The sequence below is a fragment of the Coffea arabica genome, chromosome 6c (genome assembly GCF_036785885.1).
Source record: "Coffea arabica cultivar ET-39 chromosome 6c, Coffea Arabica ET-39 HiFi, whole genome shotgun sequence".
In the NCBI taxonomy this organism is placed as follows: domain Eukaryota; kingdom Viridiplantae; phylum Streptophyta; class Magnoliopsida; order Gentianales; family Rubiaceae; genus Coffea; species Coffea arabica.
In genome coordinates, this window is record NC_092320.1 from 14,723,426 (window position 1) to 14,851,355 (window position 127,930).

A 127,930-nucleotide genomic window follows, 5' to 3' on the forward strand; every position below is an offset into this window, starting at 1 on the left:
AAATGAAGAAAAATTTATGAAACTCTATCATAAAAATTGTTCATCCCTTTGATCCTTTTCATTTTTATTCTACCTCCATCGATCTTTCCTGCAAATATTTCATCAATTCAATCAAAGATTTGTGTTTGGAGTTCCAATTTTCTGTTAGCTAGATAATTAAAACATTTGCATCTTTCATTTATTTATTTATTTGATTTATTTTATTGTAATTATGTCTCTTAAATTTGTCTCTTTTATCTTAGTGCAAGAAATTTATTTTTCTTTTTCACCACCTTTAATGCCATAAGGTCTATTCCAAAGATGTAAGGAAATTGGGAAAGATTTTTCAAGCTTATTTTGGTTATACTTTTTCCAAAAATAATTAACTCTGTTCAATACTTTTCCGGACTTGATTCCACAGTCGACTCATTTAGGATGCAGTCTTATACCATAACATCCTTAAGAAAGTTGGAGAAATTGTCAGATACTTATTATCCTTGTGTTTGTTGTGTTGTAGAAGAATGAAATGTGTGAGAATGGTGATGTTCAAAATTAACATGAAATTTCGTTTTGTCTATTAGATAATATAATTCTAATATGTACTAAATTGATGAGATCGATTTGATTGTTAGATGAAATATGTGAGAATGGTGATGTATAGACTTTGTTTACAATATCTCTACCAATATTAATTGAAAAATATGTTTTTTTTAATCAAAAAATATGTTGATATTAAGTGCAAAACAATTTTTTATTGGAATTTTTTTTAGGAGCGGGTACCCTATGACCCGCCCCTTTTTTCGGGTGTTTAGGGTCATAAAATGGCTGATCCGATATATTAGAGTTGGGTTAGTTAAATCATGTTAGGACGGGTACCCAACCGTACCCACCCCTAGTTGACATTGACACATATAATTTTAAGATTTCTAGTAAAATGTGGAACAAGGACCAAAGAGATCAGCTAAAAGATACTGCTTTTACTTGTCACCAACTATACATGCTGAATCTTCTCTGCAGTAACCATACAACAGCTTAATTAAGACAATCACAAGAAACAAAACTAAAGGATAATATGTTTCTAGATGCATGTCTTTATCAGAATAAAGTATGCCCCTCTAACTAAACATATGAAGAAGCTCGAAAAACATCCACAAATTTACTGAAGTTTTTTTGACATGAAAATAACTAATTGTAGGAGTAATTTTTCAATGTTCTTGTTTATTTATTTTAATTTTTTTCTATGTAGCTCAATTGTTGTTAAAAAAGAACTGCAAAATGATTCTCCTATACACACTTTCTTCTTAGGAATATTTTTGCAAACTATTTATTTACTAGTTGACATGGTGTAAAAATGAAAATAATCTAGTTGATTACATGGGGTTGAAAAATAAATTAAGTTACTTGATACTCGAATCAAATTTGGTTCGATAAGAATTCGTTCGAGTTTGGCCTGCTAGTTAATCAAACTAAGTCGGAACAGCAATTCATGTTTGATAAACTTTCAAGTTTGTTTTGAGTTCGGTTTGATTAGCATATATGTAAAATTTACATGTTAAAAGTTCAAGTTACTCGAATCCAACTCGAGTTTGGCTCAATAAAAATTGTTTCGAACTTGTCTCGAGAAATAAATAAATTAAATTTGAACAAAGTTTCTAAACTCGTCAAAATAATCAAAGAAATTTGAACATTAGAACGTTAACTTGGTTAAACTCGTTTACATCATATGATTATAGAGTATAGGTTTTTGTTTTTCAACAAACGCTATGGAGGATTATAATCTTGAATATACAACTTGATGTATCACATGACTTTGAGACTTCTCAAGTGATGAACTCTAATTAAAAAAAAAAAAATGCAAGAGAAGCGAAAGAAATTAATGGGCGAAAATTCAAAGCGCAAAGATGAAAACTTCTGCAATTATCTTGCACTTTCGCTTCAAAGTTATGAAACCGTTTCCACTTGAACAACATATCATCCCGGTTGAAAAAGACCTCAAACGTACTTCCTAGAGATGCATTTGCAACAATATATTTCAAACCTATGGACGGTTTTTTCTAGGAATACTTTTGGAAGGTGTATTGACTTTCACATAAACATAAAGAAAACCCCCCACGGAATTGGCGCCATACTTTCCACAATCTAGAAAGTGGCAAATCGCGTAATTGGAATGAACTAATGTCTTCACAGTAATTTCACATAATTGGTAACAAGTGATTATATTTGTTCTGATGAACCAGATTTGCAACATTAATTGTCGCAATCACCCGATACTCTTTTTTACAGGGAATACTCACTCAATATATAGGATGATGATGTTGGGTTGAATATTTCATTTTCTAGAGGGAATGCTCAATATTGGTTGTGATGCTAGGTTGAATATGTCACATTCCCATACAACCATCCATTGACTTTTGGGTTTTTAAAAATCTCTTATCTTTATTTCAAAGTTTTTAATGATATATTTACTGATTACGGCCACGGTGAGAAGCTTTGGCGTTGCCGTTGACTGAATAATATACATCACATGCGCTTATGCTTGCATCAAAAGGTCTAAATTGCGGAGTCATACTTTGCTTCTGTTCAGATCAGATATATTCAACAGGCCATTTATGGTGCTGGCAGCTACCCAAGCAATAATGTCAACTATTCCAGAAGGATAACCCAAATGATCATTCTTCAAAGAGAATTTTCTTGCGTGGAAATTTATACTTATTCCAGCCTGTTTCTCAATCTCGATGCCTGAGGAAATAATGCACCAGCATTTAGTTGAAAAAAAAAATTGCTTTTGTTGTAAGTATCTTCGTGAAAAAATAGATGTTCTTGCAATATTTGGATTTCCAAGAAAACAAGGAAGAAGTAATTATCGATGTTATCAAATGGAAAAAATAAAAAATAAAAAGCATAAGATTGATGCTAAGGCCACACCCTTGAATCCTGTTGCTTTTCATTTTTGTAATTCTATCAGGATTACATTTTTTTTTCTCAAAATATCTAGGACACAGACTTGATTTGTCTTTTCTACTCATCTTTTCATTTTTTGGATTTTTTTGGGTGGGAGTCCACTCCCGAATGCACAAACCAAAACTTTTGTTAGTGCTTCTTGTCTTGTCAATTTACATTGTTGTCATGCAACGCTTCAAGGTTGCAAACGGATCGAATCGAGTCGAGTTTTGGCCTAATCGAGTCAAGTCTTAACATAATTTCATTTAACTCGATCTCGAGGAGCTGACAATTTTAAATTCAAGCTCGAGCTCGAAAAAAATAAAAAATAATTATTTTATTTTTTAAAAAATAAATAAAATAATATTTTTTCTTAATAAATAATAAAATATTAAGGATATATATGTAATTTTACTATTAAAATTAAAAAAATACAAAGTATATAAATACTTAAAATAAAAATAAAAAATATATATATACTTAAAATAAATAAATATATATATATATATATATATATATATATATATATATATATATATATATATATATATATATATATATATATATACTCGAGCTCGCGAACCGACTCGCGAGCTAACGAGCTTAATATTTTGACATCGAGTTCGAGCTCGATTTCGACTCGAGCCAACTCGAACTCGACTCAAGCTCGATATTGATAGAACTCGAGTCAAGTTTGACGAGCGGTTCGGTTCGTTTGCAGCCCTACACGACAGTAATCAGTTAATGGCTTTGTAAATCATTAACATAGTTTAGATTGCAATAAATGTAGTAATATGCAAGATGAGACCGTGAAATGACTCAAACACAACAAGTTGAGTTTGTGTGTTTTTTTTTTTTGGGTTCTAACAAGAAGTTGAGTTGAAGTCCCAAAAAACACAATCATTAACCCATCATGCCAATCGTGGCAATTTATCAGCCCACTATATCCACTTTTGAACGAGTCATCTAGGACGGCTCTGTCTGTATCAGCATGCGCTGAACAATACAAAACTCAAATCGTCAAAGGCTTACAAATTTTCTTCCCTTCTCAACCTCAAGTGGATTAGCCTAATATCAAAAATTCAACCAATAGTGTAAATTCAGAATCCAACCGCAATCCCTCTGGATCATGAAGCAGCCTCAAACACTATATATAACAGAATGCAAAAGCAATAAGATCCACAAAAACGAGAAATCATTGGCTATAACGGTTTCATCGAAAGCTCCATTTTCTATATATAGGAAAACACGACAGAATTAGCCAGAAACAAAAACAAAATGGGATCAGCTACCATGAAAGCTACTACTAGTAGTAGCATTTTTTGCACTTGTCTTTTATTCTTGATCATCAGCTTCAGCTCTAGCTATGCTAGCCCTTCATACTCCTCAAAGGCCATGAAGGGAGCTTACTATCCCTCATGGAGAGTTGCAGATTTTCCACCATCCGCCATCGATACAACCTTATTCACTCACATCTACTACGCATTTCTCAACCCCAGTGCTTCAACTTTCGAGCTTGGCATAGATGCTTCAACAGCACAACTTCTCACCAACTTCACATCAACTCTTCACTCCAAAAATCCGCCAGTCAGGACACTTTTCTCCATTGGCGGAGGAGGCGATGATCCGACTGTATTTTCCCGCATGGCCTCGACTCCAGCCTCTCGCAGGAGCTTCATCCTCTCTACCATAGAAGTAGCAAGAAAATACGGGTTCGATGGATTCGATCTCGACTGGGAGTTCCCTCAAAACCCGCAGGAAATGAACGACTTAGGCAGCCTATTCGACGAATGGAGAGCTGAAATCGTAAAAGAATCCAAAGCAACACATCGACCTCAGCTCTTGCTCTCCGCAGCAGTTTATTTCTCTTCAACCTTTTTCCTAGCTGCTACGCCCAGAACTTACCCAATAGCCTCAATCAACAAGAATTTAGATTGGATCAATGCCATGTGCTACGATTATCATGGCGCCTGGGAACCTACAATCACAGGTTCCAATTCAGCATTATTTGACCCCAAAAGTAACATCAGTACTAGCTATGGATTGGGATCTTGGCTCAAGGCAGGGATCTTGAGGAGCAAATTGGTGATGGGTTTGCCGCTTTATGGCAAAACATGGACGCTAAAGGACCCTAGCGTCCATGGCGTGGGAGCTCCCGCAGTTGGTCTTGGTCCTGAGGGTGATGGTGGAAGGGGGATTTTGTTGTATTACCAGGTCGAGGAGTTTAATAAAAAGAACAATGCCACAGTTGGATTTGATGTGGCTACTGCGTCTACTTATTCATTTGCAGGAACTGTATGGGTTGGATATGATGATAGTAGATCTACAGCAGCAAGGATTGGATATGCTCAGGCTCTCAGGATTCGTGGTTACTTCTTCTGGGCTTTGAGCTATGATCTGGACTGGAAAATATCCAGAACAGGTACTTACTGCTTACCAATACTAGTATTTTGTATTACTTATTGGTCTCTTAATCTAAGTTTCACTTAATTTTGATGAATTATTATTAGTTTAAGTTTATGAATCTCCGAGTCCAGAATTTTGGTTCTCTCCATAATTCATACTCCTTTATAATCTATATAAAATGAAACCGTGGGTTATTTTCATAAGAAACTAAGAAACCTCTTCCTTTTTTTTTTGTATCAATCTTAAAATGATAAATTTTCATTTATAGTACGTGGGAGAAGGAGATACAGATAGGAATATTCAAGATTCATTCCATATTGTGGAGTTAGATGCTAGAGCATTAACTATTTATCTTTTAGGTGGCTAATTGAAAACTCTTCCGCAAGATATTTGGTCAGAAAATCAGGCTGTGTGGGACTGTAATAATGATAGTCCTTTTCTCAATTATTAGCTCTGCACATGAGGCTGAAAAAGATTTATTACTGCACAACTCGTCTGGCCAACTAAGATGATAAACAAGTATATATGGTGTTGCTTCTTCTTCTTCTTTTTTTTTCTTGCTGTTTTTAGCACTTTTTTGCACTATCAGAAACGGAGGCAATGGAAATAAGAGTATTCAGTTGTCCTTCAGCTTAATTTCTTCTTTAAATCTAACGTACTAGTGCTCGAATTGAGACAATATAATATACCTTACACACTCTTGCACATTCAACATTAATGATTAATATACTACTACTTGAATAAAGCCAACAACTCAGACCAAGAAGGAACAAAACTTAAGTTTGACTGCTTCGTATTATTGCTTTTGCCTCAGGAATTAAAAGGTCATACTCCTAATTTACTTTCCCTGCCGTCCTATATGTATTTTGCAGCTTCCCACTTGTGGATTCATTGAATAATGAAGTTAAGATCTTATCTGCGGATGTTGGCCGGCAAAGCATCCCTAGGCCATGTTCCATTTGATCCTGCAACCTTTCAAGAACTTGGATGTTGGGACTAACCGACCACTGGTGATGCTAGTTGATGGCATAGATGTATTTTTCTTAGTATCCTGTAACACTCCTATTTTCCTATCTAGTAGCAATTTTATTTCTATTGGCCTGCAAAATAGTTGCACACATAAAAAAATAATGTAAGTTCATTAACTTTACCAGAAAATAGACTCCTCTCTTTATAGTTTATATGTATCCTTTGGAGTTCAAAATGCCCATTCATTGAGATTAATGATTATCATCACATAATGATCACTAGAATGAGCAAAAGATTAAAAATTGCAACATGTATAAGCGATAAATATAAATATGAAAATTCCTAAAATTAAGGGATAGTCCGTGATTTCGTTTGCGGCAACTACAACTTAGAGTGGGATTTTTCTAACATATATTAATTGGCGAATGAACTTACATATTGCTCTTATGTATCACGAACCAATAATACATTAATTGGCAGAAATATTGTCAACTACTGGACAAGCTGGAATTCTACCTCGGTCAACTTCAAAACACTGACAAATGCAATGGAGTACAGTATATTTTTGGCCACAAGGGTGGATTTGGGGTGAGGCTCATAATAAAAATGAGGAAGGTCATAAATTGATGCATGGTTATAGCAGGCCTGTTAAATTCTTGACACTTGGGATAAATTCTGGCGAGGATAGGCCAAGCAGTTAATGTGCGAAGTAACTTTTGTTCAGTGGAAATTTAACACCTCAACCACTTTGTCACATCAAGTCACCTGTCGAAATTCATTCAAATAATAGATGGAACAAATAATATTTTTAACATTTGAGTTTCATGAAAAGGGATGTAACCCGTGTTAAATCCGAATTCATTGAAGCTGTATTTATTTTTCAGTAAAAAATTCATGCGCTAATTGAAATATCTTAATATTCGAGTTTCTTTTTTACAAGGAAAATGCTAATTCAATTAACTTTGTCGTTAGCTAAATCCAAGATCCAAAACTGAGTCTGCATTCCTTCATTTGAGGACTAGAATCTTGCACAGTATTCTTTCCTTTCCTTTGTCGAGATGGCCCTGTTTACTCAGGAACCTCCCGTTAAAAGTTGTTGATTGCTATATTTACGTTTGTTTTCTCCTAAAACCAATTTATTTATTTTTTTTTAATAAGCAAGAGACTTTCAAAAGTTGCACTATCAGCACCAAATACAAGGGGAAAAAAAGATACTACTGGTGCAGTCAATGGCAGATAACACTCTAAAACTTCAAAATTTCCACAAATACCAATAACTCTATGCAGCTTGAATAGATTAGCTGTTCATGTCTACTACGAACAAATTTAACGAGTGCAAGTTACAAGGCTCAAGAGAAAGATTAGATCTGATCAAACTAACCTAAAAGAGATCCCAAATCTAGTAAGAACAAATGAAGTTAAAAATTCAACGAAAAAACTCTTGCTAGAAAAATTGTAATAGAATATAAATTCCCCACTAGGAGAATCCGAATAAATTCGAACTAGGAGAATTTTTGAAGAGAAAATTGTTACAAAAACAAAGACAAAAAAAAAAAATCTAGGAAGAGCAGGAGAATAGAGGTTAAGGAATTTCTTGTCTGAAGTAATTCTAGAAGGAAAATTAGGCTGGGGGAGCTCCTAAAATCAATTTGTTGTTCGCAACTTTATAATTAAAAAACCATCTGTGTCCCATCTTGTATCTAAGTGCCCAAATATTTGGTGCGCTTAGATGATATCTTTGTTAGGTTACAGAACTTTGACGCTTGGGAGGCTAACTGGGTCCCTAGGAAGGCCAATGTGCCAGCACATTTATTAGCTAGAAATGCTCGCTCTATTTCAGATATCTGTAGTTGGAGTTATTCTCCACCATCTTTTCTTCTCTCCGCAATTTCGGCGGACCTATCCTCACTTTAATGAAATTTTCTATTTTGCTATCAAAAAAAGTGCCCAAATATTTATCCTAGCTAAGGAAAGGGATAATTTCAGAAATTTCCCTTGAGGTTTCTGACAATGTCACTCAGCTCCCCCCAATTTTAGAAAACTACACTAACCTCCCTTGCTTTACTGCTGAAGAGACTGTATAGATCCATCAGGCTAGAATTATACTTAAGTATCCTAAAATACCCTTATGCAACATCATACATCAAAAGAAAGTGAAAAAAAAAGGTTTAGTGATCAATTTAACCAAAAAAAAAAGGTAACAAACATTTTTATCTAGACTTGCTATGCTTCCACGATAATTATAAACCCAAAACCTCATTAACCTGTTCAAACAAACTCCAAATTAAACCCCAAATTCCATCAATTTTGGCATCACTAAAATAAAAAATTTTACCAAAAATCGCACTCCAACTTAATCCCTAATTTCTATCAATTTCGACATCATCAAGATTCCAATCTCTACCCAAATCACTTCCTCTACAAATCAATCATAAGCACCACAACCAATTAAAATACCCTCAAAAAGCTTCTCGCCCTAAATTAACACTATATTTTGTCTATTGATTAATCTCACACCTCAAATTATGAACCCAACACCTATCGCCTATCACCTTCCTAAACAGAAAAAGACTTGGCCAACCAGTATTGATGCCTATGCCAAGCGCAACCCCATACTCCAATGGCGTTAGGAATAGATAAATTAATCTTTGTGACAAACTACCACCAATACTTGTAAATCAAACAAAAAAATGAAACCAAATGAAGATATTAGATTCTAGTGCATAACAGGCATAATAGCATAGTCCAAATTCGTCCCTTTTTCTTTTCCAACCATAACCCATTAATTTTATTTTTTTCCCCTCTATCACAACCATGTTCATCATCTCTATCTAATTTGACCATGAAATTTTCGTTTGCTCTCTCAATTTGTAATTTTGGAAATTTTGATTATTTAATGTATGCAAATTATAATACGAGAAGAAATAAACAAGAGGGGTTGATAGTTAAATACCATGGAAAGAGAGAAATAGACAAGAAATAAATACTTCGGATAGGTTTGCATGGTGGTGTAGTTGACGGGTGGAAGAGACTATGGTGTTATAAACAGGAAGGAGAAAATCATAAGAGGTTGAAAAAAAAGAAGGGAAAGAGAAAAGAAACAGCTGTTAATTAAAGTAGGGTTGGGAATGATGACGAATTGCTATCGATTTTTATTTTTCTTTTACTTTTGGTTTGGTTTTTGTGTCCGACATATGTGGTAAATTATCTATTAAATAGAGGATATTGTAGTTATTTTATTGAGTCGAGGGAGGTCAGTATAATTTTCTAAAATTGTGGGAAGCGAGTGAAATTGTCAGAAACCTCAAGGGAGGTTTCTGAAATTATCCCCTGAGGGAATGTTCAATATTGATTGTGATGTTGGGTTGAACATGTCACGTTCCAATACAATCTTCCATTGACTTTATGTTTTCATAGTCTTGCCTTTATTTCAAAGTTTTTAATGATACAATTACTTATTACAGCCACGGTGAGAAGCTTCTGCGTTGACGGAATAAACATTAACGCTTGCATCAAAAAGGTTTATGTTGCAGAGTCAAATTTTGCTTGTATACATGTATACGTAACAGACCAATTATGGTGTTGAAATACAATTGATTAACAAATTATGGGCAGCTACTGAAGCAATAATAATGTCAAATATTCCAGAAGGAGTCAGTTTCTTGCGTGGAAATTTACTTAATTCACCTCTTTGTCAAACTCAACAATTGAGGAAATAAAGCTCTACATAGAAAAGGAAAAAGTGCTTTTCTTGTGCGTATGAAAAAATCGATGTTTTAACAATATTTGGATTTCCTCAATACCTTAAGAAATAATGCACGATATAGTTGAAAAAAATGGATTTCTTGTAAGTATCTTCGTGAAAAAAAAATAGATGTTCTTACCGTATTTGGATTTCCAAGAAAACAAGAAAGAAACAATTTGCCGATGTTATCAAATAAAAAAAACATAAAAAGCATAAGATTGATGCTAAGCCCACAACCCTTGATTAATCCTATAGCAATCTTGTCAATCTTCACATACGTTAAGGGCTTTTCATATATGCGTTTCATTTATGTAATCCTATTAGGATTACTTTCTGTTTTTTTTCCTCAATAAATCAAGGACTCGGACTTCATTTGTCTTTTCTACTCATCTTTTCTTTTCTTGGACTTTCTTGGGTATGAGTGGGAATGCACAAATCAAAACTTTTGTTAGTGCTTCTTGTTTGGTCCAAGCTTGATATTAATATATTTGTGTTTCATGTGGTTCCAAGTACCCGTGAATTATTCCCTAAATCTCGGCTAATATTTAAGGAACCAATAACATGGTCCAACTGAAAGAGATTGGCTGTCTTAATCTAGGCATTTCTAACCCATAAATAAATTATTCGAGAGTAGGCATTCGGAAGTATTTATAAACTTCATAACATGTTTAGGCATAATCAACTAATCACTTTGTATATATCAATGTTGATATATATATAAAATGCAGCATATTTTAGACGCCAATAAATGTAAGTAATATACAAGGTGGTGAGATTGTGAAATGGCTCAAGCACAAGAAGTTGAGTTGAAGTATCAAATAACACAATGATTAACGCGCAGAGGTGAACCGATCAATGTATCCGCCCACTATATATCTGCTTTTGAACAAGTCACCTGGGAAGGCTCTGTTTTGTCAGGCGCTGACCAGAACAGAACTGAAATTGTCAAAGGCTTCCCTTCTCAACCTTAACTGGATCAGCGTAATAGTGTAATACCAAAAATTCAATCAATAGCGCAAATTCAGAATCCAACCTCAATCCTTCTGGATCATGAAGCTGACTCCAAGACTATATATATGACACAATCCGAAGGGAATAAAGCCCCACAGAAACAAGAAACCGTTCGCTATAACAGTTTCATCAAAAGCTCCATTTTCTATATATTGGAAAAAACAGAGAATTAGCCAGAAACAAAACAAAATGGTGTTAGCTCCCATGAAAGCTGCTAGTAGTAGCATTTTTTGCACTTGTCTTTTATTCATGATCATCAGCTTCAGCTCTAGCTATGCTAGCCCTTCATACTCCTCTGAGGCCATGAAGGGAGCTTACTACCCCTCATGGAAAGTTGCAGAATTTCCGCCATCCGCCATAGATACAACCTTATTCACTCACATCTACTACGCATTTCTCAACCCCAATGCCTCAACTTTTAAGTTCGACATAGATGCCTCAACAGCAAACCTTCTCATCGGCTTCACATCAACTCTTCACTCCAAAAATCCACCGGTCAAGACACTTCTCTCAGTTGGCGGCGGAGGCGCTGGTCCGACTACATTTTCCCGCATGGCCTCGACTCCAGCCTCTCGCAGGAGCTTCATCCTCTCCACCATAGAAGTAGCAAGGAAATACGGGTTCGATGGATTAGATCTCGACTGGGAGTTCCCTCAAAACGCACAGGAAATGAACGATTTAGGCAGCCTATTCGACGAATGGAGAGCTGAAATCGTAAAAGAATCCAAAGCAACACAGCGACCTCAGCTCTTGCTCTCCGCAGCAGTTTATTTCTCTTCAACCTTTTTCCTATCTGCAACACCGAGAACTTACCCAGTAGCTTCAATCAACAAGAACTTAGATTGGATCAATGCTATGTGCTATGATTATCATGGCTCCTGGGAACCTACAATCACAGGTTCCAATTCAGCATTATTTGACCCCAAAAGTAACATCAGTACTAGCTATGGATTAGGATCTTGGATCCAGGCAGGGATTTTGAGGAGCAAATTGGTGATGGGTTTGCCGCTTTATGGCAGAACATGGACGCTGAAGGATCCTAGCGTCCATGGCGTGGGAGCACCAGCAGTTGGTGTTGGTCCTGAGGGCGATGGTGGGAGTGGGATTTTGTTATATTACGAGGTCGAGGAGTTTAATAAAAAGAACAATGCCACAGTTGGATTTGATGTGGCTACTGCGTCTACTTATTCATTTGCAGGAACTGCATGGGTTGGATATGATGATGGTAGATCTACAGCAGCAAGGGTTGGATATGCTCAGGCTCTCAGGATTCGTGGTTACTTCTTCTGGGCTTTGAGCTTTGATCTAGACTGGAAAATATCCAGAACAGGTACATAATAGTTCTAGTTTTTTTAACTTCTTGTTATTTAATCTAAACTTCACTTAATTTTGCTCAATCACCATTAGTTTAAGTTTATGAATTATAGTGGAAAGAAATTAAGAACCTTTCTTCTTCTTAATTTTTTTATTCCATCTTTTATCAATCTTAAAATGATAGAATTTTCGTCCATAGTATATGGGAGAAGGAAATATAAATAGGAAGATTCAAGATCTATTTCATGGTATGAAGTTAGATGCAAGAGCATTAGTATTTATATTTTAGGTGGTTGATTGAAAAATAAAATCTTCCATGAGATATTTGGTCAGTATGTGTCGGACTATAATGCTTATAAAGTTTTTTGTCAATTATTAGGTCTGCACTGAGGCTGCAAAAAATAATAATACATAACAAGTCTGGTCGGCTAAGATCTGGACCAAGTCATACAGTAGTTTTTGCCTTTTTTTTTTCCCCTCACCTTGCCTTTTTTTTTTTTTTTGGTACTAAAGTTTCTTATGGAAGGGATACTTTTTATTCATCACAAAAGGACATAGACTTAAAAGTATTCAATTGTCCTGTAGCTTTCTTCTTTAAATCAAACATAATAGTGCTCGGATTGAGTCAATATTCACCAAACACTGTAGACATTCGGGATTAGAAAGATCACTAATGATTAAATACTAGTTCTTGAATAGAACCAACACCTCATATCAAAAAGGGACAAAACCTAAGTTTGACTACTTCGAATTGCTATTACTATTTCTTGGAAATTAAAATGTCATGCTCCTAATTTACTTTTCCTGCCGTCCTACATATGTGTGTTTTGCAGCTTCCGAGTTGTGGAATCGTTGAGAATGAAGTTAAGATCTCATCTGAGGATGGTGTCCAACCTAGGCCATGTTTCATTTCATCGTGACCACTGGTGATGCTAATTGATGGCATAGATCGATATATTTTTAGTAGTGTCCAGTACCAATTCTCTATTTTTCCTATCCAGTAACAGTTTTACATTTCTTGGTGTGCAAAATTGTTGCACACATAAGACAATAATGTAACTTTATTAACTTTACCAGAAAATAGACACTTCTCCTTGTAGTTTTCACATCATTCAATTTGTCCTATCAAGTTCAAAATGCGGCATTTGTCCTGCATTTTGTGTCCTGTAAAATTTGCAAGATTTTGAAGGAAAATAGTTAGTTACTAGTAAAAATTTCAATAACTGCTATTAACTGTCATTAATTTCCTATATTCTCTCAACATTTTTCTTGGAAAGCAAACATGTGTGAGAAACTTATTTTCGTTTTCCATTGCATCACATTCTTTCATTTCACTTTCCTACACAACTTTCCTTCTATTCAAATGGAAAGTAAGGAAAAGGTACTTTTAGCTAGAGGGGTATTTTCAATCGACCTTTTAGAGTACCAATCTCCGTCTAATGGATCGACCAACCTTGACCGATTACCACCACCAAAGCATTAAAATTTGGTGAGATGGGAGGCAAGATTTGATCCACCAATTTGTCACAATTAAATGTGGCTTTACTTAAAAAATCCAAGCGGATGCATAGTGCACCCGTCTGGTTTGGTAATGGTTCAGTCCCCTCTAGTTATCTTTGGACCTCTTGAGGTCCTCCCCCTCCCCTATAGTGTAAGAAACTATCGTATCGAAAAAAAAATGATCGACCAACAATTAGTTCAACGGTGCAAAGGAATCGCCAAATGACTAGGACTGTCAATGGGGTTGGACTAGGTCAAGCCGGGCTCGTTCGGCCTGACAAAAAGCCCGAATTGCCTGACCATTTAGTGAGCTAGTCTGAGTTTGAGCCTAAAAATTAGGACCGAATTAAATATGAGCCAAGCTTGGGAGTTATTAGGTTCAAACCCGATATAGCCCCGACCATTTAATTACCTATATATATAATATTTATATTTTGATATTATGTATAATTATATATCCAAATATATTATTACTAAATACTAAATATATATATAAATTACAAAGCACAAAAATACATCTAAAAACTCTTTTATGAGTTTTCTTGAAAACCAATATTAGTAATGCATAACTAAATCTCTAACTTTTCTTATTACTTGAGTAAATTTTTGTATTGGCATAATATTGGTTGATTTCTTTTTGGTCTACAAACACATATCATCAAGCATATTTGGATTTAAATCACAAAATTATAAAAAAGTTTCAACTTTTAAAGATGTTTTGGCTTATGATCGCATGTTTTATTACTATTTTTCATGCATTTTGAATGAATTAAATATAAATATTGTTAAAAAATTTTTGGTTTATATACTTTTTAAGAACTATTATTTATTCATGTTTAGTTTTAATATTATAGTCTTGTAAATGTTAAATTAGTTTTACAACTTAATAGTTTTAGTAATTATATTAAGAAAATTAAGGAGTAATAAGTGAGTTTGGACTAATCCCGATTAAGACTCACAACCCGAATATTATGTGAGTTGAGTATCAGTTTCACATTTATGAACCCGAAACTCATAACCCGAAACCCAAAAATGTTTCAAATTAAATGAATTGAACTTGAGCTTATCAAAACTCGGTTCATTATGTCCGATTGACAGGCCTACAAATGGCTCAACTAACGAGTGCCTGATTTACTGGTTTGGCTAGTCGAGGTCGGAGGTCCCGAAGGATATAGTGTTGTCGGCAGAAGTGAATCTAATATTTCCCCTGGTGCAAATTATCAGTCGACTACCTTCCATATAATGTGTCACAAGGGACGGCGATGTTGTATTAGGCGATCAAGACAAAACTCGGACTAGTCAAGAAAACACGTTCCGCTCTTCAACCTTAAATCAAATCAAGTAGCCAATATAAAATTGGTCTCTGGATAAACACAACCGTACAAGAATATATACAAAAACAATTTAATGCAAATGCAATAACCCGAGAAATGCTTACAATTGTCACACTAACCCGATATCTTGACTGCACAAGATCGAGGGTAAAACCTCCACTACTTCTATATATGAAAGGGGAGAAACTACAGTAGAATTAGCACACAAAAAAAAGGATCATGTCTACCCTTCAATTCATCAGTATTATTTGCACTTTCCTACTGTTCTTGATCAGCTTCATCAGCACAAGTACTTCTGCTGTTGATACATACTCTTATGAGTCCATTAAGGGAGCCTATTGGCCCTCGGATAGATTTTCATATCTTCCACCATCAGCCATAGATACTACTTTGTTCACTCACGTCTACTATGCATTTCTTTTGCCTAATAATGTCACGTCTAAGTTTATGATAGACAATTCAACAGCTCTTCAGCTTGTGACCTTCACATCAACTCTCCATTCCAAGAAGCCACCGGTCAAGGCTCTTTTCTCCACGGGTGGAGGAGGCGATCTTCCATTTCAATTTTCACAGATGGCCTCAACTCCTTCTCTTCGCAGGAACTTCATCCTGTCTACCATAGAAGTTGCTCGAAAATTCGGGTTTGATGGAATTGATCTTGATTGGGAGTACCCACAAAACCCTCAAGAAATGCAGGATTACGCCATTCTGCTAGAAGAATGGAGGGCCGAGGTCATAAAGGAGTCTGAGGCAACAAATTGTCCTCAACTCTTGCTGTCTGCAGCTGTTTACTTTTCTGCCAACTTTTTCCTACATGGGCCGTTCAGAACATATCCAGTAGCTTCGATTAACAAGAATTTGGATTGGATCAATGCCATGTGCTACGACTATCATGGATCATGGGAACCTACAATTACAGGTTCCCATTCAGCACTAATTGACCCCAAAAGTAATATCAGTACCAGCTATGGTTTGGAATCCTGGATCAAGGCTGGAATCTTGAGAAGCAAATTGGTGATGGGATTGCCGCTTTATGGCAAAACTTGGACGCTAAAGGACCTTATGGATAGTGGCGTGGGAGCACCGGCGATTGATGTTGGTCCTAGTGGAGCTGGTGGAAAAGGAGTACTGTTTTATTATGAAGTGGAGGATTTCAACAAGAAGAATAATGCAACTGTTCAATTTGATTTAGGGACACTATCAACTTATTCAGTAGCTGGGAATATATGGATTGGGTACGATGATAGTAGATCGACAGCATTGAGGATTGCATTTGCTCAGGCTCTTAGGCTTCGTGGCTACTTTTTCTGGGCTCTGAGCTTTGATCGAGACTGGCAAATATCAGAAACCGGTACTTATGATTATTCTTCTTGACATTTTTACATTCGTACCTTCATTGGCTTAGATTATATTTTAAATTGTTATTATGATTTATGTAGATTTTGTATGTTGGCAAAGGATGATGATTGAAAATTTCTGTCTTTTATGAAACTGATGAGCTTCACTCACAATCTCAAGAAGTGGGCACCGGGCAGTTGGAGATTAATTTTATTATGATATATTTTCCTTTGTAGCTAGAGCATTAACTGTTAACTCGTTTTTTCATCTTTTTCCCCTCCTTATTTTTCAGTTGGAAAAAGAGGACTTTAACTATTGAACCAACTATAGTATTTTGTTGGCTAAAATACTGAGGCTAAAATACTGATCCTCATATAATAATATGAACTCCATGGATGGGACTACTAGGAAACATCTGTAGAATCTCAATGGGATCTTGTCTATGGGGATGCAAATTTCATTAGGGAGCTATTAGCTATATAGCGAATTATATGCTTTTACAATAATTGTATTTTTTTTTTTGGTGGGCACAGAAGTAATACTTTAGTGAGCAAAATACAACAATTACTACTATTGTTGCTTAGGGTACATGTTTCCCCATTTGTATTGTGGATCACGTGGTTTGTGGAAACTAGCTTTGGACAGAGAAAAAAAAAGAATTAACTTCATTTTGCATTCTCGAACTTGCATCACTTTCTCACTTTGTATTTTAAACTCTTAATTTTGAACATTTTACACCCTAATCTCTCAAAATTATCCCATTTAGGTCTAATCAATGATTATGTACTTTCACAAAATTAACGAATCAAAAGGTGGTGAAAATTAATGACAATGTATCATTTTGTTCCAACTACAATCCCTTAACCTTTTGACCAATTTTAGTTCGTTATTATTTATGTATATGGTCTCAATTATTAATATTTCTATGACACATTTTTGGGTTTTCTATGCTGTTAATTCTGCAAAAATTATCATTGACTAAAATTAAATAGGATAAACTTGAGAATTTAGGACGTAAAATGTCGAAAATAAAAAATTTATGATGTAAAGTATTCAAAATTGAAATTTAGTGTGCAAAGTAAACAAAATAACACAAATTCAAGGGTACAAAGTAGAGTTTGTCCAGAAAAAAAAAAAAATCTTTGCTAGAAAATCAGTACAATAAGTTGATTGCATTGAACTTCTTCAAGCTTTGTATACTTTCAAGAAATTTTGTAAATATTTACATCTAGAACACTTTACTTTCCTTTCCTTTTCTAAAAATGTCTTACATGTAGGACCATCAATTCTAGAGGACAATCTTCTCGTCAAAATTTACTGAACTTTTTAACAACTTCTAAAAGGTGACTGAAAATCTCACTCTGTTTAATTGTTTTATGCAGCTGCCTTTAATAAGAAGGAATTAAGGATCCTCATGAATGACACCCAAAAAAATAAAGAAAAAAAGATTAGCATTCATAAGTTTACATTTCCTCAATTTTAAGCTTTAACCTGTCGTTTTATGTTTGTAGCTTCCCGATTCTGGATTGGCTGGAAATGAAATCAAGGATCACGTGCAGATATTGTCCGGCCATGAACAATACAAACTGAAAATGGTATCTTCAAATATCATTGGCCGGATCAAGGATCATTTGCAGATAAACCTTGTCTTATTTATTTTATTCTGTCCTTTCTCCACTTTGGATTATTGTCCAAAAGTTAATTTATGAAATCAATAAAATATGGATTGTCCACGAAGGATTGTAAATATCGATTGTCCTTTCTCCATTTTTTTTTGTCTTTAATTTATACAAACCAACAATTATTTCAACCATGGGTAATTATTCACTTGACCAAATAAAAGAAACTTACGGGCGTCTTACAATTGCATTGCTTCATCATCTCCTCAATTGTCCAGCCACGGGTTTCAAAATTGTATATGGCTTCATTTGGGTTGAAAATTTTGATAAGATATTTGAAATTCACTCAAATCACTCTAGTTGTTTGAATCATTTAAGCGATATTTGAGATAGTACATTTTGAACATCAGAATAATCAATGATTTATGAGTCCAAATGCGTCCTACATAATCTAGACAATTAGAAGAATTTGAGATAATTTTAAACTTTTCGTTAAATCCTTCAATCCAAACGCAGCTTTAAATGATCTTCGCAGAAGCAATTATCGCACAAGCAGATCTACATGTGAAATTTTTATTTTCAAGTATCACGAAATAATTATTTTCAAATTAATTAGTTATCACGAAAATGATCCGTACAAATATTATTAATTAGCCTGCAGGTCAATATGAAATTTAAAAGTTAAGTGGTCAATTACTAGCGATAAGTATAGTCATGTTATTGTATACTAAAAAGAGCATCCCATTCAGTTAAAGCGATTAATAGGTTTTCTTGAAAAATAAATAAAGTGATATTCTTCCCTATGTTTTGAAAGAACTATTGATTTTTCTCAAGTGGTAGATCTAAAATATAAACACAACAAATAATACCTAAACTCAACTAGAAAACACATTATACGAAATATTACAACTCATGGGACACTAGAGAATTCTCTAGAAAACTATGCAAGAAGCTGGCAATTTTATTCTAGACGGATTGAGAGTAGTTGTTTACTTTCAACAAAGACAACTTTGCAGGACATAGGATCAATTTTCTCTCCCTTTCATGCAAATAGCTCTAAAAGATAAACAAGATATGGTAATTAATCAATAGCATACGGGCAAAAGAAAAATAATAAATAAAGACTGATGAAAAGAATTAGCGAATCCTGGCATAACACTTGAGTCCATGATGTCCGGCTAGCCTTCAAATTTCTCCATCCCAAGCCATGGAAGCTGCAACACATTTACATGCACTAGTGAGGAAAGCAAACCCTATTTGTTTTACAACAAAAGCAATTCAAAAGGGCGCTAGCTCGAAAATGGACACTCATCAATGTACAGACGGAATATAATTTTGTCATGAGGGGTCTTAGTGACAAGACCTAAACAGTAATAACACCAGGGATCCTCGGTTAATCAGTGTAAAATTATTCTTAGACACAGGAAAGATTCATTGTACTGGGTAGTGGCAAAATTTTCTAGAGAAATATCAATTTCTGGTTCCAAATCAAAATATTTGTATTTCTTGTTTATTGTTCCTGGTGCCTATATAAATCATGGCATGATTAAAACACAGGAGAAATCGAATACTTTTATTGTCTGCTCTAGAAAGAGAAAGATTACTAGTGTGGAATGTGGCAAAATTTTCTATTGATTCCTTGAGAAATATTATTTGTGGTTCCAAATCAAAATATTTTTATTTCTTGTTTATTGTTCCTGGTGCCTATATAAATCATGGCATGATTAAAGACACTGGAGAAATCCATTAACATTTTATTACCTGCTCTAGAAAGAGACCAGTTCACATCAGAACCAAGCGCCCAGAAGAAATAACCGCCAAGACCCTGAGACTTAGCAAACTTAATCTTGTTTATGATGGATGTGGCATCATCGTATCCAATCCATGTAGTTCCTGCATATGAATAAGTTGACACCGTCTCACTATCATAAACTACAGTAGCATTATTCTTCAAATTGAACTCCACTATTTCATTATATCCAATCATCCCTTGGTCCCCAGGACCGACTCCCACCGCAGGAGCTCCAATTCCATTTTGGTTGCCATCCTTCAGTGTCCAGGACCTCCCATACGCAGGCAAGCCTAGAACTAGCTTCTCTGACGGTACGCCACTCGCTTTCCACGATGAAATTCCATAGCTGGTGCTTATATTGCTGGAATTGTCATAAAGCAATGCCTGTGCGCCTGTTACTGATGTGTTCCAAAAACCGTGATAATCGTAGCACATGGGATTCAAGAAATCTAAGTACTCTAGAATTGCATATCCTGAATAAGTGCGATAAACGCCAGAATTGAAGACATTGGAAGAGAAATAAACTGCCGCTGATATAAGCAGTCGGGGTTTTCCTGAAAGAAGTGACTCCTGTTGAGCAGCTACTCGCCATTCTCTGAAGAGCAACGCAAGATTGGACATGTCTTGTTGAGTAGCTGGGTACTCCCAATCGAGATCTAAACCATCAAACCCATGTCTTCTGGCCTCATTCAAGGAGGAGATGATAAATGAAGCGCGATTGTCAAAATTACTCGCCATGTAGGAGAAAATGTTTGCGTTTGCAGCTGCACCACCAATGGAAAGAAGGACCTTCACTGAAGGAGATTTCTGGTGAAGGGTTGTCGTGAAGTTTGTCATCCATTTTTCATCGAAGGAAGAGATGTTTAAATAGCATGACGTAGGATCAATTAAAGCGAATGCGTAGAAAAAGTGGGTGAAATATGAAGTAGGTACGCTTGATGGAGGAATAATTTCTGCTTGCCATGATGGCCAGTATGCACCTTTGATGCCTGAAGAAGGTAAAGGAGATGGAGATGGAGGTGGAGAAGGAGTTGTACTACAAGGTGATGGTGGTTCTGCTTTTGGTAGCACGGGCGGTTGTGAAGCCGGCCATGGGGGTAATGAGGTGGAAGATGGAGAAGGTGATGGAGGAAGTATTCCATAGGGTGGTGATACTGGTGGTTCTGATGGAGGAAGTGAAGGAGAAGCAGAAACTGCATAGTATCCAGAAGTTAAAGGGAAAATTTGAATGTTGAAGACCATAAAGGCCAGAAGAATTGACAGGAATCTTTGCTCTGCCATTATTGGACTCTTTGCTGAGTTCCCTTTCAGACTTCTGTCTGTTGATGCAATAAATAGAGATATTACCTACATGATCAAATACTTGTTTGCTTGCTGAAAATTTCTAGGAAGAGGTTGTCCTCCTTGTATACCACAACCTTGTTTGTGTTTTACTTCGTTGTATACATATACACACACGTACGTACATTCATATACAGCACCGGTGAATAACAGAATAACATTTGTGCGAGGGATTAACGTAGGATGCCACTTCATAGATAAGTTGCCGACGCGAAATGTTTTGTGGTCCCATTTCATTGTCTTGTCTTCGCTTTTTTCCTAGGAAACAAACAAGCGCAAAATTGCGTGGTGAAGCCTTGGATTATTATAAAAACACTACTATCTAATCGGATTTATGTTGGCCTGCTTTTTTGTTGCCAAATGGAATGGAAGACCTTGTAATCATCATCACTGCCTGGTCAAGCAAGTTGTGCTGTGCCATAGCATGCATAGACGTGTCCTCTAAGTTATCAGCCAAAACAAGCTCTTTTTTTTTTTTTTTTCTAGTATCAATAGAGAAGTTCTCAAAATCAGCAGGAACTTTCATTTACACTCCTTCTTTTCTTCCGTGCCATCCAATTCATCCTTTCTCAAATATAGGCTCATTTTGTTGTTTTGCTGTTACGATCATATATAATACACTAGGTAACCTCAATAAACTGATGAGTAAAGAAAATCTCATACTTAACCTGAAGAAAAAAAAGAAGAAAGCACCAAAAAAATTTTTGTTTTGAGCAACTCCAAAAGCACTTATGGTAGATTTTTTTTCCCCCTTGTTTCATCAATTTGGGAAGAAAAATGTCTTTGGCTCAATTTGTCCTAAACTTGACCTTTGCGAAACTTTAGGAAATAAACCATAAAACAAACACCTCCATTTAGTGGTTTCCTAAACTGTTTGGTAAATAGCTTTCGTCTTTATTTGGTGATTAGTAGTAGTTTCGTTTTTCCTTAGTCGGCTCGGAAGCCATGTTTAAATTGTTTATTGTGACAAGATTAAGTCTTACTAACTTTAATTGACCCTGGCATCCAAATTTTCTATACCTGATCAATCATCATAAAACAAACACCTCCATTGCGAAATCTCCAAGTATTTGTTAGTATAAGACTAATTAAGAACTCTTTTTTTTTTTTTTTTTGGGGAAACGACTCAATGCGGTCGAGGTTTGGTACAATTAGATCCGGTTGTTATATTTTTTACATTATTTGAAATACAATTATATTATATTGTTGTATTCAAAATAAAAGTGATGTACATGAATAAGATACTTATATACTGAAAACTTGAACATGTACAACAAATGAAATAGACCAAATTAGTAGACATTTAATCAAGAATGAAATCTTATTTGAACTGTCTATATCTACATCATCATTCGGAACCATACCGCATCTCGAATCTAGTGAAGTAGGATGTCTTATACATTTCAACTGTATCTCCTTCGAAGGCGTGGTTCAGACAGGAGTCAAATTCATGGCCATTGAATGGGTACGTAGATGGGGAATTTGCGGTAGTTCGTTACATAATCATGTTTTCTAGCGGTAAAGATAATCATGGAGCGGAGGGAGGTAGAAGGCATGGCTCTCTTTTGCACTACGTCGCGTTCCAAGAATAATGCGTTTGTGAGGCGCGTTTTGTTGTGTAGCTTAGCCCTCGCGCCTTCAAGTTCTGCAAAAGGTGTTAGCTTTCAAGGGCTCGCTAATCAAGGTGATCAAACATAAGAATTGGAATCCACACAAATTTTAATAAGTTACATAGAAGAAATATTACACTAATTTAACCATAATAGTTTAAAAGAAAATTTATAGCAATAAAAGTAATATTGTCATTTTGTACGTATAGTCTCTAGATATGTATGTATACATTTGAACACAAATTATTGAAACATCTATATATTGTGCTAAATCTTTTCAATTACACCAACTTCTTGGTTAAATAGACCCTCCAAATAACAATTCAATTTCGCTGCTAAAATCAAGTTTCTTTTTTGTTGTAATTTAAAATTGTGTTTCGAGAATTCCCAAAAAAAAAAAAAAAAAAAGACTTTAGTAGCATTTAATATAAAGAAATTGTAGAAAATTCAATACACACCAACTAGCTAGTTATGGTATATACGTGTATTCATATATTAAGTTGTCTATAAGTAGGGTCGTAACAAATACTATTAATATAGTTTAACGTCTAAAATTCATGGTAAAGAACTTCTATTTTTCTATCTATACATTCCAATTATATTCATTTTATTTACGTACAATTTTTTTGTATGTGTAATATAGAGATACTTGTGCATTAATCTATACATGTATCTATGTATCCGTATATGTGGCTTCAAATTTTCACTTTGCTTATCAGACCACATGTTGAACTGATACAGATGTGACAGAAAGCTATCGTATATACCATATAAATGTGTATTATATGCTATATATTGATCTCAATGGTATATCCCGCACCTTAGCATGTTGACAAGGCGATTTTATTTAATGCAATTACATTGATAATTCTAGGTGGTGTAAAATGTTTTAATTTTTATTTCTGTAATTACATAAAAAAATAATAATTATATTGAAATACTTTGACGTGGTGAATTTGATTAATAAAGTCAGTAATCTGTGTCGCCTCATTCCAAGATAAAATATTTAAAACATATAGTCTACATCGGTATGTCTTTTAATTACTACTTATTCTCAGTTAATTTTGAAGAAACCTTAAGAAACAAGTATTCAAAATATGTTTTTTTTTCTTTTTCCATCTCCAAGGTTTTAACAGGGTACAGAAATGGAGAATCCACCTTTGTGAGTGATGCTTAGCAATAAATTGATCATTCAAACAGGAACTCAATATTGGCCAAAAAATAATATGCTGGTAATGTCAATGGCAAGATAAAACATGTACTAAATTTTAATTATGTTTCATCTGCATCCGGCTAGTCTCATTTTACCCTCATTACAACTGTCTGGATTGGGATTCTCGATGTCACTATTCAATGTCAAATCCAGTGTCAGTTCCATTTATCACGTGAGGATAAAAGAAACTTGAATTAAATCAAACCAATCTGATTTATTAAAAAAATTAAAAGATACATGACAATTTAAATAAATAGAACAGTTAGCATAAATATAAAAGTGATATTAAATTGTCACTAAAAAGTGACACCGAGGATCCCATATAAAGGAATTGTAGCCATTTTTTAACCTCTTGAAAGTTAGGGAAACGATAACAGAGGTGATCAATTGTCACTGAATATATAGGCAATGAAGATGTACCACAAAACCAAATAATAATACTCTTATCGTTTTTACAGGCTAAACATGCAAGTGCAAACACTATATCTTATGCATATACACGCATGACAAGTAAAAAGCACAGAACATATAAAGTACGAAGACTAAAAAAAGGTTAAAATCTCAAACAGGAGACAAATCAAGAGATATATATATAGAAATATCTTTTTATGGGTCATATATGAAATGCTGAAAATATGCTCCAAATTATCAACAGCATCTGGATTCTGGCCTCTGTAAAAGCATGCATCTCTCTGTCAATCATATTTGCTGTCCCATGCCATAGAAGCTGCCATAAGTAAGCATTACACATAAGTATTAAACACACGTCATAATTAATTATTCACATTTTCAAAACAAAAAAAAAAAGAAATTCTTTTGTGTTAACAAAAATGTAAAAAGGAGCAAAGGAAGTTCTTTCTACCAGCTCTGGCAAGAGTCCAGTTCTCATCATAACCAAGTGCCCAGAAGAAATATCCCCCAAGACCCTGAGCCTTGGCTAACCTGATCTTCCTTCGAATCGACCTAGGGTCATCATACCCTATCCAATTGGTTCCAGCATAAGCATAGGTTGATACTGTTTCAGGATCATAAACCACAGTGGCATTATTTTTTATGTTGAAACCCACTATATCTTTATACAACATAACCCCTTGATCTCCAGGGCCTATTCCTACTGCTGGAGCTCCAATTCCGTGATCATTTGCATCCTCCAATTCCCATGTCCTCCCATACACCGGCATTCCCATGACTAGCTTTCTTGACGGTACTCCATCTGCTTTCCATGTAGAAATTCCATAGCTGGTGCTAACGTTGCTGGATTTATCATAAAGCAATGCATGAGCACCTGTTTTTGATGTGTCCCAACCACCGTGGTAATCGAAGCACATAGGATTTACAGAGTCAACGTATTCTCTGATGGCGTCACCAGGATAAGTACGAGCAACATTGTCCAAGAACACATCAGCAGAAAAGTAAACAGCTGCTGATAGAAGAAGTCGACGTTTGCCTGAAGCTATTGAGTCATTCTCTACTGCTGAACGCCATTCTTGGAAAAGGGATGCCAGGTTTATCATGTCTTGCTGGTTAGATGGAAATTCCCAATCGAGATCTAAACCATCAAATCCATACTGTCTAGCTACAGAAATGGTGGAGTGAATGAATGTGGCACGGCTGTTTTGATTGCTCACCATGTTGGAGAAAAGGGAAGTATTTGTTGCTCCACCACCTATACATAAGAAGGCCTTTGCTGGTGGATTTCTTGTGTGAATTGTGGCTGTGAAGTTTCCCATCCATTGTTCATCAAATTCAGTGACTGAAAGCTGGTAATTCTCTGCATCAAACTGGACAAAGGCATATATGAGGCGATTGAAGTATGGAGTTGGTATAGCTGATGGAGGGAGATTTTCTGCCAACCAGGAAGGCCAATATGCACCTTTGACCCCAGAATATCGAGATGCATTAGACTCCGAAGTTTCCAAACCAATCAAGACAAAAATAAACAAAAGCAACGCGAGTTTTAGAGTGGCCATTGTAAGGTATTTTGCTCGTTCAACTTTCCAGTGGCTGACAATACTATCACTAAACAGTGTATTTATACTTGTCCTCAGCAAATAAAGATACAAATACATGTCGACGTCAATCTTTCTATGAAATTCTATTAGCATGACGTTAATGGCACGGACGGTAGACTTATTGCCATGTTATGCTAATGCAGGCATACACAATTCAGAATAACTCCTGAAGATGGACAGGTGAATACATCCCGACGATCTGTGAAGGCTATTTGGGATCCCTGTTGTGAACAGTTATCTGTCTGGACAAAGACAAGATGACATTGGTTCCAATCTGATGTCCTAATCAAGATTGTTGGATCCATAAGCCTACCCTCATTCCAAATTAGGCACCGGTTCCAACCAAAATTTCAGCCAAACATAAATTCATTTCGTTTGTTTGCAAACGTATTTACAGAAGAATCCAATTTTTTTCCTCCCAGTAAAGGCAGAGAAGCTGTCAAATCCACAGACAGGCAGTACACTTTGATCTCAAATATCTGTCTAATTTACTTGTGGCAGTGGTAATTTTATCAACGGCCTAACATTTGTGATACAATGATAAAAAGCCAAATTTGGAGTTTGATCACCCCAATTAAGATCCTGTTAACTTGCGCTTAATGAATTGCCCAAGAAGTAACCATCTATTAAAAGCATATGTTTGGATAACAAATTTTTTCAAAAAAAATTTTCGCTTGCATCATAAATACATTTCTCAATTTATCTTTTTATATTTTTAATCACATTTTTATCTTACATACATCACATCACAAAAAATACTATAGTAATTATTCCAAATAATTATTTGGAATAATACTCTATCCAAATGGACCTGATTGAGTCTACATCTTTTGACAACTGCAAAAACTCAAATATGCCTCAGAAATATATGAAAACTTGATATTACTATGGCGAAATTTTTTTTTTTTTTTTTTTTTTTGCCCCTTTATACCAGAATACAGTTCAAGAATAAAAAATCAAAACAATGATGGCAAGAGACCATTAAATGGATGAGAAATGGGAAACTGAGCAGCTGATGGGATTGTATATTAATAGTATGTCGTCTGAGGAAGCCAGCAAAAGCATGTCAGTAGCAGTAGCAGAACATGTTAGCATTTTTCAGCAAAATCCTGCAAACAAACAAGCATCACAGTCAGGAGAGAGAGAGAGAGAGAGAGAGATGGTACAAATGCGGATCAAAAGCTACCTTCACAAAATTTGGTTATGGAGCTAGCAATCGAGACACCATTGAGGTTAGCTTGCTTTGCTCTTCATCCACTCCACAAAATTATCCAGAATCAAAGACCATGCTTGATCTGAATCATAATTTTCAAGGTCTGGAAAGCTTATCTGTAAAAAGAGAAATGCTTGACAAAAATTAGAGAAAGATGCCCAAAAATACAGTATCAAATTTGTCCTGAAATGAAGGAAAAATGGAGGCAATCTGTTCAGGTTAAAGTTTGGCTGATGAAAACGGCAATAGTGATTTGCTAAAAATCAACTGTAATTACAGAAAGGCAATAGTGATTTGCTAAAAGTTCTGTTTCTTGGATAGCATTATTTATATAGTTGGAAATGGCCAAAGAAATTAAAGAGAAAATAGAAAAATCTATGAAATTATACTGTTAACACTTTCTTCACCTAAATTGCTCGTGATACGTGCAAAGGGACAACCAAAGGATGAAATCTTCAAATACGCAAGTGGAAAAGAACTTTTGCTTTTGCTAAAACTCTCTTCCGGGCCAATACTCAAATAAGAAAACAAAAGATTTTCAGCAAAGGAACAAGATTTAACAACAAATTCATTGACAAAGAACTCATCAAAATATCTATAGCCCCAGATTTGAAACTTCAAATGACAGAAGGAACCAAGATATCAATGTAGGAGTGGAGCAAAGTTAGACACTGAGTCAAGAAAATCAAACCTCTTGGCAGAACCTGAGGAAGTTTAACCACTGATCCTTGTTAATCACCTTATACTCTTTCTGACTCTGAAACAGGTGCAAGTCTTATTACATCACAAGATATCAAAATTGATCACAAAAATGACTCCAAAAAGCACAACGTGCTACCCTAATAAGAGATCAAAAGCAAGAACGAAATCCCCAAACTTTGCCTCCTCATTATGATGGAGGATGGAAATGAATAGAACAGAATGACTGAAAAAAGCAATCCTCTTTTTTGTTGATTTTTTGCTTAATCCAGCACATGTTTCATGTTTGCGAACCCTGCTCAAGATTCACAAATTTTGCTCTGGTTAGAGTCATCCGTCATCTACTGAAGTTTTTCGCTATTGATGGAATTTATGTAATTAGAAAATTAGTTCAACTTGAGCAAGCTTTTCAAAGTGCAAAATACAGCAAGCAGACTTCCATTCCTCTATCAGAATGCTGCTGGTTAGCTCTTAAATTTTTTATTAAAACCCTTGTCAATTTTAAGTCCATTGAGTTTTTTATGGGCAAGAAAAAGCTCTACTGCTTAATGTCTCTTTAGCAGAACATGTGATTAAAATACAGAATGGATGGAATAGGAGTGGCCCAATGCAAAAACTTGGGAACTTTAGCTAAAACTAATGTAAAACCAACCAAACAGACACAAGCTAATTGAGACAAAATGAAATTGGCTGTGGCTACCAACCTTCAGGTACTTGGTGAAGTACTCAACCTGGGATCGATATTTTGGTCCAAGGACAAGATCTAGTAATACGCAAGCACTCTCAATGTCTACACACTTTTGCTTCTCTTCTGGGAAAAATAAAGAAACCAACCATGTAAGAAAATTAATGGTGCCATTTAGTTGAATAATCTGCTATCTAAGTTTCTTACCTGTTAGGCAGTAGCGAAATGCATACATATAGAAATCATCAAAGTTTTCCGGCTTTGAGACCTTTGCATAAAAAAGAAAATTAGCAAGTTGTCCTTGTATCTATTCAACAAGTCCATCAAGTAAATCAAGAATAAAGAATAAAAAAGCATACCTCTTTCTCCAGATTTGACAAAGATTTTTTCAATTTACTGATCGTGTCAACCTTAAGAGCATCCAATCCTCTTCGCCACTCTTCCTGAAATGTGAACCAATATAACATACAAAGAACTTCACAAGCAAAATATTCACCTTAAAGCCTACATACACGTCTTCAATTTAGCTACAATACAAACTTGTAGACAGCGGCAGCCGTTTAGCATAAAGACCAATCCTTAATGGCATTCTAGCCATGGCAACTGAACCGTTGAAACAAAAAATATATCACAAAGTCGAGAAACATAACGAAGGAAGTGCACAATCAGAATATGAAATGAACACCCTAATTTGCATGATGCCACAAGCTTCACTGTGCAAAGTGCATTTTTTAGAAAGAATGCATATTCAGATAACATCAATTTTCCCTCTATGTTTGCTCTGAAGGATATATCAAATTCAGAGCTTCCAGGGGCCAGTTTTGAGCTCGAGATCAGAAGTGAAAACTAAGTTCTTTATTTAAGCAGGACAGGATAAAAACAAACCAGAAATACTTCAAATTGAATTACCATTAACTACCAATTAACACTAGTTAATAACTCAGTTCATGGATCTGTATTGCCAGCTCCCAACACCACCTAAGTTCATGGATTGCTGTTGCCAGCTCTCATTGCCTAATGGTAGACCAGTAACAGACTTTTTTCATCAGTAAGACGTCATTCTCCATAGATGTGCAATGCCTGTTACCATCTTAACCTAAAATCACTGATGCAATTTTTCACAACTCACATCTTAGTGATATTAATATTTCTTCCCCAACAAATATGTCATCTCACTATATCATCTCTTTGCTTATCATGCGGTAGTTTACTAGAAAGTTAGGCTACACAGTTGATGAAGTAAGAATATTCATTAACTTTGAAAATTTTCCAGCAATATTAAGAGCCAATTGACTGAGATTTTGGTATAACACAAATTCTTATGTTGAAGCCCACTACTTCTCCCACCATTTTGTGAATATCAGTTGGACTTTGTATAACATAAAGTCAAGTTATGACTCACCACAACTTTCATTACTTGCAAGGATTGAGTTATGGAAGTCCAAAGAAACCAAAAAACATAAAGTATTTAATAGCCATATGTGTATATCAGCTTAGAAGCACAAAAATGTCCGAGCATTGATCTTCATGCATGTCTAGAGCACATTAAAAAACACAAATATGTGAAAGAGAGTTTAAAGGTAAGAGTAAATATAACAAAAGCAGTAATGACACCATATGGGGTAAACACCAGGGAAAAAAGAATTGGTTGAGAAGTTCTTTGAACATTACAATAAAGAAAAGAATAACTTTTGGCTTACCTGGGTAAAATATCCTTGCTTTTCTGCTTTCATCTTCCTAAAAAAGGTACCACTTGTCAATTCTAAGTGGAAAGACTCATCATACTCTTAAGTAAGACTGAAGTTATAGAATCACAGTGCTGAGATGCTAACTTACCAAGCGAGCATCAGAATCCTCACATCAGTATGATCAACTTGCAGATCCAAGCACAGAGCCTCAATCCCTTCTGGACTGCAAATAGACAACATATAACGAATTCTTACTCCAATGCCGCTCAACTTTTTGAAGTAATTTACTGGGCCAAATGATTTCAAAGTCAAACTAGATTTCCAATACATTTTCTTGTAACTACTACATTAAACAAGATGTCGATCTCAAGTGACCAGATGCCGTCCTATGACTATTTAAACAGCCACTCTTTTTCCCATTTGCTCTAACCAAGAGTGACAAATTCTGACATGAGAAAAGGATCTTGGTAAGCAATTATTTTTCAACATAAGCTTATAAGTCAAGAAAGCATATCTGATGTGTCCACAGTGACACATTTTTTAATTTTGACTGTACAAAAGTTTGCCGCAGACATGTAATTTTGTTTGTTTTATTACTTTGGCAATATCCAATCAAGTCAAACATGGAATATGAAGCGCGTTGGACTTTAGTACTTTCTGGTATTCTTTGAATCAACTTATTCAAAATGCAATTCAGCAGATGGAATACTCAACAAAATGAATTACTTAAACTAAAATATACTTACTCAATCATTCCCAATGACTTGTTCACATACGACTCAAAGAAGCTGTCAACCAGCTGTCTGACTTTTGAGAGAGCTTTTCTTGAGGCTGAAACAAGAAAACACCAAATGGGTCAAAAAAACATGCACATAGTTCTTGATTGAAATTGATATTTCAGATTTAGTGTCCTCAGCAAATCAAGAAAGCCGGAATCTGGTGCAGATAAGCAAAGATGCATACAGTTCTTTTACCTTTTTATTTGCGTTTATAAGGAAGTAATTAGCAAAATGCTGCAATGCAGTGGCTGCAAAGTTTTGATCTAAACAAGTTGTAAACTTAAGGAAGATCAAGTACCATGAGTGGTTCTTGTGTATATTCAGGATTGTACAAGATTCATTATGACTGCGAATCAGTCACATGACATAACCAGCAGCTACGATATCCATAAATTATTTACATCCGAGTGACATAAATATGAAAAGACCATAATGTATTAGATCTGTTATTTAGATGAAACCTCTCTTAGGTAACAGAGTTTGCTCAATATGGAGCTTCACTTAAATTAACCCATTTTAAGTAGACTATGCACAATAATATCCATATAATTCGCAGAGACACAGACATAACATAGGAAGTCTTTATAAGCAGCATATTATGTAATTGGACACTCCTTTTCTCAGAGAAAGAAATCAGATAGGCATTCCCTAGGATCCTACCCTAAATCAAGAAGCAAAAGCTTTAGGAGGTCCCGAATATTTTATAATGGTTCCTAACTTGCCAGAGATAAATGCAAGGCCTGCGGAGCAAAACCAAGCTTGTATGACAAAGCAATATACAGAGACCAAGAAACCATCTCAGTCTGCTTTCTGCTTCTAGGAACATGCAATACTCGCAAAGCCCGCCAAGTTGCTCAAAGAGCAGAGCCTACATTTCAGTTAACTCCATGTAAATTCCTCCAACCGCTCTATTGAAGAGCAATCCCAGCTCAGTGAACTATATGCTCACACACCATCTTCCTGAATTTGTTGCCCCAGGATGTTGCTTAACTTCTTAAATATTGTATTTCACAAGGTAGACTTGGCTGCAAATGACTGACCTAAATGTTTGGGCTCCCTAAAGGCCAGTTGGCTCTTAATCAAATAGTGGAAACAAATTTGTCCTTAGGAAGGCATTCTACTCTAGAATTAAGTTGAATTTGGCTGGTGCTGAGACCTGCAGGGGCATAAACATCTCTGCTTGCTGTATCTATTCTATATTTATTAAAGCAAAAATTGTGCCACTTGGAAGTATAAAATGCCATTCTTAATCACAAAGTAAAAGCTCCAAAGGCCAAGAATTCTGTGACCACCTTGAACAAGCATCATGTTTCAAACAACACTGAAGGCTCTAAATGGCGCCAAAAATCGCATCATTGAACTTAATCCAATCTCCACATTTAAGCATATAAACCACCTTTCCATCAGTAGTAATCGGTATCTGAAATCCCAAAATCTTTCGCTATCATGCCTTTAATCAAGAAAGCAATAGAAAACCCCAGTACAACAATGGCAATCAACTCAGATCAGACTTGAATAGACCAGATAGTTCTCACTACATAACCTACCAAATTTGACTAAAATCTTGATCACAGATTATCTGAACAAAGTAAAACATTTATTTACAAATTATAAAGAAACAAAAAGCACATGCACACATACAAAAACAACAAGAATCACGCTCATAAACATTAATTTTGATTAAAACACAATTTGAATTCAATAAATTCACAACTAAAAAAAATGTACAAACACACAAAATACACCGAAATTGAGATAAAACAGTAATCACAGTAATTCCTTAGAAATCCCATTTCTGCTAATGAAACCCACTAATCAAATTTAACAAAGAATAATCGAATTGAACAATATTTCCAATCAACCCAACGTTAGATTAAACAGAAACATAAAGAAAAGAAAGAAAAGAAATGGTTTTGTTACCAGAAGAAGAAGAATCAACCCGAGAAGATTTGGCAGCTGGGGCTGAGTTCAAAGGCCTAGATTTCCTCTTTGAAGAAGCTCGAGGCATTTTTTCTATTTTTCTTTTATGCAATGATGAGATTATTGTTCGTAATCTTCTTTTACACTGAATTGCTTTTTTCCTTTTCCCTCTCTGGAATTGGGTTTTGTTTTGCAGAGGGTTTTTGGGTAGCTGGGAGCTCTGAAGAATGCAAATGCAGTGTGGAATATATAAAGGTGTGGGTGAGTGGGTGGGTGGGTCACTACTTACCGGGTTGGGTTGATCGTTGGACTGTTTTAAAGATTTATAAGAAGCTTCTTAAAACTTATTTAATTAAAGTCAAAATAATTTTTTACTAATATGGTAAACGGATAATTTCATAAACCTCCACTAAAGTTTCTAACAATTTCGCTGCCCTCCTTTGAGATTTGAAGAATTATACTAATCTCTCTTGAAATTTATGATTCGGTAACAAAATCAATCCATCTCTAAAAAAGTATGATTAAAAAATTACTTCTTGGAGAGAGATGAAAAAATTTTGTTCCACAAATGCCCATTATGCATTCCAATCTAGGTGTAGTAGCTGCAAAAAATTATCAATCAAGATGTATTGCAATTATGATTGTATCGAAAAATTTCATGATTTTCAGCTAAGATTATAACCTTTAAATATTAAACTTAGAATGGCAGAGATTGTTTACCTGATTTAAGGTATGCCTTTTATGATTTAGCACAAAAATGAATTTCCAATTTTGCCTTTCTTCTACCTCTTTTTTCAGTCACTTCCATGAAATTACTCCAATACAAAAGGCATCTTTTTAGTTTCTAAACCAAGGGGAAAAATCCTCAAGAGCAAACTTGTTTTTCTATTTCTTTTCTCTATACTTCCTTTATTCTACTCGAGTCTTTCTTATATATATATATATATATATATATATATATATACGATTAAAATATGGTCATGTCAAGTTCTGTCAATCACAAAAAAATGCTAATTGGTGTAGCAAATTGACGCTATTTTGTATCTTCCACATTACTATTCATACTGTTAACAAATAATTCCGTTAATTACTTGATTTGTGCCATAATTACACAATTCTCAAATTTGAATTTCTAATCTCAAATAATGTGTTAAGGTACATGAATAATTTCACGTTAGAAAATGTCAACAAATGGACCCCTTATTCTGTTATGAGAGGTCAGTGTAATTTTCAAAACCTCAAGAGAGGTCAATGAAATTGTCAAAAAACTCAAGAGCAGTTTCTGAAATTATCTCTATTGTATAATCTAATCAAAAGTACATAGAATATACATTAGTGATGGTTTAATTCAGAGTTTTGTTTTCCGTCCTTCCTTCGTGACTAAATGAACTAAGACAAATTTAATGAATAGAAACTACTTCAGCCATTTTATGTCGAATTAGTCATTAGTTAAACCAAAAGGTATTCGATATTACTAGTTGCCAAGGCCTTGAGTTAAATCACAAAAATTATGAGTCGTCATTTAGAGTCACGTTTTATGGATTAATTCCTTAGATTATAGCCATAAAAAAATCAGTAAGTTGTTACTCTAACAATGTTCGAGTACTAAACTATGCATGCAGCACTAACGAAGCATGGTAGGGCAATTTTCTTTTTTTTAAGCATGAATGATGCTATCGTGCTCAATCAGTATGGTAGCGTCGGTCAAGTAAAAAAAATGCTGACGGATTCCTTTTTGTTACAGATGCTATCACAATTGTGGAGCAAAAAAAAAAAGGTCAATTGATTCTGGCCATCAAATATCCCGTCTCAGAGACAAGTGCGACATATTCTATTTCAGGCAGGCCCATTATCTAGTCGAGGTAGACATCACATGCATGACTTGTATAATGAAACTGTTGGTGAACTTAGCGTTCAAACTTCAAATCATGGAGATAGACACTCAACCTCGACACAAGCCTTTGAGTCAGCAATTTACTCTATTTGTATCTCTACCAATGACAAATGTGCATGCCGCACGCTAGCTACACACTTACCTTCGTTTAGAGAATATGTCATGCCACCGTTGCCCTTACCGACCATTGGTGCATAGAGCATGCCATCACTACAGTTTTCGCCTTTTGCCACACTACCCACACCCTCGCCACACAATCCTGGATTCGAGGCATAATTTCCACTCTCATCACATTTACCTCCGTATGGGTATGTTTCCATGGCATCAGTCTCTTTTTCATATACTGAGTTACACTCTAATATTCAGTTTCCTTAATAGAACGAGCGGTATTTCTTCTATTCTAAAATTTTTTTATTATTACACTTTCGAATAGCCAACTGTCTTTCCTATCACCGACCAACCTGCATCTACATCCGGACACTTTCAATTAGGATATTTTTCCACATTTCGTTCCAAAAATGATTAGATAGTAGTGATAGTGCCGAATCATCCACAGAGGACGACGTTGACCTTGATAGTGCTTCTAGGGATGATGCACCTCCCTTATTCCTTTGTGAACGTCAAAGACATCAACCAAAAAGATTTTATTTCTCACCCATAATACCATGTGATAAGGGCAAGAGTAAGGGCAACATGCATCCTAAGCATTGACGTTATCATTTGTTGGAATGTTTCTTAATTTTATCATACAAATGATAGTTATCCTTATTTTTAGATTTCATCATTTGACATCATCATATTTTTCTTCTTTTCTATTTGTTTGGCTTTTATTTTTCTGATTTCAAGTATAACAATTTTATATCTTTCTAAATACAACAATATAACTAATTCTATTAATAATTTTAATTACTTAAACCCTAAATGGTAAATCATATACCCTAAACGCTAAACTCTAAACCCTATTAATCGATTCAACAAAAAAAAATGAAAAATGAGTGGCTGCCATGCTTGTGCGTAATTATTGGCTGCATTGCTACATACAAGAGCAGATGAGAGCATAGATCTTAGGGAAAATGCCGCTTTTCATCCCCAAACTTTGGGATAAGGACACATTTCGTCCCTCAACTTTTGGGCACGACACATTTGATATCTGAATTAATAATTTTTTACCAATGTCATTCTCAAACAGCAATTTAGCTAATTTTTAACGAAACTAGTCACGTGAAAATCACATGACCATTAAATAAACTTAAATGTCTTTGTTTGAAAAACAAAATCAGGTGAAAATACAGCTATCTTCACTTTCCCTTGTCCGAAACCAATCTAAACTTTCTCTTTCTCTTCTAACCCTTTTTCTTTTACTTCTGCAACAACAAAATCGCATTCCGTGAAATTTTAGAAGATCAAAGAAGCTAACCTACTGTGATTAAGTAAGAAAGTGGAGAAATATGTCGGTGCGAAAGAAAGAGTTGAACAATCGTGCATCCCCAATTATGGTAAGTTGTCCAGGGTTTATTAATTTGTTAATTAAAGTGTTAATAATGAAAAGTTTGACCTTTTTTTGGCATTGTATGTAGATGTGGTCCTTCATGTCTGTTTGTGATGTTTTATTGACTTCGTTTGGGTCCAGCTACAAAGTTTGACATTTTTTTTTAATATGATACATATAGGCCCTTGATGTCTGTTTTGAATATGATACTTCATTTGTAATCTTGTTAATGTTTGGTCCACATTGTTTGAAAAGATTACTTTTTTTAATGATTAGAACATATATGCTTGAATAATAAACTTGTAGTCCCTTTTGGATGGTTAAGTTATAATAAAAAATATGATTCTGCTAAATTATGAAAGTAATGGTTTGGTTATCCGATTCTGTTAAAATATGAAAGTTATGTTTTGGTTACTTATTCAGTATTCGATATATACAATTTTTTTTAATTATCAGAACAAGGTAGCTCACTGATTACACTAAGATGTCACTGTGGAAGGTTGATTTTCTATACTCCTCAACCACATTATCAGGGCGGAGATGCATGTGTTCTTGATTACGTTGAGAGTATAGGTTTGAGTATTTTTGAAGTAGATAGATTGATTGAGGCTGCTGGTGTATTTGGTCACAAAGTGTACTATGGTTGGGAGAACAATAGCTTTAAAAGGATAGACAATAGTAGAGAATTGCATGGATATATTCAGAGGACTGCTAGTTCAATTAGGGAAATCATCTTGTACCTTGAAGTCTCATTCCATGAAATTCTGGTTCACCAACTTGGCTATGATCCTTATGAGGTTGATGAGAATGAAGAAGGTCTCGGTAATGGTAAAAATATAACTGCAAATGATGACCATGAAATGGGAGGGAATGATAACAATGAAGCTAATTCATCCAGTGAATCTTTCCTCTCAGCAGTAGATTCTGATTATAATCAAAGTGAAGAAGATAATGCTAATCTCAATGATAACATAGATAAAAATGCTGAATGGTTGGGTGTAGAACACTATAAGGAATTACAAACTAATTCGGCAAAACAAAGACAGGTTGAGGCTAATTTGGTTCAACCTAAAGATGATGATGTAGCCCCTGATTCTGAATCAGATTTTGAAAGTGTGCATGAGTCTGATGATGAAAATGGTAGTAATAGGTTTGTTGTGTTCAATCCCAAGCACATGGATAATCCAATATTGGAATTAAATATGTTTTTTAGTACCATCAAAGAGTGCAAATTAGCTATTATAAACTACAGTGTGAGACAGGGTAGGCCTTGTAAATTTGTGAAGCAGGATTTGGTTAGATTGAGGGCAAAATGTAGAAGTGAAGGCTGTAATTGGCAGATTTATGCTAGAAAATTGGGTGGTGAAGGAAGTATACAAATTAGGACATTTGAGAACATTCACAAATGTGGCTTTACCTATGAAAATCCACTTGTAAATTCTAGATGGGTTGGTAGAAAGTATTGTGAGTAGTTTAAATCCATCCTAAGGTAGATGTGGAGCATTTTAGAAAAATAGTGATGAAGGATAGCAAATACTCCTTCTCAAAAAAACAAACATATAAGGCTAGAAAAAAGACTTTAGACATTATTCATGGTAGTGAAAGTGACCAATACAGTAAGTTATGAGCCTATATGCATGAAATGCAGAAATCTAATCCTGGTAGCTCTATCATATTAAAAACTGTGGATGACACTTCTAAAGGGCAGCAAAGGTTCCAAAGACTTTACATGTGTTTTCATGGAGTGAAACAAGGCTTTTTAGGTGAGTGTAAGCTCTTGATTGGAGTAGATGACACATTTTTGAAAGGAACAGTAGGGAGTTCTATTGATTGCTATTGGACTAGATACTAATAATAGCATTTTTCCAGTTGCATATGCTGCAATTGAGAGTGAAAATAAGGAATCCTGGACATGGTTCTTCAAGTTACTTAAAGAGGATTTGAAAATTGAGAGAGATTATGAATGGACTATCATAAGTGACAAGCAAAAGGGACTAATTCAGGCTTGTGGTCATGTTTTTTCAAATACAGCTCATAGGTTCTGTGTAAAGCACTTACACAACAACTTTTCTACTTCTGGGTTCAAAGGTGAAGCTCTAAGGAGAGCATTGTGGGCTGCTGCAAAGGCAACTACACCAGCAGAATTTGTTAGGAAAATAGAAGACATGGCAGTAATTGACTTGGATGCTGCCAAGTAGTTTGATGATAAACCACCATCTCAATGGAGTAGAGCATACTTTAACACCTATTCGAAGTGTAATGTCCTATTGAATAATATTTGTGAGTGTTCCAACAGTAAAATTTTGGATGCTAGAAAGAAGCCAATCATTGAAATGATGGAATTACTAAGGCTGTATATGATGCAAAGAATGCAACAGAATAGAGACATTGCTAGACAGAAATGGAAAAACTATATGTATTGTTTTAGAATCATTGAGAGAGTACAAAAAAAAAAAATGGATAAGGCAACACAGTGTTTTTCTTTCAAATCGAATGATGACTTGTACGAAGTTTCCAACTCATATGGTGATCATTATGCTGTGAACATTAAAGAGCACACTTGTTCATGTAGGAGATGGGAGTCGACGGGAATTTTTTGTTCCCATGCAATTGCTGCACTTTGGTTAGCTAAAAAGGATCCCATATTATATGTATCCAACTGGTATACAGTTGAGACATACCTAAAATGTTATGAAGGAGCTATTTGTCCAATGAATGGGGAAGAAAATTGGGAGAAGACTAATGTTGATGGTCCAAAACCCCCTTTGTATGGTAAAGCAGCTGGAAGACCAAAAAAACAAAGGATAAGGACTGCTGATGAAGAACAGCAAGGAAAGGAAGAAAAGGCCAAGAAATTGAGTAGAGTGGGGCAAGTAATAAGATGCAAATACTGTCTGCAAAAAGGTCACAGTGTGAGATCTTGTAAACTTAAAAAGGCTGAAAACAATACCTCAGGATCTGGTATACAGAGCAATGAAGTTGCCAATAATACAAGATCTGATGAAGTTGGCAGTAGAGACTGCAATGAAGCTAATTGCACTAAGTTTCTGGTTACATGTACTCCCCAAATATTTGACAAGAATCCAAATAATAAATCTGCCAAAATACCAATAAGCCTTTTATTTCAACTTTTTTTATGTCACTGTTTCATTTTCTCACCTTCTATTCAATAGTTTATAAAAATTGAGTCACTACGGGTTGTTTTCCTTTTTCTTTGCAGAAATGACCACATGCAAAAAATAGAGTTCAAGATGGGTCAATGCATGATGCTACAAAGTTTGCAAATTCAACTGTAAGTGTGGTACATGTTCACCACAGCAACAAAGTTTATCATAGTATCTTCTAATTATTTATTTGGAAGATGTAGGAGACTAATCATTTGGAAGATGTTGCTGTTACAAGTTCTGCCCCAGCTTCTCCTAATTTATATGAAGTTTTCGGTCTAAAAAAATCTCAAATAAAATACAGCCAACCATTACATTCAAAAAAAGAGAAAGAGAATGTGCAGATGCTTGTCAAGGCCAAATCTATCTACATGGAAGTTGCTACTGCTGCTACTGCTGCTACCAAACGAGTTGTTGGTTCTTCAAAAATGAAGGGAAAAAACAAACTACTATAAATGTTCATAGTAGATGCCTTGCATGGATCTTTTATTTTGATGTAGATTATGGACTGAAGTTAACAGTAGGAATTGTCCTTTTGTGATGCTGACATCTTATTTTGGTGGTGGTCACCTTTTTGTTTATGGTAGTGATCCTTTCTCTCGTTTAAGGATCAGATATTGCCATTTTTACTCTTTCATCAACTGAAAAACTGACAAAAGTTTGAGTATATTTTGAGTATTTGGCAAATATTGAGTATTTGGCAAATGTTGAGAGACTCTTTTATTTTTTGGCAACTATTTGGCAATTCAAACCAATACGCACTTCTATTCCCCACTCCATATTTTTGTCATGTTTGGTTTTGCATATATATTGATGTAAATTAATGGACTATAACTTAATTACACTTTTTCTTAGTAGTAATTTTTCTCCCTTTTGAGATATGAGATTCATGTTTTCTTGCTTTCTCTGGTTCAAGGGCTTTTAATCAAGAGCCCTTAATTCAGTGATGACAAATTCTACAGGTTAAACGTATTGAACTTGGGAAACAATTCAAAGAAACTAAGTAATATAATATGGAAGAAAAGAAAAACTCTAGTACCTCAAGTAAATGACAAAACGTTAACTCATTACATATAGTGGTTAAGTTTAAGACTAAATGTACATAATGGTTTACAGATAATAAATAACTTTCAAATTCTAGTGTCATAATTTGTGGCTGTTGAAACCAACAACGTTGACTCTTGAGCTCAGATGCTTTTCTTTGGCTTTATCTCTTCACACACACACACACAAGGAACAAGCAGTCCTACGGATCATCTTCATCTAGTCATGCCATCATTCTGCTCAGAAATGAAAATCAAAAACTGATCAGTGATCTTACCAAAATCTGACCATTTCAGGCCATCATGGACTCGGTCAACGATTTCCTCATGGCCTCCAGCAAAGTGAACCTATTGCAACACCATCCACAACAGCAGCCATCTTCGTCAAGAAATCTACAAAAAAAACTACAAAAGCCTCATCATAATCATCTCATTCTGTTTTATCATCCTTGTTTCTCTTATCATAAGCACCATAATCCTATTCTAGCCAATGCTAGTTCTACTGCTGCTAATCCAATCAAAAACAGTACAAAAACCAAAATGAACTAGATTTAGCAGCGCCAATTCAATAACTCACTCCAAACTCAGCACTAACTTTCGCTCCATTACATGTTCAGTCTTTTTTATAATAATAGACATAATCAGCAGCATAGCCAATAGTATGATGATGGCAATTAATATTTTTCCCTTCTACGGCTTTTTGCAATTGTTTCTTCCATTCGATTCACCCTTCTTAGCAAACCCGGTATAATCATCCTTCCTCTTGTACAAATTGGTTTATCATGCCATTCAAAATATTTACACCTATCAGGTCTCTACAAATATAATCCCATTTAAAAACATCAACAAAGCACAATTTAATTTGAGTTGAAAGAGTAATAAAAATAAAAATTTTCTTACAGGCCATCTCGAACAACTATAGAACCATCTCCCAGGATTATCATCCCCCCATGATGTTGCCATTTTTTGCCGCAATCCACAGCCACAGAGCCAGGTGTTGCTGTTTGATGTTGATGATGATGACGACTCAAGACTTCTCGATCTCATTTTACGGAAATGCAGCCACAACGCTGGGTATTGCCTTATGCTAGTTTCTTCTCGATTTGTTGATAGAATTTGATTTGGAAGAGGGGGTTTACTCTCGGAGAAATTTGCAGACAAAGCTTAGTCTTGGAAATTTGCAAAGGAAGTTGCCAAAGTGAAAGAAAAAGGGTTAGAAGAGAAAGGGAAAGTTCAGATTGGTTTCAAACAAAGGAAAGTGAAGACAGTTGTATTTTCACCTGATTTTGTTTTCAAACAAAGACATTTAAGTTTACTTAACGGTCATGTGATTTTCATGTGACTAGTTCCGTTAAAAATTGGCTAAATTGCCGTTTGAGGATGATATAGTCAAAAATTATTAATTCAAACATCAAATGTGTCGTGCCCAAAAGTTGAAGGACGAAATGTGTCCTTTCCCCAAAATTTGAGGATGAAAACCGGCATTTTTCCTAAGTTTCGTTCAAAGTGTCAACTAGGAAAAATGATCCAACTAGAATAGTGTAAAACCTCAACGTGCATCGGATTTGATGGTTTTTTTTTTGTTTTTTACGTGCATGTAATTAATCAACTGACCCCCACAGAAACAGTAATAAATTAGGACTAGAAAAATTCAGTATAATAAAAATGGCATACTCGCAAGCTGCTCTGAAAGATAAAGAAAATTTCTCAGAGAACTCATATTTCCAAAACGTTCTGGAATTGGACCCAAGAAATTATTTCCACTCAAATCTGATAGAGTTAAACCCCATGAAATTGCAAAATAAAGGTGGAATGGACTCTGAGATCATGTTAATTCGAAGTTCTAATGCTTGGAGAATCCATTACCCTTGGAATGTCAAATGGAAGTTGCTCCGTGAAGTAATTGCTGCTAAGATCCATCCTGCCAGCCCACTTAAATTTACCAATTTCAGGTGGAAATTGGAGTGCTATCCTCCACTCTATTTTTTTTTTTTTTTTAAAGGACCCTCCACTCCCGTTCACAAGCAAGAGAATTGGACAAATTGGCTATGGTAGGGGGAATAGTACCCCTTTTTTTTTATACAAAAGTTCCTGTCAGTATGAAAACTCTTAAAGCTTTTACAATTCACCAAAAAAGATGAAATAATACTCTACTCTTTGGGGTTGAATAGTCGCCTGCAACATTAAGAGTGTCAAGGAGATACACCATTGCCTATTGGTTACCTGATAGATAAACCAATATTTTATCGTGTATCGCATGCATAATTAATGAACATCCCTATTGACTGCTATAGCGAATTTCTTCTCCCTAGACCATGGAGGTAATTTCGAGCAAATTGGTGCAAAGTTCTTGAGCTTTAGATATCATAACCATGTGATCTGCTTCTTTTATTTCCTTGGCCATATCTGGAGGATTGTTTTCTACCATCCATCTTTGCACATCCGCCGGCATCGCTACATCCGACCCACCAATGAAATATGCCCGACGAACTGACCCATATTTTTCCTTTGTAACCCTAAGTTGTTGATTTGACTCCTGGTCCGTGAAGAACTTGGTTGGTCTTACTAACAACGTTGCAAGTTTTAGATCCTATTGAAATAGTTGACCATAAATTGATGAAATAAAATTGAAGTAGGCAGGGTATTGTATTTTGCTTGCTTTTCTGGTACAAGAGAAAAGAACTTCTTCAACTGGAAGTGCAACAATTGATTTATGCTTCAAATACATATTTGGTTAATGATTCTTGTAGAACAGAATCAACTTCACTTTCGTGGAATTGCTTGTGATGACTACGCTAGGCCGACAGCATGAGGGACTTATCTATCAAGCTAGTAATCAACAGCTCAAAGAGTCCGTTTGCAAGGTGTATTTTTTGGGTATTTATTAAAATTTTTATTATAATTTATTATAGAAATTTTTTTATATATTTAAAGATTTGGAGAAAAAATTTCTTATTTTTTCCTTTTCTTTTCTTTTTGTTTTTGTCGTTATTTCTTCTTTTTTTATTTCTTCTCTCATTGTTGCTGTTCTTCTTCTCCCTCCTGGCATCTCACTCTCCTCTCTCCTTCTTTTTTTTTTTCCTCTTTCTTCCTCTCTCTTTCTCCTTCCTTCTCCTTTTCTCCCCCTCCTCTCCTTTCCTCTCCCTTCTTCTCCTACTTCCCCCTCTCTCTCTCTCATTCCATCCTCTTCCCCTCTTCGACGGCCTCCGATTGCATGACCAGAGGTTGTCGGAATGGGGGAGGGACCGGGGTGAGGCCGTGAAGAAGAGGGAAAAAGGAAGGAAAGAATGGATGGAGAGAGAAGAAAGGGGAAGAAGGAGAAGGCGAGGGAGGTGAAGAGAGAGAGAGGAAAAAAGGGAGAAAGGAGTCCGTCCGTGGTGGTGGGCTTAGGTGGAGGAAGAAGAAAAAAAGAAAGAAAGCAAAAATTATGCGTCATTTCAGTATACAAAAAACTTGGCTTCCGAACAGACTCTTTAATGTGATTCGTTTACGATATATAAAAAACAATTGAAGATATAATTCATCAAAGAGATATTTGTCCTTGGAAAAGTTTGGACCTGATAAAGAACAGACTTGTTCATCAAATCAGGTATAGTTCACCTTTCCCTGCCTGAGTAACAATTTTATCAGATGTCCCAAAAGCCTGGGCACTTGTCAATAGTCATATAATAATCTGAAGGTAGTAGTGCTCTTCCATTGGTGGTGGGTCCGATGATAAGCAGGTAAAAGTTTGTTTTGTATTTTGAAGACAAAAGTTTTACATAATTAATATTTAATTAAACGTTATGTGTTCTTAGTGCACAAACAAAAAAAGCACAACAAATGAAATAATCCCAACTAATTTGTGTGTGAATCATTCAGAATTTCCAGCCGCCCATTAATGGGTCTTGGAAGAATCTTTTACCTCAAGTGGTGAGTTTGTATAAACTCTCTTTGCCAAGAATTCGTTCCCAAAGAGGATAATTGCCTGGGTACCTCCAGACACATTAATCTTCTTTTGTTCACTATCTAGATAAAATTCTGGTCCTGGACAAAACTATAATATTCGTGGAAAGGAAACGGATCAAATTATACAACAAAATGAACTGAAATGAAATCACGAAACAACAAAATTAAGTAGTGGAAGTCAAATGAATCAACTACACCTTTGGAATGGAAAACAAATTAGTATGTCGAAGTTGGGGACCCATTAGAAAGATAAACTAACGAGAGTAGACCAAGAAACCTTAACGGGGGTGCTCTTCCAGTTCTCTTATCACAAAATTGTCACATATGACCAGTTTGTGACACAAAATTATAGTGTATATTGAAGTGAAGGAAGTAGACATTTTCTAGAAAATAAAATTTTTTAAAAAAAAACGTAGAGTGGCAACGTATGGTACATTAAATTGAGATGATGTGTTCAAGAAACAAAAAAATTTTCAAAAAAAAAATAATTTAAAACGTACCTCACATTTTATCGAATGAATTTTTTTTCTGTCCCTTTTCAAAGGGTAACTTTGCGTCTTTTACAAAATCAAGTCGATAAAATTTGGGATAAAAAAAATTAAATTCCATTTGTAATTCAATAAATGACTCGAGTCATATTCATTTTTGCTCCTAAACAGATAGGACTTATCCATATTGTGTTTGAACGATTTTTCTATTTCCCAAATATCTGTTGCCGTATTTTTCAAAAACCGCCGATCACTTGGGTGGATAATTACCATATAAATCAAATGCTTTGGAGTAAGTGGATACAAGCATGTTTTGCCAGAATTCAATCTCTTTCAGAATACTGAATTTGAGCCAAGTGAGCTTATGTATGTTCATAGAATTCTCTCAGTGGTCCTGAACCAACCATTACGACAGACATTAAATCTCTCATCTGTTTGAGAAGATTAAAAATTTTGAGCATTTACAAAACTCTTTTGACTGTTTTTCTACTATTTAAAAAACTTAAAGCTGCATATGCATCATAGTATAAACTTGAGGTCTAAGCAGTAATACATGCCCTTTCGTCAAGTTTGTCTAGGGGCAAGTCAGGACCAAGCATGTGAGCAGAAACAAAAACAGCAAAATCAATTTTCTCTGGATATCTTTCCATGGCTGAGGAAACAGCATAGCCACCCATGCTGTGGCCAACAAGAATGACTTTTTCCTCCGGCGAAAGAGCGTCCATGAACGAGAAGAGTGGTTTGTGGTAGTCATCAATGGTTAGCACTTCTCGAATCCGCTCCTGGTTTCGCCCAGATGCAGCTAAGTCTAAGGCTGTAACTTTGTGGCCTGCCTCTTCTAACAAAGTCACTAGTTTGTACCAAGACCATGCACCAAGACAAGCACCATGAACGAGCAGAAAGTGTGAACGATTACCTACCATATTGAACTTTTCAGTCTGTAGTGTTTTTTTTTTTGTGCAATTCAACATCTAAAATGCACTAGTATATGTAAGCAAGCATGCCTAGACATTTGATACCTGGGCATGGTAGGCCCAATGGCCAACAAAAGTGCTAGACATCAAGTGATCACGCCTCCTGAGTCCTGCCAAATGCCCGGTTGGTGTCTTCGGCCCCATTCCCCATGGATCCTCATTAACAAATTTCTATCCTTTTTGTTTTCAATCAGCGTCACTTATTTATTCTGTACCTACTCTCTTGTTTCTATTCTAAGCGCATTCTAAAGGAGGGCCCAACTTGACTTATAGGAACCGACGAAAATTGAACCATCATTGAACTAGACAGGCGCACTACCTACTTCTATTCCTACTCTAAGCATATTCTAAGGAGGAGAGCCCAACTAGACCTAGAAAGGTATCGACGGGTACTGAATCACCATTAAATCAGACGAATACACTACACGCCGTATAACTTTAGAGAAGGCCACTTAAAATGGCAAGCCATATATAGTGATAAGCAATGGAATGCAAGATTTAAACCCTTGATCTAACACCCCCACCAAAATTTAAAATTTTTCATAATGACCAACAGTCCAAATGGCTGCTGTTAACAAATTTCTACCACATGCCCCGATTTTTAAGTTTTCTCACGTGAGACTTCAGTCTTACTTGAGCCAGATTAGTTTAAAAGAGGCAAATGCAACATAAATGATCTTCATTTCTCTCCAGCATTCAATAAGTCTTATTGTTTGGCCTGATTCCATGATTCACAAAACTCTGTAATCTTCAAAAATGCATACAAAATCCCAATCTTTTCATAAAGGAGAGGAGGGAAAAAAAAAATTTTGGTAAACACGTTACAAAGAAGCGTGTGCTATGGATATAAATCACAAAATTGCATAATTATGAGAAATTAAAAACAGTAATCCATAAATTCGTCTGCGGGATTGATACCAAGAAAATCAGTTCTCTCCTTGCCTCTAGATTTCTTGGAGGTTCCAACAGCATTGACCATCTAAAAAGAGTGATGCTAGAGCAATTCTCCATGAAGTATTTGTCCTCAATATTGGGATGCCAATATTACTGGATTTCTTTCTTTCTTTGGCATCAAAAACGGACAAAGGCATCCTATGTAATAGAGATTACAATAATCTTGCTTGGCTAGTCAACTCATGGGCTACAATAACCTGATTCCTGGAGACTTTCTGGAATACAACTTGTAAAAAAAAAAAAAAGAAAGTTACTACTTGATTTACTCATTACTATTCAGTATAAATATAGACATTTTAATATGTATGTCCTTTACTATATTAGGCACTGAGAAGACTTAAAGAGATCAAGGGGCAACTTTGACAAGTACTGAACCAACCACTATGACTCAGACGAATACCTAAATACCCGTTGATAAAAATTCAAGAAAATTCTGAATAATAAAACGTGGGCCAATAGACCAAGATCGACACCCAAATAAAGTCTCAAGTCTTTAAGCATGGTGCTCCATGTTTGTTTATACCAGGGAAGGTTGCTTCCACGGTGGAAAATGGGATGAACTTCGCACCCACCATGCACTCTACTCTTGCACGCAGAAAATGGGGCTATCAGCTTTGCTTAAAAATGCGTGCCAATCATCGATATGGACGCGTATTAGGTAGTAGTAACTGCTCCCGCGTGAATAGTCCAGCAGCAGCGCCTCTTACCAGTGAAACTTGAGGTCACAAGTTCGAGTCTCCGCTCCGCTGGATTCCTCCGCGCACTTAACATGTTCGGGCCTGGTTGGGACGCCGGGTCCGGGCCGCAGGGGATTAGTCGGGCCCCGTAAGGATTGACCCGGACACCCCTGTGTCGACAAAAAAAAAAAAAAGGTTAATTCCACTTTGTCCCCCCAAACTTTGGATAATTACCCACTTCAGTCCCTAAATTTCAAAATGGGACATTTAAGTCCCTAAAACTTATAAATTAGGACACTTAAGTCCCTAAACTTATAAAATAGGACATTTAAATTCCTAAACTTATAAAATGGGACACTTCGACCACCAACAGCATTCAAGATTCTGTCAATAATTTTCCTTAATTAAAAGGTATTTATAAGTTTAGGGACTTAAGTGTCCCATTTTGAAGTTTAGGGACTGAAGTGGATAATCGTCCAAAATTTGGGGGGACAAATTGAAATTAACCCAAAAAAAAAGGTAGTAGTAAGTAGTAACTACTAGTGTAGTACTTTTGACAAAAAAAAAAAAAAAAAAACTACTACTGTACTAGTTTGCTTAAAAAATGTGTACCAACCGATATGTACGTATGTTAGGTAGCAGTAACTACTAGTGTACTAGCTCGAGCACACTGCCGTCGGCAGGCATTCATTTCTCTACTTCAGCTCAGCCTTGTCCAGATTGCATTTCTTCCGCACAAAATTTTTTTATATTTTTTTTATGAAAATATTTATCAATCATCTATTTATCTTATATACATTAAATTAATATAATATATTTCTTTGTTATAAAATTTCTAAAAATAACAATCTAAATGGAACATTGAGTCTGTGATAAAATTTAGTGTGGTTGGATCGAAAATTAACCAAAAATTTTTTAGAATAGTTACAGTAAAATTTTTTGAGATATGATATATGTGAAATGAAAAAATAATTTAAAAATATATTTTTAATGCAAATTTTTTAAGTAACAACGTGTGCTTTTTCTTGTTAAAGTGATTGGTCCCTAAAATCAAAGGTTTTTTTTTTTTTTTGGTAATCTCCCGGGAGCAGGTGGAATCATTGACATTAGTTTGTATGAAATTGGATCCAAAACAAAAAGAAAGGATTGATGAGCTCGCAATAAGAACAAAAATAAAGTAATCAACAAACACGACAAACGTGCAACAGGAGAAGCGTAAATTATACTTTGCCCCCAAATATTTCCAAAATTTGGGGGTCATTTGTTTTCTGCCACCACATTTTGCACGTGTTATTTTGGTCAAAGATTCTTTCTAACACGTGGTTTGACAGAGTAGTCAGAAAGACGAAATCATGTTTATCCCAGCCAAAGACTATGCTTTTGTGGAATTTATTCTAGCCAAAACAAAACTTGAACGTTTCTCTTTATGAATTCATAAGGGGAGCATGTTGAAATTATTGCAACAAGATTGCTACATTGATCATATGAAATTAGTTTAAGCATTAAAGTATTTTGCATCTTTACAAGTCAATTCAATGGAAGATTTTTCAAAGAAAACTTTTGATTAGTCATTTTTTATATCATTGTTTGAGTTAAGTTGATTAAATTTTGTTAAAAAAAAATATGGAATATTATTTTATTATAACAAATTTTTAGAAAAATTTAAAATAATTTTACTCACTATTGAAATTTGGAATTTCGAATATTTCTGAATTAATGGCCGATGAACACCTGTAAGTTTAATTGTACGTTGACATGAACAATTTGGAAAACATCACGCTTGCAAATATAGAAAAGCATAACGCCTTCTTCAGAGGACTAAGAGTGGAGTGAGAGGAAAGAGAGAAGAAAAAACGAATATAGAAGAAAAAGAAAGAGGAAGACCACCACAAGGTTCTCCTTCTTTCCAATCTATCATGACAATTCTTAATAAGTGGTGTTTAGCATCAAAAAAATATCAAGGGATAATTTTAGAAACCTCCCCTGAGATCTCTCACTATTTCACTAGCTTCCCTCCTTGTTTTAAAAATTATAGTAACGTCCCTTAAAATTAATTATCTTGTAATATTAGACCAAATCAATAATTAAAAAATGATATTAAGAGATAAAAGATAATATGATTTCATCATTGCTTCTCTTCTATTATATTATTTAATTAATTCAATATCAACCCACACATTAAAGAAAAATACAAAAATTTGCTATTTATCATTAGGGTTCAAATCACATATAGTATAAAAAAAATATCATTTTATATTTTTCACTTAATATAAGATTTAAATTACTCTTTTCAATTACAAATCCACTCTCAAATACGATCAATAGTAAATAATCAATAAAAATTGAAACCAAAATATTACAAAGAACAAACTTTAATATCATAAATATTCTTGTCAACATATTAATGTTAGATACTGAGATTTTTATGGTATTAAAGTTCGCTCTTTATAATATTTTGGTTACAATTTTTTTTAATTTTTTGTTGTTGATCTTATTTGACAATGGGTTCATAACTAAAAAGAGCAATTTAGATCTTACTTTAAATGAAATATATAAAATGATATACTATTTTTGATGCCATCTGTGATTTAATTCTTCATGATAAACAGCAAATTCTAATATTTTTTTAATGTTTGGATTGGTGTTAAATTAATTAAACAATTTAGTAGATGAGAGGTAATGGTGGAATCATATTATCTCTCTCTCTCTCTCTCTCTTCTAATATCATTTTTTAATTGTTGATTGGACCCAAATATTACATGATAAAAAAGCTCAAGAGAGGTTACTGTAATTTTCAAAACCTGAAGGAAGGACAGTGAAATAGTTAAAAACCTCAGGGGAGGTTTATGAAAACATTTCAATTCTTTTTTCTAGCATAGGGAGTTTTGGAATTTAAGAAAGGAGGGTGCGGAAGGGTGATTTAAGAAAACTTGTCCTACACTTAATTTAAATTAATTTAGTTGCCAACAATGGTGAAATACTTTGTATGTCACTTTTCTTTTTGATTAAAAAAAAGACGATTTTATTAATGTGTTAAAAATCGTCCAGCATAATTTGCTTTACAAAATCTGGAGGGAAGTTATTGGCAAAGCTACTACATTGCAAGTCAATAGTCGACGTCAAAGCATTTGATGTTTTAGTTATTTTTCTTTGACTTAAAAAAAAGTTACTGCCTTGTCAATGTTCTCCAGCATAAATATACAATACTGAAGCGAAAATGGACACATAGTTGTCCTCGATCCTGTGTTGGCAACTTTGTCTAATATTTTAGGTAAACTTGATCTTGTAGATAAGTGCTTTACATGATTGTACTGTTTGCATTATTAGTTGTATGTTCTAAAACGATCTAAATTTTTAAAACATGTTGGTTTACAAGACTTTCACCAAAACCAAAAAAAAAAAAAAAAAAAAGTTTTTTTTTCAAGACCGGATCTACCTATTTGTTATCGTTTGGGAAAAAAAAAAAAAAAAAGACCAGATCTACCTAAATGATGTTTTAATAATTTGTTGTCTCAGTTAGGATTCTCACACATTAAGATTTTGTTTAATTAAGATTAGTGAAGTTTCTTCGTTTAATTACAAATGCATTTTGACCCAATCGTCATAAATTCTTGCTTTATCATGATCAATAGTTGTATATGTACGTTACACAAGTGCAAACTCATCACTATGAAAAATGGCCGGAAAAGAATTGAAATCCTAGGAGAAGTGCTAAGGACTACTAAGTGTTTGGACAGGAGATTATTTAAAATATTATTTAAAATAATTACTGTAACATTTTTTGTGATGTGATGTATATGAGATACAAAAGTTAATTGGAAAAATAAAAAAAAGTGTGTTGAAAATTGCGTTTGTGATGCAAACAAATAATTTGGAGCCAAATAATGGCTATGCAAATCTTTATCTTTTTTTTTTTATGAGACATAATGTTATCTTTAACTTCTTTTTTTTTGTGCAAATAGGAGGTCCTGAACTCAGGTCTTGTTATTTTCTATCTTACCACCCAATCCAACCCATCCCTCTTCCTATGTTATCTTTATCTTTAATAAGAAATTGCAAGAAAATGAATGTTAAAGTTTGCTAATTGCAATTGTATGTAATTATCTTGTTCATCATTTTTCGTGCCAAAACCAAATATAATTTGCGACCTATAACCACACTTTCATGATTTCATCAACCTATTATAAACGCAAGAAAATACCTTCTCACGGATATAGAAGCCATCATTCCTCACAACCCAATTGCACTTGTTAAGCTTATATAAAAATTTGCCACAAAATTCACGAGCAAAGTCCCAAGTTAAAAACTGTAAAGTTTCTTTGTTCTTTACCCCATTCGAAATGCTAGACGTACGAAGTTGTCCTGATAAAATCTAGACTGAACTCCCAATGGAAATCATTGTTCAAATGGAGTGTGTGACATCCAAGCTTCTTATCTTTGGATTGGCAACACATTTCTACTGGAATGGTATTTCTTTGGGAGGTGATTCACCACTTGAACATAATAACCCTCGAAAGAAGCATTTACAAGGATAGTTTCGAAAAAGTAAAATGATAAGATGGAGACAATTAGAAGGTTTTTCCCCGTGGTATGTGCCATTTTGCGCAGTCAAATTTAACTCTTTAAATCAGAAAACCTTCTGTTTATATAGGGAGGTACATGGAAGATGGTCGTCTTGTTCTTTTCTGGTTTTTCGTTTAGAGAAAAGATGTTGGAGGACTTCGCTGGGGTTGAAATTTTCACAACCTTGCATGGTTAGAACTAGTTTTGCAGCCCGACTTACCCGACTTCAAATATTCTGTCCCCAAATTAGTCTCTATTTCCTCTCTTCCCAAAAGTTGTTAAAATAAAAACAAAAAAAAAGTTTGAGTTATCTATTTTAATTGATTTTGAATAAACTTTTCGCCCGATTATTATCGATTTGTTTGAGTTTAAATTATCAAAAAGTTAGAAACACGTGACAGCTGTACAAAGAAGGGACAGAGAAGATAGAAATTATTTTGGAGACAAAAGATTCGAAGCCGACCTACCCTACCTTCCCCACTCCACCAATCTTTTTCCGCCCGGTGGTTCCCCTTGCTGGCCATCATAAAATGAGAAATTCCATAGTTGAACTGTTTTCCCCCTTCTGGTTTATTTCGGATCAGCAATTCTGGAAATTCATGCAACAGTCACAACTAGAAACTACAAATCGGTCAAAATCCAATATTTTACTCCCATGTAAAACATACAAGTCCTAGAAAGTAGGCAACTAGACGATCATGAGATTTTTCTTCTTCAGTTATTAAAACCAGAATCGGGACACAACACCGTATTTAAATGGCAGCACAAATTCGGATGCAACTTCGCCTGGTGTATAACTGCTTGCTGGCTTTGATGAGTTTCCGACATGAAGCTAGCTTGTTCAAGAGTTACCATCGTTCATTGACTAACCTAGCATGTTACCAGTCCCAAGTTTTGCAGGCTTCTGCACAGATTTTTGTTGCCTCCTAATTATTTTTGCTGATATAGACTTCAAAGGCACCATGATATCCAGGGGACGAAGCACTTCTTCCAACTCATTCCATTCAAGATCTTCAGAGTCACCATCTTCATAGACCACCCTGTACCAGCACATTTCCTCATCATACTTGGCGACTTTTCCAGCATAATACTGTCCTCCAAATAATTTCAGAACTTCTCTTCCAACCAACCATTCACCAAAACCAGGATTTTCGTGTTGCTTAGCATCGCTAACAACATTACTAGTAGAAGGAGCAGAATCTCTTGGACCCATTGGAGGCAGGCCATTTATCACAATGGCAGGTTCTCCTGGTAGCTGAAAGATCCCTGTTACTGGCATCTCTAATTCTTCCACTTTGCACGCATTGTCCATTTATACCAGGTAACGTCCTTAATTTTGTGAAAACTAATGTCCTGTCCAAATAAGTTTATGATCGCATTGCCAAAGAAGAAGCCTAAGAAATTGAAATGCAAACAATGTCTGATAGAAAGTTGTGTTCTTTTACATGAAACCAACAAGCAGATCTCGCACTCATAATGAGTTTCAAGACTAGAAAAATTGGCCAAATAATGGCATATCTGTAAATGAGGTTGTACTCTAACCATAAAGGAAGTGCCAACAAATATTAACATCCTCAACTATAGGCAGAAAAGTAAAATTTTTACTACTAGTTTCTTCAACTGCAGAATTTTTAATTCAGCTTAAACCACACAAGTTATCATACTCCGGGGGGGGGGAAAGATATCGAGAATTCTACTTCCTCTTAGTTCCATAGAGTTGGAAACCCAATCCCCATATTCTCTACCTTTTGTTAAATAGATTTTCAGGAAACACCAATAACTTGATAACATTAATTTTAGGAATATAAAGTACAAAAACAGGATGGCCCCCTCCCAAGTTTTAAGCTTTTAGCACCTCCAGACACTCAACTACCAACAAATTCGAGAAAAACTGATAAAAATAACCACCCCACAAATCAGATTAGGATATAAATTCAAAAGAAGCTTGATTTAGGAAAAAGAAGGGCTAATAAACAAGAGCTTTTCAGAAATCCCAACCACAGATGGATTACTCAGTTGATAGCCCCCTACTTAGCATTCCTGCTGAAAGACCACATTCATATTTTCTAGACAACTTTGATTAGGCAAACAACAGTACATGCTAGCTATTTCTTTTGACACCAACAACTTCCAATTTTGATGTAATTATTAATTTATATTGGCAGTAAACAAACGTATCAACTCAAGGGTAGCAGAATAAGGGCAGAAGCTGGGGCATAGTTCCCCTTTTGACAAAAAAAGGGACAATGTTAAAACTCATTTTGGACATTGACTCACATATTATGCTAGAATTCTACAAGTATAACAAAAAGCTACCACAAAGTATAAAGAGAATGACCAACTTTACTATGTAGCTTACTGCATGAGCAAAGGGTTTATGCAACAGTTCATGCTAGCTAACCAAGTAACAAACGAAAAAAAAATCAGCGAACAAAAATAATGTCATTAGCATATAAAAAGTTAAAGACTAACTGATGAACAATCAGAACCAAAAGATCATTAACCTAGCATTACATACCACCAAGAACCATCATTAATAAAAGAAGCAGAAATCCCACGCAGACCCAAAGGAGAAATTCAGCTTATGAAAATAAATAGTTAGATTAGTTTACACTGCAAAGCCCAAAAATCTCCTAATGCATTCATGGTTATACACCTAAAAACCTATAACTCAAGATGCCTGAGACTAATAAAACTGTTAAGCTTCACACACACAAGTGTTTCCACCACTTAAAGGTACACTTGAATTCATGTTCCAATCATCAAGATGGCAAGAAGTCAGAATTAACAAGCAAAAAAAAAAAAAAACACCTAAATGTCTGCTAACCAAACAAAACAAAAGGCTAGTGTATGAACAATTATTCTCCCCTGCTTTAAGCAATCAAAATCTTATCTTCGAACCATCCTCACATATAGCATGTTTAAAACCTGAATGCACATCATGTTACTGGTCTAACAATTATAACATTGGATTAGTGGCCAACCACAACTATTATTCACAAAAAGTTGACAAATGAAATGCAGACGCTCACGGAGAACTAGCCAAATTCCACTACATGAATCGAAAGCTAGTCCAAACAAACAAGGTTCCACATTTTGATATGGATGAAAAGCTTTAGGGAAATGCACTAAAAAAGCGCTCAAAAAAAAAAAAAAAAGCTGATACGAAAAACTTGGAATTAATCCATTAGGGTTCTACATGTACAGGAGAGATTCATGAGCAGCCAGGAGAGATTACTTCTATAAATCAGTATATCCGCTCAGGTATTTCAATAACGTAAGGGCGTAGGAAAGTACCTAACACATTAGTACTAGTACACCGTTTCCATAAATTTCAAGAATTTTATAAGCCAAGAATAATCAAATTTAAAGAAAACAAAGACAAAATAGGGACCATTATGGAGAAACGCATCCAAGAAAATCTGATAAAAATCCAATACGCGATTAGACTGTTAACAAGAAATTATCCGATGAATTTTTCAGTTGGCAAGAAACATGTACCTCAGTAGATAAAGAACAGTGAGAGCTGAGCTGCAAAATAGTTTGCGAAGCCAAAGAAGAAGAAGAGGCACGTTGAAAAAAGGACGAATCTTTTCTGAAGTTTCTTTCTCAGAAATAATTCTCAGAAAAAATCCCCCATTTTTCTTCTCTTCGTCTTCTCTGCTTCTCCTTCCTCGTCGGAGAACACCCCCCCCCCCCAAGAAAACCCCGATTTTTCTCTATCCTCAAGTCTTATATTTGTCTATTTTTTCTCTATTTCTTCCTTAACTCTTTTCTTGCTAAAACCCGCTAAAAACCCGACTTCCCAGTCTTTTCATTTGCACCTAGAATTCACCTGAGGCCAAATTTGGGTGGGAGTGTAGCAGAGAGAAGACGTAGTAATCTTTCCAGTCTTGTTTGGCAGTTTGGCAATTGAGGATAAATGAGAATAATTTTAAAACTTATTTTTAATTACCAATGGAATTTTCTTTTTCTTTCTAATTTATTTCCTTTAGTATGTGGTGCTATAAATTTTCTTATTTAACAATATTTAGGGGCAAAATTGGCAGTTTGAAAAAAGTTTTCTCGTTTAATCCCCATTAATTCATTATTCTAACAAAAACATTTGTTGATAAATAATGAATATTCACATTAGGTATGATACTATAATTCCTTTAGATTTGGTATTGGATTAATTTCCTCCTTGACAAAATTGATAATCAAAATTTCATGCTAATGATGCTTTCTTTGCAAATTGATTTCAACAATACTATGCTTTCATGCTATCTTTTCAAGTCTTTTTAAGTCAATAAATTTGGATATTCCTTGGTGCTAAATATTATCGTTATTATTATTACTGCTCAGAAATAGAATAGTTGTTTTTTAATGTTCAATATACCGTAATATTTCATATAAATGTGGCATGAAATTTAAAAAAGTGATTGTAAAACTCATTTTTTAAAGTTTCAAAATACAAGCTTTTAATATCTGCTCTACCCCAATAGAGCCTATGGTAATTTGTTCACCCCCTGACAAAAATCGTATGCTAGAAATCGTAAATGAGGTCTGATTTCTATGCCCTGTCAGTACTTGAACATTGTCGTGTTTAGATTGCAATTTTTTGGAATTTTTACAGAAAATATATTAAAACAATTTGATATATATATATATATATATATATATATATATATGAGATAAAAATATGATTAGGAAATATGTTTACGAAAAACGTAAAGATTTTTTTGATGGAAAATCCCTTTCCAAACAAGGCTTGGCTTTAAACACCCTGCCCTTATTAGCCTAATGCTGATTCCATGATAACTTTACAGGCTTGACCAGGGTGATAGTTGTACATAACATAATGCGAATAAATGGTGGTACCAGTAATGTTTGTAACTGATATTAAATTGCTCAAATGTACAGGAAGATGTGGGTTGAATTAGAGAAATAATGTAAATACTCTCTCCGTCCCAATTATTTAGTCATGTTTCGAAAATCCACTTTAGTTAGTTTGTTTCTCTAACAAATGAAAACAATACTATCTAGAACACCCTAGAAACCAAAAAAAAAAAAAAAAAAGAGGCTCCTTAGAAAATGTCAAAGAGAGAGATGAAAAACAAAAGATTTTTTTTTCATTGCTTACCATAATAGCAAATGGATTTCATATGTTGTCATTTTGAGCTTTGATAATTTGCTATATTAAGACCTTGGCTGAGGCGAATTGAAATCTTCATGATCAATGTTAACCACTTAAGTTGGAGAAGCTTAATTTACTACCCATTTTTTCGTTAAGTAAACCTTACTGCCATGGATTGGCTCTCTCTCTATATATTGCTCTTGTTAAAAACTCATTTCGAGTAGATTGAAGCAAAAAATTTCAGCCGATAAAAATGAACAACACTATACTGAAAACCCTTTTCACCCTACTTCTATTCTCCATTTTTCTGTCAAACAATACAAAAATCCATGTTGCTTGCCAGAAATATAGTGTTCATATAGCCAATAATCTCCCCAACAATGCAAGTTCCCTAGATTTACAGTGCCAGTCAAAGGATGATGATGTTGGATTTCATATCCTTCAGATGTATGAAGAGTTCCATTGGGAGTTTTACATAGGTTCTTGGGAAACCAGTTCCAGTGTATACTCCTGTCAATTTTGGTGGGCAGAAAGAAATAAAAGTTTCGTAGTTTTTCACCATGATATAGCTTTTCGTTATTGCACTACTGGGTTTTTTGGTCTCGTGAACGACTGCTACTGGTATGTGAAGGAAGATGGTTTCTACCTCAGTAATAGTGGTACAAGCGCCGTTGTAGCCAGTCTTCCGAGTAGACATCACAAACAGAAAAAGATGATAGATTGGTGACAAAAATATTCATGTTGTTTCTAAGTTTCATATACTATGAATGAATTCCTATTATGTCAACCTTCGTTCGAGGGGTATTATGTTCGTGTAGCCAATAACCTTCCAAACAATTCCATTCCATTAGTAATGTAATGTGTTTGCCAATCCAACGATAAGGAGCTTGGATGTCACACTCTTCGTTTCAACGATGATTTCCATAGGAAATTTCGTCTAGATTATTTTGAAACAACTTCATACGTCTGTCATTTTCAATAGGATAAAAGACACAAAAATTTTATAATTTTTAACTTGGATTTGGCTCGTGAATTTTGTGGCAAAATTATATACAGGCTCAACAAATGCACTTGGGTTTGTGAAGGATGATGGCTTCTATATCCATGAAAAGGTTTTTTCTTATTTTTATAATACGCTGATAAAAGTGAAAGCGTGGTTATAACTCGCAAATTGTATTTTTTTGTTTTGTTAGTAGAAAAGATGAACAAGACAATTACATACAATTGCATTAAAGAGGCTTTACCATTCATTTTCTTGCAATTTCTTATTAGAGTATGTCTAATTTTATGTGGCTATTAAAATATGTACAACTATAGCACTTCTTAGTTAGTCCTTACCACTTCTAGTTCTAAAAGGACTTCAATATTGGGTGCAAAGTTATTTAACATAAGATAGATGCAGATGCACCTTTGGTAATACTGGGTGCAACTATTTGTCCATTTTCCCAACACTATTGAACAATTATGCTGGAGAACGTTTTGTCAAACCAGTGCGTTTCTTTCTTTTTGTCAGAGTGAAAGAAAAATAAACTGCCAGGTTGATACCATCCAATCTATGACATCCACAACTGGCGAGAACCTGGAGTTTTGATAAGATACAGAAAGAGAGAGACAGCTTTCCTGGCTCTTAATGCAAGGCACCATGAATACACAGAAATAAATGTATTTTCACAAGAAATCTCCATTGCAAGTGACATGTACTTCATGTAATTGGGAGACTGCAGCATACTCTTTGAGCTCCTCAAGGAAAGGATGAAACTGTCTGGGAATCCCGGGAAAATCAACACATGACGAAAATCTCAAAACAACTCCTTTCCCTGTTTTTCTTTAGTTCAAGTAAGCCAAGCCATTACTCCATCCTAGTTGCTGGTTCTCTACTAAATGGCAATGTTGAATCTCTTGGCAAACATATCTGTAAACCAATTACAAAAATCCTACAACATAAATACTATTCTCGCTTTGAATGAGCAATGAAGCCATCTGTAACACTTCTATACCAGACCATGCATCAAGCAAGAATGCTAAAATACACAGATCTAGAATGTTATACAGTAGGACCTCTCTACCTATAGAGCTAAATATCTCTTAGTCCAACCCAAAAAAATAAAAAGGGGTCATTCAGACAACTCAGTGCTAATCCTCATCAGACGCACTCTCCACCTCCGAAGTACCAGCTTCATAGCATTCATCACTTGTTTCAATCTCTTCTTCGTCGCTTTGACCTTCAACTTTGTCCTCTTCGGCTTCATCAATCAAACTGTCCAGCAGAGGTAGAACTTCAATCCCTTTACATCGGTATACCAACCCAGTTCTCATTACATGATGAAACTTATCCCTGTGTCGAGCAACAGGATGTCGCTCCACTAGTCTTCCCCTGCGGTACCCCTCTCTCAGTGCAACAGTAGTTGTCTTACATTTTAGTGATAAGTAAAATATCCCTGGGTACCTGGTAAATAGTCGAGTAAACCTGTGGGGAAGAATTAACTCCTCTCTCAAGGACCTCAAGTAATTCCTCTTTGTCTTCTTGTAAATAGTCAAGCTCAAAAATTCATGGAGCACACCAACAACTCTCTTCTCCATAAGTTCACTATTTGGGTCAATCCTCCTGGAATCCTCATAGGGAGAGATGTAGGGAAGCTTTTGAAATTCCTCCATCCATGCCTTCACCTTCTTTTGAGCCCCATAGCCTCTGGGAAAACTCATTGGGAACTCTAAAGCTGATTTTCCCCTCTTGAATTCCCGATACTTATAAGCACTTCTTCCATCAGCACCATTATCACTTTCTAATCCTCTCTTCTCATTGCTCTTTTGCAGCTCAGATACAGCAAATTCTTCTCGCCACTGAACAAGCTTCAAACAAGCCAATCCACTTGTTCCTTTAACAATCTGCAAATGATCTGGGAACCTTTTGACTAAATTCTTGTCAAAATCATCTGGCAAACCAAAATCCCATTTCAACGGATGTATTGATTGCAGAGGTATCTGCATATATAACAAACAAAACCCATAATCCATGAAGATATAAAGCATCCAAACTTACACATTAATTTGATGGTGCAACATCACCGCATCATGCTAGCATTCAACAAATACAAGAAAAGTGATCATATTTATTCATGTGTTGTCCTCTATAAGTATTGACACAAGATCAAATCAGCTAAAAAAGGGCAGATCTCTTGTCTATTCTAGCTCACAGAATTCCATGATATATATATATGCATAGGATGCAAAAGCGAAGACAAATATCACCATTGACACCACTTCACATCATTGTTGATTCTTAGGACAAAATCCATAAAGGTAGCACGAGAAATAATTCATCAACTCTTCAAACAGTAACAGCTGACCGTCAACAAATCTTTATACAGGAAGACACATCTCAACACAAATAGACCTCCAAACTATTCACATCAACTCCTTGGCATTGGCAGACGAACAAAAGCATATCAACCAAATTGCACAAGAACGGTCAAATTTTTTGGTTCATATGTTTCTCCTTCATCAAAGATAGTCCAACGTCTGCAAATTTAAAAATCAAATATTTATCCGTTTGATGCCCAACTTAATTAACAGAAGAATAAAAAGCAATAAAAAGAACAAAAAAGTAGTATTAAGAAATACAAATCACATTTTTATTCAATCTTGATACCTGATTAATTTTTTTAAAAAAATGTCATAAACAACCTCAATTACCCAATAACGATAACAACTTTAGTAAAATTGATTTCCCAAACGACAAGCCCCACAATTACTTTATACATAAGCAAAATTACTTACAGAAATAGCAGCAAGCTTGATGTCTAATTAAATTAAAAACGGCAAAAGCATAAAGCATAAAGCATATTTACCCAACTAAAACAAGACATAAACCAACAAAAAAAAAAAAAAAACCACACAAAATTTCAGTAAGTAAAAGTGAAAGCAAAATGAGCATACCATTTGGGACTTGGACATCATAAGGAGGCGGCAAAGCCTTTCAACTAAATCAGTCTGGCATTCATCAAAGACCTTCATTTCTTGCTGACGAAGCAATTTGGCAACATGGGTCAGCTCAAAACAGGCCAAAGAAGGCCATTTGGGGTGAGGGAACTCATGGAATAAAGTCGGGAATCTGCGAATGAAACGCAGCGTCGGGACAGTGATGCCCAATAGCTTCTGGGTATTTTCCAGTGATTTGGAGGTCAAATAGCCTGTGGAGGAGCGTGCTATAGCGTCCTTGAGAAGGCAGGCGGCTTTAAGGTCTGTTTGGACGTCGATTATGTGGTCTAAGGAGCGGTTCTTCACCCATTTCAGCCGGACTTTGACTATTGTTCTGATTTGTTGGAAATTGCACAGAAGAAATTGGCCCTTGCTTCTTCCGTTCATGAGTGAGTGAAAAAGAGAAATAAAAAAAGAGGCGGGAAGAAGAGCGAAACGCCGCCGTAAGGAGGCGGGAGGGGTACCTGTCCTCTATTTGAGTGTGTGTGAACCGGAGGAGGAAGAAGCAAGGTGGGAACAGCCAACGACGTCGTTTATTTTTTTCTCCTAATGTAAAACTTAATTGGGCCTTTATTTTGTTTCTTTTGATGATGTTAAGTCTAGTTTGGGCCAACTCACGATTCCAATCCCGAGCAAGTTCTCTCTTTTTTTTTTTTTTTTTTTTTTGGTCAATTAGCAACACCACCCTATTCGCGTGCTAATATATTATTATATATATAGTAGAAGAAACTTTCAGATTTAAGTCAAGGGAGCTAAAGATAAAAAGGAAAAACTTTCAGATTGCACCCATTAGATTTAATTACAATTGTAAAGAATTTTGGATTTAATTCTTTCTAGATTTAATTACATCTGCAAGGGATTCTGAATTTAACTTGCTCTAGATTTAATTACTATTATAAGATATTTTGAATGTAGCTGTTAACGTGCGAATTTTATGTAGTCACAATTATATATTTCTTAGTTGTGAAAAAAAAATGAATTTTTGAAAATAGAATATTGTCAAGTGCTAGCACCACTTGAGTACAGGGTAAGAAGGCACACTTGAGACGAGCCAATCTTTTTATTTTGGCCAAAGATTAATTGCCAAAAACTGAAAATTCCCGCAAATAGCAAATAACATAGGGTTGCATTCATAACTACCCCAATCCGTTGCCAGAGAAAAGGTGACCAAGAAAATTCTTGTAAACAAAAGGGTAAAATACCAAAAAAAGCTCCACGTGATTTGATAAATATTCAATTTAACTCCCTCTGATTTAGAAACCTATACTATAACTCTCTGCGATGTTGACTAAATTGAAAGATCCAATCCAACGATTGTGTGTGAAATGTAAATATTGCCCCTGTTATATGTAAGATGCTTTCTATTCAATTTTTAATTTAGTCGAAATCACAGAAATTTATAGTATAATTTTTTAAATTAAAGGGAGTTAAATAAATATTCGACAAATCATAGAGAGTTCATTTATATAGGGGCCATATTGACATTTCACGTATAATCGTTAGATTGGACACTTTTAGTCCAATTTTTAAATTAGTTAAAATCACGGAGAGTTATAGTGTAAGTTTTCAAATTAGAGGAAGTTAAATTAAACATTTAATAAATCACAAAGAATTTTTTTTGTATTTTATCGTAAACAAAAAAGGCTTTACATTTACTAGATATAAGCATATCCTTGCCTTGGCAAGCCGCGCCAACTTGTTTTTTCTGGATTTTGACTCAAATACGCAGCAATGGTAACTTTTTTGTCCTGAACGTTCAATTCAACTGAGCAAGAGGCTAGGCATACGATCAGGAGCTTTTCAAAGGGATGTCTAGAAAAGGAACAGACTGTTTTAATGATGCTCCTAATAATTGCTGAAGCAAAATTTGCTTAGGACTAATATGGGCTTTGGGCAATTAAGAATTTTATGATTGCCCCTGCTCTGAATTAGGCCCTCTCCATTCCCTCGTTAAAATCCTGCACCAACACTTTTCTTCTCCCAAGCCATTTTCAATTTTCCGCTGCAACAAGATAAAGTGATAAACCTCCGTCCCAAACCCCCCTTCTCCCCCAGTTCAAAGTCCCCGCGCGCAGCCCCTTATCTAATTGCCGTTCAAGGTATATTTTTGCTCTGACCTCTTCTTCTGTACTTGTATAGTGTCTTTTTTACTTATCTGGATATGCATGTAAGGTGAAGAACACTATTTTGGTGATATGTGCAATTAGACATGTGATAAACGTTCAGCAAAATTTGTATGGGTCTATGGAGTAACTGAAATAAGCCCTCTTGGGTTTCCTCTCTTGGCTGTGCTTGCTTACTAAAAAGATTGAATTTTGAGGCTGTGGAAACCAGTAATTGTAGTCCATCTCTCGTTCACTGAGATAAATTAAAGGTCAGCTGTCTTTTCGGCTGCTTAATTGAAATAGAGTAGGAAAAGAGATAAATTTATATCAACAGTTGCAATCTGCTAAAACTGAATTTGTGAATTTACTGTCAAGGGCTGGAGCAAAGCTGAAAAACTACGGAATTTGAGTATGATTGATTAGTTTGTTGACAAACTTTACTGGGTACTAGGTAACTAAATTGGTGAATTTACTGTCAAGGGATGGTGCAAAGCTGAAAAACTACGGAAGTTGAGTATGATTGATTAGTTTCTTGACAAACTTTGCTGGGTACTAGGTAAGAGCTTGGCTACATTGGTTTACTTGGCAAGCCAAGCCGGAGATTGGGTCAAATCAAATGGCATTAGAATTTTCATTTGTTAGCTCGTTGAGCTGTTCTTAATTTTTAAACTAGTATAAGATGTGTTCAACCTTCTTTTATTTGCTTGAACCATCCTTGGGAGTATTCATGGCTTGAGTTTGAATTTCTTGATTCATTGAATTACCTGAAGGGTTCTTTTCTTTTTTTTTTTAATTAGTTTGCCGCAAAAACTGAAAGAGAAAGGGCAGGGTCTCAAATGGGAAGTGGGTAGGGGCAGGGGTGGAAAGTATTTTAAAGCAACTATGATTTATGCAAAGAAACAATGCTTTATTTTAACACCCGTCTAAGCATCCAAGCATGTTAGATGTTGCAATAGAAAAAATATCCTTCGACTTCCTTAGTTGTTTTACAAGTTGATTTGTTTCCTTTCCTCGCCAATTTAGAATGTTGTCTTATACTTGTCTGCATCAGTACTTTGCTTCTTTCTTTTTCTGGATTTGTCAGGGATATCATTTTGTACTAGACTGTTCCTAGCACTATTTCACTCCATGTTAGAGTTGAGCTTGAGTTGAGGTGTGTCTTATCAGGCCAAGCTGAAATTTGATGGCAGTCTGTTGTTCATTGCAATTTGACATATTTTGTTCACTTATAAAAGTTTTCACAACACCAGGGTTATAGGTTTTTTGTTGTCTCTACTTAAAAGAAGTAGTGCGTGAGATGCATATGCTTTTCCAATCATTCCATTTCCTATCTACTGCTGTTTTTCGTCAAGTAGAAAGTTACTGTTTTTAGGAACCATAGAAAGTGGAGTGCATCATTTGGAAAGCGATCGCAAATTTATAAAAGATACTTTCAACTATGAGAATTCTCGAGAATAGTTGGTCCACTTCCGCTTCTGATGAATTGGAAACCATTAATTTCGAGAGTCAATGACTCGGAAGTTGTATTAGGATTTCAAATTTGCAAACAGTTCAGCCCTGATATCTTGATTGTCATGCTATAAGCATTTGCAAGTTGCAACCCTTCTTATATGTGTTTACTTAATAAGAAATCAGTAGGGGATGGAGGAAAATGGCAGAAAAGGAGAAAAGAGGGAGAGGAGCAATAGAGGATCTGCCTAGTGTCCAGTAATTCTAAGGAGTATTTGATGAGTACAGTTCCCTTTTGGAACATTATCAAGTCATGCATATGATGGAATTGTTCAATGTAAAGCTGGATCTCCTTTCCTGATCATGTGGCTTGTTTTAATCAGATTGGCAGAGAGAGATAAAACTGAACAAATTTTCTGGCATGCGGACGGAAATGCTACGGTAATGTTAGCATTTTGTCTCCACCAGTTACTGTGACAATGCTAAAGAAGTGACGGATTTTTTACCTCTCCCATACTTGAAACTGAAGATCCTCCTTTGCACCTATAAACTGTGATATCATGAGTTCTATCTTCTCACCGACCTCTCACCTCCGAGTTGCACCACTATATCATAAATTAGGAAGTAATCTACATCTACAGTCCCTCTGTTGTTGCTTTAAGCTGTGCCATTTCCTTGGTGGTCGACAGTCTTCAGTTTTGTGTAAATTCCCAACCATTTCGCCTAATCCCAAGCTCAAGTTTCAGTCGACTCTTGGGGGTACAAGTCCTGCAAATGAAGGAACAGTTTCTGTGATTAATTTTGAAGATTTAATGGAGAAGGATTGGTCATTTCTTGAGCACGATGATAAAAATTCTAAGGAACAGCACAACCAGAAGCAAGATCAGATCATTTCTGCAGGGGAGGTTGGAGAAACTTCAAGGGTTCTAATTTCAATTGGTTCTGAAGAGTTTGTTGATAAAGTTTTTAATTCTTCACCTTGTGAGCAATTGCTTGTTGTTCATGACTCGTTGTTTATATTAGCAAGCATCAAAGAAAAGTATGACAAAGTGAAGTGTTGGCAAGGCGAATTAATTTATTTACCAGAGAAGTGGGCACCTTTTGATGTTGTGTTTTTATATTTCCTTCCTGCTTTGCCATTTCAACTTGGCCAGATTCTGGGAACACTTGCCAAGCATTGTTTGCCAGGTAATCTTTATCACATCTGCCCTCTTTTTAAGACTTCACATGCTGTATTTCATGTTGGCTTTGCATCTCTCGTGCAAAAGCCTTAGTGATCTGTCACTGACTGCATAAATTATAACCTAACCTTACATTGCTGCACCCGATGCAACAATGAATTTTACTAAATTGAGGCCCAAGTATATCTTTTGTTCTTCCATGTATTTTACTTTGAAAACTAATGAGATTCTATAATGAACTGTAGTAGTCGTTTCTGGTTTGGTGCTTTTGAAAAATTACTAAAATACTTGGGATTGTGTCATTGTGGGTTGAGATGAACTTCCTGGATTAAACTTTAGTATGAAAAATTGCTTTGTTCAATGTTTTTATGATATTTCTCCCGTGCATTATCAGGTGCAAGGGTTGTGATAAGTCATGTGCAAGGGAGGCAAATGGTTCAAGAGCAGCAAAAACAATATCCTGATGTAGTAGCCGCAGAGTTGCCAGACAAGACGACTTTGCAAGATGTTGCTGCTGATAATACATTTGAACTGGTGAAGTTTGTGGATGAACCTGGATTTTACCTTGCAGTCCTGAAATTCCAGACAGAGAACCTTGTTAGATAGTTTTTACATGTGCTCAATTCAAAAAGGTTTTGTAGTGTATCAATGGTTGTGCCTGAGTTCCTCGGTACTCTTTATTGTTCAAATAGTTAAAGAGTGACGGTTGTTTTTCTTCGCGTTTTTTTTGTGGTACGTTTTGGATTTTGTAGTTTATCGACAATTTTAGACCTTGAATTCGATGACAATTGGAGCTTCATCAATCAATAACTTGGATTGGACCTCAAACCATTTTGTGCACCTCTCCTTGAGCTACTACCATCTCCGATGCCTGCAATTTGACCAATGATAATCTTGAAGCACTGGATCTGCTGAGACATTGGCCTCGCATTTTCTTAGCTTTGCATGCCAACAATTTTTAGTTCCAAATAGAGCTGTTAACAAATCGAGTTGTTCACGAACAAAGCTCGACTTGACTTGTTTAGAGTCGACTTGTTTAATCTAAGAGCATGACATTTGATTAAGCAAATCAAGTTCAAACTCCAAATCAAGATTGATTAATAATGAATGAATGAACATGAACTTTGTTCACGTACTTTGGTTGCGATCGTGAAAACAAAAATTATATAAATGACGTTTAGAGTTGCACACATCATTTTCATCTTTATCTTAGTAGTAAGCAACCATGTTTGACTTAACTTGCTTCATATTGTTCCCTCCTTTTATTTCTGCTTCATGTTCATCAATATTTAAACGTTTCTTTTTAATCAGAACTAAACTAAATAATTTTTTAAACAAAATTCATATTAGAACTCGAGCACAAGTTCGAACTTTCTGTGAAACGGGTCGAGATTGAATTGAATTTGAACTTATCAGTTCAATAAGTACAAAATTAGACGGCCTGTTTATTTAAGCAAACGATAAAGCAAAGAATTTGATATTTCAAATGGCTTAAACAACCAATAAGAAATGTGAAAAGCTTGTTTAGAAGAAAGATGCAGAAGAGTTGGTGCTACTGAAAATGATTATTTGCCTTAATGGTTTTCAATGGAGGTGCAAAATTGGTTCCAATCACTCCCAACGGCCATGGTTGCTTACAGCAAAAGGAAGGTACACAGAAGTTAAATACACGCAGTGTAAAAGTGTTTCTGCAGTTAAATTTCCCAGAATAGATATGGAATGCTGGTTCAAATGCTTGGCTCAGATTTCAAACAAAACGCACACTGAATAACTAATCGCAGTTCTTCTATAGAAATTGCAAGAAGGGACACTATCCCGGGAAAAGCTCCATTAACTTCAAAAAGTTGATCTCATACAGAAAACCTTAAACCATTCTGCAACATTCTCAAACTCTCTTTCTACACAAGGAACTCTAAGAAAAACAAACAAAATAATTCAATCAACTAAACCATAAAAAGATGCTAAAATTTTCAGAGGAGGATTATTGTATGGTAATGACTAGCTTCCATCACTCAAAGTAGGGACTGAATCTCAAACAGCCTCCTCACACTTGTAACTCTATATATCAGAAGAATGAAAACTTTATCCCATTACTTGCTGCAAACAAGTTATATTCTTCAATAGAACTTTTCTTATTGCAAGTTTGATCACCTTCACTGTGATCAGCAGATAATTTTGAAGATAAATCTGTGCCAATTTCTTCCTTCAAGGATGCAGGTTCGGACTTCAAACCAGGCGGAACATCTACAGGGCCACCAAAATGAAAAAGGGAGAAGCCTGTATTTCTGACATCAGATCCTTCAGTCTTCAAATTCATCCCCTTTTTGGCTGTAGCAGGTGTTTCCCTTGGCTGCAGCCCATTAGAGACCACCCTCTGTACATTAGCTCCAGCATGGGTTTCTATTGTACCACCTACATTTGAGATCTTCATATGATCCTTTCCATTAATGCCATTGCTTTGAGCAACAGACTGGAAAACAGGCACATGACTGCGGTTAAGCATTTGGGGAGTAGGGTGCTGTAAAGTGCCATACTGCATAAGATGGCTATTCCCATTCAAACCATACCCAAACGGACTAGCAAATAAATAATGATTGGGAGAGGGAAACGCCATAAACCCATTAGTAGGAGCAGCTGGCCAAGAAAGTGGACTTTGATGGTAGTACCCCATTGGCGGAGATTGAAAAATTGGAAACTGCATGCTCTGGTTGTGCAATTGTGGGAGCACAACTTGAGGCTGAGCATTAATGCTCATGTTTGCTCTTCCATTTTCACTATTAGCTTTGGAAGACAAAGTACCCCAGGTGTTTGTGGCTGCATCATTGACAACCTCGCCTTTGACATGCTCCACTCCACATGTATTCTCCCCTTTTACCATCCCAGCATCTTGACATACAGTGATGCCACTTTGAAAGCAGACGGATGTTTCTCTTCCTTCTGAGTTTTGACTAGCATCATCTGAATCTGATGAAGATGAAGATTCAGTGGTTTGAGGATTTGAAGATGATATGTTGCTGTCTCCCTCACTAAGGCAGGATGAGCAGTTATCAGAATTCGAAGAGCTGCTCAGTGATGAATCTAATGTTGCCTGTAAAGATCTTGACATAGGACACAGTTCACCATCCTCATCCGTTGCTTCCTTGTATTGCTGGGATTTTTCTTTTGGATGAAACCCATTTTCACCATTTCTCTCTGCTTCAGGCTCAGATTTTATTACTGCATGTAAATCCTTGTCCTCATGCTTGATTTGAATAGTGATCCCCATTAAATTGTCAGAACTGCTAGCAATAGAAGATTCAGGAGCTTGATCAGATTCAGTAGTTTCACCTTTAAAAGTAGAACATCTCAAGGTAACATCAGAGTCTGAGTTACTTCGCGGGTACTTCTGTGATTCCATTGGCTCCCAAACTTTCTTGGTAACACTTGAATCTCGGTTGTAAACATTGCTCCCATTGATAGTTTTGTTCTTGGATCTTCCACAGTTTTCACGCATGTATTCATTGTGGTTTATACGGTAGTAGGGCTTAGACATATCTGATACAGATTCTGACTTAAAGACAGACTTATTTTCCCTGACCATTCTTGACATGTGTGGCTCCACCTTTAATCGAAAATCACTGTATTGATTGCAGCTGCATGCATGAGATTCATACCTGTCATGGATCCTGTTACTGGAACAAGCAGCCTTCTCACTATACTTGGGTCCAACATTTCTGATATTGGACTTCACAACAAAATTTCTTAGTTGCTTAGCTGGCCCATTAATGCTCCTCACACTTTCAAAATTATCACTGTGATGTCTTGCTTCATATTTGTTAACCATACTCCCATTCTCTGAACCAATCGCATATCTCCGCCTGTCATACCATTTTGAGTATGTATCCTGTTGAAAATCTTTGCGAAACTTCAGCTTTCGACGAGAATATTTCAAGTGATCAATCGGGAAGTGACTCATGCCATCATTTGTATTAGCAAAGTCTCCATCAGGACTATCAGACTGATTTTGCAAATCTGAGTAAATGAACTCATCCAAAAGCTGCTCATCTTGAATATCTGGAGATAGAGACCCAGATGGAATAGCTTCCCCTGTTTCACTGACAAAGTCACCATTACAGATATTATTTGATTCCCCATCAGCAATAGTTGTTAATTCATGCTCTGAAATTTCAGGACCCTGAGAATGTTTAGTTGATTCAGAATATTTCTTCTCTCTATCCTTTTCCTTTTCTCTTAATCTCTCCTTTCTCCGCAGCTTTTTCTCTCTTTCTTTTGTTCTCCTCCGTTCCTTTCGCTCTTCTTCTTCTCGCTTTTCTTTCTCTTCTTCTTCAAGAAGTTTCATCTGTCAGACATTTTAAAATAGAGGATCAGGATAATAAATGGTAAAATTCTGGAGAATCAACTTTTCCCAGATTTTTTAAAATTTTTTATACCTGCTTTTCTAGAGTAATGATCTCCTTGCATGCAACATGGACGCGATCCTCTAACAACTTTAGAGCAAGACACACAAAAATGCTATGAGCATTTTGTCGTGCTGTTCCTTCCCTAAATGCCTTTTCAACCTGCAGATATTGAATCTTGAGTAAGCATTTTATATTTCATTAACTTGAACGTGCACTTATGCACGAAAGCCAAGACAGAGGATATCAGAAACAAAGATGGATGATGAGCAGTCAAAGAATCCAGGGTGAATGATCAGAAGATTATAAAGGAAAAACAAATGATTCTAGAATACAACTTTAATGATCCAATCACAAAGCTGAGAGGAAAACTTTAGCCTCAAAACTGATAAATCTTCTTGACCTCAATTTTTTATTCTTAAGACAGCTTACAGGACTCTTTTTACCATTAAAACTCCTAGATACCAAATCAATTAAAGAAGTTACAAAAAGATAATAAATTAGCCATCCAATGTACTCAAACAATAATGCATTAGGATGCAGATTCCTAGATGATCAACATATTAACTATTGGGATCTGGTAATTGAATGTGTATATATAACTGACCCCCCCCCCCCCCACAAGGAAACAAAATCAACAAAAATTGGTAATTATATTTTGCACTAAGGACTTGACCCACAGAATAATAATGCTGAAAAAGAGAACAAACAAATACATGCCTGTTCCTTGAAGATTACAGTTGCAGCATCTAGGAGAAACTCTCGAGCAAGTTCAGGACTCTTCGCATGTTTCTGGGGACGGGAGCATTCACTATCTAGCTCATTTCCATCCTTGTCCATGGAATCATCATCCTGCAGATGAACATAACTCTAAATCACTAAACAAAATCGACTCAAAAGATGGCAACTGTCATATTATGTTAGAAGTAAAGACTTAAAAAACAAGCTTCAGAAGAACTGAAGAGCTCTCATGTTATGTCAGAAACAGAGACTCAAGACACATGCTTCATAACTTGACTACCTCTTCTTCCTCTGCCTCCTCAGCATGCTCAAAGAACCTTCTAATGCTTTCGCCCCTGGTGATGGTGACAAAGCCATCACCAACCACAAGCCTGCAGTGTACACACTGTTGCCCCTTTAAAGCATGAGCTTTAACACAAAGCTCAGTACACCGACCATCCATTTTCCAAGCCCTTAGAGTAATATAACATGAGTTCAAACCACTCAGATCTAGACCTTTCACTTGAACTCTTCCACTCAAACCGACATTTTCAAACTCCAAAATATCACATTTCCCTTCTCCAGTTCCAACTGCCCATTCAAAGTGATGATACGTCCCAAAAGTGTCTACAAATGTTTGTTGCCAATCAGCTTGTACTGTGTCATGAGATACCTGAAATAAAACAGTAAAACATATGAATACCAATTGCAATAAGAATTTCCTGAACAGAAGATAAACATATACAATATGTATCGGTAACTCAAGGAACTAATGAAACCAACATTTACAGAAGTCCTTTATACAAATGTAATTGAAAAAATATGGAAGTTGTTGTCTTCTCAGTGATAAATGAAAATTACAAACCTCGTATTGGAAGGCCGTGTCTGCAACACAAAACCAACTGGTGCAGCGAGGTTCCCTTCTCATTCTTTTAAGTTCCTTCAGCTCCTTAAACTCACGTATTACATTTCGTCTGCAATCTCTACAAAACCTCTTGCTATCAAACCTGTATGAAGCCAAGATTTTCAGGATTAGTAACAAACACATTAAAATCACAATAATGTTCTTTATGAGCTCACCAGGAGACACATGAAGTACACGAGAAGTCCATAACAACAAAGTTCACATCATATACAAGAAGCACTATTCTTCTGATTCCATATTTATTTGCAATCGCCTCAGCTCTTGAACCAAATCTCTCCAATGTCCATAAGTGTCTTAACCAGAGATATTATCTCCAGTTTCTTTCTCACCAATATACAAACAAATTTATAGCACATTTAGACTTATCAAAATAAGAAGCAGATCCCAAATTGGGAATGTTCAGTTAATAAGCAAACAAAACCTTGAGCCTTCACCTAAAAGAAGATAATCCTAAAAAAAAATCCAGGCAGTAAGTCATTGTTATTGAATCGTGTAACTTACGCATAGGAAGTAAATGCTAAATTGGTAGAATAGAGGATTGCCATTATTGTAAACATTAGCATCAAAGCATAAGTATGCAAAAGATCATAACTATCAGTTTCGTCTCTTTTCAAAGATAATTCAACTCATAGAGAACCACAAGCAGTATATATGTGCGTGTGTGTGTGTAAACACGAGCAATACAGTACCACAAGGTCCACAAATTTATAAGAAGAGCCAAAAAATGAGTTATAACAAAATTTATTTTGTTTTGTTATAGATCCGTCTTGTATCATCTAATCTTAATTCTACCTACAACTTCCAAATAAAGAGGCAATATTAGTCATACAACCATGAGTGGAAAGCAAAATTACTGAAATTACTAAAAGGAAGCAAAATTACACATGTTGAAGATGAAAAAAACTAGTACAAGGAGTCAGACTGATAGTAACGGAATTGTTCTCCAAGTTCAAGGTATCGGAATATTTGATCCCTAAGTGTAAGGAGAAAAACGCTAAGGGCACAATGTCATGTATCGTTCCAAACTCCCAAAAATAGAGAAAGTTTGGGACATTGACAAAGATATCTTGGACCTTTGCACCTACCAAAAACCACATTTTCCATTTCTATATAGTCTTGAACAAGGTGGAACTGGATCTAATCAGAAAAATTATGCAAATTTTCCCAAAACTTATATTTGTACAGCATAGAACATAATGAATCACTGTTTGAAGATTTACAAAGTATGATTATACTAGCAACATTCTAAGGTCATATCCTTAAAACAAGTAATATAAATTAATTCTGTTAAGTAGCATTCTCCAGTGGAAAGCATGAAAAATACTAGAACACTTTGTGTGCAGCAAAAAAAGGACCAGGATTGCATTAATTAAGTACAATGAACTGGCATCAAAGAAGGCATAAGGCAGCAAGGGAAGCAGACTCAAATGTAGACAAAAAGGCATAAGGCAGCAAGGGAAGTAGACTCAAATGCAGAAAAAAAGGAGGCAGGAATTAGACATCACTCATAACAGTTGTCAATTTCTTAGTCCATGCTATCTACTCTACATAATGCTTGTATGCTCACTATTCAATAAATGATAGATCTTTTACTTGTTACAAAATAGTAGTCAATATGTTACACCCATCCCTCCATTCTCATCTATTTGTAAGTTATCGAAACCTGTAGTTCAAGAAAACATTTATTTGGTTCCACCCAGAAAAATGCTGGATAAATACAATCTTCTGGAACAGTCTGGGGACCTTCATAATACTTTTCAAATCAATTTACCGGTCTGTAATTTACCAAAAAAAGGTTTACAAGAGAATATGACAGTTTTAAGATAGTTTTTGTTTTGAAATGCAGTCCACAACCACGGCGTAAAATAGACTTGTCCACTTCCAGTGGCAGCGTACTCATCCAATTCCGCAGCAAAATGCTGTTTGTCTACTGCCTCAAGATGAGCTATTGAAAGTCCTGAATGATCGGTCAACCAAGTCATTGACTCAACGTTCTAAATGGCACAAAATAGAATGATGAATAGCATCAAAATATATGAAAGCTACGGAAACTGAAATTTTCCAAAAACAGCTAAAATCCTCCAAAAGAGAAAATAATAGGAGATGATTCGCTTTTGGATCACACAATTAATGCTCAATCTTGGCACCTTCTGAATAAGTTTCAGACCATTAAAGCCTTACGCCTCTGTTTAATAAATTTCCACAACAGAATACACAACTTTTCTACTTAACATTGATATCCTGGTTGGATTCGTAAGTTCATGTTGAAGCAAAAACCAGAACAGTTTAACCAAAAACCAGAACAGTTTAACCAAAAACCTTAACACAGACCTGTACATAAGTCTTTCAATAAAATCCTCTTCCTTCATTCTTAACAGGGATAGCCGGGTCTCTTCTCCTAGGGCTGACCAAAAATCTACCAACGTGTCGACAGAAAGTCTAGCAGTATGGAGAGCACAGGTTTCTCTCGTTCCATGCCCTCTGCCATATCCACCCATTCCTTGGCTTATCCATCCTCGACCTCCACCACCACATGCATCAGGATAAAGCAACTCCCTTTCTCGTTCCCTAGCCCGTGCACTGTCAAAAACCTGTTTCACATGAGACATTAGCAAAAACAAATGGCCAAAACTAACAAGACCAGGGAGACAATTGAGAAATAAATGAAGCATACATTTTGGATGCCCTTCAGGGATTCTGAATACTGGTAACAGTCTAAAACTGTAAGTGTTCCTTCTCGTGTCGTGGTCAGACCTCCCCAAGGATGGACAGATGGGTCTTGAATATCATCATCACATCCATCAGTCCCACAAAAGTCAACATTGTTCTGATTCTTCAAGGCTCCCAACCTGTTGCAAGGATACTGGGTGCCTGCTCCCTCTTGTTGCAAAGACTTTCCATACATGACAATCTGCAAGAAACCTTCAAGCAGTAACCCATTGCACCTAGAGCAATACATATTCTTACGGGCTTGCTCGAAAAGCGTTTGCTTGTCAATCCTCAGAAGCTCCTGCCGAGCTTGCGGTGATAGCTCATTCCAGAACTAAAACACAACAAAGTAAAAATTCCTTATTATTCATTAGTTCCAGTTTCACGAATAAAAATGTACACTTCAAAGCCCATAGCCCTTTTCAGAGCTCCCCAATTTAAAGTTCATTGAAGCAATAACACAATCCTTTTACAAGACACAATTTTAGCATATATAATTAATTCAATCTGACAACAACAAAACATCACTCTACATGGCAACTCTAGAGCTGCCCCTAGAGGAGAAAGAGCAAATTCAAATAAAATCTCTGCGCAACTTTGAGTGACTTCAACTACTACTCTAACATACTAGGGAGCGTTTAATCATAGTCAGAAACTCAGAAAACATAAATAAATAAATGCTGTTTCAAAGCTTCAATGTCAGTTTAAATTCCATTATATGCTGTAAAAACTCGGTGAGCAAAAATGTGTGTGCCATTGTTTATACAGAAGGAATTTGCAGGCATAGATAGGATTTCGATCTAAAAAATCACACAAGCATTAGATAACCCCAAAAACACTTCCAATCAACTAAAAAAGCTTCAGATACCAACAATGGTTGAATGACTAAATCCATTTAAGATTCCAACATATCAAGCTAACAATCAACAGCAAGGCCATAAACGTATATATAAACGAAAATCATCCAAAACAATTTAATTGAAGCCAATTGAATTTAAGCACCTTCTGAAGTTGATTATAGCTGATATCCTCTCGATGTTTGGACCAGAAGCCATTGCTGGAAGACAGCGAATTATAAGACGGCGTTGCTCCTTTGGCAAATTGGTGATCATTTCTCTCCGCCGCAGCCGCAGCTGCAGCAGATGCTATCCCTGGCATATCGCAAAATAATCAAAGTAGATTTGAAAAATTCCCAGTTTTATCTCAATTCCTACGAGATTCAATCCTCATCATCAATAATTCCTTCATTCATTGATTCCCCTTTCTTCTCCCACCAATCCCCACAAACCCAAATCCAAAAATTCTAAAATATATAAAAGAACCGATTCCTTGGCATCGGATTTCTATTCATAATCATCAATGCATAAAACTGCAGCATCGGTTAAATTAAATTAATCTCAAACAGATCCGAAAATGGATTTTTGGGAAATGGAAAATTGAATTTATATATCTGGAAATCTGTGATTGAAAATTGGCTAAATTGGATTCGGGTAAGATCGAAGAGGGAGATTTATGATCGATAATTTGGAGAGAGGAGGAAAGCTTTTGGGTAGAAAGAAAGGGGTTTGAGGCTGATGAGATTTGGTGCTATTTTCGTTTATATATTTTTATATACTACATCTGTATTTATATATTTATATATGTATATAGTGTATATATATGTGTGTGTATATATATATATATATTGTGTGAAGAAAGTAATAGAGAAATTGAGGCCTGAGAAGAAATGAGAGATGGTGTCATGATGATGGGCTTGTGGGGTTAAAAAACAGGCGGTAAGATACGTAGGAGAAAAGGGGTTAAAATAGCAAAGAACCAAAAAAGAGAAATCAAAGATGGAGGCTGCACCCGCCCTCATTTTACTACTCATAATGTCATTGCTAATTTTTTTTGGTAAAAAAAAGTTTGAATGAATTCGATTCCGATTATCACCACATATCAAAGCACGCCTCCGTAATAATAATGTCATTGCCTGTAACTCTCTTTCTAATAATTTACTGAAAACATCTTATAGTATGTTCTTTTTTTTTTGTATAAACAGGAGGACTCGAACCCAAAATCTCTTCCTTACATTCCCTCCCCCGTACCATCCAACCCTCCCCCTAGTATATTCAAAAAAAAAAAAAAAAACCTCATCCTATGCTAATAATTAATTATGTATAATAGGGACATTCTTTTCTAGAGAAAATTTCAGCAGTAAGAGTGCAAGATATATGTCACAATAAGCATTGCATGTGATTGATATTTGACATTAAATGGCCAACAATTTGTTTATTGCTTAAGGAGATATTTTTTATTCATATATACATTTCTCCAAGATTTTTTAAAGTTAAACAATGAGATAAATTTTCTTATTTTGCATGGGAAGAAGTATGTAGTTATAATGTGTAGAAAGTAAAGATAGAAATAAAAGTGAAAATATTTCAAAAGTTAAACAAACACCAGAAAAATGAAGTAAGAAAATATTTTCAATAAGCTAACCAAACACCTGAAAATGATGAAAAAGAAATGATTTTCATGGAAAATTACTTCCGCAGAAAAATTTTTTCCAAGGAAAACATTTTACTTCCAACCAAACAGACCCTAAGAGTTGTTTGCCATCGTCTCAAATGAAAACAAAAAAAACAAAACAAAAATTGCTCATAAAAAATATTTTCCAAGTAATATAATCCCAAATCATAGTTTCTTTGAATTTCCTCTTATTTGCAAAAAAAAAAAATTATTAATCAGATCATAAACATGAATTTCAATCACATTTTTATCGTTTCGTTTATCTTTTTATCTCACATACATTATTGTGACTCTTTGCTATGATTTGTGTGTCAAAATAGACTTTGCTTTGCTATGTAAATTTAGCCTATGCCATTGTGTGAGAAAGGCGGAGTTAACACTTTTAAAAATCGTTATTGATATTCCATCTTAAATATTTTTAAAAAAATCGTTCAAAATATCCCTCATATTTTGTAAAATGACTTTTTTGTTCTTACTTTAAAAAGTGTAATTTTATATCTCTTATAAATTTACATAGGTCAAATTTGGTCCCTACTTAGATTTTCGATTAGTTTTTTTCTGAAATTTACCACGTGCCTTGCACTTGATCATAAAATTCATTTTATGAAAAGTAAAGGATTATGAATTGGATTATGTAAAATGTGATTTGGTAATTTTATCCCTCAAAAATGATTACGTGAAATGATAGAGACCAAATTTGACTAATATGAATTTGTAAGACACATAAAATTACACTTTTAAAAGTGAATGATACAAAATCATTTTACAAAATGTGAGAGATGTTTTGAACAATTTTCTCACATTTTTTCACTTAGCATAAATATGTGTAAGATGGGAAAAAAATTTCATAGTCATTACTTGGAAAAGATTAATTGTGTATGCAAAGATTGGTTCTCCCCGAGCAAAATGAACATCTTTTTTTTTTTTTTTTGGGTTGTTGATTCTTTTACAAGTCACGAGCCTGAAAAAAAAAAGACCAAGAAGTAGAATAACTTTTTGCATTGTCAATTTCAGAGTCTGCTTGGACAAGAAGTTTAAACCGCCATGTAAAACTTGCATAGTCGTTTGACCAAGTGATCAATAGCTTTAAACTCTTGCAAAGTTAGTCTTCAAGTGTACCGCAAGCTTTAAATTCTTCTAAATTGGTTTTAGGGTGGCTTAAGTACGTCCTTAGCACAGTAAAAACAGTAAAAATTGGACTATTGTCGCAGCAATTTCCATTCCAAATTGATTTAATTCTTATGAAAAATTATTTATATTTCTGAGGTTCTTATTGTCACCTAGAGATCATTTTGTTTTAACGTGCATAGGTATACTAATTCGAATACTGCATCCAATACAGCATGAGAAAATTTCATGTGTAATACTGCAGTTGCTACAAATCAACTTGTTCATGCATCCAATGCAATGATTTGCGTTTAGTTAATTAACCACAATCGGATTTTGCCAATATTGGCATTTTCGAGTGTTTTAAATTGAAGAAAAACTCTAACCAATTTGTCGGTGATTGCTTACGATAATGCACAGTCATTGAATGTGTTTAACTAATATAAGCTGATTCAATTAGTAAGAATGGATCGTTTTCTTACAAAAAGTCATGTAGTTGAATCTCGTTACTACTTTGAGGTTGTGCTGATCTAACCTATAATGATAGTTGAAACTAAAATTACTAAAGCTTTTCTCCAAAAAGTAAAAATGTGGTCATAATTTTCTTGCAGACAACTTGTTGAATGAATTGTTCGCGCACACCCTTACATACACTAATATTGTACAAAACGTAAGGATGCTTGTGAGATTCGACATCGAGACCTTTGCTGTGTCGGGGATGTTGTCAACTTTGATACACAATTTCCTCCAAAAAACTTTGGATATACACAACAATAATGTTGTCATTTCGTTGAAACAGTTAAATATCACATCGTCATGTTGCCGTATAGTACCATATACGCCTGGCATAGGACCCAAAATTACAACATAGCCAGCTTCCTATCAAGAGATGTGTATGGATTGACAACATTTATCCAATTATACAGGTCTGCTTGGTTTGTAATTTTTTTTTTAAAAAAATTAATTTCATAAATACATTTTTTCAATTGATTTTTTATTATTTAAATAATTTTTTATCTTAAAACCAACTTGTCTTAAGCAAGTGAGCCATAAAAAAAGATTTAAAATCCCGCTTTAGGGTGCAGTTCTGCAGTTCAAACTCCTGCAATCTATAGTTAAAAAGAAGAAGAAGCTTTTCGAACAACCCTTGACCTATTGTCTTTGCACAGTTTTGCCCCCTCAATTATAAATTGTTACAAATAAACCCTTAAAAAAATATTTACTTTAATGACTTCCATCAATTTTGGCCGTTAGAGGTGACGGAATTAACGGCAAAACCAACCAAACAAAAAAATCAACCCACGAAAACAGCTTAAAAGGCATTGTTGACTGATTATTTCATCAAATTAGGGTTAGAAAATGTGGAAGATGAAACAAGATGAAGAAACATTAAACTCCATATTATTGGTTGAGTTAATATAGTTGGTTTCTAATCAAATTGTTGGTTAATTTTTTTTGTTTGGTTGATTTTGCCCATAATTTTGTAACATCTAACGTCCAAAATTGACGGAAGTCCTTATATTAAGTTTTTTTTTTTTGAAGGGCTCATTTGCGAATTTATAGTTAAAAGGTCAAAACCACGCAAAGTGAGTAGTTTAGGGACCCGTCGCAAAGTTTCCTCAAAAGAAATTCAATGAGTGTGTCAAGGCACCCTTTTGATCTAGATAAGTCTGTCTTTCCTTTGATCTCGTATATAATCCAGTTAGATGCTTCCTCCCTTATAGAATAGGATAATATGTAGAACATGATACTCCCTCAGTCCCACTTTGATAGTCATGTTTTCCTTTTTCGTCTGTTCCAAATTGTAGTCCACATTCCAATTGAAGAATATAGTTGTCTTTTAATTTCTCTAAAATACCCTTATTCAATGTAAGTTGTTATAACTATAAATTACCTTATTTAATATAAGATTGTTAGTATTGAATATAACCTACCCCATTTAATGTATTTAGATTTTCCAAAACACGTTGATATATGAAAAGTCAACTTTGTTTAATGTAAGGGTATTTTAGGAAAATAGCCATCTAAATTTGTTTTTCCAACAAAGTTAACTACTTTTTCTTAAACTGTGTGAAAAAAAAAACTAAAACTATCAAAATGAGACAGTGGGAGTAGTAAAGATGCTTCTCTTCCTCCTTTGTAAAATAGGATGGTATAGATATTGCCAACTGACTGAAAAAAAATTGAAATAAATGAAAACTAGTCATATAAATTTTTTTCGTAAGGAAAAATTTTGAGGCAGCTCTGTCACTAGTAGTACTTACTACTACTACTACCACCATTGCTAATGCAACTCGAGTTAATAGTTAATACATTTACGATTGTAACATGTGCCACCTATAATGTCAATCGATCTCCATACTAGTTATTATTGAAGTGGACGACGGAAGCATTCAAGCAACTTGGCTGGCTTTCTCAACCCCTATCGTTTCCTATGGTTGCAGTTTCTTACGTTCTTGATTAGTCTTCTGTAATATATTTGTTAATTTTCATCTTGTTTTGTTGGTTAGTGCCTAGTGGATCTGTCAAGCGTGAGGTCCCTCTTAGATGATAGATCTAAGCATATTATTCAACAACATCACGAGTAATTTGACTTCTCTTTTCCATCATTTTGTAGTTATCTTGACTTCACCACACAACCAGATGGAATGAATATGGGGAAACACATGAAAGTGAAAACTTTAACTCGGTGTGCTATGAAAAAGGGGTTAATACCACTTTATCCCCCAAACTTTGGACGATTACCCACTTCAGTCTCTAAATTTCAAAATGGGACACTTAAGTCCCTAAACTTATAAATACCTTCCACTTAAGGAAAATTGTTAACAAATCTTGAATGCCGTTGGTGGTCGAAGTGTCCCATTTTATAAGGGTTTAGGGATTTAAGTGTCTCATTTTATAAGTTTAGGGACTTAAATGGGAGATATTTATAAGTTTAGGGATTTAAGTGTCTCATTTTGAAGTTTAGGGACTGAAGTGGGTAATCGTCCAAAGTTTGGGAGGACAAAGTGGAATTAACCCATGAAAAAGCTAAGGAAGAACAATGATAATTTGCTAACAAGGACATATGTTTATTCATTCTGGGATAGAGTATTAGAAGTTAGAATAATTTTCTGGTTATGCCCCCCAAAAAAAAAAAAAAATCATCCAATCGGTTCTAATTTTAACTGAGAGATGCACTCTAAGCTACACGATTAATTGACTTCTTTGTTTACATTAACATAAGTATCCAAAGGAAGAGATCTGGCTGGTGGAACTGAATCTTACAGTTACCCCAAGGTGTAAGTGATTCCAATTAAAGAATGTGAAAGAAACAAAGAATTCGATTTATTTGACCATGTACAATTTCTAAAGACATAGTATACTATAACGTATACAATCACCTGAAAGAAGCTAATTGCATTTTTGTACAAGCTTGACAACATCAATATTTCAAACTTTTTGTTTCGGTTTTCAAAACTTGACTCTTTGCTCACAATTTATTCCTGCATAACATTGGGACTTGGTTTTTGGTTAATTAAAGGCCATGATGTTTGGCTTAGCTTTTGTTTTGGGTTTAGCAGCTACTGCTTATCAAAGAGTTGCTTCGCCTTGCACGTATTGGAGAGGGAAGAATTGAAAGGCCGTTTATCTGTCTGATGATAATGAAGTATCCGTGGACTAAAGAAAAGTAAATTACAATTTTGCCCCTTTATTTTATTAGGAAAAAAAATGCAATAAGATTAATTTTTTATGCACCGGTTAGTATAAAGATTTTTTTTTAAAAAAATACATGGCACTGGATACATGCCACATCTGTAAAAATAATTAAATTTAAATAAAAATTATGCGTCATGTATCTAGAGCTACTTTTTTTTTTTTTGTGTGTGTCTGTAACGTCAACTATCTAACTGAATCCGGGAGGAGTCTAAAGTACGTTATACAGACATTAGGAGGTGAATCACCAAGTCAGACTTGTGCACCATCGCACTCTCTGAATTTTTAAGAATAAGAAGTACTGTGCTTCTAGGGCTACTAATAATTAAAAAAAAAAAAAACCCTTGTACATTGACAATTACATAAAAAATTAATCCATATACATATGTATGTCTTTTCTAAAAGTGTTTATCATGTAACCGACCAATATCTTTTATGCAGTGGAAAAGTGAGACGGTGAATAAGTCGAGGGAGTTATTGGATAGCCGACATTAGCTAATATTGTAATTCTCTCCGTTTTGAGTGTTAGACGTAATTAGTCACATATATAAAGATAATCACAAGACTCATCTGGAGACTGTTTTTGGGCATTATCTGTCAAAGCTCTTTCTTTTTAAAAGTATTCAGCCAAACAGGTAATAACTACTGTACATTAATGAGCATTTTTAGTAGTACCAGTTCCTTGTTATGCTTCTAATTAAGCATTTGGGAGGAGATTAAACAAGGACATCCAATCTTCGATCACTACAACGTCCGGCAGCTTATGTTCAGGTCCCCCGTCATCTTGCTTGTCCCTATATGAATAATGGAAAATCTGTTATGCCTGTTTTCCCAAAGGACGAATTAGAGGGCATCAATGGACCTTCGTTACAAGCTGAAGAAGTAGTCCGTTTTGCTTTCACTTATTATTAGTGTGTAGTTCTGCAGCAATTTAAGAGGTTGTTTGGATTGCAATTTTTTGAAGAGCTTTTGAAGAATAAATTTCTATAGAGCTTTACTTTATAGAATACGGGGTGTACGTGACATAAATAGAATATTTACAGAAAAGCAAAAAAATAGCAATTCAAACGAAATCTACCCCTTCCGTACTGATATTTGCTTAAGACGGTAGGAACATACAAATGAATCAAGCTGTTCCAAAATAATTAACTGCTAAACAAGATAGCGAACACAATTTACCATTGGAACATGATCTTATTTTTCATGATAACTATAAATTAATCATGAGAACCAAATCATATTTTGATAGTTTGTCTCTTACTTTTTCCTGTGTTTCTGAGTGTATTTTTCACACACACATAATATTCTATACAAAAATTGGCAATTGTACAGAAGTTTACTGTTGAAATGGAGCGAATTGATGAGTAATGAGGGCAGCACGGGTCCAACAATAGAACAAAACATGCGAAAGAAAGTGTTTAGGCAAAGCTACAAGAAAAGCTAGAGGACACAAAGGGGGCGACAAAATCTTGGAACTCCCCAGCGGAAGAATCTTTCAATTTTGCGGTCAGTACCCAGTACAGCAGTTAACATCATTTATCATATTGACTGCAATCCGGGTCCTTCGATCTTTGCACTTCAACAAACGGGTCACCGACCCATTTACAGGTGGGTTTTCTGGAGGGGAAGGGGGGAGAGAGCGTAGGGGCCGGCGTGGGATAGTTTAACCAGCCCATTATTTGTAACTGTCGATTTTTTTGGGCTTTGGCCCTCTTACGGACCAAAAAAACACAATAAAGATGAATGGAATACTCCCAAGATCCAATTCAATTGGACAATAGTTAAAGACATTAGTTAGAGACAGTTTCAGTTCGAAATTTATGGTAACATCATTTGGTAGCTTTGAAGTTTCAGAAATATAATTCAACTTCCATGCTAGTGAGATGGGACCATTAATCAATATCAACGCGACAAAATTATATTTACTCCTTTAACAATTTTAAAGCAAAACATATAAAAAAGAACTTAGGTAAAACATGTAAATCTTATATTATAATCAATTTGGTAGAAATTTTAATATAAGACAACATCAAAGGATAGAATTGGTAGAATATATATATATCTCATCAAATGATTATTATAAGAATATTTTAATGATATAAAGGCAACATTGTTACAAGGTATATGATTTTAGAGGAGGTTAATGATATTTTTAAAAACTTTAGAAGTGCCAAGCAACATTAACATAAATCTCAATAAGGTTTCTAAAATTATCTCTAGTTACAATGGTAGAGAATATACCATTTTACAAGTTTAAGAAGTAAAAATATGCATTTAATAGTTGAAGGGTTAAAAGTCGACCAACTTAATACTTTGAAAGCCATCTAACTTTTCAGCGCTAAAATTTAAAATTTTATTGAAATATTATTTTTTAAATTAAAAAAAAATCACTATCCACAACCATTTACCACCCCTTTTTTCTCTCTCCACCATTGCCATCGTAGCCGCCCCTACTCCTCCCCTCATTCTCTCTTTTCCTCCTTCTTCCTTGTCCCTTTTCTTCCCTCTTCCCCTCCCTTCTCTTATCCCCTCTCTTTCCCGACCACACCCAACTCCTCCCTTTCCTTATTTTGACTTGGTTGTGGCCATCTCTCCTTAGTCCTCCCCTTCCAACCTCCGTCTCTTTCTTTCGCCTATCTAGTTGTGACTAGAAGCCGCAACCAAAGTAGGGAAAAGGAGGGGTAAGGGATGGTGAGGGAAGGGAGGCAAATAAGAGGAAAAGGGCCAAGGAGGAGAGAGGAAGGGAGGGGTAGCGATAGTAGTGGTGATAAAGGAGGGAGGAGGCTAGTGATGTGAAAGAAGAAAAAATGATAAAATTTATTTTTATTTTTGTATTTTAGATGTGCATTTTTGAAATTGTTTTTGAAATTTGTTACTGTAAATTGCACAAACAAAAACCATTTGTGAAGAAAAAGGGTAACTTGAATAGAGCCTTAATTTTTTTCTATTTCTTTTTTTTATATATTTATTGTTGTAAGGTTTGGAGTTTGACTTAAATTAAAATACATATGACGTAGTTGTGCAATGTTATTTATTGTTGTAAGGTTTAGAGTTTGACTTAAATTAAAAAAAACATATGACGTAGTTGTGCAATTTTATTTATTGTTGTATTGTTTAGAGTTTGACTTAAATTAAGAAACGTATGACGCATTTATGCACCTGCAGTACTGCCTTCCTATAATTGTAGGAGGATTTTTTGTTTTCTTCAAGCAACATGAAAACTGATGGAACTTGATGTAGATAAGTTTTACCCTCGTAATCTCCGCTATTTATTGTTATACCACTGCTTAATGTCACATTTGAGACCAAAATCCGATAGCACTTGCAAATCAGTGTATGCGTTTGCAAGGATAGCAGCGGATTAGGGTTTTAATTATCAATTTCTCATTGCCAAACCATCTCGCGGGTTCAAGTTGTCCATTGAGTATCCTCTATCCATTAAGGTCAATAGTAAAAAAAAAAAAAATTAATTAATTAATTAATTTTTATCGAACTAAAATCAACATATACATTATGTTAAATTAACACACTGCATCGAGTTTCAAACTTGGGCAACACCATAAAGCTTGCATGAGAAAAAATGGATATTTAGTGAAGGTTTGAATCAATATTTCTCTGTTTTTAATCATAATTGTCTTCATTTATGGCATCGGGTATTGGATGTCGGGGTTTTAGGATTCTCTTATCAAATTTTATCAAGTTACTAGGAGGTAACTCTTCATCATCAATATCCATTCCCAATAGATAAACGATGAATCACCAAATCAAACTAATCATCAAGTTGTCTAATCCAATATTTTTTATTTTGAGGAACATTTGAATGCTTGTGTCTTTCATGCATCACTTGCCTTCACTAGTTGTATTTTGAAAATCCAAATCATGCATTTTTTTCATTTTTTATTTGGATAGAAAAAAAAAATCAAGCATTAGGTATTAGTATGAAATTAGGCAATGTCAACTCACACTTTTGATTCCTCTACCACTCATGGCATCTGAATTTAGTTATAGAACAATTCTATTCAGTCTCATTCTATTTTGCATGTAAATTCACATGAAGGTCTTATTTATAGTTCATACTATAAAGAAATTTTTTTTTGTCATGGTTTAGAGTTACTTGTGTGGCAAATTGCAATGAGAAGAAAAAGTAATACAAGGGCCTATATGGAGCACTACTAAACTGCCATGGATCATCAGTAATTAGTCCCAAATTCAGTCCTTCCCCGGAAAAGTAAAAAGTTTCCGAAGCTATAAAAGAAAATCTGAAGAGGAAAAAGACAAAGGCATCTTCCAAAGTTGAATTCCCGTTCCCTAGCCAACCGGAGCTGAATCATTATAGTCAAATCATTATATACTCCGGCGAACGACCACCTTCACCGGCGGCCGATGGCTTCTACATTATTCTCCCACCTAAAATACTCCGACAGCTTAACGGTGGTCGCAATTTCAATCTTCACCGCCGTAGTCTGCGAAGCTATCTCGTGGCTACTAATCTACCGCACCAGCTCCTACAAGTCTCTCAAATCCACCATAGACAAGGCCTCCAAAAAGCTCGAAACCATGAAAACCCCTAACGGCACCAGTGAACTCACTAAGAAATCAAAAACCAAGAAAATCGACCGCGTCGAGACCTCCTTGAAGGAATCCAGCCGCGATTTGTCTCTATTTAAGTTCAAATCCGGCGCTGTCGTCGCGGTCGTTTTATTTATGGTTTTCGGATTGTTGAATACTTTGTTCGAAGGGAAACCCGTTGCGAAATTGCCGTTTGTTCCCTTGCGGATTGTTCAGAAGATGAGTCATCGTGGCTTGTCCGGGGACGACATGACTGATTGTTCGATGGCCTTTTTGTATTTTCTTTGCTCGATTAGTATTAGGACTAACCTTCAGAAGTTCTTAGGTTTTTCGCCGCCACGCGGAGCTGCTGGTGCTGGCCTTTTCCCCATGCCCGATCCCAAAACCAGCTGATTGATCTGATCCATCCGCCAAAAAGCTCCTAGTTTTGGTATTAATTGCCTAGTGTTTTGAGTCTTTAGTTGTCACTTTTGTTTTTTAATTTCCTTTCTGTGAAGTCTGAATTTTGAGATCATAATTGGAAGTAGACTGTTAAGTATTTAGTCATTGAATGGAATAGTACTGTTGATCTTTTTTTCCAACTTTATTCTTTCCCGAAACCGGAAAAGTAATGAAGAACTCATTTCTGTATGTTGTTGCAGTTGTCAATTTTTGTGATAATTATTAAATTATTGCTTATCTTTTGTTAGGCCTATTTGAGGTTTGTTAGTTTTTAGAATCTTTGTTCATAACAGAGTGAGCTGTTATTTGTTGGTTTATTCCTGCTTCACATGTCAATCTAAAATCTGTTTGCTCTGTTTGGTTTTGCTGTTTAGGATAAATTATTGATCTTTGCATTCATTAAATTCTGAATTTACAGTATGTTGTGATACGGATGTTTGACAGTCTAAAGACTCTGAGCATAAATTTTGTCGGTAAGACCTCCTTGTAGGATTAATGCTCTTGCCGAAACCTTTTTTTTATTGGGGTCTGAAAAGCACCTTGCCCACATTTGTTGGGAGCAAGCATTCTAACTTGATCTATCATTGTCCTGCTTATTCATAAACCAGTCAATATATTGCTAATTGTGCTTTTTCGGGGGTAGACTTTCTGCTCTAGTAGTTATCAAACATTTAAAGGCCACTTTGAAACAGTTGCTCATCATGACCATGGTATCTTGTAAATATTTATCGTGTTTAATTCATTAGATCTAGAAGGTGTTGCTTATTGCCCCTTGTAATTGAGTTTTAGCATTGAAAGTTACATGTGTTTATTGTGCAGTCTTTGGATTAGCTGAATTCTAAAGACGGCTGTAGGAAATTCCATCACCTTCTATTTTTTTTGCGGGTAAGAAGTTTTGAAGCTTGCGAGCTTGAATGTTTAAAGACTGAGAATTGAAAGTACAGATCTTTCCAATTGCAGTTTTGGCTACTTATAATATTTCTGTGTGAAGTTGTAAGTATTATATTGCCATGAATAAAGAACAATCATGGCATCAATTTTGAAACAGAGAGTTATATTACAGAGTTAGTTGCAATGGCTAAACTAACTCATCCTAAAGTTGGGTATACCAATTTTTGTTGGTGTCATGAAACAAGCCATTTGGTAGGATTACAAATCTTGCTAAAACGATGTTCATAATAAAGATTTGAAAGGTTAAGGTTCATAACAAATTGAAGTTGTTTCATGTCATAATTCGAACAACAATTGAGGTTAACAATGACTCAAGGAAAAGTGAAATGCCTTCAAATAGGAAAATATCAAGACAAAGTGTCTCAGCACAGCATGCCTCATCACACTTGCACATTGTTTTCCTGCTTAATGATGGAAGATGTGTAATAAGTTGTGTTTGAAAACATAAACCAAATCATTCAATTAACTCATCAACAGTCATATGTCCATAATTAAAGTTGGCTTGTACTTTTTATCGCAATAAATGTTTATTACTTATTACTGCTACATTAATTTTGGTCTAACTTAATCTTCGACCTGCATTACTAACTTAGTATTGAGGAAAGACAAAGGGTGGGCTTGTATGAAATAAGTGACTTTCAGTTCTAGGTACCGACAGTCTACCCCCTTCTCTTTCTCGACGCCTCCAAATAAGAAAAAGGATGGCTCAGATGCTGTTTGCTCATCTTAGGTACTCAGATAGCCTAGCAGTCATGAAAATCTCACTATTTTCTGCCATATTGTGCGAAGCTTTATCTTGGCTATTAATCTACTGCATCAACCCCCACAAGTCTCTCAAATCTGCAAGTAACAAAGCCTCAAGAAAACTTGATCGTACGAAAAATCACAATAAAAGCAATGAAATCGCCGAGAAATCCAGGATCAGCAAAATAGCCTGTGTTGCAACATCATTTAAAAAATCCATATTTGTACTTGTTCAAATTAAAGCCTGGGTTGATTCTCATCCTGGTTCTCTTAGTCATTTTTAATACACTGAACAATCTACATGAAGGGAAACCTGTGGTTAAGTTGCCACTTTGGCCCTTACAAATTTTTCGCAGGTTGAGTTATAGGGGCCTATCTGGGGACTACACGACACGTTGTGTTCAGTGTTCTTTTTGTGCTTTTTGTGCTCGGTTGCAATTAGGGCTAATATTGAAAAGCTTTTAGGATTCTCGCCACCACATGAAGCTGCAGGTGGCAGGTTGTTTTCATTGCCCTTTCTGAAATCAAACTGATTGGTTTTGTTCACTACCAGTTAGTAAGAACTTCCCTTTCTACTACTTGTATTGTCCTTCTTTTGGAGAAGTTTGAATTAAGATAGCTGACTTAAAGTGATCTCCTGTTCTGATTGAAGAAATTTAATGGATTGGGTGTTTTCAAAAAACTTTACTGTAGACGTGTATCTTAAAAATATGTCGCCTGGTTTTTTTTTAAGGTTGTTTTGAAGGCTGTATCAGGTTTGCAGAAAGAATTATCTTTACCGAAAGTGGGAAGCAACCCCCTCCTCAGCCCACCTTTCTGCCTCCCACACTGCTTCCTGCCACTCTCTCTCTCCTTCACCAGCTCTCTTCTGCCCACTTTTCTCCCCCAACCCGTTACCCTCTCCCCTCCCTTCCTCCCCCTTCCCCTACCAACCCGCCAGCCTCCCCTGTTCCCCAAATCTGCAGCCCCTATCCCCATCCCCACCCCCTCTCCCCTCCTCCCCCTTCCCCCAGCAACCACCAAGGGGGAGTGGACTGCAGGGTTGTGATGGGGGAAGGGGCAATGGGCTGGTTGAGTTGGGGGAGGGGGCTGCATTTTGCATGTCTGTGTGTTTTGGGTACTGTTTCCGGTGTTCCGAGGGGTGTTACTATAGACACGTGTTTAAAATACATGTTTTGAAAAAAAAAGGGAATCCATAAGCTCCATAAGTTTTTAGTCAGAGGTTCGAACAGTATTTTTATCGTTCATTCTTTTCGTTTCTGCCCAAATTACAATGACTTGCATTTGTATACATCTAGAATTTGCAATGAACTTGCTGGCTTTATTTCTCACTTACAAATATGTGTGCGCGCGTGTACACATGTAGTGCCTGAATTTTGGTTGACTTACACTGAGCAGGGTCTTTTTGACGAATAAATTGAATTTTTTATATATTTTTTATTTGCAGTTTCTATGATAATCTGTAGCCTTTTGCTTAAGTTAGATGTGCTAGGTTGATTTTTGTTTTTCTGTTTGTCCTTAATAAAGAACCAGGATGATTTCTTGGTATCTATTTGGTCAAATGAACCAAACAATAATTATTCATTTTGTCAACCTTAGACATGTTTCTTCACACTATCAATATGAAGCAATCCTTTTTTTTTTTTTTATGTAACTTAAATTCTTGAGAATTACATTAATGACCTTTACTTAGATTTTCTGAACTCTGCAATCTAACATAGGTTTCTCATGAATATTTAACAATGGGGGGTCGGTGATCTTGTTTTTGGAGTCTCATTTTTTGAAACTGAGAAGGCTCGCTCCATTATTTTTGGGCAGTTCACTTTAATTAAGTTTGTTGAATTATAACTGGTGATTGTCTTATCAAACTAATTGGGTGAATTTCCCACACCAAGACTTTTCATAAGTCTTGTGACCTTACTTCGTATCAATTGATGACTTCACCCGGTTTAGGGTTATGCTTCCTAGGTCTTCTTTTTCGTTTTTCTACATAGTATTAGACTTGGTTTCTCAATTTAAAAAAAATAATAAAAGAAAAATTTGCTGGTTGGTTGATGTGGAATGGACAGCTACTTAAGGGCTCGAGCCAGGACTTTTGAGCCTGTGGAATTGTGATGTGATAATCAAGCAGCTATATTGCATTACTTTGTGTTCCATAAGTGTATTAGACATTTTGAAGTAGATATTCATTTTGTAAGGGAAAAACTTCAAGTTTTATTATTTCTCCTGGTCATGTTAAAACCGCAGAACACCTAGCTGATCTCCAATTACTATCAGATGAAGTCTGGAAAGTTTGGCTTATACTATCTTTGCATGGTTTTTACAATGTTAGAGGGCAAGGAATATAGAAATGTTGTCTAAGTTAAGGTAGTAGTATTGCTGTTCTCTGTAATGAACTCCTTTTGGCTTTTGGTGTTCCACATTATGGCTCTAACTTTTGGCCCTTGTGAGTTTGGGATCTCTATCATGCATTGTTTTTTATGCTAATGCAAAAGGAAGATTCTCAAAAAATCGGAATGTAGGAGCACTTCTGGTTTTCAATGTGGATGGTTTTGAAAATTTGAGAACTTGATGTTAAAGTAAGTGGATGACTGAGAGAGAACCTGTTGGTTCACTATTTTACCAATATATCTTGTGTCTTTATAGCCACTAGGTATGTGTTGTGACTTAACTCTAATCAAGAGCTAATGAAGATTTAAATATATGTTTGATGTCATATGACGTTTGATTCTGTCTCAGTTGGGAAGGAAAGACACCACCAACCATATGTAGGTCGGTGATGTAATATCCTGATGGTGTCATAAAGTGAGTCTGAACTCTGAATCAAAAAGTACTAATCCTACTGTATCAACTATTGATCAGGTAACCTGTGCCTATACGTAATCTTCAGGAGTATTAGTGTTTGCTTGGCTTTCCATGTTCACAAAATATTTAGTGCATTTTAGTTGTATTGGAACAGATATAATGTCACTGCCTAATGGAGCCTTTATTACAATTCTGGCATGCTTTGTTTAACTTTTTAACCTGCCAGAACTCTCAACCTTTCGCATCTTTTTCATAGTTTTTGGTCACATGTCAACCTGCAGAGGTAGGATTTGAAGGCCATCTAGTTTGTTTTGCTGGTCTTAGGATATAATCCTCGGTCAGCCATTATTGGCTTGCTTTGTAAGCTTATAGTTATGATGAGTCCTTGAATCTCTAATGATAGCTGATTGGCCTCTTTTGATTTCCTAATTTCTTGATACTCTGTAAGTTTTGCATACCTTCAAATTTTTGAAAAGCTTCTTTAGCGTTATAGTTGTCTGACTTATACAGGTCTTTAATCCTCAGTTTACGACTGTTATGAAAAAAATACCATACTCTTGAGATGTTTGGCCTTATCGGTGCCAATGGCTCCTCCTTTTACATTACCAGGATTCATCACTTGTTAGCTACAAATCTGCTTTTGTAAATTCGTAATTAGTAGTAGAAGAGCATTTCACTTTGTCAACAGGTATCTTGGGAGGAAAACATCTAGTCACACTATTATGAGTGACCAACTAGTATTTATAGGAGTACAAACCTAACAGACTATTTACAAGAATACCCTTACTAATTTATTATCTATAAGAATACTAATATTCTCCTAACACTCCCCCTCAAGTTGGAGCATATATATCATAAGCACCCAACTTGTTACAAATATATTTCACCCTAGAGCCCCCTAAACTCTTAGTAAATACATCAGCCAATTGATCTACAGACGGTACATGAGATGTCTTGATGACCCCGTCAAGCAATTTCTCTCGAATGAAATGACAATCAACTTCAATATGTTTTGTCCTTTCATGAAACACTGGATTAGACGCAATATGAACAGCCGCCTGATTATCACACACTAAATTCATAGGCTGTTTATGTTCAAACCCAAGTTCCAGTAACATGCTCTTCACCCAAACCAACTCACACACAGTGTGAGCCATAGCGCGGTATTCAGATTCTGCACTTGATCTGGATACAACTGTTTGCTTCTTACTCTTCCACGACACTAAATTACCACCAACAAACACACAATATCCTGTAGTCGATCTTCGATCTGAGGCAGAACCAGCCCAATCTGCATCACTATATCCTTCAATATCATTGTGTCCATGATTTTGATACAGCAACCCTTTTCCAGGAGCATTTTTAAGATACCTGAGAATCCGTATAACAGCATCCCAATGACTAGTACGAGGGGTATCAAGAAATTGACTCACAACACTCACTGCAAACGAAATGTCAGGTCTCGTTACAGTGAGATAATTTAATTTACCCACAAGTCTTCGATATTGCTTAGGATCATCAAGTAATGCACCTTGATCTCCTGCTAATTTCACATTGGGATCCATAGGAGTATCCACAGGTCGGCAACCTAACATCCCAACTTCACTCAACATATCGAGTACATATTTTCTTTGACATAAATAAATCCCATATTTAGACCGAGCTACCTCAATACCCAGAAAATACTGTAGATGACCTAAATCCTTTGTCTGAAAGTTTGCCTGCAGATTGGATTTAAGTTTCTGAATCCCCACAACATCATCACCTGTAATCACAATGTCATCCACATAAACAACTAATAAAATTTTACCAGCATTAGAATGCCGATAAAATACAGAGTGATCTACTCCACATCTTGTCAGACCGAACTCCATGACAACACTACTAAACCGATTCACAAGACATACTTTGCTTGATAAAATACGGAGTGGATTCAAAGAAAGTAACATCAGCACAAGTAAAAAATCGATTTAAAACTGGACTGTAACATCTATACCCTTTTTGCGCTCGTGTATATCCTAAGAAAATACACTTAATAGCACGAGAATCTAATTTATCCACCCCGGGAGCAAGCTGATGAACAAAGCACACACATCCAAAAATACGAGGAGGCAATTTAAACACAGATTCATGAGGAAAAAGAATGGAGTGAGGTAATTGACCTCCAAGAATATTAGATGGCATGCGATTAATTAAATAACATGCAGTTAGAATTGCATCACTCCAAAATTGTTTGGGCACATTCATGTGCAACAATAGTGTTCGAGCAATTTCGATTAAATGCCCAATTTTTCTTTCAGCAACTCCATTCTGTTGTGGAGTGTGAGGACAAGAGGACTGATGAATAATACCAGACTTAGTCATAAAGGTTTTAAAAGGAGTGGAAAAATATTCTTTCGCATTATCACTGCGAAGTATACGTACAGGCACACCAAATTGATTCTTTATTTCTGTAACAAATGCACAAAAAATGGAATATAATTCTGAACGATCTTTCATTAAATAAAGCCATGTAACTCTGGAAAAATCATCAACAAAGACTACAAAATATTTAAAACCTAACTTTGAAGTGACTCGACTAGGACCCCAAACATCAGAATGAACTAACAAAAAAGGTTCAGAAACCCGTTTATTGACTCTAGGAGCAAAAGAAACACGATGATGCTTTCCTAACTGACAAGACTCACATTCTAACGAAGATAATTGATTCAAAGTAGGAACCAACTTTTTCAAATTTTGTAAAGACGGATGACCTAAACGACAGTGAATTTCAAGAGGAGAAACAGTAGCAGGACATGCTATCGGACCATTGAAGTTGAGAAAATAAAGACCATTATGCTCATGCCCTCCACCAATCATCCTCTTTGTCTTCAAATCCTGAATGACAACAGAATCAGGAGAAAAAGTAACTGTACACTGTAGAAATTTAGTGAGCTTACTAACAGACATTAGATTAAATGGCAAATTGGGTACGTAAAGAACAGAAGACAGCGGAAGTGATGGATTAATTTCTACAGTGCCTAGTCCTTTAACTTTAGTAGTAGATCCATCAGCTAAAGTAACATGAGGAAAGGGAGTTGACTCTTGAAAATTAGAAAAAATTTTAGAGGTACCTGACATATGATCAGTAGCCCCGGAATCAATAATCCATGGGTCATTACCTTTTTGTGCTAAAGAAGCAGAGGGAAGAGATGCGTGATTTGTAGCTTGGTACTGTAGGAATTTAACATAATCTTCCTCAGATATAGTAACAGTTTTCTGGGACCCATGTGTTGAAGAACTTGATTCAACTTGGTCAGTGATAACCGTATTAACAAACCTTTCAACCATAGCGAATAGCACGTCAAACGAAAGAACGGGTCAAAACTTGAGACAAACGCGTGAACAGTAACGGCATGAACAGTACTACGTGAACAGTATCGGCGTGAACAGTGCCGTGAACAGTATACGTGAACAGTGCCGCTATGAACAGTGCGGCGTGAACAGTGATTTGCTAGATGTTTTACCCTAACCCTAGGACTTTTGCTCTGATACCATGTCAACAGGTATCTTGGGAGGAAAACATCTAGTCACACTATTATGAGTGACCAACTAGTATTTATAGGAGTACAAACCTAACAGACTATTTACAAGAATACCCTTACTAATTTATTATCTATAAGAATACTAATATTCTCCTAACACACTTGATTTACAGTTACTGGGTGTATCACTACATCTTTGCCCGAGGCAATGGGCTAGGATAGTCCAATTAGAAGGTGGACAGTTGAGTGAGTAGGATTCAGTGGTTAAAGGTACAAATCTAGCTAAATGGCTAGCAAATAGGTTAAGCTTCAGATGCCTAGATGGTATCAAGAGTGTGATGCTGTTTAATCATAAGCAAGGATCTCAAAGCTTTTGATACAAGGATTTTCCATGAAACTATATATATATGAGTACCAATTTTGTTCTGTTCTGTGATTGTCAAATGCTAGCTTTTAAATTTTGGAGGGGTAAAGGGGCCTTGCTGGATATGGGTTTACATTGTTGACGGGGATGATAAGTAAAGGGGCCTTGCTGGATATGAGGATGCAGAATGTAAGAAGAAGCAGGGGTTTTCAAACTTTTCTCCGGGACTATTGTTATTATTTGTAGTTTTAGCATATATTTAGTTTATTGGTGGTGCATGCAGAGAGTTCTGTAGGATCACGACCACCAATATTGTGCTGGCGACCTAAGAAAAAATGCATCTGCTGTCTGAGTTATGCACAAGCATGCATCCTGCTACACGTACACATTATCAAAATTGGCACATAATTTTAGATGCTCTGGGAAAAGAAAGAAAGAAGATATCCTTTTGCTTTGGATATATTTTGCAGGAATTTTATCTGTTGTGACAAAAGCCTGCGTTAAACTAATATAGGCATACTATTGTTGATCCAATGTCAGTCATGAATTGAACAGAATAATTAGAAGCATAAGCATTCATCATCAATGTGTCTTTTTCCCACTTTGTATTCAGGTCTTGACTGATTGAGTAGAAAGTGGGAACTTTTCTTCTGTTTATAAAAATGCCATTTGTAGTTGCACTCTTTCTTAAGATACGCGCGCGGAGGTTTGTGCGGAAAGGAATGTGCATGCAAGCAACTTACCATCCATCATGTGTAGGATAAAAGGCTAGTTGCACTCATGATTTTTATAGGATAAAAGACCTCGAAGGATACATCATATGTAGCTCATTAAAAACCAACTTGCCATATGTAAGTTAGCAAGCCAAGAAGAAGGGATTTAATTCTAAAATCCTCTTTGACTGTGGGTAGAATGTTTGAAATCTCGTGCTTACAGTTAAAAAATTTCAGAGGATGTGTGTGTTTCCTCTGATTTAGATGAGTCATCTCCCTCTAGCCTCTCTCATCAGTCATTCCCATCAAAAGTAAGATGGAAGTTATAACATATTATCGTGTGTGACAAAAATGGTGTAGGTCATCACATTATTTAAGCTTTTAAGTGAATGTGATGCTTGTTTTTTTTTTTTTTTTTTTTAAAGATAATTCGATTGACCACATAAAAAAAAAAGATGGTCTTTTCTATGGATTTACATGTGCATTCTATTTTTTTTGTTTAAATGCTTTGAAAGAATTGACAAATTAAATGGTTTCCATTTGTAATGATTTTCATCTTTGCATGTATGGTAGTCAGTGGCTAAAGCCTTTTTTTTCACCAAAAAATAAGTACAAATTTCAATTTCAAAAATATTATGTTATTGAACAAGAAAAAAAAAACATTTACTATAGCATATATGTATTCATTGTCTAGTTAGTTTAACAGTTAAAGTAACATTTATTAATGTAACATATACTAACGTACCTCGGAATTTTTCAGAGGGGGAAGCAACTGCCGCCCCCCCTCTCCATTAACTTATGATTTCTGTTGCACATAAACACTCCAGGAAATTAACCAATGGATCCACGATTAGTGACGCTAGCTTGTATGCCACAATGGAGACCACCAACTCTGCTGCAGAAAAGTCTTCAGAAATTGATATTATTGTACGACATGACATGATAAACTAGATATAACATTAAATCCATTTGCAATCGCATTATGCATCCTTTAGTCTGTTGGTGTATTAGTACTTTTGGCAATCTATTCATTCTGCAATCTATTTCTACTTCTTTCTGTAGTTTATCAATTAGCCATTTAAACATTATTTTGTTTTCTAAACAAATTTATGCTTGTTAGTTTGACAGTCGTCTATTATTACTCCATACACCACCACTCTCATCTAAACTAAAATTGATGCCCCTCATAATGCATTTTGCATCAACCTCTCGATCTTGCTTCTCAATTTCATTTCACATTCCCATGTACCTAAAAAGAGTGTTATAGTACAAATAAGATTTACTTGTCAGATTTGCATAGCTCATCAGGTCCCAATCAATTTCCTTCCAATTCAGAAAATAGTCCTCGAGAATATTTCTGAGTTAAAAATCTCAGCCAAAGGTCGGCAGCTTCAGGAGCTGGAGAAGCTGGGCAAAAAGCATATTTATCTTCAGAGAAAAACAATCGGCGCAGCAGCACATAGATCTTATTACCAAAAGGAAAGGTGTTTATAGATATCTCCTTGATATTACAGTCCACCTACACAACACTGCAAGGATGGTAACCTAATTTGTACAACATCTACCAGGAGATTGATTACTAAGAAAAATAAGAGAACTCGGAATAGACAACCCAATCCCAATCAGCAACACAAAGTAAACGGGAAACTTGATCCTTCTGCTAATTACAAACAATGCTCTCAAAATCCTTTTGCCTGCGTTGTACCATTCCAAAGTTCAAGATCATTGATCTTCTGGCCCTCTTTTGTAGATTCATGCACACCACTTTCAGCGCCTTGAGATTTTTTTAACTTTGCCACAAGAACCCACATGTTTGCAAGTTCATTTTCGAGATAAGCTTCTCTTTGTTTTGATTCTTCCACCATACCCTGTAATTCAGCCTCTTTTTGATCCTTTTCTGCCAGAGCAGCTTCATAGGACAGCTCCCTCTCACGGCTCAAGGCTAGTTCTCTCTTGATATCGGGGGGCAACACAACTTGTTTAACATGGCTCTCTCTTCGGCCATTACGAGTGGAAGTAACAGTTCTGCGCTGGGTGGTTGAACTTTTCTGCGCAGTCAGCTCGGCAGCCAATTTTTCATTGTGATTCATGAGTTTTGCAACCTCTTCGGACAGTGCCTTTAACTCAACTGCTGCAGCAGATGCTAATCCTTTGGCGTATGAACTCTCCTCTGCCAATTTCTGGTTCCGAAGCTCTAGCTGCTCTTTAGAGTCGGTTAACTCATCCACTTTCCTCTTAAGTTCTCGAATTTCTGTTTCCTTGGGGATATAACAAAAATAGGGAAAAAAAAAATTGTGCTTCAGTTATTAACTTAAAAAAAAAAAAAAAACCTAAGGCACAATCGGGAAAAACCCAAAAGCATGTAACTTACTGTACACAATCATGAGAAAACCCAAAAGCAAGAAAAAGCACATGACAGTTAATCGTCACTCAATAAACAAGAAACAAATTATCAGTCGATTATTTATCAGTCATTCAACAAGAAAAGGAAGTGTCTAGAATATAAGATGGAACTAAAGAAGTAATGCTTTAAAAGAAAAAGTGCAAGTTGTTTTACATTAATCACATCTGCAGTTTGTTTGCAACTATTGTGTCAATATTACTATGAGAAAAATATTTCAGGATACGCATAATCTCCAAAAACTTTTCCTAAAAATATGAATTTTGCTAAACCAACTTTGGTTCTTAAGCCAATTAGTAAGAATGATATGGTAAATAATAAACATTCTCGAGAAGAAATCAACTAGAATTTTCTATAAAAAGTAAATTTTTTTTTTGATAGTCAATTTGTTAAGCTAGTCTGAAAGAAAAAAAGTTATATGCGTTGATGTCCACCACAATAATCAATAATTCAACAGAATTCACAAGAAAGTTGCTATTGCTTAAGTAACTGGAAAAATCAATAATCCTTGAAAACTTTCAACCAAAGGCATTAAATGTAACAGTTACAAACATAAAAAAAAATAAAAAATTCTTGTAATTCCTGTTAGTGACTCACAAATTCTATCACTTGTGACAAATTCTGTCTCCAACAGTATATATGCCATTTGTGGCACATAGGCAAGGAGTAGAAAAGTCAAAAAATTAAATAAGAGCTTGATACACGTACAAATTTAACAAAAAGTTTATCACTGATGCTAATTACCATATGAAGAAAATTCAGCTAATACTTAAAAAAACTTTTGTAAATCTCTAAATCTCACATGACGATTCATTTTTCTAAATTTCACCAAGTACATTGCCACTAACAAGGTGCAAATGAACTAAATTTCTATCCAAAAGTAGAGGAAAAGAGTTTTTTTTTAACATTTCTCTCAAGAAGCATACAGTTTTTCTAAAAGTAACTGACACCCTAACTATGCCACATTTGGCTACAACGGGAAACTGCCATTTTTGTTAATGTGTGATGCATAACAACCTTATGTAAGTATATTATTTTGACAACTCACTGATGATGCATTCCCTCAGCTTTTAACTTCTTTGACACTCATAGTAGTATAAAAAATGTCAACCCAGAAAGCACTCTGCTTCAAATCCTTGCTTACAAACCTCAGGGTTTATATAATCCTTGATTATGTCAGTTTCATCCTCAGCTAATGCAAGCACATGGCAAAAAGGCAAAGTAGCATCCAAAAGCAAGAATAGGTTATCAAATAGGGTAATTTGAAGGAGTTATACATCAGCATTTGCAAGTGAAATCTATTTCAGAACGTTCTTCTTTTTTAATTTTTTTTTTTGCAGTTGTATATTTTAAAGGCGCACCTACTGATGTGAATTAAATAACCGTATTATATTTGCATACATGGATTTAAGAATGACTAATCAATCATACCTCTAAACCTGTTATTCATTTTAGAAACTTGATTTATAATATGATTTAGCTAAAGTGAATCCAGGAAAAATTTGCAGGTCACAAGCAGCATAGAGGCAGTGAATAGAAACATAATCCAGCAAAGGCTTAATAGACTACACAATGAATGGTAGAAGGGGAGACTGAAACATAAAAGAAATAGTGAATGTACAGAGACATAGTAAGACAAGGGAAATCAATAAAAACAGAATCTAAAGTTTTTGCTATTCTTTTTCGATTGCTTACTTTTTATATAATGATAGTATAGCTATCAAACAAACCCATTTAACTAAATTTACACATATCCGCCCATGAATAGATGGGTATGGATATCTTAAATTTTTGCATATGGGTATAAATGGGTTACCCAATAATACCCATTTAATATCTATATGGGTATTATTGGGTAACTCATCAAACCCAATTAACCCATTTAAAATTGTCTTTCCCCCAAACCTCCTCTCTTCCCCCACCCATTTTTTTTTTCAAATTTTTCATTTTGTCATGATGTTAACTACTTTTGTTTCATTATTATTATTATTATTATTATTTGTTGGTTTATCTTATCATTTTATTTTCTCTTAGTTTGTTAACTTGCTCATTTTTCAGCATTACCAATTTATGACAAGTTTTAGCCTCTTTTCGTACTTTTCCAAAATGAAATTTTAAATTTACACACGAAAAAATGCTAGAGGTTCAAAACTTTTGAATTTTGTTTTTATGTTAACTTTTGTAGTACTTTGTTCAAATTTTTATATTCTTATTGTTTAATTATTAAATAATATGTAATTTTGCGACATAGAGTTCAAATGGGAAAAAAATTGATAATCCAGTTTATTGAGCATTATAAGTAAATATTTAAAACAAAAGATGGGTGCAAAGGATGGTATAAATTGACAACTTAGTTTGCAAAAATAAATTTACATGAATTTACAAAAAAGTTAAAATAAATGGGTTATAAATGAGTAATTGGGTTACCCAATTCATTTTTTGACTTACCCATTTATATCCATCTAATTAAATGGGTATAAATGGATTAACTCACTTATATCCATTATCCATTTTACCTAACCCATACCCGTCCAAATCACTCATTTTGACACGCTTGCTTAAATTTCTTTACCATTTTACCCATTATCTTAGTAACATGCTTGTTCAAATTTCTTTATTACAAGCAAAGAGCATCTCAAAGAACTTGCATGGGCATTAAGGTACAACAATTAAGATGCAGCATATCCAAGAAAGCTGTAAAGGACATGACAGTTACTTGGACTTGAAGAATTAATGCTTCCTTTGTATCTTTTACCACTGAAACTTCGTTCTGTGCAAGTTCTCCACAAAAATTTTGGATTTCACTGTGTTGTTTTGAGTGGATGGCCAACGGGCTCAACTTCCTCTGCTCCAGGGCATCGGACAGTTGTTGTTTCAAGGAGGCAACTATTTCATGTAATTCCTCACATTCGTGGATCTGCTCAAAAGAAGCTTCCATTTGAATAAATGTCCAATTTGTTAACAACACTGAGAATTGTAACAGTTAGGTCCTATACCTTTTGATTTAGCTGCTCCTGAATGATTCGATTATCAGCAGCTTTAACCTGTATAAAGTAACCATTAGCATTCCTCAGAAAGAGGCTAACAAATAAGTATTATTGAAAATCCAGTTTATTCCTAATTCCATTTCATATTCATGTATTCAAATTTTCTCAAAATTTGATATCCTAGTCAAATAAATGCCAAATGAATGAGCCCTGGCAAACAAAATTCAGTTAAAGCAAAACTGCCTGAAGAGGAAGAATTCTTCCCACATGGCATTGGATGAGTACAATAAGTCCACTATGCAGAATAAAATATTTACAGAGAATTTTTCTGGCCAGGGAAGTTATATTACCATTGACAACTGCCTGCAGAGGAAGAAGTCTTCCCACATTGCAATAGATAAGTGCAATGAGAGCATTATGCCAAATAGAATATTTGCAGAAGGGCACAGGGAAGTTATATAATCATTCTTTTACTGTTTTATGTTTTTGGTGTTTGTTCCTCATAGATTATGCTATAAAACAGATGGATCCAACCACCAATGTTCCCACGCTCTTTTGGTTTGTAATATACATTACCTTCAAAGATTTGAAAACCAACTCTCTTTTGATGCTAATTCAGCGGTGAAAGAAGAGAACCATACCGAAGTGTCAAGTATAACCATGTTAATATCAAAAGGTTAGTCAAAAAGCACGGGATGCTTTACACCAACTAAACAGTGTTTACCCTTTGACTTTAGGTTCAACTGTATATTTACTCACATGCACCAAGTTACCCTTCATTTTCTGTCTAACAGCTGAATATCTGTTCTGTAAGGGTTTACAAGTTGCATTACCTCAAGTTCAAATGACTTCTCATTCAGTTGTGCCACGAGTTCAGTAAGAGACTGCAAACATGAAAGCAAGCTTAGCCAAAGTTATAATGAACAAGAAGCTAAAGCTTTTAAACAGGACTGCCTTACTTGAGATTCTTCTAGTTTTTCCAATTTCTCATCAGACACAAGAATGGAATCAGTAATTTGCTTTTCCAGCGAAGCTATTTGTTCATTCTTCCTATTGATCTCATCATTCAATTTTCTGATCTCCTCCTGGTGTACAAAAAGAAAAAGACAATCTTACAATTACTTTCAAGCTTAAGGCTTGAAAAAAGAAGTTAGGGACCAAGACTACAGAGTAAACTAATTTACCTGAATGTGTTCCTTCCTGGGGTGACGTATTGCCTCCTCAGATAGTCTCTTAAGAGCACTTGAATGAAGTGCCACTTCACCTGACAAAATCTTTTGCTGCTCCCTTAGAAGGTCAATTTGATCAATTGTCTTTATGCTAGTCTAGTATCAGATAAAAAAGTAAAATTAGACAGCATTGAGCATAAGCTATTTACTTGTGCATTAGCTTGCACAGAATTCTGTAGTGAAAGAGACATTTTGAGCTTGCAAAATATGAATAAAGTACTGAATGGTGGAACATAGACAGTATGCTTTATTTCCAATTTCCATATCTAAGCAGTCTGATTGACATGCCAGTGAAGTACATCACTTCAGCCCCAGTGAAAATCTTTGCAGAATAATGCTCAAAAGGTTATTTGACATCACTCACACACAAATGCAATGAAGATGTTTACTTTAAGGAAAGCCGCTGAATCTCATACCAGGGGAGTCTCCTGTCCCAAAAAGTTATCCTCAGGCACTTCTCTATCCTGTCTGGCCTCTGATAAATGCTCTGCTGATGGTGTGCTTTCTGTTGCTAGAGAGTGAGAAAGTCTTGATTCCATGCGAATATTCACACTTTCAGCCTGAGGGGTAGATGGTGTACTAGTTGACTTAACACCACTGGATTTATCACTAGTGCTAGTCAAAGTCCCTGTGCCACTTTCTCGTTTCTGGTAAAACATCAAATTCAGAAAAACTAAATGATAACTGAAGATGTACTAGCTGTCTAAGCTGACCCTTTCAGAAACAAGTGGTAAAAAGGAAAGGCAGTTGAATCCATTAACACAAAATTAAACTAAATAAAAGCATATTAGATCAAAGACTTTGCCTAAACACAAAAGTCTACAAGTGTGGCGAAATAAAAAAGCTGAAATAGAATCTCAAATAATGGAAGTTCCTTGTTGATGAAAGATCTAGCACTTTCATCCGATTGTAATGCCTAACCAGGCTTACAGTTGTTAGAACATTTGAATTGCACATTGAAAATGGGACATGAATCAATCTGGCAAACATTGTGTTTGTGCCAACACCTGAGACCTTCATGCAGTATTAATTCAAATTTGCGTTTCCAGGTTCAGGCACCTTGTAAAAATATAAATAAGTCACGGTCTCCATTATGCTTTGTGTACTACAGCGAAAAAAAGGATTGCATTTCATAGTATGAGGTACCCAGAAAAATGAAAGAAGTCAACAAACTATGAAATTCTAACGTGAATTCAAGATTTGAACGACCCATAGACTATATTGCCGCATTAAAGTACATGAACGAGAGAGGGAATGTTTTTAACAGATAAGAAATTTTCTCTTCCAGCTGATGCAAGCTGACATTCTCCTTTATGCCAGTCATGACTTGTTGACTTGATTTGCAAGGTTGATGCAACACAAAATTGAGTGGCTCATTTTGAATACCAGAGGAAACACGTTAACTGAAAGCATCATTATAATGACAAAACAACTAGCACCATAAACACTAGAATACTTCACAAGCCATAAGATTACTCCTGCAGAAAGTGGAATGAGAGCAAAACAGATCTCCAAAAACCCAGACTATTTGATTTTCTGTTAGACATACAATAAAAAATTCAATGCTGCCAAGCAAAAGGTGGACATTATAACTTAGAAACACAAAGGTATACGAAATTTAGAGAATTTCTAATATAACTCTAAAAAAGACAACACACAACAAAATATACTTACCCTTATCTTTAACCAGTTAAGCAATCCGTTCTTCCTGGTCTTTTTCTCCTCCTTCAATGTCTCATCTGGGGTTTCAACATTACCATCAAGAGATACATACAAATCAATGTTTTCATCGTCCCAGATCAGATCTCGCCTTTTGTGTGGAAGATAAGCAAGCTACAGAATTTTTTTAAACAGTAAAAAAAAAAATCAGACCACAGTTTTAACTTAAAAGAAAAAACCTAACCTTAAATGAATAAATATATTTCTTGCCCACCACCCGCAACCCCACCTCCATGCTCGCACAAGAGAGAGAAATTGAAATGGAAACATTACTCAGTCACAATACCTCTTCTTCTCCAAAGGAATGTCTTCTCCTCAGCCCCGGTCGTTGAGGAAATCTTGATGACTGCGAAGCCTTTGTGGATACCAATATTAATTTAGTTAACCGTTGTATTCTACCCAACAAAGCAGCTTTAGCTTCTTCTTCTTGTTCCAATCTTGATTGGAGCCTGACTTGACCATCTTCTAGCTTTACAAATTACGCAAGCAGAGAGGAAAAGATTAATAGTTATAATGGAGCATCTGTTATCCAGATTAGCATAATATAGCCAACAGTTCCAATTAATTCAAAGTATCGCATATTAACAATATATTGACTTGTAACCAAGGTTCATTTGGATTGTGTTTTTAATAAACTTTAATGCAGAAAAATTTTTCGAAAACCGTTAGACTGTGTGTTTCTTGAGTTTTTTTTTTGGGTGTTCGTCCACCTCCCCTCCTCCACCCCCACCACCTCTCTCTCCCCTTCACCCCCCCCCCCCCAAAAAATGACTGCTCCACTATTGCTTCCCCACTGCCACTCCCTCCCTCCTCTCTTTCCTCCTCCCCCACAACCGTCACCCCATAACCCAACCCTGCCACTCCCCCTCCTCCTTCCTTCCTTCCCATCCCCTCCCACCTTCCTCCTCTCCCCTCTTTTCTCCCAAAATCCCAGTCCCGACTGGATCTGGTCACAGCTGGAAGTGGAGGGGGGTGGGTGGGGGAGAGGGAGAGGAGCGACGAGGGAAGGGGTGGTGGGGGTTTGTGGGAATGGGGGAGTGACAGTAGGGGCGAGAAGGGGAGTGGCGGTGGGGCAAGGGGAGGGTGAGGGCCTGAGAGAAGGGTGGCGGTGAAGGAAGAGTGGTTTCGGTGTGTTGTTTTTTGGGAGGTTACCGTAGATTTTGTTGGGAAAAAACATTGTTAAAAAAAAAGAACACTCAATCCAAACAGAGGCCAAAATTTTTTGCCACTATACCATGTAGAGTTAATCCATATATTAGTCACCTATACTTTCCCTTTGGAAAGCTGCCTATTTGGATGCGTTCCTTAAGTAGTCTCCAAATTTCCGATTCATCTTTATAAGCTGTACAAGGAACGTATATCAAGCAGATTACCATGATTCCAAAGCTGCACTAAGGAATTTAACCTTAATACGTTTAACAATTGCAAAAAGATAGAAGGCACCAGCATCAATGACGTACGATAAATTGCCCTGAAGAAAAATTGCTGTGAATATTTTCCTCCTCTCAAATAAATACTAGAAGGAAAACAAGGAAGATAGAAGTTGATCATGACTGGACTGACATAATAACAATGGTTGAATGGTACATATCCATAAGGCATAAGGAGGGATATCCACAGGGAGCATCTTTTACAACCAATACAGGGCTTTACATCCTTATAATGTTATGCAAATTTTTGTAGATACCAAACATGCATAGTGTAGCATTAAAACCACTCGCATTGGAACTTCCACAAGTGAAAATAAGATGCCAAATCAATCCAAGTCTAATTGCAAAGAAAGTAGCCAAAACCAGGCAGATAACTTGATGTTCTCACAAGATGAACTCTCCACTGTAGATCCTGGATCTCCTTTTCTAATTCCTCATAAAGTTTAAGTGCTTTCACTTTTCTGTACCAATCATAAGATTGTCATTCACTTACAACTTCACCCTTTCCCTCATTGGGAAAATAGATACGCATGCACACAGACAGAATGCAACCACTGAGAGAGAAACTTCATTTCAGCACAGAAGAGAACTTTATACTCTCCATATAAAATTTCAGAAACAGCAAACACCATTTTTAACATCAGTAAACAACAAGAGGATGTTGCATATGACAGTAATTTTACATTATTAGACATAATTCAACTAGAGTGAAATGTAAATGCCAAAGAAAAATATTTGAAAAAAAAGAAGGGAAAAAGGAGCTAGAATCCTTGCCTTCTGTTTTAGGAGAACAATGTCATCTCCACTGTCCTTGGTTTGTGGAACTGTAACGATGCCCCTCTTTAGCTGTTCTAATTCTTCCTTCAGGCAACGTATTTCATTTTGGTACTTTTTGATAAGTGATTTCTCATCGATTATCTGCATGGTTTACAGGCTTTGTTGTAAGGACTGAACACAACTTTTCAAACAAAAGAAACCTCAAGAACTTACCTTATTTTGTGCTGCCTGGACTTCTATGTGTTTTGCACGGTGTGCAAACTTCAATGTGTTATGTGTCTCTTCAGTATTGCTTGAAGAGGGAGTGACAGTGCAAATTAGCTGCAGTTCCCGCACCCCAAAAAAAAATGAAAAACATTAGAACAGGCACAATAGCTGCTTTTGGCTCTGTTTATATTTCATTGGTGGGTGGCAGCATGGACTTTGGGAATACAGTACCTAGACAGCTTAACAGCTTTTTCATTAAAGCTTAAGAGTATCTAAGAATGGAGGTGTTACAATTGACTAGCACAAATTTAGCCAGTAATAATAGTTACAAATAAATCCAAATAATGGAATACCGTACCGATACACGACCATGGCCACTTAGCGAGGACTGAAGAAGCCTGGTCAACTTGGAGTCTCTGTATGGGATATGAGTTGCTTTCCCATCTGTTAACTTTGATATAACCTGTTACAAGCACTAGTTAGCATGTCTCACATACAGAAATAACCATGAGAAATTGACAAGCATTCCAAACAATGGTGGACAATGAGTAGATCCAATGAAGTATGGGCAAGACAACAATGCTCAGGAGAAACAAACTACATAATCTGTCTCCAAGTTTAGAAAATTGCATACATATTAAAGCTCACATAGTTTGCAAATAAGGCCACAGGCCAGAACAGAAAGTAGAAGTGCATGTGTAATTTTTTTTTTTTTTAATTGTAACCTGGGGGGCTACATGTGCCCTGGGTTGGTGGTGGGAGATGCAGACTTGCAGCAAAGTTACACAAAAATTGAACACATTCAAGCTCAGAAGCTAATCATTGAACAATCCAAACATTATATGTTCTAACTGATTGAGTACACGTAAGACAGACTAACAAAGATTTTTGCTCCATAATGTGCAATGGACTTCACAGCAGCACAAAAGCACTAAGTGTTTCAACCTATGATTGAACTCAAGTCCAATGGAGGCTAAAAGGGCAAGAATAATATTCCATCCATACAAAACAAAGAGCTCAATTTGCATATAATCAACCACAAATATTCTGTAAATCATGGTTTCCAAGAAATCCAATTTAAGTAACAGCTTATAAAGTAAGTGTTTTTATCCATTTTAACATCTTGAGTACAAGTTGCGGGACAATTTGCAATATGACTCAACCAATTCCACTTAGATTATAGATTGCCTCGGGTGGCTTGACAGGTGGCATTGAACTTTCTTGGATTCTATTGTTATAGACATGTAAGTAATGACAAAAGCAATTAAAGGAACAGAATTAAAAAATTACACAAACACAGAGAGAACTCAGGAACATGTCGTTAAAAAAGAACTTCTAATAGAGTGAAACTATTATACTGACAACACAACCAGAATGATTGAGGCCTCACAGTTCCAAGAGTTAGCAGGCTTTTATTGATGTAGGCACCCTCTTTCCGCCGCACACCTGTAGTTTCAGCCCTAGAGCTTTCAGAACCAGCCAAGTCAATGAGATTCTGCAAATACAGAGACAAATTAAAATAGGATTCATCAATCATCTTCACTAGTTTACAAGTAAAAGATGTTAAAAACAACACAGAAATATGGGCAGCATGGGATGCTGTCAAACCAAGAATTGAAGAATCTTAACCTTTCAGCCAACTAAGTTTTCATCATAGCTCTGGCCGAATCCCAAAAATCATCCTAAATATTTGATCAATTCTTTTGAGAACTTTTCAACAGTTAAAAGTTTTTAGAACTGTTCACTGTTGCAGTTATTGAATAAGTTTGGAATACTTGATCAGAAAAATGGAGCAAGAATAATATAATAGTTTTCTGAGATCAAAAGGCTATTTCAAATATGACAACTTGGAAAAAGCAGCATCTTTGAAAGGGGAAACAAGTTGAACTTATCAATGCAATTTTTGCTAATCTTTAAACATCTTCTCGGTCTTCAACATTCCCATAGTACTGGCAATCAGAATTAACAAGCTGGACAGTAGCTTTCCCTGCTCAAGAATAAGCCAGGACATGAATGTCACCTACAGGAGTTACAAAATTCTCCTCAGAGAGACTAAGATAACTTTGAAATACTTCACAAAAGCTCGGACAATGGCTCTGGAGATAACTTAGATAAGGGAGCTCTTTTGGCAGATGCAATGGGTGTCAAATGTGGCCTTGCTGAAAGTGAATGCATGATAAATGAATTTAATAATTCTTATGGCACAGCTGCTCGCAAGAGAACGAGAAAGGATAAAAACTCAAAAATCTCCTGGAAAGTAGGAGATAGGAGCACCGAGACTGGAATGAATAGTGGCATACTGTGAAACATTCCCTGAAGAGATCTTCAACACTGGCTAATAAACCTCAAGGAAGATTTCTACAGAAGCCATAACAGGAATGTGGTAAAACAAGAGAGTTGCCATGGCACTTGTAATGACAATAGGTTTGGCCAATTTCCAGGAAAAGCAAAAAATGAAGTCTAGGAGAAGCATAATTTCCTTGAAGTCAAGAAGCAAAATAGCAGCCCAAGAAACTATATATTGGCATGGAAAGTGCATTATGCAGACCATATTAATAGATTAGTGAAGTCATGTAATCCGTCACTGATGCAGTTCTACCTGCAAAAAGCATGTTGCAAGTATGAAGTACCAGAAACATGTAGCTACATTTCCGAGCAGCCAATAATTCAAGCAGTTTCTTTCTTCACAATTCAAGGAAGAAAATAGACATTGAAAGGGATTGCAAGTAGTTGTATCCTTCCTGCAGGGCCCGTGTAGGAGTGGGAACTAAGGAATGAAATATGGCTGGATTGATAGGGAGAGAAGAAAGCATATTTAGCAGCTCAAGACTGACTTTTACAACACACTCTTCCAGCCATCTTGGAAGATACTTTATTTGCATGCCTTTTAAATTAGAAAAAACTTCATGACAATTAAAGATACTAGAGCTAGGCCACAGCTTCCTTGAGGCACCACTCTTTGTGCCACCATCCATAATTCTAAGAGAAATACAAGTAAAAAAAGAACACACATTTAGCATCAAATTCTCGACACATTCAACAAGAAATGAAGTATCCCACAAATCCTCCATCTTTTTCTGGAAAAAAAATCATCAATGTGCCTAGTACCGTTGAAAAATGCACCAATGAAGCATGTTGATGCTTTAACAAGAATAAAAAAATTCTTGCTAAAAAACTTTTAAAAACAAAAAAATAAGCATGAGAACAATCTTTTTATTGCCATGTGTAGTATTCATTTTAGACAATTCCCACCAAATAATAATATGATTGTCCATGGATAAATATCTTTTGTTGTAAGAGAATTCATTTTGTAGACCTTTTCACTCGAACCATTAATTTGTCTTTTTACAATGTTGGCAACTTGTGATCAATCAAGAGTCATAAGGATAATCAACTTAGGTCCAACTAGAATTCAATAAAGGTCGATGAATAATAAAATCTTTAAGACTTGAATACTGACCAGTTGTGACAAGGTAACAGCTTCTCCTTCACAATTTTCACAGGGACTACTCTCTATTGTCTGGTTGACAAGATAGCAAAAGAAAAATGCATTTCAAAAAAAGTCGGATAAGTGGAACAGCAAAAAGTTAAACTTCGAAAGGTGAAAGAAATTATATTGAATTAACTAAGACAAAGAAATACCAGGGTAAATATTGTATGGCTTCTGCTGCTGAGTAAATTGAAGTTTGTGGACCCCACATGCCTGTGCTCTGTTGCCAGTAAAGTTAAACAAATATTAATAAATGGCAACAAGAAATGATGAATGGCAACAATGAAAAACAATATATTTCTCTGGACAACCCATACATTAAAAAGCTCTGCATTCTGAAAAGGTAACAACTTCATAGTTTTCGACATAAGGTACAAGATATTTATCCAAAATGTTTCACTTGAAAATACGTTCATCAAAACAAATCACCAATTTTTAGCCTGAAATATGCACACTAATCTAATGATAAAAAGGAATAAAACTTAAAAGCATGAATTCTAAAACACAAATACCCACAGAGAAAAACACTGGCAATAACAAGTACAATTAATATAGACTCCATCTACATTGTTTAAAAAAAAATTGAAATTAAGTTCTAATGATGTGAAACTATTAAACAGCTTTTGGAGGAACTTATACTGAAGCACAATCACCAAGAGAGAGCTTAGCATTTTAAAAGAGGAATTGTCTGTGGTCCAGTGAAACGAAGGACAGACACAGCAACATCATTAACGAAAAATGTATGTTTCTCACATTTCTCAATAAAAGAGAAGATTTGGTCTACTTGTTCAATCTTTTTGATAGGAAACCCCCCTCCCAAAAAAAAAATTCAGGGGTGGGTCCTTTACTTTCCCATTAACAAAAGATGCATACACCTGATCCCTTTCCATGTTAAAATTGTTGAAATTACAGTATGCATATGGCTGCAATAGTAAAAAATTTCTTCTGGATCTTGTAGCTATGTTTGGATCCTTAGCATACGAAGTTGGTAACTCTATTGTGTAATGAAAAAGAGCTAATTACCTTCCCCTGCTGCTATTAGAGAAAGGGCGTGAGCTGGGGATAGCACAACTTCCTCCTTGATGCCTTCGACAAAGGTTCCCTATCATGAAGCATAACGTGGAAGAAGAGGTTACAAAACTGTCATGCAGAAAATTAAGTAATTTGATCAATCTTAGGGATGAATGAAGAGTGCACCTGAGCGTCCTCTCTAATTCTCAAGTTCTGTCCAGCTGGATTAAGCAAGTCATTAACAACCTGATTGAAAGAAATAATCAAGGATAATAAAGCTACAGTTAAAAGTCCAACTTTGCATTTTAACCAAGTCTATTCACAATCATTCACAGCATAAATGGTGTCAGCAATCTACAAAAAAAATGTTAGTTGACTCAGGTATCTGAACAAAGATAGTGGTTGAAAGACTGAGTCAACAGAAAACATTGAGATGAAGCCCATGCAAAATTAAACACACACAAGATGAGAGGGGGGTGGGGGGAAGCTGATTAAGTCCAACTTCTCAAAAGTCATGCACAATGGAGAAAATGGTAAACAAGATTTGTGGATATCCCACACAAATCCATGTCAGGTATACACACACACACACACACACACATACACAGTTGTTACTTGAGAGATATCTTAGCAACAGAAGCAAATTAAGATTAGATAAAATAAGGGAAAACAACTATGATGATGTACCACCGAATGCTAAAAAAATGGTTATTATCCAGATAAAAGGTGCAAAATAAGTGAAGATACAGAGAATAACCAATTGCAAGCAAAATAATAGCAAGCTCAGTTGCTTTTATTTATTTAGTCATTTAAATTTTTTGTTTCATTTGGTAAGGAAAGCGTGGGAAGAGGGAGCTGGGCTTTTCTGTTCATAATTTTTTACTCAAAGAAATTGATATTTAACAGCACTGCACTATCTCAAGATCAGTGAGACTTTAGATAAGCTACTTTAAAATCCAATCAGCAGTTTCCTAATATAGTGAGCAGCCAAATAGAAGCACAAAACTTAAGTTATCATACAATCAGTGGGAACGTTAAGGCATTTCGTAAAACTGCAAATTAAGGTCCGAAATCTAAAGAATGAAATTTTAAGTTCTGAAGTCTTTATTTCCCGGATTCATAAACTCAAATCTCCTTGATAATCAACTGAATTTGGGCACTGAAATTAAATATTATATTCGACATGTATTATATGGTTCAATACCAATAGTATGCTTAATTTCACATTAAAGTAGTTTTCCAAATATTACTTCTCTGTACTAATAAACTCTACACTAACTTAAAAAAATGTTATCCTTTATATGTGTGTGTGTGTGTGTGAGAGAGAGAGAGAGAGAGTTTTTATTCATGTGTAATAATGTGTTTGAGGGAAGAAAAGCGCATCTTTTTTGGGATGTATGAGAAAGAGATCATGTTTTGAAGTGTGTTAGAGAAGAATGTGCGAGTGCGAGCAAGCAAGAGTGAGAGAGAGAGAGAGAGACAGCATGTGTATGAGTGAAAGTGTCTGTGTGTGTGTGACAGTTTGTGTGTATGTGTGAAAGTGTGGGTGTGAAATAATAATTTTGAGTTAGTAGTATACCAGCTTACAAATTGAGAAATTTTGCGAAAGGGAACAGGAAGATTCAAAAATCATATGGGCAAAAATTTTGGGAAAATTTTAATGGGGTTGTGTTACTATTTGTTAAGTCTAAAATAAATTAATGCTGTAGGTAATATATACGAAATTACACTTACCGCACAATGAGCACTCACAGGTGCACATACACTCGAATGTGCACATTCAAGCGGACATATGTACACATATATCAAGTAAAATGTGCACATTCCAATGTACATGTGTATTCACCAACATGGATACTTCTATTCATTATTCTCGTATGTGCACATTTCAATTGATATTTGCATATTGCGACGTACATTCATGTTCACCAAAGTGCACATCTATAATCATTAAGAAGCACATTGCTACTCAATAAGGTGCACATTGCTAAAAGGGTGATTTTGTCACCTAGTAATTAACTTATTGGCCATTTTAATCTGTGATCAACTAACCATACCCCATTCGCAAAATTCTAAAATTTACATCCTTAAGAAATTTCAAACTTCCTATTCCCATTTTCCATATTTTGCATATGAATGATAAAACTTTCACTTGGAATTTTGTTTACAAATTAAGTGGCTCTTGATGTCTTCAGAGGTAAGGGAATTCTGTTATGAAACAATCTTAATTAAAATAGCACTTAATTAATTAATTTTAAGTATTTAACGAGGTTATCGAAACACCCTTGTTATTAACGTATGTAGATGAATTATATTATCCAAACATGATATGCCTCAAAAGAATATAGGAAGTTTTGCAGCAAAAGCAAGTACAAGCATCACTTGATTGCATAAGAATTGCTTTCATCTTACCTCATTGTAAATTTCCAGATACGAGACTCGGAGGAGAAATTCTCTGCTTGGAGTCTGAAGCATAAAGAAGAAGCTTAAGTAATTAGCATCAAAGTATTCATTGGAGAAGGTAATGCAGGATAAATCTTTTTACACTACCTCTTGAATGATACTGAAAGCATCCTTCACTGCCAATGGTATAATGCCAGGAGACCTCTGATCACCCTGAGGTGGATTCAAGCAAACAAAATTCAGTTTCTCCACCACACAATGTTAAATTTTCACTGTTGTTGTACTTAACTCTCACTAAATACTTGCCAGTGTAGGATACAACAATATAATTCTGAGAGACTTCTCCCTCAACTAAGCAAAAGCTCACTGCTGTAATTTTATTTAGAAAACTTAACCCTAAGCCCAGTTATGCAGTGAAGACATGCCTCAAAAATCTCTAAAGCCTATTGAACATGATTGTAAAAGTTAGTGGTCCACAGAACCATAAATCATAAGAAAATTTTCATGTACAAACTCTGTGCTCCTTGATCGTTGTTTTTCTAACTAAAAAAGAAAAAAACTTTACTCCAAATAATTATCATGATCGTTTAAGTAATCTAGCAATCTGAGAAATCTCATATTTATATTTATCTCCTCAACTAAAGCAGCAATCACAAATGATCATAGAGTTGGTCCAATGACATCATAAAATATAACTCCTTTAACAGGTTGTAAGACATGTTAAAAATCTGTGAAAAAAAATTCTCTTATCGTCCTCAATTAGGCATGCTTTTGAACCCTGCTTTGCTATACTCAAAGAAAGCCAAGTTTACTAGCTTAAAGGTTTCAATCCACTTTTTCTTTGAGTGAAGGTTCAGCACTGCAATGACAAAATGTGCCCATGGAGCCATTGTAGTGCCATATATTTGAACAGCAACCAAAAGGGAGGCCAACCTCTTTGGGAACTCTCGCCCTAATCATATCGCCATATATTTGAACAAGACATTTATGTAACAAAAATTCCAGGCAAACTTCTGATGATAACCGTACAGCTCCTTTCAAACAGCTCAACTGCCAGCCTTACAAGATTACACTCAACAGCAACCCTTGCAAAGTTATGCTAAACTGAAAGCGTTACAAGATAGATGTTTTTGAAAATCAGGAGCCAGAAGCATTCAATGCACTTTTCATGAAGAAAGAGGAGAATTTCTTTTCATATAAGGTGATATAGCTTCAGCATTTGTAACACATAATTACCAGACAACTGTAGTATTATGAAAAAGAACAAAGAAAAAAATTCAAACCTTTCATAGTTTAGATTCAGACCAAAGGGTAATTTAGAACTCATGCATCCAAACATTCAAATTCAATTAAAAAATAAGAAATCAATTTACTTACATGCATTGTATGAGTCTTCCCACTGCTTGTGACGCCATATGCAAATATTGTGCCTGTGATATTAGTAAACCAACTTAAGTTGACTCTAAAATAACAACAGAAGTCTTTGGGATGCTATTCTAAGAGACTTGCAAGAAAATCAGACTCTTAAGGAATAAAAGAACAATAAAATAGGCTTAACAGTCCGAAAATCTGACTCTTGAGCCTATTACTTCTGTACTATGGGGCAATTCTAAACTTTGAACCAAAACTTCAACATTCCAAACACAAAGAAGAATAATTTTCCCTCGTGATTTATAAGAACTTAGCATCCTGCCAAAGAGGCTGATTGCAAAACCATAGGTGACTTAATCTCAGGATGAGACAAACTAACCAACTCCATTTGTTTTCCTGTTCAAAAAAGAAGTAGTCTACAATTTTTATAATCAGAAACCTCATAAGAATAAAGAAGTCCCTGTAGGATGAAACAAATGAGCCCATGATGATTGCACGTCCAAATCTAAACCTCCATTATGGTCACTTATTTCTTAGCTTTGTTATAGAGAATAGCATCATATGAGCTATAACATACAGTGTTGTTATAATTTCTTACTCTTTTCACTCTTAGCTCATTGTAATGGTGGACTATATCATCCCTCAGTTCTTCCCTACAGAAAAGATTGGAGGTATCTTCTAAAGTCAGCTTCTTCATCTCCTCACACACAAAAGCAATGCCAGCACGTAAAGGTGCGGAAAACGGGAGTTCTTGACGATAACCTTATGTTACTCAGATGTTGAGAAGAGCAATTAAGTTTTTACCAGATCTTATGCAGGCCAATCAAGATTTAATGTACATTAGTTGCTAACAAATAAAAGCACTAGGCAAACAAAGCACAAAAACTGAACAAATATCCATTTCTGATAATCATGTGGAGAATACACTACCAAACTCATGCATGTTAAAGAATTGTGAATATGCACACAAATTGTAGAAGACGAACACAGTGACAATAGAAAATTACTAATTACCATTAATGCCTTCCATGGCACCACTGATGACATGCTGTGCACCAACATCATAGACATGGCGTGTTGTGGTTGTGGGGCCAAAGACACGATCTGGATGCATTCAAGTACATCAAGGATAAACACCATCAGCAAATTGAGATATTAAAGATCTATAAGAGTATGAGTTGAAAAAGCAAACTACTCCAAGAAACTTGATGAACAAGTGATTTGAGATTAATAAGAATGTCTGCTGACATAATTATATACCCAAGAACAAACTCAAAGTAAAATCTAAATTAACTACAATAAAGAACTCTAAGATCATGTGACTGGCAACATTACGGGAATACCCATCCCTCCACCATGACTTCAAATGAAAAGCTCAGAAATGCTTCCATGCACAGGATGTGCTGTGTTACTATTACAAACTCAAGCTCACTTGACGAAACAAATTGGCAAAGTGTGAACTCAAAGGAACTGAAAAACACCCAGGATATACAGGACATAGTATTAAACTTTCCAAAGACCAACATAATCTGCATTCTGTACACCATGCTTGCTTGAGGAAAGACCAAAACTCGATGCCATTTCCCACAGAGAAATGACTGACTGCAAAAGCATGTGACAATGTCCTAATTAGGATATTCAATTAACTTTCTTTGGCAGAATTCTTAGACTTTGCAGTCCAAACTCTTAGTGACTACCTTGTATTCCAACCTCTCCAAGAACATCTGACTAAAGTGAAGATGAATCCTAATTTGACCACCTATCAAACAGTCAAGTTCAGCCAACAAAGCGTGCAGAATCTGACAATTGAGGAGACAATAGAATTTTCATAAGAATAATGAAGTAATTTTTCTGAAATCCAAAAAATATTGGTCATATGTTGCATCTTGACAATTATACCCCAACTTAGCAAAACTGAGAGGTATACAATTGATAACTATAGATATTTCAAGAGATCTTAACTGTTGTCTCTAGAGGTTAAAACAAGTTATGTCTGTGGGCCAACCAAAATAGTCGACTTCGTTAACATTCTAGATGGTTCTTCCATGGTTAAGTCTGGGGTTGGTATTCAAGAAACACATGACACAAGGGACAGGACTTAGCACCTCAATGCAAAAGGTCACTGTAAGGAAATGAAAGGCTTAAGAGTGCTTAGCAATTGAAGAATCTTGACTTTAGGAGATGGAATTAGCTCACTGACTGATGATGATTGCTAGGATTAGAACATCAGTCAAGTCATGAAATGTGACTCAAGCTTGAGGCAAATGGATTTAGCACCAGGTTCTCTGCAGAGAATATGGTAAGGTTCATACTAGGGCATTCTTGGAAGAAATTGATTTATGCTCCTAGTGATGTAAATCCTTTTTTTTTAATTAATTTTTCCCTGATTTGGGTTTGCGAAGAGCTTCCTGGGTCACTGAATACCAATATTTACTATCTGTCTTCCCACTTTCTTATCATGTGACCAAACAATAATTATACCTAAGCAACTTGTGGGGCAAATATGATGGAAATCTTCATATTTTTTATTGACAAATTATCTTAAATGTGCCAGCAATTTTTTTTTTTTTTTTGGCAAAAGTGATGATAGTACTAACATACTCTTAACCTACTCTGAAGGGTAAACCAACAGGTTTTCAGGAGAAGGGGAGCTATAGCAAGTCAAAACCCATCTCCAGCCCAGAGTAGTACATTTGCATACTCTCTGGACGCGATTTTAAGTCCAACTTTGACTTGCCAGCCAGCCCAGTGAATTGCGGAAAAAGCACCAACTGATGGTCTCTGATGTTGGCTTACAATAGAAAAAACATACATGCCTTTCCCTAACAAAGAAATTAATCTGGAAGTGGCTCCACTGAGGCCTAAAATTTCTTCCCCTATTTTCTAGGCACTTCTAGCCCTAGAAATCAGTCAACTAGAAAAGCATGAAAACTTCCTTCCAGCTATCATCTACTTGAGTTATGTGAAGGCATTTTTAAAAGCCAGTTCGATACCATTGGCAATTTCATCTGTCCCTCGTCTGCAAGTCCATCATTTCCTAATGGTCATTTTGTAAGAGTACCAAATACTAGATGAACAAATAAGAGCTTCACTCATTACCCCTCAAGTACATATTAACCGTAGTACATTGACCAGATTGTTCCAGACTGTTGTCCTATCTTCAATTCTCATAGGCAAAACCAAAAACGAATTTAATCAAAAGCAACTTCAACTATACCAGTCAATTTGCAATTGAAAGCGAAGACCAAAAAAAGAAGGAAAAAAGTAATCATCAAAGTAAGAGGACAAACCATATGCATAAGCTATAGACGGATTATGCTCATTTCTCACTATCGTATCACCATCCGCATACCAAGCAATCTCCTCCCCTTGTCGAATTTCCCGGGGGCTGCTCAAAAGCCCCGCCAGAATCACTAATTATTGAAATAATAAAAATCTGTAATTTGGCACATATATAATTACGAGAAGGACCTTAGAGGCCGAAAGCGCACTGTGACAGTAACATTTTCTTTGGATCTCTCAGCATCCAACCCCAAACCCTCGGCATAAAAGTACTGCGGCGGCTTGCTTCTGGCAGACGAGGATGCAGGCGAGCTCAATCCATCAACGGAAGTTTCTGGAAACTGCTTTGACGACGAAGTGGTAGACGACGCAGGCGAATTGGCCTGCCTACCGTTAGTCAATTTCTGAGACTTTTGCGGCTTTGATCCACGTCTTGTAGCCATGAAACTATTCCGCTTCCTGCCCAACAACACAAAGAAGAGTGTCAGAAATCGAACCAAAAAAAAAAGACATTCCTACAAATTATTCGTGACTAAATCACCTACATTTTCTTAATTAATCTCGAATTTTGGGCGAACATTTTGCAGGATTAAGAGAAAACAAACAAAAAACAAAAAATGCTTCATCAGTTTCGTCTTAAACACACTTTTTCTGGCTACTTTTTAGCGGAAGAAGTGGAACTATTAACTGAAGCAAAAAAGAACGGTCCAAAAAAATCTGAACACTACCGGGAAAAAATATAACAAAAGGAAACAAAGGAAGGAAACAGGCAATGCAGCTAAAAGCTTCACCAAAACCTCGATTTTAGGCAAAAAAAAAAAAAAAAAAAGAGGTTTAAATCTCAAATTTTTTGCCAGCAAACAATCCTCAGTGAGAGTTAAAAATTCGACAAAAACAAAAAAAAAAGGACTACGAAGAATTGAAGAGAGAACAAATGCATCGAGCAAAATTACCAGGAATCAGTGACCGTGGAGTCGTCAAAGTGAATCTAACAACATACATACAAAATGCATTTGCAGAATTAATTACGTAAGTTTTGGAGGCGTATAATATATGTATCCATCTAGAGAGAGAAAGGAGATTTGGAAGAAAACATCATCATCATTATCACTATCATCACCATTCCACTCAACACACACACACGCATTGACAAATGATGATGGTGGATGCTCTTTCTCTCTCTCTCTCTCGTCTGTGTATGGGAGTGTGTGCAGTGTGTGAGAGAGAAAGAAGAGAGAGAGGGGGGGGGGGAAGAAAGAAAAAAGGAGGATTTGTGCAGACAGAGCTTAGATTAGAGAAAAAGAAAGAGAGAGAAGTTGAGCGGCAGTAGTGTATTTATCAGATTACAGGTCTGAAGCGGAAGACTTTACTGCAGGGTGTAAAGGCTTTCGAGTTTTAGGTGAGGAGGAGGACTGAAGCTCCAAAGGGGTGGGTCAGTAAAGAGGAGTTTTTACTAGCTGCTACGACTTATAACTACTATTTCTGCTTTATTTGCTTGCCTTGGAAGCGATGCCGTTTCCCCGACGCCATACCCCATCTGTCTAATTCGTGCGTGGGGGAAGGTTATTTTTAAAAATTTTGTCCCAAAAAAAATTTTTTACTGTGATATAAATAGTATTTGGTAAAATAAAAATGTGGTTTTAAAACGTATGTGAAAATCTTTTCAAAAAATATGTTTCTATTTATTTTTTTTTCTGATATTGATAATATAAGAATCTTATTAGGTTTAGATGAATGCCATATGATTTATATTTAAATTTAAAATATTCCTTTTTTATACGTGTAACAGCCATTTATGTATGCTTGTATAACAAACTTTTACATTATTGAAAATGTAGACCTGCTCTTCCTACATAAAACTCTTTTTTTTTTTTTTAAGTTTTTATACACGAAACTCTGTGTGTGTTGCACAAAATCATTCCTTTCTCCATTTTTGTTTTTCTAAATTTAGTTTTAAAATGCATATTTTTTAAACTAATTTTTTTCTGTTAATGAGATTACAAATATATTTGGGTTTAAATTAACAACTATCATTCAAATCATAATTAACTAACTCGAATTGAATCTGAGTAGTTTGATTTGCTTCTGATTTGATTCACTGCACTAACAGTTTTCTTGCAAAGAGTTTGAATTGTCATTTTTTTTAAAAAAAATTATATTTTTTGTAAATATATTTCTAAATTATTTTTTTTATCTTATATATATTAGATCATTTTTTCATAAAATTATTAAAAAATAACAATCAAAACGGACTCTAAATGAGAGAAAAGTGTAAGGGAGAGAGAGAGAGACAAATATATAGGATAGAGAAGAAGAGGGGGGAGATTGGGGACAGGAATTGCAATGGAAGGATGAGAGACAGGAAAAGGACACATACAGCTTGTTTTAGACTTTTAAATGTGCGACTGTGAGTGTGAGAGTGAGCAATTAGTTGAATAGTAGTAGTAAGATTCAACGACCGGTAATGACTAAAGCCACATACTAATACACGGCCAGAAGTAAAGCGACGGCCGAAGAGAGGCGCGTAAATTACGAACGGCGTCGGGGGAGCCTCGGAGAGTGAGGTACAGTAATTGCTGAGCTGTGGGAGTTTGTTTCTTCGACTTTTCCTTGTTCTTCTCCTCTTTGCCCATCATTTATTGGTCAAATTGCAGTTTAGCCCTTCAAGTTTTAGAAAGGTGACAGATTGTCCATTTTAAGTTTTTCTTCTGGAGGAGATAACAATAATAATATGAGAAATGCATCGACTTAGATTAACCGTGCCAAAAGTAATATGCTCTCATGCATGCGTCTCCAATCATCATCTTGCAAATCATGAAATACACAGTCAAGAGTTTGGTTTAGGCATTAACAGAATTTAGTTTAACCCAGGAAGGAATTGACTTAAAATATAGTCATATAGTTAAAGTTGAAGCGTCAGAAATTAGAGTTCTTAGGTTCTAATCTCCCCTTACTCAAAGCCAATTCCCATGTGTCCTTCCAACTTCTAAAATCTCATCACTCCCCTGCTGGATATTAAAAAAAAATTAAAAACATGCTGCACCAATTAATCCAAACCATATTATCCCAGATAATATTTTACTTGCATCATAAACACATTTTCTAATTCACCTTTTTATTTCGCATACATCATATCACAAAAAGTGCATCAGCAATTATTACAACTAATACTTTATCCAAATAAACCCGTTATTATTTACTTCAATAAAACAAATTTTGCAACCAAGTCCTATCTCGTCATGTATAAGGTAGATTTTATTTTTTTTTTTCAATTTTTCGAAAACTGTCGTCAAACAAATGGGCCGTGCTTCTTATCCTTGATAGTTGATGTTCCTTTCTTCAAATTGAGGGTGCAAGATGCAGGTTGAATAAAGACATGTTCACGAGAGACCTGTGCCAAAGGATAGAACAAAAGACAACGGGTCAAGGCATCGAGGTGGGGGGGGGGGGGGTGAATAATTTGTTGAATGTTTGCTACATGTTTAACAGCAAAACCTTTGGCATATTCCAAATTTGGGAAAAGAAAGCAGTAGTAAAAAATGGGAGTCTAATCTATGATTACAATTCTTGTTTAGGTAATTTTGTGACCATGGTAGTAAAAAAATACAAGAGCTGCTTCTTTTCTAATTTTTTTTTTCTTAAAAAGAATGTATTAGTGTGAAAAGACTAATGCAAAAGTCTGAAAACGCGACAGCAATTTTTTATTCCCTAGCCTCGCGCGAGCCTTTAATTTGCGATTTGATACGTTTTCTTCTTTTCTTTTTGATTATTCTCGGACCTAAATTTTATTGTTTTTTGCAAAATAATAATCTCAAGTCTGAAATCTAGTAAATTATACCCCCATCAGTTTCTAAATTTGATCAAACATATTGGACCAACCAAATGCGGTCCAACTTTGTACTCTACCGCTGCAAAAGGCAAAAGCACTAGAGGAGAAAACGAGGGGCTTGAAAATGAAGGTGAATCTGCATGTTTTTTCATCCACTAAAATACACAGAAAATGATTCGAATCCGTTTGGATTGCTATTGTTGAATTTTTTATAGACTATTTAATGTAAGTGAAATTAAAAAGAATTGAAAAGCGTGTTCACGAAACTGTTTGGATTAGCTGTTTTTGAAAAATTTTACTGTAGCCATGTATATGAAAAATTTTTACTATAAAAATTTTGTAAAATATTGGATATATTGGATGGATGAGATATTTTTTGAATTATTGTGTAGTATTGTATTTGAAAAACTTGTTTTTGAAAAAATAGACAATGCAAACGGGTAAAAATTCTATAGTTACCTACCCACAATGAAGTTCCCCCTAATCATCTCTATGCCCTTTTTCCCGTCTTTTAACTTTTTCGATTGCAATGTTCCCCAGGTTTTATTGTAGAGATTTTTCCAAATGAAAAGGCTGTTCAACTTTTAAAGGAATGAAAGCAAAGAACCCCCCAACACACAAAAAAAAAAAAAAAAAACAAAGAATAGTGTAGTATTCTATCCCTTTTACAATGCTTAGGACTGTAGTAAGAACACAAAAATGAAAAACAGCATGGACCATGTAGAGTAAATATAGGAGAAGATACATAGAACAGAGAATGTAGAGCTATCAAGAGGGCCATGCATGATGAATGAAAGCTACAGCATGTCATAATCAACAATTTAAGTACATTGCACAATCGTACATGTTGTATTCCCTAAGCATTCAATTAGTTGCAAAATGCCTAATTGCCTAAGCTTAGTCCAATCACCTAATTGCGAGGACCCTGATCCAATTTGATGTCCCAATTTGATGTCAGGATGATTCCTTGCTTTATTTTTATAGAACTAGAATGTTAATGATGCAAAGAAATCCCATCACTTAGTCAACTTAATTATGATTCGAAATTTCTGATCTAAAATAAATGCACGATAGGCAATTTGGTTAAATAACAGCGAAAACGACCACACATCGTTTGCTGGACTAAACTATTCCATTAAGTCAATGACCAAATTGAAAGCTACGGAGGAATACTGGGGCTATCATGATAATACATATACATAGAACGTTGTTTCGGCATCGAACTGCAAACGCTGTCAGATTCATACGTAGGGTGTTGATCAATGAGGGAGGTTCATCGATCTTTAACTCAATTCACACCCTTTGTGATTAAGATGTATTCTGTCTTGATTGCATCAGATTCATCTCATCAGTACCTATCATCACATGAGGTATTCAAGGCCAACAAAATGGATTGTTCTTGTTGAAAGACTACTATGTATGTATTCAGCACTGCATTATACTATGCTTTTATATGCAATTCTACCATGTCCTCATTCGTTACTAGATTTCAGAATTCAGAATAAACTGAGGGGTTAGCTTATCTTTGATTGAGAGGTAAAAAAAACCCTTTATTTGACTCACTTTTTCCTCTTCTTCCCTTTGCTAAAAGATGGTATATTTTTCTCACGGATTAAATTATGAGATGATTGCCAAGCAAACAGAATTGATTCACCCTTTTTAACTTTCTCCTCACTTTGATGACACAAACTAAGTCAAAAAGTCCACAGTTTATATATCATTTAGTTACCAATGAAATGAGAAGTACCTTTCTTCCTACTTTTTCCTTTTGCTATTTTACTTTTTCAAAGGCACCACTTCTTATCCATTTTTAACATTTTAATTTTAGGAAAAGTTAGTACTATCTACAGTGGCAATTTTAGGCTCCATAGCTGAAGTATCTTTTTCCACGCTTTCTATCAACTTCCATAAATAAAATGATGAAAAGAAAAGGCTGTCAACCAACCACCTGTAATGTTTAAAAAAAATCCCAAAATATATTCTAAAAACCCTTCTACTCTTAAATATCCCAAAATATACTATAAAAATTCTGTTACAGTAAAATTTTTCAAAAACACCCCCCAAAAATATCTAATCCAAACGGACTTATCTTCTAAAATTATTCTTTCAGGGTGAGATTGCTTTTGCTAGATCAACAATAAAAAATTAGACCCAATAAATGACTTCTTTGTTAATTTGCATCATAATAATAGTCACGATTTGGTTCCAAGAAAGGAAATCAATCATGTATTTGCAAGGCTTGGACTAGGCCCTCTACCTTCCCATCACTTTCCAAATAGCTGTTTTAGTTTACCTTCAAAGATTGAAATGAGCGTCCTGCTACTTGACAAGCAGTTAGCCACATTCAGTCAGAAAAGGAATCCTGAAGTATACCACTTCAAACTATTAGTGTCTTGTTTCCTTGAACAAATTTAGCTGTTCATTTCTGTAGCAGGACACAATCATTCTGCAACAGTGTTTAGAGGCATTCGGTCTAATTCTGCTATCTATATATTATTATCAGTAATAGAACAAAGAGGTGGGTTGCGCTGGGCACCACCATGCATGTAGACAACTCACCTAATACCAAGCCTGCACGTAAAATCGATCCCTAAGCACAATATGCAGACAAACATTCCCTTACTATAGAAATTTGCACCAAAGATTACACAATCTTCTTTGACAAGAGAGACATAGTTTCATAAATTAAAAGTTAGCTCGAATGTGGGGCTAGAATTTTGAAAGAGGAGCTCGAACTATTATGGGGATTTTGAAGATTACTTACCTTCAACGAAATTGAGGTCAACAGCCATGTGACATAATGAAATGATACTCAGAAACCCCCCGTTTGTTAGAAGACAAAAAGTGATATTTAGATTCTAAGCATTCTGAAATTTCTGTTTCAATGACAAATTAATGTTTGGATATCTCATTATTTGAAAATTTTATTTGACTTGCATCATAAACATATTTTCTAACAATATTTTTTTTTCAATTATTTTTGTCTCACATGCATCACATCAATTATTGTGTTATAATTAATAAATATTTTAAATAATAAGTATTCAAATACCCTCAAAGCTTTCAAGCCAAAATTATGGAGACTCTACACAAAAATATCATAGGCATTAATGGGATTGATGAAAGGTGAGTAGGTTTGGTTGACGTTTGAGATGTTTAAACGACGATGAAGCGTAATCTAGTTGATAAGACGCTTTACCTATAATCGACTAAAAAACCACTATTGATCCTCTTCAAGGGGAAAAAAAAAACAGAGCGAGAGAGATGTTCAAACATTATATTATTCTCGCTTGAGTACCAAAGTGGATGAAATAGTTTTTAAACTCCAATAGCTCTCAATACGCTTCTTCAAAGAAAAACTTAAAATTTCTTCAAAATAACATCTCTTCCCTTGTGATAAAAGGTGTATAAAAAATTCCTAAACTACGGAGGAAATCAGAATCAAGTCCCTCACTTTTCTCTGTCGTGTCAATTTGTTCTGTAAGTTGTTAATCTCAAGAAACATAGCATACTTGATACTACATGCCCATCCATAACTTAGCTTTTTTTTAAAAAATATTTTTATTTACACAGTTGTTTCTTTCCCAAGGAGCAAAGAGAGGGAGTTTTTCGAAATCAGTTTTCGTTGTTTCTTTCCATGGTTTCCAACATCTTTAATTCATCTCCAACTTCCATAATTTCTGCCCCAATCCTACAAATTTGTAAACGACAGACAGGGATAACTTCATTCTTTTTTTGGGCAGTTTTGTACAAAGTACATAGGTCATACACAGGCACTGATTAAATGATTAGAAGAACAAGACATAAGAGTACAAATAAAAGTTGGTAGGAACCCCATGTTTAGAGTATTATAAATAGAGGAGTTGATGCTGATTTGACTCCCTTCAATGCTAAACATTGCTAATAAAACAAAATATAGATGCTTTTTTTTTTATTAAAAACCATTTGTACCCCCAAGATTCTCGAACTACACAAATACACACCCGACTAATCCCACTCCGGCTTGGGAGGAGAGGCCCCATCCCTCCGAACACGATAACCACGGGACTCGGACTCTTGTGGATATTGGATACCAGCTCCTAAGGAGACTTGTTGAGACCAACCGAGCTGTCCATGAGGGGCAGACAATTTGGTGGGAGGCAAGGATTGAACCCCTAAACCTCCCGCCCCACCAGGAGAGGTGGTGGCCGCTGAGCTAAAGCTCAGTGGTTTAATAATCAGTGGATTGAGTACCCGTACTTCATCAATTGATCACCACTTTAATATACTAAAAAAAATTATGTGTCACAGCTCAAGTTATGACATGTTGGGCCTGAATAATTACTCAACAAACTGTATTGATTTTTGTGGTGGCTAAGCTTTAATTTAATTCTTGTAGTTTCTTTTCTTCTGCATTTTGTTAACAAAACAGATATACTTTCCGTACGATGGCAAAAAGGATTAGCTGCTGCTGCCGACACATGCATGATAATTCATCAGTAGTATGATAATAAGCACAACCAGACTACACATCAACTGGATAATTATATATCATTGTGGACATGGCTCGTGGGACCTTGTAGGCTCGAAAAGAACTGCAATATTTTGTCAAGTGCTGACAAAACAGGTTTTGGTACATGGCTTGGATGCTCAAACATTGCAGTTTTCAACCTTTTAGTGTTCTAATTTATATAGTCTTATTCTTGAAGGGTGGATAGTCATTAGGTGTGCGATATGAGAAATCAAGAAATGATAAGATAGAATCTAAGCATATCGAATTAAATATGGAGTTAAACATAGATGTGTCATTTTGAGAAATTGGAGTTTCCCGAATAAATACAAATAGATGTAATTAATAAAGAAAGAAAGAAAAAACCTCTACATCTCAAGCATATTATGATCACAACTGCTATCAAACGTTTGAGTTTATTCAATTAATCTCAGATTAGATTTCCCGGTAATTGTTGGAGATCATAAGTTGTGCTTATTCTTTGATGAATTTGCTTCTTATATACTCTTTTAAATCTTGGAGAATTACATTACATTTTTATTTTGGTAAGTCTTGGGGAATGACTTTTTTTTTCATTTGGGTAATATACATACAACGGAAGTGAGTCTCCCAATCCAAAGCCTGGATAGGCCCCTGGCACATTTCTACAAAAAGGGAGCTTCCTTTGGACAAGATGAACGAGCCTAAGTAGTCAAGGCAAATCTGTTGTGTCAATTACATGGTGTTAATACTAACATAAGTGCAAGTTTGGTAAAAATGTGAAATTTATCAATGGCGGTATTATCAGAATTTCTCCAAAACAGGAATTGTTAATATTTTTTTTTTTTTGCAGAAATCCTAAAAATTTCCAATACTTTTTTTTTCCGGAGACGACAACAGTTGTATAACCTAATCTATTCTACACTAAAGGGAGGGGGCGGACCTAAGGAGGTTCAGAGATAACCCGAAGGGGATTGAACCACCACCGGACCAAACGGGTGCACAACACATCCGCCTGAA

At 35.5% G+C, this 127,930-nt stretch overlaps 13 protein-coding genes across 19 annotated transcripts; 5 read left to right on the plus strand and 8 right to left on the minus strand.

Moving 5' to 3' along the window:
• Positions 1-4,090: 4,090 nt before the first annotated feature.
• Positions 4,091-6,512, plus strand: LOC113694043 (class V chitinase CHIT5b). The gene is made up of 2 exons (XM_027212895.2): positions 4,091-5,341; positions 6,198-6,512. Exons 1-2 carry the CDS (start codon positions 4,198-4,200, stop codon positions 6,218-6,220), a joined length of 1,167 nt encoding a protein of 388 aa, XP_027068696.1. The 5' UTR covers positions 4,091-4,197; the 3' UTR covers positions 6,221-6,512.
• Positions 6,513-10,966: 4,454 nt separating this feature from the next.
• Positions 10,967-13,475, plus strand: LOC113692387 (class V chitinase CHIT5b-like). The gene is made up of 2 exons (XM_027210789.2): positions 10,967-12,380; positions 13,198-13,475. The coding sequence occupies exons 1-2, from the start codon at positions 11,240-11,242 to the stop codon at positions 13,218-13,220; spliced, it is 1,164 nt and encodes a 387-aa protein (XP_027066590.1). The 5' UTR covers positions 10,967-11,239; the 3' UTR covers positions 13,221-13,475.
• A 1,830-nt stretch (positions 13,476-15,305) lies between these two features.
• LOC113692999 (class V chitinase CHIT5b-like) lies at positions 15,306-18,283 on the plus strand. Its single transcript, XM_027211591.2, has 2 exons — positions 15,306-16,549; positions 18,048-18,283. Exons 1-2 carry the CDS (start codon positions 15,418-15,420, stop codon positions 18,074-18,076), a joined length of 1,161 nt encoding a protein of 386 aa, XP_027067392.1. The 5' UTR covers positions 15,306-15,417; the 3' UTR covers positions 18,077-18,283.
• Positions 18,284-19,005: 722 nt separating this feature from the next.
• LOC113693000 (class V chitinase CHIT5a-like) lies at positions 19,006-21,305 on the minus strand. The gene is made up of 2 exons (XM_072051637.1): positions 19,917-21,305; positions 19,006-19,369 (listed from the first exon to the last, which is right to left on the minus strand). Exons 1-2 carry the CDS (start codon positions 21,226-21,228, stop codon positions 19,341-19,343), a joined length of 1,341 nt encoding a protein of 446 aa, XP_071907738.1. The 5' UTR covers positions 21,229-21,305; the 3' UTR covers positions 19,006-19,340.
• Positions 21,306-24,682: 3,377 nt separating this feature from the next.
• Positions 24,683-26,322, minus strand: LOC113693002 (class V chitinase CHIT5a-like). The gene is made up of 2 exons (XM_027211593.2): positions 24,974-26,322; positions 24,683-24,838 (listed from the first exon to the last, which is right to left on the minus strand). The coding sequence occupies exons 1-2, from the start codon at positions 26,214-26,216 to the stop codon at positions 24,807-24,809; spliced, it is 1,275 nt and encodes a 424-aa protein (XP_027067394.2). The 5' UTR covers positions 26,217-26,322; the 3' UTR covers positions 24,683-24,806.
• A 655-nt stretch (positions 26,323-26,977) lies between these two features.
• Positions 26,978-33,362, minus strand: LOC113691949 (uncharacterized). The gene is made up of 10 exons (XM_027210277.2): positions 33,108-33,362; positions 31,155-31,239; positions 30,557-30,631; positions 30,421-30,457; positions 29,080-29,163; positions 28,928-28,988; positions 28,740-28,846; positions 28,028-28,093; positions 27,310-27,452; positions 26,978-27,232 (listed from the first exon to the last, which is right to left on the minus strand). Exons 1-9 carry the CDS (start codon positions 33,193-33,195, stop codon positions 27,357-27,359), a joined length of 699 nt encoding a protein of 232 aa, XP_027066078.2. The 5' UTR covers positions 33,196-33,362; the 3' UTR covers positions 26,978-27,232; positions 27,310-27,356.
• A 9,434-nt stretch (positions 33,363-42,796) lies between these two features.
• Positions 42,797-46,139, minus strand: LOC113691680 (methyl jasmonate esterase 1). Its single transcript, XM_027209940.2, has 2 exons — positions 45,679-46,139; positions 42,797-43,287 (listed from the first exon to the last, which is right to left on the minus strand). The coding sequence occupies exons 1-2, from the start codon at positions 46,102-46,104 to the stop codon at positions 43,006-43,008; spliced, it is 708 nt and encodes a 235-aa protein (XP_027065741.2). The 5' UTR covers positions 46,105-46,139; the 3' UTR covers positions 42,797-43,005.
• Positions 46,140-52,929: 6,790 nt separating this feature from the next.
• On the minus strand, positions 52,930-56,200 carry LOC113691644 (dirigent protein 17). Its single transcript, XM_027209882.2, has 2 exons — positions 55,803-56,200; positions 52,930-53,654 (listed from the first exon to the last, which is right to left on the minus strand). The coding sequence occupies exon 2, from the start codon at positions 53,611-53,613 to the stop codon at positions 53,167-53,169; it is 447 nt and encodes a 148-aa protein (XP_027065683.1). The 5' UTR covers positions 53,614-53,654; positions 55,803-56,200; the 3' UTR covers positions 52,930-53,166.
• A 2,864-nt stretch (positions 56,201-59,064) lies between these two features.
• On the minus strand, positions 59,065-61,960 carry LOC113691871 (protein WHAT'S THIS FACTOR 9, mitochondrial). Of its 2 annotated transcripts, none has more exons than XM_027210194.2 (2): positions 61,354-61,960; positions 59,065-60,399 (listed from the first exon to the last, which is right to left on the minus strand). In XM_027210194.2, exons 1-2 carry the CDS (start codon positions 61,780-61,782, stop codon positions 59,551-59,553), a joined length of 1,278 nt encoding a protein of 425 aa, XP_027065995.1. In that variant the 5' UTR covers positions 61,783-61,960; the 3' UTR covers positions 59,065-59,550. The 2 variants fall into 2 exon arrangements, 1 of the variants encoding a protein (XP_027065995.1); XR_011815890.1 differs by lacking the exon at positions 59,065-60,399 and adding an exon at positions 60,465-60,936 and having other exon boundaries at positions 61,354-61,489.
• Positions 61,961-63,100: 1,140 nt separating this feature from the next.
• On the plus strand, positions 63,101-66,958 carry LOC113691571 (uncharacterized). 4 transcript variants are annotated; one of them, XM_027209775.2, is made up of 3 exons: positions 63,101-63,494; positions 65,129-66,137; positions 66,525-66,958. In XM_027209775.2, the coding sequence occupies exons 2-3, from the start codon at positions 65,510-65,512 to the stop codon at positions 66,734-66,736; spliced, it is 840 nt and encodes a 279-aa protein (XP_027065576.1). In that variant the 5' UTR covers positions 63,101-63,494; positions 65,129-65,509; the 3' UTR covers positions 66,737-66,958. The 4 variants fall into 4 exon arrangements, with proteins under 4 accessions (XP_027065576.1, XP_071909160.1, XP_071909161.1 ...); XM_072053059.1 differs by having other exon boundaries at positions 65,136-66,137; XM_072053060.1 differs by having other exon boundaries at positions 65,139-66,137.
• Positions 66,959-67,925: 967 nt separating this feature from the next.
• Positions 67,926-76,616, minus strand: LOC113692120 (uncharacterized). Its single transcript, XM_027210484.2, has 8 exons — positions 75,884-76,616; positions 74,847-75,215; positions 74,504-74,763; positions 72,113-72,254; positions 71,549-71,920; positions 71,248-71,379; positions 70,561-70,689; positions 67,926-70,469 (listed from the first exon to the last, which is right to left on the minus strand). Exons 1-8 carry the CDS (start codon positions 76,037-76,039, stop codon positions 68,196-68,198), a joined length of 3,834 nt encoding a protein of 1,277 aa, XP_027066285.1. The 5' UTR covers positions 76,040-76,616; the 3' UTR covers positions 67,926-68,195.
• A 9,853-nt stretch (positions 76,617-86,469) lies between these two features.
• LOC113691790 (uncharacterized) lies at positions 86,470-88,311 on the plus strand. The gene is made up of 2 exons (XM_027210087.2): positions 86,470-87,194; positions 88,025-88,311. Exon 1 carries the CDS (start codon positions 86,579-86,581, stop codon positions 87,155-87,157), a length of 579 nt encoding a protein of 192 aa, XP_027065888.1. The 5' UTR covers positions 86,470-86,578; the 3' UTR covers positions 87,158-87,194; positions 88,025-88,311.
• Positions 88,312-97,743: 9,432 nt separating this feature from the next.
• LOC113691304 (kinesin-like protein KIN-7K, chloroplastic) lies at positions 97,744-120,035 on the minus strand. Of its 3 annotated transcripts, none has more exons than XM_027209403.2 (24): positions 119,567-120,035; positions 118,803-119,072; positions 118,622-118,719; positions 116,346-116,435; positions 115,338-115,390; positions 114,108-114,173; positions 113,970-114,023; positions 111,744-111,803; positions 111,570-111,648; positions 110,699-110,766; positions 110,517-110,576; positions 108,447-108,551; positions 107,415-107,519; positions 107,063-107,170; positions 106,847-106,990; positions 104,929-105,111; positions 104,598-104,756; positions 103,340-103,570; positions 102,879-103,019; positions 102,654-102,779; positions 102,528-102,578; positions 101,704-101,751; positions 101,424-101,624; positions 97,744-98,564 (listed from the first exon to the last, which is right to left on the minus strand). In XM_027209403.2, the coding sequence occupies exons 2-24, from the start codon at positions 119,054-119,056 to the stop codon at positions 97,986-97,988; spliced, it is 3,063 nt and encodes a 1,020-aa protein (XP_027065204.1). In that variant the 5' UTR covers positions 119,057-119,072; positions 119,567-120,035; the 3' UTR covers positions 97,744-97,985. The 3 variants fall into 3 exon arrangements, with proteins under 3 accessions (XP_027065204.1, XP_071909163.1, XP_071909162.1); XM_072053062.1 differs by lacking the exon at positions 119,567-120,035 and adding an exon at positions 119,159-119,301 and having other exon boundaries at positions 101,463-101,624; XM_072053061.1 differs by lacking the exon at positions 119,567-120,035 and adding an exon at positions 119,159-119,300.
• Between the last annotated feature and the right edge of the window lie 7,895 nt (positions 120,036-127,930).

Bases quoted from the DNA above. Each gene is read 5' to 3' on its own strand.
- LOC113694043 (XM_027212895.2), top strand. From the start codon at position 4,198: ATGGGATCAGCTACCATGAAAGCTACTACTAGTAGTAGCATTTTTTGC. The intron at 5,342-6,197 runs GTACTTACTGCT...TGTATTTTGCAG, and splicing joins CTGGAAAATATCCAGAACAG to CTTCCCACTTGTGGATTCAT.
- LOC113692387 (XM_027210789.2), top strand. From the start codon at position 11,240: ATGGTGTTAGCTCCCATGAAAGCTGCTAGTAGTAGCATTTTTTGCACT. The intron at 12,381-13,197 runs GTACATAATAGT...TGTGTTTTGCAG, and splicing joins CTGGAAAATATCCAGAACAG to CTTCCGAGTTGTGGAATCGT.
- LOC113692999 (XM_027211591.2), top strand. From the start codon at position 15,418: ATGTCTACCCTTCAATTCATCAGTATTATTTGCACTTTCCTACTGTTC. The intron at 16,550-18,047 runs GTACTTATGATT...TTATGTTTGTAG, and splicing joins CTGGCAAATATCAGAAACCG to CTTCCCGATTCTGGATTGGC.
- LOC113693000 (XM_072051637.1), bottom strand. From the start codon at position 21,228: ATGGCAGAGCAAAGATTCCTGTCAATTCTTCTGGCCTTTATGGTCTTC. The intron at 19,370-19,916 runs GTAATAAAATGT...AATGTGTTGCAG, and splicing joins CTGGTCTCTTTCTAGAGCAG to CTTCCATGGCTTGGGATGGA.
- LOC113693002 (XM_027211593.2), bottom strand. From the start codon at position 26,216: ATGCTAATAGAATTTCATAGAAAGATTGACGTCGACATGTATTTGTAT. The intron at 24,839-24,973 runs GTAGAAAGAACT...TACTTATGGCAG, and splicing joins CTGGACTCTTGCCAGAGCTG to CTTCTATGGCATGGGACAGC.
- LOC113691949 (XM_027210277.2), bottom strand. From the start codon at position 33,195: ATGCCTCGAGCTTCTTCAAAGAGGAAATCTAGGCCTTTGAACTCAGCC. The intron at 30,632-31,154 runs GTAAGTATATTT...GTCTATTTGCAG, and splicing joins AAGTCATTGGGAATGATTGA to TCCAGAAGGGATTGAGGCTC. The intron at 27,453-28,027 runs GTTTGATTTTCT...CTCTTTTTACAG, and splicing joins TCCTCAGGTTCTGCCAAGAG to ATAAGCTTTCCAGACCTTGA.
- LOC113691680 (XM_027209940.2), bottom strand. From the start codon at position 46,104: ATGTTGAATTGCACAAAAAAAAAAACACTACAGACTGAAAAGTTCAAT. The intron at 43,288-45,678 runs GCTTAGACCTCA...CTATTTCAATAG, and splicing joins ACGAAAGGGCATGTATTACT to GATCTAAAACTTGCAACGTT.
- LOC113691644 (XM_027209882.2), bottom strand. From the start codon at position 53,613: ATGGACAATGCGTGCAAAGTGGAAGAATTAGAGATGCCAGTAACAGGG.
- LOC113691871 (XM_027210194.2), bottom strand. From the start codon at position 61,782: ATGAACGGAAGAAGCAAGGGCCAATTTCTTCTGTGCAATTTCCAACAA. The intron at 60,400-61,353 runs GTATGCTCATTT...TTATATATGCAG, and splicing joins TGATGTCCAAGTCCCAAATG to ATACCTCTGCAATCAATACA.
- LOC113691571 (XM_027209775.2), top strand. From the start codon at position 65,510: ATGAGTTCTATCTTCTCACCGACCTCTCACCTCCGAGTTGCACCACTA. The intron at 66,138-66,524 runs GTAATCTTTATC...GTGCATTATCAG, and splicing joins TGCCAAGCATTGTTTGCCAG to GTGCAAGGGTTGTGATAAGT.
- LOC113692120 (XM_027210484.2), bottom strand. From the start codon at position 76,039: ATGCCAGGGATAGCATCTGCTGCAGCTGCGGCTGCGGCGGAGAGAAAT. The intron at 72,255-74,503 runs GTCTGTGTTAAG...GGCTTCATACAG, and splicing joins ATTGAAAGACTTATGTACAG to GTTTGATAGCAAGAGGTTTT. The intron at 70,470-70,560 runs GTATAAAAAATT...AATGTCTGACAG, and splicing joins TCATTACTCTAGAAAAGCAG to ATGAAACTTCTTGAAGAAGA.
- LOC113691790 (XM_027210087.2), top strand. From the start codon at position 86,579: ATGGCTTCTACATTATTCTCCCACCTAAAATACTCCGACAGCTTAACG.
- LOC113691304 (XM_072053061.1), bottom strand. From the start codon at position 119,193: ATGTTCGCCCAAAATTCGAGATTAATTAAGAAAAT. The intron at 118,720-118,802 runs GTCCTTCTCGTA...GCTTTTGAGCAG, and splicing joins GTGCGCTTTCGGCCTCTAAG to CCCCCGGGAAATTCGACAAG. The intron at 114,174-115,337 runs GTAAGTAAATTG...AATCCACCTCAG, and splicing joins GGAAGACTCATACAATGCAT to GGTGATCAGAGGTCTCCTGG.